This window comes from Lampetra planeri, chromosome 40 (assembly GCF_965212315.1).
Source record: "Lampetra planeri chromosome 40, kcLamPlan1.2.h2, whole genome shotgun sequence".
Classification (NCBI taxonomy): domain Eukaryota; kingdom Metazoa; phylum Chordata; class Hyperoartia; order Petromyzontiformes; family Petromyzontidae; genus Lampetra; species Lampetra planeri.
The window spans coordinates 5,067,321-5,187,332 of record NC_136146.1 but is presented as its reverse complement, the minus strand read 5'-3'; the positions used below and the strand labels follow the sequence as shown (position 1 = coordinate 5,187,332).

Genomic DNA, 120,012 nt, shown 5'->3' with positions numbered 1-120,012 from the left:
AATCCTTGACCCTGCGGCCCAAACCTTAAACTTAACTCTCATTATAACCCTGATCCTATACCCGAATCATAATCCTTGACCATAATCCTAAACAATTGCTATTGCATAATCCTGAACCAGACCCCTGACCATGAATACTAACCATATCTCTTAACCGTAAGGCTGACGACTCCAGCTCAGGTAGGGCGACTTCAGGGAATCTGGGTTCGGAGGCGTCAGGCAAGAGCGTCTCCGTAGGTATAGCAGTGGATCGATCATAGCTGATGACGATGAGCACGGATAATCGTTGGATTCTCTTACACGTGGGAGTCACTGATCGGGGATTTGGGTGAGGGCGATCATTAGGTGCGCCAATAGCCCCCCCCTCCACCACCCCCACCCAATTACCCCCCCTATTTTTACCACAGTGCACGAGCCCCCCCACCCGCAAGCTCCATTTTAATACCCACGGTGCCCCCCCCCGGTCCCGTTAATTATTCACGGACGTTGATTTCGCCGTTAATTACGAATCAACAGCACGCACTGGCGCGGTAATTAGCGGAACCGCGAGGTCACCAAGGGGAGCTTGGAGGGGAGGGGAGGGGGGGAGGGGAGGGTGGCAGGAGGGGAGGGAGGGGAGGGAGGGAGGGGAGGAATGGATGGGAGGGGAGGGATGGGAGGGAAGGGAGGGGAGGGTGAGTGGAGGGCTGTTCGCGGGTGCTGGGGATAGGTGGGGGGGGGGACTGTGGCGAGGGTGGTGGTGGAGAGGATTGAGTGCGGCGGGGGGGGGCAGGATAGCGAGAGGAGTGGGTGAGAAAGATGGAGGGGACGGTGGGGAGGGCAGCGGAGAAGTGGGGGGCAGGATGAGATGGGGTGGGTTGTTGGGGGGGGGGGGCGAGGGGTGGGGGGGGGGGATCGCTCCTGTATTCAGGTGTGTGTGCCCATCTGTTATCACCTACTCACAGAGACAAAGACCTTCCGCTTAGCGTCTACCAGGCAATATTGTTGGGGCCAGTACTGTTAGCGAGCACCTACTAAGGCCGGCACGCCAGACGCAGGGGGTGGTGTGACCAGTCCCACACCCGGCCGCTTTACCTCCCCAATGCTGATGTTTACACACTGCATCGAGTACTTATTTAAGGCTGAGTTGACCTTGGGGAGGCTCAGGACCGGTTCTAATATAACTCGCCACTAATGTTAGCCGTGACCGGGAATCGAACTCAGGGCTGCGAGCCTGGTTTGCAGTGCAGTGCGCTAACCATTGCGGCATCGCTCCTCACTTTACACGTGTGTATTCACACGCAGGTTTCAGGCATTTCGTAGGCAATGGTCAATCAATTAGAGGAGTTAAAAATCACCGCCTTCATCATTAACCTTGCCTTTTAACAATTACAGAGAGACGCCGAGAAAACACACAGCCGGGAACAAACACTGATCAGAGAGTTTAACACGTAGCAAGCTTTCGCGACCAATATCATTCATAATTAACGTTTTTGTTCTTCTTGGTTCTTTCGGTAAAGTCACGTAGAAGGGAAGTAATAAAATAATAAAAACAAAACATAATAAAATAATTATCACGACGTTTCGGCCACAACGCAAGCAGCCGTTGCTGACAACGCAAGCAGCCGTTGTGGCCGAAACGTCGTGAGAATTATTTTATTATGTTTTGTTTTTATTATTTTATTACTTCCCTTCTACGTGACTTTACCGAAAGAACCGAGAAGATGAATCCCTGCAGTCACGAAAGCTTTAAATCGAAAGTTTTTGGGTTAGATCGCGTTATTTATAAATGTGTCGTAACCCTCCACCACCCCACACGGCCAATCAGCAAAAAAGTGTCACGTTGACAAGAGACAAATAGTTCACTGCTTTAGCCCAACGGTGTGTTGAAGAGTGAAACCATCATTCTGGCGAATTGCCCGATGATGATGGATGCAATTACCAGCGAAACGTCGTACTACTCAAACATTGTAAATGTTGTGGTTTCACCCTTCAACACACCGGTGGGCTAAAGTAGTGAACTATTTGTTTTTTGTCAACGTGACACTTTTTTGCTGATTGGCCGTGTGGGGTGGTGGAGGGTTACGACACATTTATAAATAACGCGATCTAACCCAAAAACGTTTATTATGAACTGATCAGAGACATAATTTCCAAGTAATAAAAGCTCAATTGGCCTGGGAGGTATACGCCGCGGGACGAGATGATGGCCACATATGTATGTTGAACTTCTATCGCACCATATACGTAACCAACCATGCTAATCGGAGGGCTGCCCATAGGGGGGGGGGGGTGTGCGGGGCATGTCACACACTGTGGGCCCCCTGACGCCTTCAAACTAAAGCAGAAGTATTACATCTGACACCATGACGTCGAAACGCGGAGCCCCCCAATGCGCTGGGCTTGGGCCGGTCGCCCCGATTCGCCGTACCGTCGGGACGGCTATTCCTGATGATGTACGAGACCGGCGACAGATTGGCACCCAGAGGGCACGACAAGTCCAAGAGGACAACCGCCGTGGAGACGGAGTGGCGAATTCAGCTGATGTGCGCGTTCCGGGTGGATTTTCTAAATGGAATAAACCGTGACCACACACGGCGACGACGGCTTCTAGAGACCTTCATCCAGCAGTGGATGATCTGAGCTGATGGTAGTTGTGATGTTTAATAGGCTTGACGTTTCGAGGCATTACCATTATTTTTCAGCGGAAGGAGGCGCAGAGGTAGGGATTTGTGGATGGCTATTTACACTGCGTGGCGCTGACACTGCAAGAGTATTTTGATGCAATAAAGTTGACGAGTAGAAGTTTTGTATTGACACGTGAACAGTTTTCCATTACTGAGCGTGGAATAGCAAACCTTTACAGAGTCAACAATATATATAGAATTTAAATTAAAAACATATATCAAATGTTACTGAAGAAATGTATCACGGGAAAGTCAATAATGTTGACGTGCGCACACACTCGCACACAGATTACGAGTAAAAAGACAAAGATCCCCCGTGTAGCCTCCAAAAGAATGTTGGGGCACGTCCTGCTCTCGAGAATCTATGAAGGCCGGGACGGCACACGAAGGGGTGGTGTGGGCTAGCACCGCGCGTGGCTGCCTTTGTCTCCCTATCGGTGTTGATTATACACCTTAGCAGGTACTCATCTGAAACTGCAATGTCAAATGACCGGCTTACATAATCGTCACCGGTGTTGGTGTCCGTGAGCGCAAATCGAATTCGGGTGGCCGGGTTCGTAGCAGCGAACAGCTGCACTACCGCTCCGCCCTATGAACGCACACAAAGACAAAGATACCCTGCATAGCCTTGAGATACATTCGAGGCAAGTGCTTTTAGCATGTACAGCAGTGTCCTTTAAGGCAGGCACGCGCACGGAGACACAGGCAGAGACAGGCAGAGACACAGGCAGAGACGCGCACCTCCGCTCACTGCACACCTACCCGCATGTGAGGAATGCGTGTGCCCCCCCCATCCGCCGCACCCCCGTGCCTCTGCACTCGCCAGCTGGAAAAGACCCCCAGCAGACAGTGAAGCACGCATTTCGAGAGCCATTGTTCCAGCCCCCCCTCCCATCTCCCCGCCCTTCTCAACCACCCCCAACACCTGAATACCGAATAACCCAACGAAGAAAAATATCCCCCACTTAGCCTTGACAGACTGTTAGTGCAAGTTATGTTAGCGAGTAGCGCCTATGAAGACCGGCATGGCACACGAGGGGGTGGGTGGCCAGCACCACGTCCAGTCGCATTTGTCTCCCCAAAAACCTATTACACACTCACACTCCATACATACAAATACAGCCTTATACATGCTTCACAGTCATACAGAGCTCTACACACTCACACAACCCTCCTTACACATACTACACACACATCTCGACACACTCACACACCCCTATATATGCTACGGGCACACATGTCTGCATGCTACACACTCACCGCTGCACACCTCCGCACTCACATATCTCTACACATTTAAACACATCTACACGCAGTTTTGCACAAGAGTTGCTACACTTCCCCCGAAGCCCAGACATGTTACTCAGTCACGAGAGGTTTGTTATGAAGTTAAAGACAATACTATCAGATTTATTTTAAAAAATAATTTCTGCCACCCAAACACATGTCAATTTCCCAGATTATGTGGAACAGTCTAGGAATAAATCCGGGACAGATGGCAACACCAAACTCTACACACCCATTCCCATATTCCCCGTAGAGCAGTTGTGTCTCAAACTGTGTGGGCCTGGGGACCACTCAAGCCGATGCAAACATTTGCGCGGAAGACCCCGACCCCCCGCCAATCGTAACAAACAACATTCACTTCTCTATAAATGCCGATAACACAAAATCATTCGTATTGTCGGAACATAATAAAATATATATAGTTCAAACGCAGCTATAAGGTATGTTTGAGGGGGGCATTTAGATCTTAGGGTTGGGGTAGTTTGCCAAACTTCATTTTTTATTTAAACAGCATAAGTAAAATATAAATGACTGTCTAAAACAAAAGGTTGTCATTATTTCCGGATCAACCTGCATCAACCACGGCGTCCACCCGGACGACTGGTCCTCCGGGGACCACACTTTGAGAGCCACTGCCATTGCGTCTTGAACAGACTGTCGAGGCAAGGACTGTTCGCGAGCACCTCCAAGGGCGAGCACATACACACACAAGTGGGTGCGTGGACAACACCACGCATCGGCCGCATTTCTCTCACCAGGTACTCATTTAAGGCTGAGTTGACCTATGGGAGGCCCAGGACCCATAGGCGGAGTTTGACTTATATATTTTGGGGGGGGGGGGGGGCAGGAGTTCGCTTTGTCACTCGCATTAGGAATCGCGGGTGCATATAATTAATTTATTTGTAATTGTAAACTACTGAAAATAAACCCCGCAAACTCCGCTCGGGATTTGAACTCGGTTCTGTAGCGCACTACACTACCGCTCCCCATACACCCATATATCATCCAAACAACATACGCATCCCTTACACGCTGTACGCAAACCTATATACAACCTACACACTCACACACTCTGTATGCCTCCTACGACAGCCGCGATTCGCCACGAAGTGGCGGTGACATCCTCAAGGCGCTTCTGCCAGGCCAGGTGCACTCGGAGGACACCTGGAGTGTCTAAAGCTCGCTCACAAGAGGTCACGGGACAGACCAAGCTGCCATGGGTTGACTGACTGTGATGACTGGCAGATGCACCCCCTACCGTGCCAACTTGCTGTATTTTAGACGCCAGCCACTCCGCTCGTTGATGTGAGCGTCGCTCCGCTGTTGTTGGAGGGCGACTGCCTCCAACTGCCCAGCAGCGTCCTTCACGAGCCTCCTCTCGAGACGCCGATCTTGACACCGCTACCTCCAACACTCATCCCATACACATAGTCGAGCAGTGACACGCGCCCACAAGCCTCTACAGACTCATCCACACGCCCCTTTATAATACAGTTCAAATTGGACGTGTGTATATACGGTCGAAATGCAAACGCATATCAAGATACTGTAAAACACAGCCGTTATATTTATTGCATACAGAAAGAGGAAGTCATAGGTCTCTATGTGACGATAGGTCTCTATGGGTTTCTATACGAGTCTATGAGTGTCTGTCAGTCTATGGGTCTTCGTGCGAGTTTACGGGTCTTCGTGTGAGTTTATGGGTCTCTACGCTAGTACAGTACATAATATGCATATAATTTTTTATAGCATCTGAATTGAGAGATGCAGAGTCTGTCATAGGCAGGGGAGAAACGGTATTGAGCCTGGATTTGTTACCACACACGCACCGAGCTCTACCCACTCATATGCACCTCTGCAGACCTTAAACATACACTCCTGCTTGCACCAATTTAAATAAGAACAATTCAGCCCCTGGTCAATCCACTGCTGGATGAAAGCATCCCCATGCCTGGTTGTTCGACCATACTTCACCACGCTGGTAAGTGCGCGTTGGTGACGTGGAGGGAAGCCCCCCCCCCCCAACACGGTTCTAATATAACTGGCCACTGATCTGGAATGCAGCTTAGTTGAGGCGGCTTCGTAGCCCCAGTGCGCTTACCCCAGCGCCACCGCTCCCCACGCCCACGCGGTCGCGCTCACGCATGCACGCGCACGCACGCGCGCGGCCGGGGTCAAGTTAATCCGCCCCTCCCCCTAACCCCCCCGCCCCTCCAACCGCATCTCCGTCGTGCGCGATGTCCCATGCGTTAATGGCTGCGCAGCCTCGCCCATGCCCTCTGCATTAATGACCTCAGAGCTCTGTCCATGCCCCCTGTATTAATGACTCCACAGCACTGCCAGTGCCCCCCTGTAGTAATGACTCCACAGGATTGCCAGTGCCCCCCTGGATTAATGACTCCATATATAGCCTCGCCCATGCCCCCTGTATTAATGACTCCATAGCCTCGTCCATGCCCCCTGTAGCAATGACTTCATAGCCTCGTCCATGCCCCCTGTATTAATGACTTCATAGCCTCGTCCATGCCCCCTGTATCAATGACTTCATAGCCTCGTCCATGCCCCCTGTATCAATGACTTCATAGCCTCGTCCATGCCCCCCTGTATTAATGACTTCATAGCTCTGTCCATGCCCCCTGTATCAATGACTTCATAGCCTCGCCCATGCCCCCCTGTAGTAATGACTTCATAGCCTCGCCCATGCCCCCTGAAGTAATGACTTCAGAGCCTTGTCCATGCCCCCTGTATCAATGACTCAACAGCACTGCCAGTGCCTCTCTGCATTAATGACTCCAGAGAGATGCCCATGCCCCCTGGATTATTCACTGCACAGCCTTGCCCTTGCCCCATTGACACCACAGCCACCTGCACCATGATGCACCATTATTTGCGGTGATGAGTGTTTCATGAGTAGATGAAGTTCGGGTATTTCCAACTATTGTGGTCCCCATGTCACCATGTCCTTGTCTCCCTGTCTCCCCTGTGTTCCCTGGGTCGCTGTGTCTCCCCACGTCCCTGGCTGTGTGTCTCCATGTATCACTGTATCACCATGCCCCTGTCTTCTTATGTCTCTGTCTCCCCGTGTCTCTTTCTTCACACCCCACGTCCGCTCACCTGTGTCTCTGTATTCAGTCTCCTCAGAGTCGTGTCACGCTGTCTCCACATATCCCTCGACATCGCCTCTCCCTGTCTCCCCATGTCCCAGTGTGTCGGTGTCTCCATGTTCTCGTAGCCCCGTTGCTGGGCCCTCACTCCCCCCCCCCCCTGGGGGTATCTGCCCCCCCCCCCCGCCCCCACCGCCGCGTACCCATGGCCGCTCCCCGGAGCCCCCATCAATATCCAATTAGAGAGACCGCTCCTGCGGAAAACCGCATCGATCCATCTGCGATCCCACCCATTCCCCATATCACCCGCGAGAACAAAGCGCAGCAGGGGATCCCACAGGACCCCCCACCGTTACACTCGTCCCGTAGCGTCGGGGGAGGGGCGTGGAGCCCCCCGCTCCCCCCTGGAGGATTCAGCCCTCTCAAATTCTTAAGTCAATTGACTGTATCCTGCCACTCCTGAGATTTTGTTACAAGGTAAAAGACAAAAAGAAAGGTGTAAAGGTGCATCCTTGGCACTGCTCGCGCGCCAGAAGCTAGCCGGGGTCAATTGTGCCGTTGTAAAGGGCTCGTGTGGGAAGCATTGGAGACGAAGCAGGCTCGTGCTTGGAATTGCATTGAGAGACGGATCGAGGGACACGCAGATTAGACAACATGCGTAGGCAGGGCCGTCCATAGGGCGTGCGGGGCTCGGGGCAGATCCCACTACCTGGGCCTTCAAAGTAAACTGGAAGTATTACATCTGACACTGTGACGCCGAAGCGCGCCCCCCCCCAAAGCGTGGGGCCTGGGGCAGTCGCCCTGATTCGCCGTATCCCACGGACGGCTGTGTGCGTGGTGTAAAGACATCTCTCAAACCAGTGACGGATCCACTTGAGTTCCATGAAAATTGGTGTTTTGTTAAAATGTACCAGAGAAAATTCATTTTTTTTACATTTCGTAATATGGGGGAGCCCAATTTAAAATGCTTGACATTTGGTCCTCCCGCCCGCCCCTCCCCTCGAGATCCCCATCTGATTCAAGCTGTCAAGAACCGTAAGAGAGACGGGCTTAGGCAGGGCCCGTCTTGGCTTCAAGAGATGATGGGGCCGGTGGGAAAGAAAATAATGACTTGAGTGACAGCCAAGCAATGGAACGCGTCCGTGAGGACTTCCACTGACGTCGAGAGACGTAGCGATGGCATCGGCTCGCCTGCGTGCATGTTCTGGGATGATCATCGCATTGTCGGACCGCGAGAGGCCTTCCAATGCGACAATCCAGCAGTGGATTGAGCATAGTTGCTGCTGCCGCTGATGATGAAGGGTGAAAGGTTAAAGGGGTTAAACCCTTTAACGTGACCTTGTTTAAACGAGGGTCATTCAAAACATCGGCGCTGCATTTGAAATAATGGTTAAAGTTTATTAAATCCACCACCACTCACTTATCTCTCTTCCACCGCCTCTGCCCACCCAGCAGACGATCGGCAAGATCGCGTGTGGTGGGTCAGAGTGTGGGTGCTGCCACTTCAGATTTACGTTTAAGTCGTAGTTTCGTGGTAATGAATTGAAGGGTTACCAGCCCCTCGCACCCGTCCAGAGCCCCCGTTTAGCCACTGTGGTGGTCACAGACGCCATAGCACTGTCCACGACAGAGTTGCCCGTCCGGCACTGCGAGGAGGTCGGGGGTTGTTTTGCCGGACACCTCTCCCAAGACGCCAGACCAGTGCTAAAGAGTCGGTCGAACTCTCCTCGAATTAGCGCTGCACACAGAGCGCCCTCTAGCGGAGGCCCTGATGCTCGCAATGGCGAGGGCGACACGCGTGATGATGATGATGAGCCGTGGACGGCGGAAAGATCTCCAGCCGACTCTTTGGTGACGGCGCGCCCTCGTGTGTGAAGCCCTGTAATTACACCTGCCGCCTCTACACTGTGCCACAACCACAGGGATTCCGTGTGAGCTAGACTAGTTATCCATTCGGGAGAGTTACTCAGAGATTTGTAATTGCTGCCACGTGTTTTTAAATTGTAAGGTGCTTTCAGCCAATGAATGACGGAGTTGTGTTTATTATTCACGCGGGGAGGAGGAAGCCGGAGCACCAGGAGAAAAGGCCACGCCTTGCGCGAGGGGACAACGCTCTATCCCCGTACAGATGGGAACACGCGTGTGCGATTAAGAATGTTTTACCCCCCCCCCAACACTGCAAGAATGGGCCAATACATTGTCAAAAATTACCGCTGTACAGAATCTAAGTGCAAAACGAAGGGGCAGGGAAGAAGCTTGCCAGCAAACACGGAGCTCCTTCACGACCTCACCTCCAGTGGGCATTGATTCTTAAGAGCATTCATGAGGGCATTTAGGCACTTCCACCTTTCACCCGTCCATTTCTTCTTCTTCTCCTCCTACAGGGGTAGCAGAGCTTAGGACGACCCCAGGGTTATAGAGTTTATTCTGTTTACTGAAACATGCGGTTTAGACGGGTTTCCATTGCACCGCGATCCGTAATGTGTTTGTGCTGGTGTCAACCCCATTTCATATCCTCTGTGTACACAATTGTTTTGTTAATACAATACTTTTGGGGGGGGGGGGGAATAAGTTGTCCCTTTCTAGCAATAAAACAGAAGGTGTTAATATGTTCAAACACCACGTAGAAACCTTTTTTCAAGGCATCAAGTCTGCATTAACCACACATAACTTGTGGTAAAACATGCAACCACACTGTGATGATAATAACAATATACATTGTCTTTGAAACTGATTGGCCTAGACCAGAGGCAGCAGCAGCCTCGTCGTGGCCTCGTCTCACCGCCGCCAGTGTGGGACCAGAGAGCACTGGCCAAGAGGTCCCATCGAGAGATGGCCAAGAGGCCCCATCGAGAGATGGCCAAGAGGCCCCATCGAGAGATGGCCAAGAGGTCCCATCGAGAGATGGCCAAGAGGCCCCATCGAGAGATGGCCAAGAGGTCCCATCGAGAGATGGCCAAGAGGTCCCATCGAGAGATGGCCAAGAGGCCCCATCGAGAGATGGCCAAGAGGCCCCATCGAGAGATGGCCAAGAGGCCCCATCGAGAGATGGCCAAGAGGTCCCATCGAGAGATGGCCAAGAGGTCCCATCGAGAGATGGCCAAGAGGTCCCATCGAGAGATGGCCAAGAGGCCCCATCGAGAGATGGCCAAGAGGCCCCATCGAGAGATGGCCAAGAGGTCCCATCGAGAGATGGCCAAGAGGTCCCATCGAGAGATGGCCAAGAGGTCCCATCGAGAGATGGCCACGAGTCCACTTGCCCTGCCTCCCCCTCCTCCTCCTGGCGAGCCGAAGTATTCACAGCCTCCTCCTCCTCCTCGCCGACCACGGTGAGGGGGTTTCACAGCAACATCTGCGTGTGATCCACCAACCCTGGCTGGGCCCTGGTGCTGCGTGGGCCCCGAGTTCTGTGACGAGGTCGGCACTGATCAGGGGCTGACTGGTGCGGGCTGACTGGTGCGGGCTGTCCATCAGCCAGCAGTTGGTTAAAGAGGCTGCACGTTTATACTGGTAGGAACGAAGTGGACCAGACCACCAATAGATTAATGTGTCCGTCCGTCCGTCCGCGTTTGTCCGTCCGTCCGTCCGCGTTTGTCCGTCCGTCCGTCCGCGTTTGTCCGTCCGTCCGTCCGTCCGCGTTTGTCCGTCCGTCCGTCCGTGTATCAACATCGCCCCCTACTGCAAACACTTGGAATGACCCTGTCTGACAAGATGGCCGCCCGCTCCCCCTGCGATATGTGAATTCAACAAGATTGCCGTCGCTTCCGGCGCATCACGGCAAAACTTTAAACTTCGCTTCAAAATTACTTTACTGAAACGCAGCACGTTTATTTAAAAAATTACGTTACTGAAACGCTGCACGCTTTTTAACACAGAGACAAGAAACATTTATTAACACAGAGACGAGATACATTTAATCGCCTTATTTGTGCACGAAAAGCACGGCACGAGGCCTAGTGCGGCAGGCTTCGTGAGGCCTAGTGCGGCAGGCTTATTAACACAGAGATGAAACGCAGCACGTTTATTTAAAAAATTACGTTACTGAAACGCTGCACGCTTTTTAACACAGAGACAAGAAACATTTATTAACACAGAGACGAGATACATTTAATCGCCTTATTTAGCAACGAAAAGCACGGCACGAGGCCTAGTGCGGCAGGCTTCGTGAGGCCTAGTGCGGCAGGCTTATTAACACAGAGATGAAACGCAGCACGTTTATTTAAAAACAATTATTTTACTGAAACGCAGCACGTTTTTATAACACAGAGACAAGAAACATTTATTAACACAGAGACGAGATACATTTAATCGCCTTATTTGTGCACGAAAAGCACGGCACGAGGCCTAGTGCGGCAGGCTTTGTGAGGCCTAGTGCGGCAGGCTTATTAACACAGAGATGAAACGCAGCACGTTTATTTAAAAACAATTATTTTACTGAAACGCAGCACGTTTTTATAACACAGAGACAAGAAACATTTATTAACACAGGGACGAGATACATTTAATCGCCTTATTTGTGCACGAAAAGCACGGCACGAGGCCTAGTGCGGCAGGCTTCGTGAGGCCTAGTGCAGCAGGCTTATTAACACAGAGATGAAACGCAGCACGTTTATTTAAAAACAATTATTTTACTGAAACGCAGCACGTTTTTATAACACAGAGACAAGAAACATTTATTAACACAGAGACGAGATACATTTAATCGCCTTATTTGTGCACGAAAAGCACGGCACGAGGCCTAGTGCGGCAGGCTTCGTGAGGCCTAGTGCGGCAGGCTTATTAACACAGAGATGAAACACAGCACGTTTATTTAAAAACAATTATTTTACTGAAACGCAGCACGTTTTTATAACACAGAGACAAGAAACATTTATTAACACAGAGACGAGATACATTTAATCGCCTTATTTGTGCACGAAAAGCACGGCACGAGGCCTAGTGCGGCAGGCTTCGTGAGGCCTAGTGCAGCAGGCTTATTAACACAGAGATGAAACGCAGCACGTTTATTGTTGTTGTTGTGCATATTGGCAGTGGTACCTGACTCGGCTGAATCTGCAGCCCGGCAGCGGCAGAGCAGAGGCAGCGAGAGGCCTCGTCGCTGCTGCTATTCACTCGCTTATAGTTCTACCGTGTTCACTACATCTGTCGTGTTCACTACATCTGCTGTGTTCACTACATCTCTGCCGTGTTCACTATCATCTCTACATCTCTGTCGTGTTCACTATCATCTCTACATCTCTGTCGTGTTCACTACATCTCTGTCGTGTTCACTATCATCTCTACATCTCTGTCGTGTTCACTATATCTCTGTCGTGTTCACTATCATCTCTACATCTCTGTCGTGTTCACTACATCTCTGCCGTGTTCACCACATCTCTGCCGTGTTCACCACATCTCTGTCGTGTTCACCACATCTCTGCCGTGTTCACCACATCTCTGCCGTGTTCACTACATCTCTGTCGTATTCACTACATCGGCTGTGTTCACTACATCTCTGCCGTATTCACTATCATCTCTACATCTCTGTCGTGTTCACTATATCTCTGTCGTGTTCACTATTATCTCTACATCTCTGTCGTGTTCACTACATCTCTGCCGTGTTCACCACATCTCTGCCGTGTTCACCACATCTCTGTCGTGTTCACTACATCGTATTCACACGCAAGTATTTCTACTTGTGCTGCAATCTTTGATTATTTAGCTGCTGGCTGCATGTTTGGTGGCGATGCTACCGTTATAGCAGCACCAACTGCGGTTGGTTCTGGGTCCATGGAAACGACGCTTTTCACTGCGAGTTTGTAAAGGGTTCCAGCAGCAAATGCGGTCTCTGTTTCAGCAAGCATCTTTTCAACGTGGGCGTCCAGACAACCATTGGGGTCTTCAAAGTCGTGGTTGTTTTCGGTACCCATGTCGTGCGCGCGAATAAAAACTCGAAGTGCCAAACAAACACTGCTCAATGTAGTACTGTTATATGAATATGCCAAACGCCCGTTTATTCAACTCTATGTAGACGACATAAAATGCACCAAGGTGCCGTTTATTCCCTCTATTTTATTTCACCTTTATACTAGTAAATGCATTCGAGTTTCCCCATCTAAGGTCAATTAATCTCAGATGTGATCGTTTGGAAATGAAAGACTACGAGTCTTTAAATCTCACAGCGTTTCTTGTCAAAACAAACACTTTTAATTAACGTTACACTAGAATACAGTAATTTTTTCTTTAACTCCTCTATACCCGGTCGATATCCCTGTACCGGTACTAAGTATTATTCCTACCAGCCCACCCCGCAGGGTCCTGTTTATTATTATTCTGTTTTAGTTGCAGTAATTATGGTAAATTAAAGGCTGCTTTCCCACAAAGGTTCTTTCCCACAAAGGTATTAATTAACCCGTAAAGTAGGTCCGTCGTTCTGTAGGCCTTACAGTGGTACGAGTTTGAGTAGGGTTTGACCAAACTTCACTACACGTCACCATACTTCACCAAACTTCACCACACTTCACCATACTTCACCACACCTCGCCACACTCCACCACACTTCACCAAACTTCACCACACTTCACCAAACTCCACCACACTTCACCACACTCCACCACACTTCACCACACTTCACCACACTCCACCACACTTCACGACACTTCACCAAACTTCACCACACTTCACCACACTTCACCACACTCCACCACACTTCACCACACTTCACCACACTTCACCAAACTTCACCACACTTCACCAAACTTCACCACACTTCACCAAACTCCACTACACTTCACCACACTCCACCACACTTCACCACACTCCACCACACTTCACCACACTTCACCATACTCCACCACACTTCGCCACACTTCACCATAGTTCACCATAGTTCACCACACTTCACCATACTTCACCAAACCTCACCACACTTCACCAAACTTCACGATACTTCACCACACTTCACCAAACTTCACCCGCCAGCCCCGCGTGGCGAGAAACCCAAGAACCGTAACCCCGCGTCGCGTCTCCATGGCAACGGACGCCAACACAAACACAGTCGAAAGTGGCGCGGTTTTCACTAAAAAAATAGTTGTTACAATTAAAAGTTAATTTGTTACAATCTGTTTAAACTCCGACAGGTCTCGGGGCGGAATTCGCACGCGCAACGCCGAGCGAAACGCGGTTCCAGGCCGAGGAGAAAGGGTCGGGCCTGTGTGCTACGTGAAGCCTCGGCGTCGCCTGGTGAGGCTGCCGCCTGGGAGGCGGGGAACCCCGCGGCCCGGTCCGGCGGGAGACCCCGCGGCCCGGTCCGGCGGGGATCCGAGCGAATGCGGCTCCTCTTGCGTGACCGGGATACACCAGCAGGGCACGGCGGGGACTCGCGAGGATCCACGATGTTCAAGAAAGAGTTCCAGGTGTCTGCGTGGGGCCTCACAACAACGCGCGTCGTTTATATCGGGAAGCGGCGTTGAGTCTCAAGACGCTTTGTCGGGAGAGTGCTGCCACTTGAGACGTTTTGGTCGCTCGTCCCATGAATGAGTTTGGCTCCGCGTGGATGGAGACCTGGCTGAGAAAACGCACGCGTGTATTACTATCACCCATTTCTATCCACTGCTGGATGAAGCCCCCCCCCCCCTCAAGTGGTTGGGATGAGCTGGTGCCATTCGTGATCCCTCCTTCGGCTGATATTCCGTTCCCGGTCTCGTCAATCATCGTCATCTATAGCAACAGCCTGTCCTTGCCGAGCCCACCTTTATCAACACTCGATGATGCCACGTCTCTAAGTTGCGACTCTTATGAACTCGAGGTTCCTGACAATGCCGTCACTCCGACGCGTTGCTTCGAGCGCCATTCAGCCCACGTTCGACTTTCTTGGTCACGTTTCTGATCCCACGTCACGGACAATTTTACGATCTAATTGAAAACTCTCCGCCTCGGGTTTGTTGCTTTTCACAGTGCTTTGACCTGGTTTGCTTCGTTTCTTTATTTCATAAGCTTGATCTCGGCCCGCCTTTTAAGTATTGCCTGAGGTATACAGACAGTAACTCTCCCAGTAAAACATGCCAACGTTGACGCACCCATGGCATGTTTACCCAGCTGCTCTTTTTCGATTTAAAGCTTTCGTGACTGCAGGGATTCATCTTCTTGGTTCTTTCGGTAAAGTCACGTAGGAGGTAAATAATAAAATAATAAAAATAAAACATAATAAAATATAATTCTCACGACGTTTCGGCCACAACGCAAGCAGCCGTCCTCAGGTGAAGAACAGGGCTGTCGGAAAGACAGCGTCTAAATGAACTTGTTCATTCATTCTTCACCTGAGGACGGCTGCTTGCATTGTGGCCGAAACGTCGTGAGAATTGTATTTTATTATGTTAAATTTTTATTATTTTATTATTTCCCTTCTACGTCACTTTACCGAATGAACCAAAAAGACCAGCTGCTCTTTTTTATATCGAACTCGTGCATTACTTTTGCTTGCTCATTTATCTTGAAGCTCATATTTTCAGTATTCTCTGAGTTATATATCGTCTACTTTTGGTTTAATTCAATGGTCATGCATTCATAGAGCGCTCAGAGACACCCTGGCAAATAAGGCAATATACGGTATATTTTAAAAAATCATAATTGACCAAACCACAATTTATAACCCATGGATATGATCCCGTCCGTATAGGACCGCCCCGGTGTCTGCATATGACCCCGAGTGTGGTGGAGGCTTCACAGAGTCCCCCGCTGATGACTGTTAATGTTGTCTCTTGGTCAGGGAGGGGAAAGCGTGGAGGTGTTCAGTGCCCAGGGCAAAGACCCCACTGCACGATGGCATCTACATGGGGGCACCAGCTGCATCCAAAAGGTGAAATGCCCCCGTCTTGTCCTTGACCCTCCGCCCCATCCAGCACCCCCACCTGCACCCCCACCTGCACCTTTACAGCAATACCAGGGAACCCCTCCGCACTGGAATTCCTGCACGCCGGTGAACTCACCCTGGACCCGGTGTGCAGGCTAACGCCATATGCCTTGGCTATTCATGCATATGCATTTGTAAACTCGTGATGTACATGCGCAGCATTCTTGTCTATCCACTACTGGTTGAGGGTCTCCCCACACCGTGTCGTGAATGGAGGTTGTTTGACCATACTTCACCACACTGGGCAGCGTGCGTTGGTGAAGTGGGGGGTATCCCAGGACTCGCTGAGATATCATCCGCCACTGATGTTATAGCCCTGGCCGGGAATCGAACTCCTCAGGTCGCTGGCTCCGAGAGCAGTGTGCTAACCACTGCAACACTGCTTCCCCTTTCATTTGCATATCATGTGCATATGATTAAATGAACGATGGGCTTTAACGTCCCCGAGCGATGTGGGGGCCTCACCGTTCATGGTGTCGCGCTGCTGCAGGTCTTCGCGCGCGACGTGCGGGGGTTCGTGTACACGCTGGAGGGCAGCCCCCAGATGACTCGCATGCAGCTCCCGAAGGACTCCCACCAGCAGCGTAAGTCACCCCCACACGGACCCCGAGAGGGTGGATCCTGACCCTTGTACTGACCCTGACCCCTGTGTCCTCCGCTCCCCCCGTCCCCACGTACCAGTGAGTCTCCTACAGCCGTTCCTCGCCGTGCAGCTAAACCAGGCGGCGGGCAGTGATTTCTCTCTCGAGCTGCTGTGAGTGGCCCCACACAACACTTTCCCATGCACACACCCCTACAAAGACAAAGATCCCCCCTATGGCCTTCACTGACTTTTGAGGATAGTCCTGTATGGAGAACCTATGAAGGCCGCCGCGGCACACGAGGAGGTGGGTGGCCAGCACCACGCCGATGTTTACACACCGCACCAGGTTCTCATTTTGAGACTGAGTCGACTTAGGGGAGGCCCAGTACCGGTTCAGATATTCATTACTGATTTTGGCCGTGATCGGGAATCGAACTCGGGTCGCTAGGTTTGGAGTGCAGCGTGGCAACCGCTATATGCGTGCACATACGCACGTACACGTGTGTACACGCACATATGTCCCTCCTCCACCCGAGTGAAAAGTGTGCCCCCCACCCCGTGTAGTGTGCAGGACCTGGGCGCCACGCGCAGGAGGCTCTACCTGTCCACGGCCCAGCGGGAGGTGGCAGGGACACAGCTGCATGCTCGCCTGCCCCTCGCCTCGCTCCCCCGCAGCGTGGCAAGTGCACAACACAAAATCCCTGTTGCCAGACTCCTTACGGGCGCCCAGAAATGAGACCGCATCACCCCAATCGCTAGCTCTCGATCTGATGCCGGGTCAATTGCATGAATTAAAGCTCCATGGATTTGCTCCTCCCTACCTCTCCCGCTATCATCTTACTCTAGTTCCCTCCACGCCCTCTCCTACTTTTCCTTTCTCACGTCGCTGTACTCCACTCCACGCACTCTCCTACCTCTCCCCTCTCATCTCACTCTGCTCATCTCCACGCACATGGTCGGTGTGGTCAGTCACATGCTCGGGGACATGACAACCGGGCGATCGGTCACGCGGTGAGTGTGTCGCGTGCGATGCGGCGCATGTAGTGGTGTGTGCTGGTGCTGGACCTGGCCTCGCTGAGCTCCCTCGCCTTCCCGGGCAGCACCTTCAGCTCTCTCGAGGGAGTCGCCATCTCCGCCAGCTGCCGCCTGCGGAAGATCCTCACCCTCAAGACGGCACCCTTAGATGGTGAGCGCGGGCTAGGGGTGGGGGGGGGGGACCGGGAATCACGTCGACGGAAATTGGCAAATCATGGATTCTAACACAACAGGTGGAATCAACTCATCATATTCAGCCACGATGTATCCACAGGTAGATGAAGGCCTCCCCAAGCTGTCATAATCACTCGTGGTGAAGCAACCATCCATCTTTCTCCCACAAACATGCCCATTTCGTCATTCCTGTGGCAGCCTCTGCTTCCCTTGCCTCGACCAGGGATTATCGTCCCTTCTGTCCGTAACCTGTCCTGCCCAATCCCACTGACTCTTCGTGATCAGTCAATGTGATGTCTCTCTAACTTGCTTATGTTCTCTGATTCATGTGTTCCTCTGTCTCTTTTTTACATCAACATTTGTTTCATTTATCGTCGTCATTGCCCATGCTTTCTGATCCATATGCCATAGCGTGTAATACACACAACACTTATTTTCTAGGCACATAGCTACGTTGCTTTTCATTGCCAGATTTCCAAAATCACTACAACCCACTCTCGTTCACCTCGTTATCCTGTAAGTTGATCACGCTTCAATAACTGTCCTAGGTTCACATACTCTGCTGTGTTTATCACCTTTGTCCTCCTGTGAATCTGGTACAGGGAGGTGGTATTTTGTATGGGGGTGAGGAAGAAGCTAGTATGAGAAGTGGAATTAACTACAGGAGAGGTCTAATTCAATATGGTTGGCACGGTGGGGGGTATTGCATCTATTACTGGGAAAATAACCTGAAATTGGGCGTGGAATAAATCAACACGCATTTGTTACTCCTGCAGTTGCCGTTAAGATTCAGGGACATGGGACACCACAGCTGATGCAGGAAGGCAGCGAGAACCGGCGTCAAACATTTCCTCAGCTCCGTGGCCCTATATTTAGATGTTCAGCCAACTTTATATTCATGAGTACTCTTTGGTTCAGGTGATGATCAGGTGATGATGATTGCTTGTGTTGCGATCGAAACGTCGTGATTTAATTTAGTTATTTCAATTTTTATTATTATAATTTTTTCACCTACATGACTTTACCGAAAGAACCCAAGAGTATGGATCCTTGCAGTCACGAAAACTTCAAATCTAGAATGATTTATCCATGAGTGTTTGCGGAGTGAAGTTGAACTCAGCAGGGAGGATGTTTGTGGAGGAAGCTGTCTTGGTTGGGGCAGGGTTTCCGTCTCCTCGTGCCTTCCAGCTGCCGCCCGACGTCGCTCAGGTGGCGCACCTGCTGGACGCCACCGCCTTCCGCCCGCAGGACGCCGGCTCTGGCGACCAGCTCGCCGGGGCCTCCGGTAGTCATGCCATGCCTTGCACAAAGATAGAGATCCCCCACATAGCCTTGACAGACTGTTGGGGCAAGTTCTGTTAGCGAGCACCTACGAAGGCCAGCACAGCACATGAGGGGATGGGTGGCCAGCACCGCACCCGGTCACCTTTGTCTCCCTAGCGGCAATGTTTCCACATTGTACCAGGTACTCATTTGAGGCTGAGTCTGCCTAGTGGTAGTCAACCCGGACCCTCTACAAGCACCAACACCCCCGACAGTCACACATTCGCTGTGTACACACAGAGGCCTCTGGTAGTAAACCTGTTCCGTGTACATGCACACACACACAGAGGCCTCCGGTAGTCACTGCTTGCCCCTATAACCAATTCTAACCACTGTCTGTAACTTACAAGAAACTCTGACACACAAGACTAATAACAATGGACGCAAAAGGTGATATCCAGTGACAGGTGCGATTGTGACCATGGGATCGATCCTCCCAGAATGCCCTGCTTGTCAGGTGACATATCCATGCTGCGTGCATAGTGCATACAGCCTTGTGTTATAGGCAGGACAACGTCCAATTGTGCTGCTGCTGTCTAAAGTAATATGGCCACAGTGATGCCGATTTTGAGTTGGGAGTCTCTCCGTGTCGCGTTGGATGCATTTATTAACAATCATCTGGCGCGTGCAGCGAGTAACGACAAAGCAAACGTTTAAAAGTGGAGAGGTGAGGTGCAGTGGGCCGCGAGGGCCGGATGCAGGGAAGCTAACTGTGCACCCCTCACCTGCACATCCCTCACCTGCACACCCCTCACCTGCACACCCCTCACCTGCACACCCCTCACCTGCCTGCCCACCCCTCACCTGCACACCCCTCACCTGCACACCCCTCACCTGCCCACCCCTCACCTGCCCACCCCTCACCTGCATGCCTACCCCTCGCCTGCACACCCCTCACCTGCACACCCCTCACCTGCACACCCCTCACCTGCACACCCCTCACCTGCACACCCCTCACCTGCACACCCCTCACCTGCACACCCCTCACCTGCCCACCCCTCACCTGCCTGCCCACCCCTCACCTGCCCACCCCTCACCTGTGCACCTCTCACCTGCCTGCCCACCCCTCACCTGCCCACCCCTCACCTGTGCACCCCTCACCTGCCTGCCCACCCCTCACCTGCCTGCCCACCCCTCACCTGCCTGTGCACCCCTCACCTGCCCACCCCTCACCTGTGCACCCCTCACCTGCCTGCACACCCCTCCCTCGTTCTGGGCCCCCAGCATCTCGGGCTGCCAGTGCCCGCGGGGCCCCCCCGGAGTCGCACATCGCCTTCGGGTCCCGCATGCCGGGCCGCGCTCCACCCTCCGGCAGACAGGCAATCTCAGCCAGGGCCCGGGAGGTCAGTTAGGGAGCGCAGTTGCATGCACGCACACAAGTACACAAACACACGCGTGCACGTGCGTAACACACGCGTGCGTGCGCACGTATATCACTGCGCGCACGAACGTACCGTCGTGCACCGCACGCATACGCAGGTGCAAGCGAGCGTGCAGGCACGTGAAGATAACTACACGCGTGCGCACGCGTACGTATCCATGCGCACGTGCAGTACAAACGCACGTGCCCATACACACACATGCGGAGGCATACACACACATGCAGAGGCACACACACAAGCACACACGTGCATGCGCACACAGATTAACCACACACGCACATGAACACACACGCGACTTTGTTGGCAAGTGACACTCCCTTGCGCACCTGCCTTCCCCCCCTGCTGGGTGCCGTGTGTGTCACGCAGCCCAACACCGCCGCTGCTACTCACAGGCAGGCGGAGGAGCAGGCCAAGGGGCCGTGCCCCCCTCTCAGACCCTCGCCTGGCCGACGAGCCCCCCTTGCAGCCAGCCCCACCGGGCGGGCCCAGGGCTCACCGCACCAGCCCCGGCCACCGCAGCGGGAACCGTCGGGCGAGCGCACGGGCGACGGCGGAAGAAGTGGCAGCAGCAGCAGACGGAACCGGATTGAGGGTGCGGATCCGGATCGCATTCGCCTGCAGGGGAAGTCCCCCACGGTCACGTCGCTCGTGACGAGGTCACCTGGGATGAGGTCACCCGTGATGCGGTCACCCGAGATGTCACCCGTGATGCGTTCGCCTGAGATGTCACCTGTCCGGGAGATGTTGCGGATCAGCATCCCGGTGTCAACTCCATCGCAGAGCACAGGTGAGCTGTCTGTGCCATTCGGCACATCGGGGTGCGTCGGTCGAAGATCATCGGTCACGCTCGCGATACAAGCGTCAGATCGTGGCTTCAACAGTCGATCCTATTCGTCGTTTGCGTGGAGCGTGCGTGCGTTGACGAGATCTGCTCGTATGCAGCAGTGAATAGACCGTGGCTAATGATATGTTGTGCGTGCATGTGTATGCAGTATACTAGAGAGCGGTAGTGCAGTGGTCAGCACACAGCGCTACGAACCTGGCCACCTGATTTCAGCAATCTACCTGAGAAATAACAAAAATATGAACCATCAATAACAAAAATATGAACCATCAATAACAAAAGTATGAACGTCCCAGCGTCGGTGTACGAGAGCGTACATGTGTACAGTTGACTAAAGGTCACGTGCGTGTGTACACTCTAATATAATGCACACACTTCACACACACACACCACGTGTACGCCGACTATCGTTGATCGTTTCAGACGGGTGGAAGTTTCCCAAGCATTTGGGCGACGATCTGGACTTCCATTGGGGCAGGAGGCCCCTCCCCTGCCCGACCCCCGACCCCCGGCTGCACCTGAGTCTGGGCGGCCTGGACAGTGATGGGGGCAGCTATGAGGGGAATGAATTTGAAGGCGACGCAGGAGGAGGTGACACGGAGAGTGACGCAGTCGGTGACGATGAAACCCGCGCGTCACTGGGGCCCGACTCGGAGGGGGAAGGAGGGGCGCTTCTGGACCCTAAAGATGGGGGTTCCACGATGACCAAAATGTTCACCTTTTCGTCCGTCCCGCATGCGGTGTGGGAGCGAGGCGGCTGCTCCCCCTCCACGTCCCCCGCTCCCTCCCCCTCCTCATCGGGGCCCCCCGGTCTGGGGCACCACTTCGGAGCCTCCCCCCTCAGAGCCGGGGCACGGCTTCCCGCCCCACCCGCCGTGGCTCCCACGCCCAGCAGCGGACTGCCCAGCCCCAGTCAAGGCCTACCCTCAACAGCCCTGCCCTCAACAGCCCTGTCCTCTACAGCCCTGCCCTCTACAGTCCTGCCCTCAGCTAAAGCCAACGCCAGCACGAATGGAGGTTAGTGAGGGCAATGACCGGGTCACTGCAGTCGTCTCAATTGTCGTGACAATGATGATGATGATGATGCTCTTCGACCAGTTGATCTCAAGGAATGCCTCAGCCAGTCCCGAGTCTCAGGACTCTGTCCCGGGTAAATGTGGTTGGAACGGTTTTTCCACCCTCCGGGTTCTATGAGTTGTTGTGATCCTGGGCTCGTGATGGTAAATAAAACCTTGTTATTAACGTCGCTCCCTGCATGTGAAGCCGGGGAGATGGGGGCAGAGGTCCCAGGAACCGGCAGGAGGAGCGGGGACCCGGGCTGGACGGCGCGCATCACACGACGCTCCCTCCGGGAGGTGGCGACGCCCAGAGCAACAACAGTGAGTGCTGTCCCCCGCAGCCTCGCACGACGGCCGCACACGGACAAAGATCCCCGATTGAGGCAAGTGCTGTTCGCAAGCAGCGCCTATGAAGGCCGGCACGGTGCTCGAGAGAGTGGGTGGCCAGCACCAAGTCCGGCCGCCATTGTCTCCCCAGTGGTGATGTTTACTCATCGCATCAGGCACTCATTTGAGACTGAGTCGACCTCGGGGAGACCCAGGACTGGTTCAGATAATCGTTTCTGGTGTTGGTCGTGAACGGAATTCTAACTCGGGTTACTGGGATCGTAGCGCAGTGCGCTAACCACTACACTTCCGCAGTGAAGCAATTAAAGCACAGAGTAACACCGTGCCAATGGACCGGTTATCATGCAGTGAAATGTTACTTGCAATAAAATGCATTTCGGTGAAATCATGAAAGCTTCTGATCCTATTGAAATAATGAGGCCCAAAAATGGCTCACAGAGTAGACAATGCGCCTTCTTTCAACAAGATACCAAAATTAAACACGGTTACAAAAAATGCAATGTGCCATTAAGTTTTAAATCTTTTATTTTTAATACAAATTCATGTATGCTTCACACATTTTTGATTTTGGAAGGGTTTTGTCTGGGACTTGATGTCCACTAATGGATAACTATTAACATGCCAATTTAAGATCGTCTATCCGAAAACATTCTTAAAATATATATTTTTACCAGGGTACAATGGTCCATGTGCTATGAAGGAGTGCCACTACCTGAAACGCCACCTGTTATGTATTTTATTCCTTTCTGACTTTTTTAAAATTAACTATTCTGTCACCTGGATTTCGTGTTTGATTATGATGATGGTAATTGTGGTGGTGGTGGTGAGAACCACTGACTCAAAATCAAAAGGTTTCCAGTTCAAGCCCGGGTCTCTCTGCGCGTCCCCCCGCATTTAGAACAGGAACGGTGCCGTTCCGCCGTCCTGGGTACTGGGCACAGCGGGGGTCCACAGGGTCCCCCTGGGCCCCCCAGACTCGCTGGAGGCCAGCGTGCTCGCCAGCCTCCAGCGGCAGCAGTTGGCGGAGGCGCGGGGCGAGTGGGGGGGCGGCAGCAGCGCCAGGGGCCCCCCGGTTGGGCACGAACGCGCCCTCATGAGCTTCGGCAGCGACAGCGAGAGGAGCCTGAGCAGCGACGACGCCGGGAGCTGCATCCTCACGGGCCCGGGGACCCCAGTGGTGTGACGACGCTGCACGCCGGCCCTGACAGAGCCGCACCTCAGCGATAGCATCAGCACAGATAAAAGATTACAACAACTACACCGCAGCAATAGGATTAGCACTGCTACCTGCAGCAGGTACCAACACTTCCAAACTTCGTCGTTTGACTGGGGCAGTCCCATTCAACTCAAAGAGGCTGTCCGAGTGCCCCTCCTATCACCCCCGGCGCCGGACCGACACATTTTTGAAACTCCGGATTTTGCCTTGATTTTAAATATTCCTGGCCTCGTGCTCGACTCAAGATACGAATGGCAGGTGACGCTGCCTGACACAGGTGCAAGCGGGACACATGAGCAGTGTTACACAGATAGGCCACTCACTGCGTGGGTGGGGCTCGTGGTTGAGTGGGTGGGGCTATGTGAAAGTGGGCGGAGCTGAGGGAGAAGGAGGCTGCCAGCTTACCATGCGACCCGAGCGAGTCTCCCAGAAGTTTTGTAGCTTCATCATTAACACGGCTACAGCAGCGGCACTGGCACGGGATCGACATTTGGAGCTGCCCCCACCCGCTCCCTCCCCCAGTCGGTGAGGTGAGGGGGCAATCTGAGTGATGGTACGATTGCCAGGGCCCCCCACATTCTTCCCCCTCTTTGATGCCTGCCTCCCCCCCTCCTGCTACTTGTCCCCCCCCCCCCAAACCCCAGGGCTCGCGGTATCAGCAGGAGATGCAGCTGCTGCTATCGCGACGGACGGGCGATGAGGAGGACCTGGCTCAGTCCTCCACGCGGTGCGCGCTGCCAGCCACAGCCCTGACCCTAGCACTGACACTGACCCATGACCCTAGCACTGACACTGACCCATGACCCTAGCACTGACACTGACCCATGACCCTAGCACTGACACTGACCCATGACCCTAGCACTGACACTGACACTGACCCATGACCCTAGCACTGACACTGACCCATGACCCTAGCACTGACACTGACCCATGACCCTAGCACTGACACTGACCCATGACCCTAGCACTGACACTGACCCATGACCCTAGCACTGACACTGACCCATGACCCTAGCACTGACACTGACACTGACCCATGACCCTAGCACTGACACTGACCCATGACCCTAGCACTGACACTGACCCATGACCCTAGCACTGACACTGACCCATGACCCTAGCACTGACACTGACCCATGACCCTAGCACTGACACTGACCCATGACCCTAGCACTGACACTGACCCATGACCCTAGCACTGACACTGACCCATGACCCTAGCACTGACACTGACCCATGACCCTAGCACTGACACTGACCCATGACCCTAGCACTGACACTGACCCATGACCCTAGCACTGACACTGACCCATGACCCTAGCACTGACACTGACCCATGACCCTAGCACTGACACTGACCCATGACCCTAGCACTAACACTGACCCATGACCCTAGCACTGACACATGACCCTAGCACTGACACTGACCCATGACCCTAGCACTAACACTGACCCATGACCCTAGCACTGACACTGACCCATGACCCTAGCACTGACACTGACCCATGACCCTAGCACTGACACTGACCCATGACCCTAGCACTAACACTGACCCATGACCCTAGCACTAAAACTGACCCATGACCCTAGCACTAACACTAACCCATGACCCGGACTATAATCACGATTTCTATACTGACCCATGCACAATCGTTGACGATACTGACTCTGGAACTCACAAAGATCCTCGCACTAACCTTCACCCTGGCACTAACATTGACCCTGATCATAACTGGCTGCAGCCATGATAAAGACATGAACACTGCCGCCAGTATTAACACTGACTCCAGCACCAACACTGCTGCTTGCACTAACAATGAACCTGAAGCTAATTATAAACATAATGTCAAACTGAGTTCGATTCTCGGTCATGGCTAATATAAGTAGGCGAATATCTGAACCAGTCCCGGCTCTCCACTAGGTTGACTCAGCCTTAAACGTGTAACTTATGTCGTGTTAAACTTCAGTACTGGGGAGACAAAGGTGGCCGGGCGTGTTGTTGGCCACCCACCCCCTCGTGTACCGTACAGGCCTTCATAGGTGCTCGCCAACAGGACTTACCCCAACGGTCTGCTAAGACTACACGGGGGATCTTTGTCTTTGTGCGTGAGTAGGGGGTACAGCCCCCCCATCATCCTGCCCAGTGAGAGGATGCAGCTCACTACCCGCGACAGCCTCCATAGCAGCCCAGGTGACACCCTCACCACAACGCTCACTCCACACAGCACTCACCACTCCACACAGCACTCACCACTCCACACAGCACTCACCACTCCACACAGCACTCACCACTCCACACAGCACTCACCACTCCACACAGCACTCACCACTCCACACAGCACTCACTCCACACAGCACTCACCACTCCACACAGCACTCATCACTCCACACAGCACTCACTCCACACAGTACTCACCACTCCACACAGCACTCACCACTCCACACAGCACTCACTCCACACAGCTCTCACCACTCCACACAGCACTCACCACTCCACACAGCACTCACCACTCCACACAGGACTCACTCCACACAGCTCTCACCACTCCACACAGCACTCACCACTCCACACAGCACTCACTCCACACAGCACTCACTCCACACAGCACTCACCACTCCACACAGCACTCACTCCACACAGTACTCACCACTCCACACAGCACTCACCACTCCACACAGCACTCACTCCACACAGCACTCACCACTCCACACAGCACTCACCACTCCACACAGCACTCACCACTCCACACAGCACTCACTCCACACAGCGCTCACCACTCCACACAGCACTCACTCCACACAGCGCTCACTCCACACAGCACTCACCACTCCACACAGCACTCACCACTCCACACAGCACTCACTCCACACAGCACTCACTCCACACAGCACTCACCACTCCACACAGCACTCACTCCACACAGTACTCACCACTCCACACAGCACTCACCACTCCACACAGCACTCACTCCACACAGCACTCACCACTCCACACAGCACTCACCACTCCACACAGCACTCACCACTCCACACAGCACTCACTCCACACAGCACTCACTCCACACAGCGCTCACTCCACACAGCACTCACCACTCCACACAGCACAGCATCCCACACAGCGCTCACCACTCCGAGCACCGTACACCATACCGACCAACACAACCCACTCAGCACGCTGCTCATCACACAGCACTCATCACATCATACGCCTCTTCTCACACCTCTCATCACCGCTTACACGACTCGCCATTCACGACACCACAGCTCTCACCACGCTCACCGCAGTGCCGTTTGGCGTAGACGCCGCCCCCGCCGGTGACGAGGACATGCTGGAGCTGCTGTACGACCCGTGCCTCGACTGCTACTTCGACCCCGTCAGCGGGAAGTACTACCAGCTCCGCGACTGACGGGCCCTGGCTGGCCTTCCACAGGGTCCACCCTCCACAAAGAACATCTACAGGACCCACCTTCCACGGGGCCCACCCTCCACAAAGAACATCTACAGGACACACCCTCCACAGGGCCCACCCTCCACAAAGAACATCTACAGGACCCACCCTGCACAGGGCCCACCCTCCACAAAGAACATCTACAGGACACACCTTCCACAGGGCCCACCCTCCACAAAGAACATCTACAGGACCCACCCTGCACACGGGCCCACCCTCCACAAAGAACATCTACAGGACCCACCCTCCACACGGGGCCCACCCTCCACAAAGAACATCTACAGGACCCACCTTCCACGGGGCCCACCCTCCACAAAGAACATCTACAGGACCCACCCTCCACAGGGCCCACCCTCCACAAAGAACATCTACAGGACCCACCTTCCACGGGGCCCACCCTCCACAAAGAACATCTACAGGACCCACCCTCCACAGGGCCCACCCTCCACAAAGAACATCTACAGGACCCACCTTCCACGGGGCCCACCCTCCACACGCAGCTCACCCTCCACACAGGACCCACCCTCCACGGGGCCCACCTCACACGGCCTCCATCTGCACCCCTAAGGGTCCCACACCCCCTGTGGTTTTCTCCGAGGTCCCCTTGGTCACTTTGTTCCCCTTTGCCGAGTGCGGCTCAGTGGCTGTAGCTGATGGATGAGTGGCCATGGCCTCCGCCGATTCAAAATGAACGATGGCGATGACGACGATGACTATAGGATGAGAACGTCTGTTTGAATCGTCGCTCTGAGAGTCGCCGTGTCTCGGTCCCTCTTGGTTGCTCCCCTCTCTCACTGTGATGTGCGCTGTAAGGGTCGGGTTGCATAAATAAACCACCACGGTCCTGGCCGTGATGATAATGGATCTCTGCATGTGAGTTCTGGCCTGTGTGGTGTGATAGCGGAGGTGTTCCCGGATGAGACGCGGTCTCTGAATGGGGTCAACGTGTCGATTAAGTTTGATCATTCGACTCTAAATCCTGATCGACACAGTTGTTTTTTGTGGTCGATTACTCGGGCCCATTTAGAAAGTGGCTGACCACTCCCACATCCTGCTTCCACGAAGGCTGGAAACCCCCTACAAGCCACGCCTGGTGTGACAAGGTTGATGATGCCGATGACGATCCCAAGCCCCGCCCTGCCTCCCATGTTCAGTGGCACCCGTGGAGACAAGAGGTAAAGACTGATTTCTTCTTCCCCCAACTCTTTTCGTATTATCCAATGGGTTGTGGAATGGAACCGATAACCGACAGAGGAATCGATTGCTCGAATGATCAGATATGGTTGCTAAGAAGCGACCTTCATTGAAACTTTTTGCAAAGTGCAGAAAAATCGCCCGTGCCTACGACACCTTGTCTTCCCCAGCGGTCCTCCATCCAAGTACCAACCAGGCTCAACCCAGCTTGGCTTCTGAGTTCTGGAGCGATACATTCCGGGCCATGTGGTCGCAGACCAAAGGCAAAGCTCGCTTGCCTCCTGCCTTGTCTGCCCCGATGACCGCTCAGCTTTGGTCTTAACTGCCATGAGCAATCCGAGTGAGTGCTCTGTAAGAGGCATCAGGACGATACAAATTCCATTTACTAATCAATCCTTTTCGGCAAAATTAATTTTTCCTCCGCCGCTTTTTGATCGGATTCAGGTTTTATGGAGACGTCTCAAGGACGGGCGGCACAAAGGGGCCGTGGTAATCCGAAGAGTTCAGCTCCGCACGGGGATCGTGGGGGGAGGGGGCCCTGGGGCCACGGTGCCCCGGAGTTAATCTGCTGCCCCCTCCTGCACCAGCCTGCGTCCTCCTGTTCCTGGCGACGTCTCTTCCACTCACCTCGCCCTCCTACCCCACTCACCTCGCCCTCCTACCCCACTCACCTCGCCCTCCTACCTCACTCACCTCGCCCTCCTACCCCACTCACCTCGCCCTCCTACCCCACTCACCTCGCCCTCCTACCCCACTCACCTCGCCCTCCTACCCCACTCACCTCGCCCTCCTACCCCACTCACCTCGCCCTCCTACCCCACTCACCTCGCCCTCCTACCTCACTCACCTCGCCCTCCTACCCCACTCACCTCGCCCTCCTACCCCACTCACCTCGCCCTCCTACCCCACTCACCTCGCCCTCCTACCCCACTCACCTCGCCCTCCTACCCCACTCACCTCGCCCTCCTACCCCACTCACCTCGCCCTCCTACCCCACTCACCTCGCCCTCCTACCTCACTCACCTCGCCCTCCTACCCCACTCTTCTCTGTGCCAGCTTCTCCACCTGCTCCATCCTCTTTCTGTTCCATCTTTTTCCTCCCTCCTGCTGCCTCTTCCTCCTGCCCCCCCCCCCCTCTTCCTCTAACGCAGTTCTCCCTCCTCTTTTACCTCTCTGACCGACTTCCCTCTTTCGTCTCCCTCCTCCCTCTCTCCTTCTGTTCCCTCCTGCTCTCTCATCCAGATCCTTCCTCCCATTCCCTCCTCATAATCCATTATCCGCCCTGGTACCTCCCCCCTGTGCCCCCCATTTGTCACCGCTGGGAAACAGATGTAATCACCCGCCCCCCCCCCCCCGACTCACATCTATGCCGGCACGGTGAGCTCACCACTCACGGCTCACTCCGACCGCAGCGCAGAGCAACGTGGCGTGGACAGCAACACGCCCGGCACCTGTCAGCTCACCTGTCAGCTCACCTGTCAACTCACCTGTCAGCTCACCTGTCAGCTCACCTGTCAACTCACCGGTCAGCTCACCTGTCAGCTCACCTGTCAACTCACCGGTCAGCTCACCTGTCAGCTCACCTGGCGAGAGCACGACTGGTGAGACACACCGGGTGAGAGACACGCCGGGATAGACAATTGGTGAGGCTCCCTCCCCGCCTCGCTATCTCAGTGTAGCTGTAACGAGACACAGACGTCGTCAAAGATATCCCCTCTACTCTCGTCTGTCCTAACCCTCTCCTCTCTCCATTAACCTTCTTCTCTGCCTAAGAAGAAACCTCGGTTATGTTTGGTTGAGCTCTGGTTAGTTCGTCACGACAGCGGTTTCATTAATGCTGCACCGTGAAATACTTGATCCCCCTTCAACCTTGAGCTGGAATTCCTTTCCAGCTCAGCCCCCACCTGCTTGCCCTTCGCCACATATATAGCGTCTTGTTGTAACAGCTCTCTCGCTGTGCTCTTCCTGGTTCAGCAGTTCCACTGCTGGATTATTTTTCTGCCCGAGGACGACCGCTTGTGTTGCGATCTAAACGTCGTGATTTATTATCTTTTATTTTATTTTTCTACCTACGTGACTTTACCGAAAGAACCAAAGAGTATGGATTCCTGCAGTCACGAACGCTTGAAATCAAGATTGATTCCCCTTTGAACCTTTAATTACATTAATTTCCGCATCTATTGACTCTGGTCACTTTTGCTAGGGCGACGGTTGAGCTGGGCAGGGGTCAGCAACCTGTGGCTCCCAAGCCGCATGCGGCTCTTGAAGGACTGTTTCGTGACGTCATGTTTGTATGTATGCATTGCGGCTCTTGAAATAAGAGTTTTGTGCCGAATTCATGTCTCTTACTATTTTGGTTGTCGACTCCTGAGTTGGGTTGAGCTAGGGTTGAGCTAAGGTTGGGGTTGAGCTAGGGTTGAGCTAGGGTTGAGCTAGGGTTGAGCTAGGGTTGGGTTGAGCTAGGGTTGAGCTAGGGTTGAGCTAAGGTTGGGTTGAGCTAGGGTTGAGCTAGGGTTGAGCTAGGGTTGGGTTGAGCTAGGGTTGAGCTAGGGTTGAGTTGAGCTAGGGTTGAGCTAGGGTTGAGTTGAGCTAGGGTTGAGTTGAGCTAGGGTTGGGTGGAGCTAGGGTTGAGCTAGGGTTGGTTGGAGCTAGGGTTGAGCTAGGATTGGGGTTGTGATAGGGTGTGGGTAGTACGAGAGGCTTCATTGCAAGAGCCCATCCAGAGACACGAAACTCGCGGCCTCCTCCTCCTCGTCCCCTTCCTAGTGAGGACCATGCAGGAGCAGAGCAGCAGCACGGCGGTGGCGGTGCCCGGCGCGGTGACGCCAGGCCCCACCATCTTCCCCCCCGCCGGCTACAGCTTCCTGGCGGCAATCATGTTCCTCGACGCCAGCCTCTCCATTGTCAACAATACGCTGGTGGGGCTGGCGCGATGATGAGGGGGAGGGTGCGGTGAGGGGTGGTGAGGGGTGGCGAGCAGGTAGTGAGCAGGTGGCGAGGGGGTGGTTGTGGTGATGGGGACCCAGTAAACGTGCAACATTGGGCCAACGTTGGCATTTGGTTGGAACCGTTGGCCCAAAATTCCATGTTCACTGGGGAGGAGGTGATGGTGACCGTAAGGAGGTCGTGATGATGGTGAAGACGTGGTGATGGTGGTGAACAGGCAGTGGTGATAATGTGGATGTCGCAGTGGTGATGAAGATGAGGTCATGGTGATGGTGTAGTGGTGATGAAAATGAGGTCGTGGTGATGGTGTAGTGGTGAGGAAGATGAGGTCGTGGTGATGGTGAGGACGTGGTGATGATGGTGAACAGGCAGTGGTGATGATGTAGATGTCGCAGTGGTGATGAAGATGAGGTCATGGTGATGGTCTAGTGGTGAGGAAGATGAGTGCGTGGTGATGGTGAGGACGTGGTGATGATGGTGAACAGGCGGTGGTGGTGATGTAGATGTCGCAGTGGTGATGAAAATGAGGTCATGGTGATGGTCTAGTGGTGAGGAAGATGAGTGCGTGGTGATGGTGAGGTCGTGGTGGCGTGGAGAGGTGTCAGTGATGGTGAACAGGCGACGGTGGTGGTGGTGAGGAGGCGACGGTGGTGGTGATGGTGAGTGAGAAGGTCGTGGCGACGGCGTTTTCAGGTGATCGTGATCACCTGCCGCTACCCGTCCCTGCGGAGCCCGCTGAACGCGCTCATCCTCAGCATGTGCGTGTCGGATCTGCTCATGTCTCTGTGCGGCACCACCATCGCCATGGTCTCCAACTTCCATGGCTCCCTGCGCCACATCGGCCACGCCGGCTGCGTCTTCCAGGGATTCTCGGTCAACTACTTCGGTGAGACCGGCCGGGGGGGGGGGGGGGGGGAGGGCAGTGTAATAGAAGACTGGGGTCACAGGGGGGTTCGGCAGAGAGGTGCAGGAGTCAATGCGAAAGAAGTTCAACATACAGACATTACACACAAGGGGGATGAGGGCACCAGGAGGTTCTGTTCCAGACAGAAGCAGGAAGTGACCTTTTCCAGTCCTCTGCCAAATGCTAGGTCCTTGGCTCCACCACCTTGCCTGCCCCATCTGGAGGTTTCCTCTTCGCCCTTCTCTCGTTCCGCCTCTCGGCCTCGTTCCCGACATCCCCGAGGCTTGCAGAACTTTCCGCATCGAGGTCCCAGCTCTGAGAAGAACGCGGCCAAACCACGTCGTTCGGCAACCACAATTCTCACGTCCTGAACCTGCTCCACGGCTTACTCGTTTCTATCTCTCTCCATCCAACTGGCAGTCTCCATTCGGGACCCACAACTCACGTGGATCGACTGCAGTCCAAGAGTCCAAAGTTTCTGAAATCATAACACGGGGGTTTCCCACCTTCACGAGGCAGGATGTGGTGACGCCAAATATTTTTAAATGGTGCTGAGTGATCAGCTGCCCGTGGTGGACACCGCTGCTGGTGAATGCTGGCAGCATTGCTGGCAGCATTCACCAGCTCAAGTTCTACCGAGCAACCCCCGTGGCTCCTGCGCTACTTCCCCGTGTCTCCCTCCCCCAGGCTGCGTGTCCCTCTGGTCTCTCACTCTGCTGGCCTACGAGCGGCGCCTGGTGGTGACCCACGGCTGTTCGATGAGGGGCGGGTGGCCCCGTGCCCGCCGAGGCCTGGCCTTCATCTGGACCTTCTGCCTCGTGTGGGCCGTGGCGCCGCTGCTCGGATGGAGCGCCTACGGGCCCGAGGGCGTTCAGACGTCCTGCTCCATTGCCTGGGAGCGGCGCTCACTCAGCAACTACACGTACCTGGTGCGTGGGGGAAGACATGTGAGGAAGCGTGGGGGGGGGGGGGGAAGTGGGAAGAGTGGGTGGGGGCAGCGGGGGGGGGGGGTGCTTCGGGAAAGTAGAACATGGGGAAAGCACAGGTGTAGTAATGGGGAAGCAGTGGGGACGCACAGGTGGAGTATTGGGGAAGTAGTAAAGTAGTACCCACCCGTGTGTATTCTCAGGTTTCGTACTTCCTGGCATGCTTCGTGATCCCGGTCTCCATCATCGTCTTCTCATACGGAAACGTGCTCTGCTCCTTGCACACGGTAATCCCCCCCCTCCCTCTTCCCAAGGACCCCAACACAGCCCCCCCCCTCACACCACACCTCCACCACGGTTAACATCCAATGCGGCAACTGCCGAACGGGAGGAGCTATAGTCGGGCGTGGTGGCGTCCTACGCCTGTGATCCGTCAACCCTTTTGAAAAACCTTCCCCCCCTCCCCCCGCCAAATGTCATCCCGATTGTGCTCGCGGTGTCGATATGGAGAGCTCATCGGGACCTCTAGCAGAGCAGCGAGACGCGCTGCGTCCCAGCGCTGCATCCCAGCGCTGCAACCCAGCGCTGCATACCAGCCTCCCGTGGTCCTTCGGCCACTGTGTGGGCCACGCCGCCTCCGTGAGCAGTGGCCCATGGAACTGTTCCAGCATTTGACCCGCTGACAGGACTTGAAGGTCTGCCACTGCTCCCCTGGTCCAGAGAGGTTGGGAACCAACGTTTCTATAGAACGCAGGTGGACATCACAGAGCTACGTCTTTCAAAAATCTCTGGTGCAAATGGTTGTGATGGTAAAACTCTCTCACCTGCCCTGCATATGGAACTTTTTTTGGTAAAACTGAGTGCGGAACCAAATTGAATGTGCCGCAATTGTGTTTTTGTGCAGTCATTGATGACCGAGCTTGGGTCAGAGGGAGGTGACTCCCAGACCTTGCTCCCCCCCTCCCCTGTTTAAAGCCCCCACCCTCCTCTGCCGTGTCCCCGCCAGTTGAACAAGAAGATTAAGCGCGTGGGCGGCCACCCAGACCCGCGGGAGGAGATGCGCGCCGCGGTGATGGTGCTGGCCATGGTGGGCGCGTTCATGGCGTGCTGGTTGCCCTACACGGTGCTGGCGCTCTGTGTGGTGCTCTCACCGGGCACGCAGATCCCCCCGCTGGTGGCAACGCTGCCCATGTACTTCGCCAAAACGAGCCCCATCTACAACCCCATCATCTACTTCTTCCTCAACCGCCAAGTGAGCCCTGCATCAAACCACACAAAGTCGTGTATTTTGTTCAACCGGGCGGGAACTCAAGAGAAACCTGGGTAGTGCCTTTGGTATTGGAGCTGTTGCATCACGGAGGGTGCCATAAAGAACCAAGGTGACGCCGAGTTTCACAGACACGGTTGGCAGTGGTTTCGCAGTTGGGGGGGGGGCAATGTTGTTTGTGTGTTCTCCCAATTATAATATTACTGCACTTAATTTTTTCGGAATAGGCAAATTTGGACCATTCTATTTTATTCCTGTGTATGGTAATATCCATAATAAAGGTTTGTTGGGTTAGATCGCGTAAAATATAAATGTGTCGTTCAACTCGCCGCCACCCGACACAGCCAATTAGTGAGGTTTGTCACGTAAACAGAAGGTGCCAATTCGTTACTAGTACACAGCATTTACAAATCCACATTTACAATCCGAGTACTCCAACACACCGTGACGCTGTACTAGTAACGAATTGGCACGTTCTGTTTAGCGACAAACTTTAATAGTTGGCTGTGTCGGGTGGCGGCGGGTTTAACGACACATTTATATATTTACGCGATCGAACCCAACAAAACCTCTATTATGGATATTGGTCGTGCAAGCCGACTACGTGTATGGCAATATGTTCAGCAGATTGTTGCCAACGTCGGGGTCTGCTGTCTAAGACGAGAGGGCTTCAGGAGCGAGGGCTCGTGTCGTTTTGCTAACCCTCCCTGTTGGGACGTTATTAATTCGAATCGAGATGTTTTGACCGTGACGCTGGCATATGAGGCCTGCTCATTTTAAAACACCACGTGATCTTAAAAGTCCACTGTGAGCCAGACGGTTAGCGTCCCCGCAGTATCGACGAGGGCGTTGCGGTGCCATCGGCCCCCAAGAGGCTCGTCGGCGTTTAACAATCACCAGACTACCCAGGGTCGCCACTGCCCCTCAAGAGGCTCATCTGCCTTCAGGTGCAGTCACTCCCAGACCAGGGCTCCCGCACCTCGACACCAGAGCTCCGTTTAGCCATCGCTCTCAGCAACGCCAGCTCGCGATATCTGAACGCCCACCCCCCCCCCCCCCCCCCACCATTTCACCCGCGGGGTGCTCACTGCGGTGGTCCCTTCGTCTCTGCGCAGTTCCGCGCCTGCGCCGTGGAGTTTGTGACGTGCGGCGCCGTGAAGCTCAACGAGCCCAAGGACGAAAGTGCCTCACCGCCGCCTGCCGACACGGCCGAGCTGCCGGGCCCAACGCCCCCGCGGCACAACCAGGTCAGCCCGGCCTGAGGCTGTCGACCCCCGGGCGGCAACGGGTTAGAGATAGAGGAGTTAGACCTCCGAAGGATTTGGACCGCAGGGTCAGAATGCTCTCCGATACGACACCACACATTCCACTCACTGAGGACCGAATAGGCCAGATTAGTGAACATCTGTAGAAAACCAGTTACACCCAGTGCACAAATACTACACTGGGCGTGGGCGGTGATCGCTCAGGGTAGATACTTGAAGGTCGGATATAAGACGTTGTACTGTATATGATTTAACCTCCCCTCCATCAAGTATGTCGTTACATTATACATCGCTTCTGACCCTGGGGTACAAATGCCACTAGTCAAAATACTCTCTCTGTCACCGGCGGCAGCAGCAGCACTTTGACAGCCGTAGTAAGAGTGCAGTAGAGGCTGAGCACCATGCACATACAAACACACACACATACAAACACGCACACAGACAGGCGCCTTCATGTTCACGCACAGATTTATTAGTGAGCGGCAGCGAGGACGGTACCAATACGGCACGGGGAAAGTGGCGGCTCCCTCCCGGTGTGAGAGGAAGGGGCGACTCACAGCGCGGCCCCCTCGGCCAGCGTGGTCACCCAGGAGTTGGAGTCGCGCTTTATCTTCTCAAACTCTGGGGGACGGGGGCGGAAGTGGGGGGACGGCGTGAGTGGTCGTAGCACCAGGAGACAATAAACGCACCCCTGCAGACAGCGCTGTGCGTCACTGCTGCGTGTGTTTCACGGATTGTGCGTCATTTAGAGTGTCGCCATTGCATGTCACTCGCTTGTCTCTCGCGTGTGTCGACGAGTGCGCCACTGCCGCGCGTGCCGCTGTCTTACCCGCGCTGTGCTCCGTGCGCCGAGCCCTCCGTGTGTCGTGCATGGAGTGGATCTCGCGGCACTCGGACAATATCCGCGCTTGCGCGTCAGCCGCCTGCTCCACCGCCATCAACACCATCAACATCATCAGCCACGGCACCAATATCAACATCATCGCCACCAGTGCCACCATTGGCCACCGCTACGGCCGGCACCATTGGGAGCCCAACCTGCAATAGACGATTGGTGCCAGCGCTCCTCCTCACCTGCGCCAGCGAGCCCAGGTGCGCGTGCAGCTCGTCCAGCAGGGGGCCCAGGCGGGAGGGCACGGCGGGGGGCGAGCGGCCGCAGACCGGCGGCGCCGGCAGGCGGAGCTCGCCCTCGCTCAGCGAGCAGAACTCGGCGGCGAGACGCTGACAGTCGCGCAGGGCGAGGGACAAGGCCTGCAGGGTGGCCTCCTGTGTCGCCCCCTCCTGGGCCCCAGGAGGCACGGTGTGCGATGGTGCAGCTTGCCTGGCCTGCACAAGGGAACAATGACAAAGATCCCCCGTTTAGCATTTACACAGACAGCGGGGGCAAGTGTTGTTAGCGAGCACCTATGAAGGCCGGCGTAGTGCACGAGGGTGGCTAGAACCCACCCTACCGCCTTTGTCTCCCTCGTCGCTTTATTTACACACCACACCGGGTACTCATTTGAGACCGAGTTGACCTAGGGGAGGCCCAGGACCGGTTTATATATTCTTCACCAATGTTGGTCTTCGCCGATGTTGGAATCAGACTCGAGTCACTGTGTTTGTAGCACAGTGCGCTCACCACTAACGCGCAGCCACAGGCACATGCACACATCTCCGTGCACCCACACGGCACCTGCAGCTGCTGCTGCAGCTGTCGTTGCAGCTGCGTCAGTGCCCGCGTCTCCTCCTCCCGCTCCTGCTGCAGGGCGTCTCTCCGCTGCTGCAGGTCCTGCAGCTGCTCCTCCTCTTCATCTTGCTGCTGCCTGCGAAAGAAGTCCACACACTACATTGAAGTCCACGTTGCATTTGCGATGACGCGGCCCAGCAGTAGCACGTTCGCCGCTTGTCGCAGAGGCCTACGGTTCGAATCCAGCGGCGGCCGCTCTGGTTATTACTAAGAGTTGACGTTAAAGATCCCGTGACGCCATTCACAAGAGTAGGCCGCTGTGTGCTGGCATCACGGTTAAAATTTGAAGAATCGCACCACAAATCACTCAATATGTTGCAACTATCGCCCCCCCGTACTGCGATAACTTGGCGGGACCCTCCTACAGATGAGTTATGAGTCAGTGGCGGCTGTTCTGGGTAAACAAGAGCAAGAATAATAACATGATTGTGGTATTGTACTATGCGAGACCGTGGTGGTGGTGGTGGTGAAGTCACTGCGACTGGTGCGACGCTCACTGCAGCGTGCCGAGTGTGGTGCCGCCACCGCCACCACGATGCTCCAGCAAGGGGGGCAGCCCCAGTGTCATCGGGCGCCCAGTCGCCAGCTCCCCCAGCAGCTGCCCGGTGCTCAGCTCCGCCGTGAACCAGCATGACGCCAGTACGTGGCTCTGCAGGGCAGAGTCCTCGCCCGTGGCCCTGCAACGACGTGGGGAGGAGGAGAGCATGGAGAGGGGCAGGATGATTAAGGGAGGTGGAGGAGGACACGGAGATGAGGATGGCACGGGGAGGAGCAGGACATGGGCAGGACAGAGGGGGGAGGGGGGAGAAAGAAGATACCGGGGAACACATCTTAATCAGACACAAAACATTTAGGAGCGACAGGTACAGAGACAAGTGGATACACAAGTAGGGAAAGACAAAGCAAGGGAATGCCACAAGGAGAGACACACAGGGAGACACGGGGAAAGAGACACGCAGGGAGACACGGGGAGAGAGACACACAGGGAGACACGGATAGAGACACGGGGAGAGAGACACACAGGGAGACACGGAGAGAGAGACACACAGGGAGACACGGGGAGAGAGACACACAGGGAGACACGGATAGAGACACGGGGAGAGAGACACACAGGGAGACACGGGGAGAGAGACACACAGGGAGACACGGGGAGAGAGACACACAGGGAGACACGGATAGAGACACGGGGAGAGAGACACACAGGGAGACACGGAGAGAGACATAGGAAGGAACACACCTCTCTGCGCGATCCTTGCTGTGGATGAGCTGCAGCAGTCGCCTGTAGAATTCCTGCTGCCGAGATACATCAGCTGTGCCCTGGAATTAGAGAGCACACACTTTACACAAATATCACCCGTATAGCCTTCACAGGCATTTGGGGCAAGTGCCGTTAACGAGCATCTATGAAGGCCGGCACGACGCACGAGGGGGTGCTGATGTTTACACACAGCACCAGGTATTCATTAAGGCTGAGTTGACCTAGAGGCCCAGGACTGGTTCAGATATTCGTTACCGATGTTGGCCGTGAGTGGGGATCGAACTCGGGTAACTGGATTCATAGTACATTGCTCTATCCATACTGTGTGCGGTGCAGTGCGGTGTGTGTGTGTGCGGTGTAGTGTGGTGTGTGTAGTGTAGTGCGGTGTGTGTGTGGTGTAGTGTGGTGTGTGTAGTGTAGTGCGGTGTGCGCCGGATGGGTTCTCACCGAGACGCTCTCCACGTCGTCACCGGCACAAAGTCCCAAGAGCTCGCCGAACCCGGCCAGCTCTGAGACGCGGCAGAGCAAGCCGATGGTTACCACCAAACAAAACAACACCGAGATCAGCAGCTAACATGGCCTCTGCTTGGCGAGGCCGTTGAGGCTGGGGAGGTAATGTTGGTGAGGATGGAGTAGTGAAAGTGGTGAGGGCTATAAAGATAATGGTGGAGTGGTGAGATGACGTAGTGAGTGCTCAGCATGGTGAAATGGAGTGGTAAGGATGGGGTGATGAGGATGGGGTGGTGAAGGGAAGTTCGATGCCCTCAGGGCTCCACTCACGCCGGAGTCTGGGGTCAGAGGTCGGCGTGGAGGGGACAGCAATGGGCAGCAGATCAATCTTCTCCCGGAACTTTCTGTGAATCCTGGGTTTGGGGTCAGGAGTCACAAGTGCAGAAATCATGGGATCAGAGGTCAACGCCAACAAACTCGTCTACTCGGCCTCAGGCTTCACCTATAACCATAATCCTCACCACTCCATCCTCACCAACCCCAGCACTGACCAGCATGCTTAGCATGGCAGATGCGACATCGCCCCCTGAAGCCACGTGACTGCTGGGTCAGTGGTGAGGATGGAGTGTGGAGTGGTGAGGATGGAGTGTGAGGTGGGTGAGGATGGAGGAGTGAGGATGAAGTGAATGGCAGATACGACATCACCTCCTTAAGCCACATGATGTGGTCAGTGGTGAGGATGAAGTGGATGGAGTTATGATGATGGTGTGAATGGAGTGGTGAGGATGGAGTGGTGAGGTGGGTGAGGATGGTGTGAATGGAGTGGTGAAGATGGAGGTGGTGAGGATGGTAGCCTCACGGTTTCACCTGCAGAACAGGAACTGCAAGAGGCGGGTGCGGATTTCGCTGGGAGTGAAGAGCAGAGACTCATCCCCGTCCCAGCCCTGTAGCAGCGGGCAGTCAAGGGCCTGGGGGACACGGGGAGACACACAGAGATGGAGACAAGGGCATATGGGAAAGACAGACACTGGGACATGGAGGCACACACACGTGGAGACGGGGACGTGGGGACAAGGGGCCTCTGAAATTAAATTTCTCTGAATCTGAACCTGGTAAACCTGGTAAGAATAAAAAAAATATCTTATATATTTTAGGTGATTTGTTTACCTTTCCTATACTTTCCTATACTCCGATTTAAAGCTTTCGTGACTGCAGGGATTCATCTTCTTGGTTCTTTCGGTAAAGTCACGTAGAAGGGAAGTAATAAAATAATAAAAATAAAACATAATAAAATGAAATAATTCTCACGACGTTTCGGCTACAACGCAAACAGCCGTCTTCAGGTGAAGAATGAGACACTGCCAAGCTAGGAGCTTATATATAAGCTGAGTTGGAGGTGGAAAAAGAAGAGAGCCTTAACAAAAGATATGCACATTCTTTTGTTAAGGCTCTCTTCTTTTTCCACCTCCAACTCAGCTTATATATAAGCTCCTAGCTTGGCAGTGTCTCATTCTTCACCTGAAGACGGCTGCTTGCGTTGTAGCCGAAACGTCGTGAGCATTATTTTATTTTATTATGTTTTATTTTTATTATTTTATTACTTCCCTTCTACGTGACTTTACCGAAAGAACCAAGAAGATTTCCTATACTCCTATCGTGTTTTTGTATTGTTGTTGTAACGTTCTGACCAGCCCCTACTGGACATCTGTGAATAATAGCGTTATAGCTTCGACATCATGGGACCTCCTTTGCCAGTACCAAAATATGAGATTAGGTTTTTTCCCATTTTTTCTGACAACAAAAAACACCTTTAACAAGGAATCATGTCTTCATTAACCACAATACTTGTGGTCAGAATGCAAACAAAAACATACTCTGATAATATATGCATTGTCTTTGAAACTGATTGGTCCACACCAGAGACAGCTTTCTTTTGAGCCTCGTCTCAAACAGTGTTAGCTGTCCCTTCACACTCACAACTGATACCCCTGTCATTACCTCCCGTAGCCATCAGTCCCTTCACACTCACAACTGACTCCCCTGTCATTACCTCCCGTGGCCACCAGTCCCTTCACACTCACAACTGACTCCCCTGTCATTACCTCCCGTGGCCACCAGTCCCTTCACTCTCACAACTGACTCCCCTGTCATTGCCTCCCGTAGCCACCAGTCCCTTCACACTCACAACTGACTCCCCTGTCATTACCTCCCGTAGCCACCAGTCCCTTCACACTCACAACTCATACCCCTGGCTTTACCTCCCGTAGCCACCGGTCCCTTCACTCTCACAACTGACTCCCCTGTCATTACCTCCCGTAGCCATCAGTCCCTTCACTCTCACAACTGACTCCCCTGTCATTACCTCCCATAGCCACCAGTCCCTTCACTCTCACAACTGACTCCCCTGTCATTACCTCCCGTAGCCACCGGTCCCTTCACTCTCACAACTGACTCCCCTGTCATTACCTCCCATAGCCACCAGTCCCTTCACTCTCACAACTGACTCCCCTGTCATTACCTCCCGTAGCCACCGGTCCCTTCACTCTCACAACTGACTCCCCTGTCATTACCTCCCATAGCCACCAGTCCCTTCACTCTCACAACTGACTCCCCTGTCATTACCTCCCGTAGCCATCAGTCCAATCACACCGCATGCAGGCTATATTGTCATTACATTTGTACGTGTTCGGGTGATTTCTTTACCTTGATTTTAAGCTTTCCTGACTGCACGAATCAATACTCTTTGGTTCTTTCGATCGCAACACAAGCGACCGTCTCACCTGAAGACGGTCGCTTGCGTTGCGATCGAAACGTCGCGATCTATTATCATTCTAGCTACGTGACTTTACCGAAAGAACCAAAGAGTATGATTCGTCTGCCTTTGTACTTGGCACGACTACCAAATTGTATTTTTGTTGTTGTAATGTTCTTACCCGCCCCGACTAGATAATTGATTCCTCCTCCTGCAGTCTAAATAAAGATTCAGATTCTACTTCACAAACCTCGGCTGTCCACCCCCCCCCCCCATTCTGTTGTAGAAATTCACGGTTCGATTTCGGCGGCTGCCCCGGTTAATACTGCGGTGAATGGCAGCGGACGTTAAACGATCCCCTGGGGCCACTCTCAAGAGAGTTGGGACGTCGTGCGCAGAGTCCAGGTTTGCCAAACTCGCAAATAAACCCGCAAGAATGGTTCTAATGATTCTAATGATTCTAATGGGGATGACGCAGCAGCAGCAGCGAGTGTCGCCCTCCCCGCCTCACGCCGACCCCTGCCGGGCCCAAGGTGGCGCTCGCTAATGACTCCAAACCCACTCCTGTCAACCCCTTGTCAGTGCCCTACCTCGTTACAGACCAATTTAGACCTTATTGGTCACCCCGTGCCCTTATACATCTCAACGTGCATCCTACAAAGTGCCATCGCAAGGGAGAAACACAAACAAATAGACACAGACATTGATGTTGTTGTTGCCCGCATGAAACGGCTGTACGCGGTATGGACCTGGAAACTCAACTCCCTGCACAAGAAGAGTGACCCGTGCGGGTGGACGCGGTTTGCCCTCCCCGGGGCCTCCTGCGCGCTCCACCCGGGCAGACAAAACAACCCCGAGCCACCCCCCATCTCTCGTGCCCCCCTCCACCCCGTGCCCCCCCCACCCCGTACCCCCTCTCTCGTGCCCCCCACCCCGTGCCCCCCACCCCGTGCCCCCCACCCCGTGCCCCATCTCTCGTGCCCCCCCACCCCGTGCCCCCTCTATCGTGCCCCCCTCCACCCCGTGCCCCCCCCTACCCCGTACCCCCACTCTCGTGCCCCCCACCCCGTGCCCCCACTCTCGTGCCCCCCCACCCCGTGTCCCCACTCTCGTGCCCCCTCTCTCGTGCCCCCCCCCCACCCCGTACCCCCTCTCTCGTGCCCCCCTCCACCCCGTGCCCCCCCCCCCCACCCCGTACCCCCTCTCTCGTTCCCCCCACCCCCGTGCCCCCTCTCTCGTGCCCCCCTCCACCCCGTGCCCCCTCTCTCGTGCCCCCCCCCCACCCCGTACCCCCTCTCTCGTTCCCCCCACCCCGTGCCCCCTCTCTCGTGCCCCCCTCCACCCCGTGCCCCCTCTCTCGTGCCCCCCCCCACCCCGTGCCCCCCCCCACCCCGTGCCCCCCCCCCCCACCCCGTGCCCCCCCCCCCACCCCGTGCCCCCCCCCCCCACCCCGTGCCCCCCCCCCCCACCCCGTGCCCCCCCCCCCCACCCCGTGCCCCCCCCCCCCCACCCCGTGCCCCCCCCCCCCACCCCGTGCCCCCCCCCCACCCCGTGCCCCCCCCCCCACCCCGTGCCCCCCCCCCCCACCCCGTGCCCCCCCCCCCCACCCCGTGCCCCCCCCCCCCACCCCGTGCCCCCCCCCCCCCACCCCGTGCCCCCCCCCCCCACCCCGTGCCCCCCCCCCCACCCCGTGCCCCCCCCCCACCCCGTGCCCCCACCCCGCCTCTCTCGTGCCCCCCCCACCCCGCCTCTCTCGTGCCCCCCCCACCCCGCCTCTCTCGTGCCCCCCCCACCCCGCCTCTCTCGTGCCCCCCCCACCCCGCCTCTCTCGTGCCCCCCCCACCCCGCCTCTCTCGTGCCCCCCCCACCCCGCCTCTCTCGTGCCCCCCCCACCCCGCCTCTCTCGTGCCCCCCCCACCCCGCCTCTCTCGTGCCCCCCCCACCCCGCCTCTCTCGTGCCCCCCACCCCCCCGTACCTCGATCTCGTCTCGTATCGCGCCTCCCACATCCCCCTCCATGGCGCCGCTGCCGCCGCTGCGAGCGGCGCGCGCGTCGCTCAAATAAACGCGGGAAAGTCGCGGTGCGTGGAGGAGTCGACATGCAGAGCGGCTTTCCTCTGCCCCTCGCCTTCGTTGCCCTGCCAACGCGGACTGTTGTATTTCAACCCAAACCCCGCGGTGCCGTGTCAGACAACCCCCACACTGAGTGGCTGCACTCCCCACTGCAGTTATTTTTTCTCTGTTGCAGCGCGCGGTGCAGCGGTAACACATTTAGCGCGGTGCATGCTCGCGTCGGCGGCCAGCTACGCGGCGACGTCATTTTTTAGAATTGAAATCCGATGACGTAACCGCACGGGCGCCGTCATTCAACTGGGTGACGTCACCACGCCGGGGTCCTGCCAGCTGGATGGCGTCACTACACCAGGTGCTGTCAATAGACTCGATGACGTCACCACCTCTTGTCATCAACAGCCATGGTCATATTCTTAGGTTGTTTCGGTAAAGTCACGTAGGTAAAACATTAAAATTAATAAAAGTAAAATAAAATAAAAATCACGACGTTTCGGAGGCAACACAAGCTTCCGTCTTCAGGTGGAACCGTCACAGCCACGACAGCTGTATCAAGTAAATGAGAGATTACAAGAGCTACCACTCCGTATATATAATGGTTGGAGAGGGGAAGGGCCAAGTAAGGCACACTTTTTATTAATATGGTAAGGTGAGGCTTAAGACTAAGAATAGACTGCATAACAAAGGCTGAGCCTTTGTTATGGAGAGGTACAGTTTGTGACTAAGCCTGGCCTACATAACAATAGTGTGAAAAAAGAAAACAACTAAACATGGTAAAACAAGCCTGGCTGTCTATCAATAACCTATAATAGTTGTCTGTCAAATAAGATGGACCAAATAAGTGTAGCTAAATCTTTTTTGCATGTGTAGTGACAGAGAAAGGTCACTACTGTGTCGGCCCGTACGAAGGCTGGGGGCCCCAAGGGGGTGCCTGGGGGGTCGCGTGGTGGAGGGATCCGGACCCTCCCAGAGGTGGGGGAAGTGAGGCGTGTCCTGGGAAGGGAGGCGTGGCCTGAAGAGAGCCAGCCACGCCGGGGCGGAGCCAGCCACGCGAAACCAAATATAAGCGTGGTGTGAACGCAGAGCGAGGCTGCTGTTGTACTGTACTCCAAAGTGAAGACATCATTGGTCGTCAAGTCCCGAGTCGTCGTCCTGGGCCAGGCAGGCCGTTGCCTGCCTGGTCCAGTCTGTGTTGTGTTCCAGAGTGTTAGTGAGTTGAGGAAGGTGGTCACCACCTTATGTACAGTGTTATATTACTTACCGTTTAATAAATAGTGTTGCCTCAAAGTTGCGTGTGTGTGCACCTAATTTGAACCTACTACACATGGTTAATCACATCTTTCCAATGATTACTCAGTTTGTAACCATCATCACGGTTGAAATTATGTCTGTGTTTGTATATTTGTATGGCTTCGTGTACAAACCTTTGATGGTAGCCAGGTTAGCCATGGTCACTCCACTGCTGGATCAAGGACTCGAGCCGTCAGCGTCCTTCACAAGCTGCCCAGCGACCTTAAAAAAATCGCTCCATCTCCACAGCGGAGGAGGGCCTCTGAGGCCTTCCCTCACTTGACTGACAATTCGTCAGTTACGTGCTTTGGCAAAGGGCCATTGCCTGAAACGTTGCCTATTGTATATCTTTCCTATTTGAGGGAGCGTTATTGACGAACATCTTTAGTTGTATTCGTTTAACACGTCGACTTTCGCGACAAATATCCATAATAAAGGTTTTTGGGGGTAGATCGGGTAAGTAATGTCGTTAAACCCGCCACAGCCATTGGGAAGGTTTGCCACGTAAACAAGACGTGCCGATTAGCTCGGCACAGTGACGTGTTGGAGAGTAAACCCACACGTACAATTCTAGTTCGATGTTTCCCGGGCGATTACAACCAGCTTCATCAGGCGATTAGCCAGAATTGTGAAGAAGTCTTCCTATTTTGGTCTCAAGTAGAGTAAAGGTGATGTCATCACCGAGTTTTGCTGTGCTTGGGGACGGCTGCCTGAAGCTTCTGCAAAACAATATCGCGACTTTGCTCCGGGTCAACATTTCCTGGCTAATGTTTGACTCATGATATGATCAAAAAAGGGTACAGAGCTACTCGAGCCCAGCAGCACCGCCTGAGAACTTTTATTTCAACTCAACTCCACAATGGGCGCGCTGTGAAACACACGACGAGGTGGTCGCCCTCTTTCTCAAGCGTGGCGCGCGCACAAACAGACCGAGCCCGCGCTCGCTCCCACTCGACCGGTCGCGTCGCAAAGTGAATCTGATCACGTCACCGCTACAGGTGATGCCGCTCAATCCCATGACATTGTTTCGAGTGCTTGACGGTAAACCCCATGACATAACTGCTTCAAACGGTAAGTCCATGACGTGACCGTCACAACGTTGTCACTTTTTTCAATGACATCATTGCGACAGGTGCCGGCAATCGGTTCAATGTCACAGCTCTACGTGCTCCTCGTACACGCGATGACTTCGCCACTTTACGCATCGTCAAATGCTACGTCGCAGCATTAAAAGCTGGCAATTAACCAAAATACATCATTGCCGAACGTTTCCTTGTAAGCGTAAACAGAAAGACGCCGACACTTCACGTGTTCAGGTTGGCGCAATGACATCGCTGCTTAACGAGCCATCGGTCCACTCGCTACGGCACCGCTGCCTCCCGCTTTGGAGCTATTTTATGACCTGTGACCCAGGTGACATCGATGCAAGGCGGGGGGGGGGCGGGGGGCGTGACGCTCGTGGGTCCAGGAGGTCATGTGACCTCCATGTCGTCCACGTGGCTGTGCTGCTCGCTGGCCGCGTGAGGATTAAAGCAGAGTCCTTCCAGGGCGGCCTCTGCGGGTCGACGAGAGACGGGGTCACGCACATGACTAGAGCCGCGATATCTGTTCGGTAATCAACCACTACCAATTATCAGCTCCATTACTCGATTAATTGCAGAACACAAAAATTACTGTTTTCACAGTTGCCACTGGACAGGTGGTGATGGTTGGGTATAATGAACGCCATTGGCATCACCTGCTGCATCACGCTAGGAGTGGTTTGTAAGGCGTTTCCCGCCTTCGGAGAGTAAAATATGGAGGCAACCGACCTTTTAAAAGGGCCCCAAGTGATCGACCACAAAACAAATAATAACGTAGTCGTTTGATCGATTTAATTCGGTAATCAGCTGAGGTAGAGTGATGATTTACTGGAAGGACAAAGTTTTTATCCTAAAGTCATAATAGAACTTTGTGAAATTCCTCCCTGACCCCTGACCTGTGTGAGACCTCACCATCAGCAGGCCCGTAGTCGGGCAGCAGACTCTGCAGGAGGAGGCCGCTCCGCAGGCTGCGGGTGGCCTCCACAAATGGGTGAGCCGCGTCTTGCAGGAGGCTCCAGAACCGCCCGTCATCGGGGCCGGCCGACAGCGCGCAGAGGCCCCACACGAGCTCGCGCATCACCCGGCCCGTCCGGCGCTCCTTGCAACCGGGCATCGGCGCTACCCAGCGAGTCGCGCCGTCCACGTAGCACGTGGGCTCCCGCACCGAGAGCCAGGCGCGGTGCAGCGAAAGCGCCAGCGCCTTCGCCACCTGCACCACCGCCACCACAAAACACCACCGCGACGGCACGCGGAGGATCACGGCGCCATATCTTGCGGGGCGGCGCGGCACGGGCGTGCCCTGCGGCATCACGCTCGTGAGCCGTGCGTGCGTCGGCAACGTATCTGCGTTTGCGTGAAGTCGTGTTTGTACTTGTGACGAGTTGTGTTTGTGCTGCGTGACGTTTGCGCCGAGTCGCACTACTGCCGTCACCTCGTGCGAGCAGGAGCAGGGGGAGGCGAGGAGCTGCGGCACCAGCCCCGCCTCTGCCATGGCACCCACCACCCGTGCCAGCTGTACCCATGTGCACAGCCATGTACACACACACAAAGATATATATACAAGACAAAGACCCTCCGTACAATAGCCTTAACAGATTTCTATGGTAAGTGCTGTTAGCGAGCACTTATGAAGGACGGCACGGTACACGCCTAGCTGCCAGTGGCAATGTTTACACTTTGCACCAGGTACTCATTTGCGGCTGAATCGATCTCGGTCAAGCCCAGAGCTAGTTCAGATAATTACCACTGATGTTGGTGGCCGTGGGCGGGAATTGAACTCGGATTGCTGGGTTCATAGCACAGCATGCTAACTACTGCACTACCGCTATGCATGCACACACAACAATGTAGGTGCACACACTGAGGCACATTCCAATAAAAACCACCATTCTTAAGCACCAGGGTTCTTGTGCCAGGCTAGAAGCACTTTCAGGCTGTCACGTAAAGTGTGGAACGTTCACTGGCAGGTGATCACAGAACAGACCCAGGTGTTATGAGTTAATGCGTATAAATGCCCGACAGATGCACCACCTGCACTCCCCACTGTGCCGACTCTCTTGGTTTTTGCTGCCCAGCACTCTGCTTATTATGGTATGCGTCGTTCCTCTGCAGCTGCCGCCAACTGCTCGACAAAATCTTTCATGCACCCTTTCTGTTGGTACTTGTCATAAAATAGTGCATTCATCTCCCAATCCCCCTGTTATCGTACTAGCTCAGCTCTTTACAGCAAGTGCCACACTTGGGCATACTGTGATTGATCATGTGGGCTCCATGACCCCGCCAACTCAACTTTGTCTACCAGAGCCCAGTCATAGAACGATGTCTAGATCATTAAAGGCACGATGAGCACCTCGCACAATCCAGTCTGGTTAAACCCAAGATGGACTGAAGGGAGGTAATTTTCCAACTGGTGTAGGCGTTCTTGTCAAGGGGCGTATTTTGCTCATTCATAAAGCAGAGAGGGGATGAATGTGGCTTCGGAGACCCAGAGCTCCATGTGGAGCAACAGGCCAGCCAGGCAGCTTCCAGACAGCGTGATGTAACCAATGAAAAGATAATGCTAGACAAAACGATTCGAAGTTCTCTGCTGCCAAACCACACGCACGCACAAGCATCCAAGTATGCACACATGCATATACACGCAAGCACATGCACACTCGGGAACACACACACGCACACTCACAAACGCACCCACACAGATGGAGCCGTGCACACACAAATGACAAAGACGGCACGTACATGCAAGCACAACAAAGAAGCAGATTCCCCTATTGCTTTGACAGGCTTTTGGGGCGGTACTATTAGTGTGCACCTATGGAGGCCAACACAGCACATGAGGAAATGGTATGTCTAGTACCACGCTCGGCCACCTTTGTCTCCCCAGGACTGGTTCAAATATTCGTCACCGATGTCGATCGTGCCCTGGCATCGAATTCGGGTTGCCGGGTTGGCAGCACAGTGTGCTAACCACTTCGTGTAAGCAACAACAACAGCTACCATTCGCACCTAATTGGCAGTGACATCACCACAGCGCTTGTTCTAGGCTAAGTACACTTTGAGGCCACGCGAGGTGTCGAAGGCTTGGTGCCAGGAGGTCACGGGGATAGATCCAGGTGTTATGGGTTGACTGAGACGACTGGCAGAACTGCACGTAGGCGCGCACACACAGCACTAAAGACGCGAGCCCTCTCTCTCTGCATGTGCGTGCGTGCCCACAGGGTGGCGCCGGCTGCCTCACCTGTAGCTGGAGATGGAGCCAGGCGTCGGGGTGAGGCTCGGAGCCCCGGGGACCCCGATCACACACGTACGTGCACACGTGCAGCAGCGTGCAGTGGTCTTCGGAAACGCACACGCATGCGCGCGCACATACATGCACACAAACAAGCATAAATGCATGGATGCACCCTCACGCACATGTGCACACAAGCACACAATAACAAAAATAACCCTGTAAAGCCTTGAACAGACTGTTGGGGCAAGTGCTGTTCGCGAGCACCTGTGAAGGCCAGCATAGCACACGACGGGGTGGGTGGCAAACACCGTGGCCAGCCACCTTTGTCTCCTCAGTGCTGATGTTTACACACTGCACCAGATACTGATTTGAGGCTGAATTGACCTAGATGAGGCCCAGGAGTGGTTAGAAATATTTGCCGTTATATGTCGTGAGTAGGATCGAAATCGGGTTGCAGGGAATCCTAATGCAATGTGCTAACCACTACACTACCGCTTCCCAATCTGCAATACACACCACGCACACAAATTCACACACTCGTACACCTCACACACTCTGCAGGGAGAGAACATACAAACTGCAACACGGAAAGGCGCCCAAGTCGGGAATGGAACCCAGGCCATCTTTGCTGCGCTACACAAGCGTTACCACTTTCAGGCCACTGCATACACCAGGAGGGTGAATGCCATTTTCTATCGCCTCCACGTTGCCGCTTCACTGACGACATCACGGCCCATACCTCCACGACTCCGTGGCCCTGTGACCCAACGACTCCAGCGAGCTCTCACCTGACCCGCAGCCAAGAAGGGAGAGGGCGCGGGGCTGGCAGCACACCGCGGTGAGGATCCGTGTGACCTGCAGCACCGTGTTGGGAGGAGTTTTCACGGTGACGCAGCGCGCCAGCCGCCCGCTCCCCTCCAGCGCCAGCAGCAGGCTGCACCATCACACGGCAACATTACAATCACGGCATCATCGCAGTCACATCACCATGCAGCTAAACATTATGATGATATGGCCATCATCTTGGCAACATCACAGAAACATTACCAGCGTCATGGCAACATCATAATCATGGCAATATCAGCCTATCCCGGCAATTCCATCATGGCATTACTCCCTTCAAAGAATTATCACCGTCACAGTATACCTGTGATCAGTTATAACTGCAAGTTCCAGCAGCACTGTTACAATTTCAATTACGTTTCTCTTGAAATTATTTACAAACTGCACATTTAGAGTAATTGACTCAAGACTATTTCAGCTGGTAAGGGCCATTGGAACTCCATAACAGACCCCAGGTCTGCCTGACAGCAGCACTGCCATCACAGCAACATGTCATCGTTCCCATCACAGCACCATCTGCATCACAGCCCTGGTGCCATCTCCTCATTATTAGGGAAGTGGGTTGTTCGCGGTTGTGGTTCAGGGAAAGTGTGTGCGGTTAGGACCCTGTGGCGTCACCTCTCCGTGAGGTTGCCGTGGCGATTCTCTGCCAGCTGAGCCAGCACCCGCAGGACGGTGCAGACGATCGTCTCCCGCTGCCCTCGCCCGGGGCCCCCCAGCAGCCCCGCCCCCCCTCCCCTGCTCCGTACAGCCCCCGTTCGCTCCAAGCCATCGCCACACGGCTTCAGCACCTGCACCAGCCTCTTCAGCAGGGGGTGAGGTGCGCCTGGCTCCCCCACGATATTTCCCAAGGCCCCCTTCCCCAGAACCGGGCCCCCTTCCGTCTCGGGTTCCTGAGGCAATGACGACAACTCCTTGGCGATGGGGGCGGGCGCGCCGGCGAGGAGGGCAAGGAGCGTCTTCAGCGCCGCCTCCGCCTCCTCCTCCAGCACCAACGCGTCCACCGCCGCAGCCGCTGCTGCCTCGGCGTCCGTTTCCATAGCAACCACGGCCGGCTCCTCGCCAGGCCTGGATCGGGAGGTGAATCGGGCCAAGGCCGCATCGGCGTAGCGGCCCAGCCGCAGCTCGATGAGCGGCAGGAAGTGCGACAATGTTTCGGCCTCACGACCCACGATGCCCCACTCCAACAGGTCTCCCTCAATGCGACGCGGGCCGGTCGGTCCCGAGGTCCGAGATCTGCTGAGTGGACTGGGAGGGCCGGTGGGGTGCAGCAGCCGGGACAGGCCGTTCAGGGAGAGCACCATAGCGGAGCGGACATCGCCGGGGTTGTCATGACCAGCGGCATCGGCAGAGACCGCACCTCCTCCTCTCCTGTCGTAAAAAAGGGTGGTGGTGAGAGGTTACACAAGCTATGTCGTGTACGTGCGTTTATGTCTGCGTGTGTAAATGAACGCATTCATTTATCTGCGTGTGTAAATGAACACATTAATTTGTATGCATGTGCGAGTGTGCGCCTGGATGTAAATGTCTGTGTGGGTGTATGCCTGGCCTACCACAAGCGCCGTGGTGACATCACCGCCACTTAGTAGCAAATGGCAGCTGTTGTTACGTATGTGTATGCATACACATACACGCACACTTGTGGGGAGCGGTAGTGTAGCGGTTTTCGCATTGTGCTACGGATCCGACAACCCGAGTTCGATTTCCAATCATGTTGCGATGTATAAACGTCAACACTTGGGAGACAAAGGCGGCTGGGGCATAGTGCTGGCCACCCATCCCCTTGTGTACCGTGCCGGCCTTCATAGGCACTCGCTAACAGCACTTGCCCCAACAGTCTTTTAAGGCAATAAGGCGGCTCTCTTTGTCTCACCTAGCAGCCGAGCTCACAGGCAGATGGGCACACACACCAGGCACGCGGAGAAGCTTATCCACCAGCAGCGCACCTGCACATACAAATACAAGCAGGGTTCCAGCCAGAACTGGGGTCAATAATAATTACAATTACAGCTGCAATGTCAACTGAAACTACAATAACATTGTTGGTACAAGTCATTATAAATGGCGGCACTGGATCCCAATACCGTGTTTTGTTCCGGCAGTATTAAAACACTGTATTCCGGCACTACGTACCATTCTGTAATTGTGTTTTTAGCGCTACATTTCAGCACTGGGTCATCGTAGTCTGTTACCGTACTGTTCCAGGACTGCGTATTTTTATGGTACTCTGTTCTGCTGTAGCAATGTTCCATTTGTGTTCTGTTCCGACCCTGTTAAATGTGGCACGTGGAATGCGGTCAGATGACGAAGGCTCACCCTGGCTCCATTGGCGCTTGATCACCCACGTGCCGCGCCCATCCTCCGAAGCCTGCGATTTCCCACAATCTTTGATCTGCTTCTTCTCTGCACACACAAATAAAAATACAAGATTCCCCCCATATATCCTGAACAGACTGTTGGAGATAATGCTCTTAGTGAGCACCTGTGAAGGCCAGAACAGCTCACGAGAGGGTGGTGTGGCTGAGCACCATGCCCGGCCGCCTTTGTCTCCCGAGTGGTAATCGTTACGCATCACACTAGGTACTCATTCAAGGTTGAGCTGTTTTAGGGGAGGCTAAGGACCAGTTCATATTTTTGTCACTGATGTTGGCTGCAGGTGGGAATTTAACTTTGGCCGCCGGATCACGAGCATACACGCACATGCAAGCTCCATGGCCGTGAGTGGCACTGCTTGCAAAACTGGATGGATTGTGTTTAAAGCAGCGGAGATTGTGCTGGTGATGGTGCTGGCGACAGCAGCGTAAAGAAGGGATCACACGGGGGGGTGGGTGGGACGATGGGGGGTGGGGGTGTGGTGTACACAGTCAGCGGAGGGGAGCATATAGGGAGACAAACCCTCTGCTGCATCCGCCCGAGTGCCACGGTCAAGCGAGGAGTCTGCGCGAGGCGACGATGTGCCCACTCGTGGACTAAAGAAAAACAGAAATACACAGCGCACAGACTCGGCGATATTAGTGTAAAACACACACACACACATGGCAGAGACACGCTCGAGCAACACAACAACACACAGCACATATACACACTGCAGAAACATAACAATACAGTAGACAGCCACAAAAAGTAACAACAGAAAACAGTTGAGTCTCACACCAAGCAACGACAGCAGTACACACTCTCTGTACAGCAAGGCCGTGATTATGTGTGTCTGTTCAAAATGTTTAGCGTACTTCCCGACATGCAACAAACTTGAAATTTGCCATGTGGGTACTTTCCAGACTGTACACCATGCACAAATTATAACAAATACATTTTTTTTTGGGGGGGGGGAGCTCAATAATGCATAATTGTTTGCACGGCAAGTCAGCTGTGAAGTTAAATCTGTCATGTGACCCGCGCATGTGGAAGCGTAACGCATTGTAGTGTAGTGGTTAGTGCGCTGCGCTATGAACCCGGCGACCCGAGTTCGATCCCCCGCTCACGGCCACCACCGGTGACGATTATTTTAACCGCTCCTGGGCCTCCCCTAGGTCAACTGGTGTGGTGTGTGAATATCGCCTCTGGGGAGACAATATTCAAATATGCTCAAAATGTCCCCCCCAATATATTGCTCTAAAAAATATTTTAAAAAATAATTGCGATTGCTATGTAAATAAAAACAACAATTTGCTAAACCTTGGCCACAATATCTGAACTTGTCTTCATATAACAATGCATATATTTCTGTTTATATGATTGTGGTTATGGTTGTACTTTATGAATCCCTAATCTCCGCCATTACATACAATGAAACAAGAAAAGGTAAAAAAGAACAGAGCAATGTAATACAATACACTATTAGACATTATTGTAAAAAATAAAGAAAAAGTCCATCCCATGTGTTAGTGAATTTTTTAATATTTTAGGCAGGAAATTCGCTTTCAAATTTAGATTTTTTTTTGGGGGGGGGGGACCCCAGACCCCCTGGAAGATTTGGTCCCCCCCAATGTTGACTCCATGGCTACGGCCTTGCTGTACAGCAAGACAACAACGCACCAGAGTTGGGTGTCAAATATAATTACAATCACGGTTCTGGAGAGGACCAGGTGTCAGGCTACAGAGGAGGGGGAAGGTAGAGAGGAGGGGACTTATTTTAATTCCTTGCACAAGTGCTCATGCCAACCGCACGTTACCACCGACTAGAACAATATAACACACACAGCAAAAACTATCTCACACGCAAGCACGGACGCACACAAACAGTCCCACATGCCTCGCGACGCCACTCACCTGCCAGCGGTGAGGCCAGAGCCACCCCAGGGGGAACGCGGGCTCCGTGTGCCCCGCTCCAGCACGTACAGGCGGTTCTGCAGCGACTTCGTCTCGGCGTCTTTGAACTGCAACTGAGACTTCAGGCCCTCCACCTACACAGACAACATCGCCGGGGCATGGAAACGGCTGTGATTAGGGCTCTTGCGTGAGGTTAGCATAAGGGCTATGAACAAGGCTAAAGGTGGGAGCAGAGGTACAGCTGGTGTTAGCCTTCGGGTTAATGTAAGGGGCAGAGTTAGTGACAATCTTTAAGAGTCAGGGTTATTCTAAGTGGCACAATTTTGGTGTCAAGGTCAGCGTTAGTGTCAGTGTGTCAGCTCGTGTCAAGTGTGGGGTGTATGTTAGTATCAGCACGTGGGTTCCCGCTGCGGCAGTGTCTGCATCTGTTCCGTCGTCCTTGTGTCATCGCCATGGCTCACCTGCTTGTGGAGGTGGAGGTCCCGCTCACGCTGGTCCCGCTCACGCTGGCCCGTGGCGAGGGTGGCGTCCCTTTCGTGTCTCAGTCGCTCGCCGCGTTGCTCTTCCTGGGCGGCCTGCACCGCTTGCAGGGACTCGCGGAGTATCCGTACCTCTCCCTCGCGCATGTACAACTCCTCCTGCAGTCGTGCGCACTGCCGCATGCACGCAATCAACAGGGAGTGCAAAGGCCAGTGTTAATTTAGTCAGCATTTTCTATTTTACTTTTTAAGTTTTCACAATGCTCTATAGCTTTCTTGTGTGTATATATATTTCTCCCAGATGTGTTTTAAATTGTTCAGTTTTCAGAGAAGCGACCGGCACGTAATAATATTTTGTTTTATATTGTGTCGATCATGCAAATTGCATCTCACAATCACTGAGGAACCACAGATAAGCTGGAAGGCAGTCAGTCGATAAGCCAACGCCAATAATTGCCCAAGCTCTTAAGTTCTATATATATTAAGATGTTTTGAGTCAATTCATTATTATACGTGGAGCTTAACGATTACGCCAAACAACACGTGGTACAACCAGAAAAGACACGAGCCATTTTTTGTCATAGTCTCGTCGACCACAACCTGTGGAACATTAGTCAAGGATTTGGTCAGTAAAGGTGGATTCAATTAGTCTCGTCGACTAAAGCGGTTAATGTTTATGGTGTTTCCCCAAGGGGGGGGGGGGAGACATTGATATAACAGTATTAGTACCCTGGAGTTAAAACTAAGAATTGTAAGGAGGCCAATATACAGAACGACCTCACACCAATTGAAACCTACCCCCGTGGGTGACCGCGTCTCTCACCTTGTCCCTCCATGACCGTCCCTCCTGTCTCAGAGCCTCCACCTCCATGGGCCCTTGACCTTCCGAGGGGGCATCGGCCGCGGCCACCACCGCCGCAGGCCGCGGCCCAGGGACCGGTAGGGCCCAGGGCCCAGGACCCTGCGAGCCGCGTGTTGGCCCAGCGACGATCGGGCTCTGCAGCCGAGGGAACGTCGCCGCGACCCGCGGTGGCTCTGGCTGCTGGTTTGGCGCCTGAGAGTCCAACAGATTCAGCTGCTCGAAGTCGGAGTCGGACAAGTTCAAGTCGTCCGGGAAGGGGTCGGTGGCCGTGGGGCCGCACGGCCGCTTGACGGGGGGGGGGGCCCTCCTCCCGCGACGCGGGGGGCTCATCGCCCCGAACCCTCGCGAAAGTCCCCCTCATGGCGCCAGGAGACGGGGGTCCCCCCTCGAGGTCCCCGCGAGGTCTCCGGTGAGGGAGCCTGAGCCGGGTCCCAGCTCACAGCTCCCGGGTGTCGGGGCACTCGTGACCTGCCGCACACGAGAGCAGCGCGAACTTCATTGAGCGACGGTTCGCGTCGGTGTCGGCTCAGGCCGACGGTGTCCACTTGAGGCCGCAAGTCTCGAGTCGAGACAGGGGGGGCCGGGGGGGGGGCCGGGGGGGGGGCCGGGGGGGGGGCCGGGGGGGGGGCCGGGGGGGGGGACGGGGGGGCAGAGGGGGGGGGGCCGGGGGGGGGCAGAGGGGGGGGCCGGGGGGGCGACGCCGCCTCAAGCACTCGGGGGGGGGGGGTCTGGGGCGGAGCGTGAAGGGGCTGGTGACGGGGGGGGGGGGACGGGGGGGGGGCTGGTGACGGGGGGGGGGACGGGGGGGGGGGCTGGGGACGGGGGGGGGCATCTACCTGGTTGAGAGCGAGCAGGGGGTGAACTTCGCTCCTCCACCGGCCGCTCCACTCACCCCTCACTCGCCCCACGACTCACCACGCCGCTCACCCCTCTCTAACTCCACCACTCACTCACTCACCACTCACTCCTCACTCACTCCACCACTCCACCCCTCACTCCACCACTCACCCCTCACTCCTCACTCACCATTCAAACCCAGCAGGCCGCGGCTCGCCTGCGATTGGCGGCGGGCTGGTCACGCGGTCTGAGGGAACGCGCCTCATTGGACAGAAAACTCAGCAAAACATGTAAACCAAAGAAACTTGAGCGCGCACTCAAACAACTCAAAATCTGACCTCAACAACGAATCAGAAACTTGTGATTTTGTGTTCTAAAACACAAGGGGTTTAACTGCACCGTGTGTACCTGACAAACAACACAAACCCAAGAAACAGCAGTAACAAGAGTAATTCAATAAACTGGTTAAATTAAAGACTATAGCTTTCACAGTTAATATTGACGTTTTGGGTTAGGCCACTTCATGGTCTGACCAACATCCGAAAATCATCATCAGCGTCGTTGTGGAGAATAAAAATAGCATAAACAAGCAGACTATCGCTTCTTCCATATATATATTATTATGTGCCTTCGCTAACACAAACAAAAATATTGTACACAACCCATGCAGCATTGATTCAGGACCAGCAAAACTTCTGGACCGGTTTCAATCTGTTGTGTTTTTTTAATGACCCTCCACCACCCGACACGGCCAAACATGAAAATGTCACGTGGTCTACAAAGATTTTAATAAATGCCTAATTAGTTTTAGCTCACACCTGCTAATTTGAAGAACAATTCTCATACCTTACCAGTGCCCTACCTTATTACTGACCAATTCAGACTTTATTGGTTACCCCGTGTCCTTACACATCTGAACGTTTATCCTACAAAGTCAGTTTCAATGCTCTTGTTATTTGATTTGGTTTTGGTATTCAATGCCCTGTTGATTTGTGCTTCATTGTAACCGTTAATTTGCAGCGCTTCTTTAACATGTTGAATTTCACTTCTCAGACTGTCACCATCTGACACTTTCTCTGCTCGATGAATGAGCGTCTTGATAAGAGCAGATTTCTGTCAGCTTCCACTTCCCTGGTGAACTGGATGGATGGGTTTTGCGAGTTGAGATGATTTAGAAATGCGTTCAGTGTATCTTTGCCATGTGGCCAGACCACCAATGTGTCATCCACATATCTAAACCACACCATCACCACGCACAGAAATCTGCTCTTATGAAGACGCTCATTCATCGAGCAAATAAATACATTTATATATTTACGCGATCTAACTCAAAAAGCCTACTTGTTCAACTTATTCGTCACCCCGTGCCCTTACACATCTGAACGTTTATCCTACAAAGTCCCATCACAAGGGAGAAACACAAACAAATAGACACAAACATTGTTTCCCGTATTGAAACGGCTGTACGTCGTATGGACCTGAAAACTAGATTTCCCTGTACAAGAATACGGGGTAAATCGTGTGGGTTGACAGCTATGGATTCTCAGTGTGACGGTTAAAATAATCATGAAGAAATCACATAGACCCAAACAACTCATGAAATGGCAATTTCAAGCCTGTCCGTAAACCAAGAAAGTCATTAATCAGGCGGCTGCGTGACCGAGCCATCACCATTGAGAACCTGAGTTGGAATCCGGGGTTCGGCTGCCTGTGATTAGACCAGGATCCCAAGTGTCGTGAGTTCATAGTCTCAGCCTGGTCTCCATTGAGTTGCATAGACCCACAGAGAGACCCACACATTTGTATAGACTCACAGAGTGACCCACACACTTGTATAGACTCACAGAGAGACCCACACGCTTGCATAGACTCACAGGGAGACCCACACCCTTGCATAGACTCACAGAGAGTCCCACACACTTGCATAGACTCACAGAGAGACCCACACGCTTGCATAGACTCACAGGGAGACCCACACCCTTGCATAGACTCACAGAGAGTCCCACACACTTGCATAGACTCACAGAGAGACCCACACACTTGCATAGACTCACAGAGAGACCCACACACTTGCATAGACTCACAGAGAGTCCCACACACTTGCATAGACTCACAGAGAGACCCACACACTTGTATAGACTCACAGAGAGACCCACACACTTTCATAGACTCACAGAGAGTCCCACACACTTGTATAGACTCACAGAGAGACCCACACGCTTGCATAGGCTCACAGGGAGACCCACACACTTGCATAGACTCACAGGGAGACCCACACACTTGCATAGACTCACAGAGAGATCCACACACTTGCATAGACTCACAGGGAGACCCACACACTTGCATAGACTCACAGAGAGACCCACACACTTGCATAGACTCACAGAGAGACCCACAAACTTGCATAGACTCACAGGGAGACCCACACACTTGCATAGACTCACAGAGAGTCCCACACACTTGTATAGACTCACAGGGAGACCCACACACTTGCATAGACTCACAGAGAGACCCACACGCTTGCATAGGCTCACAGGGAGACCCACACACTTGCATAGACTCACAGGGAGACCCACACACTTGCATAGACTCACAGAGAGACCCACACACTTGCATAGACTCACAGGGAGACCCACACACTTGCATAGACTCACAGAGAGACCCACACACTTGCATAGACTCACAGAGAGACCCACAAACTTGCATAGACTCACAGGGAGACCCACACACTTGCATAGACTCACAGAGAGTCCCACACACTTGTATAGACTCACAGGGAGACCCACACACTTGCATAGACTCACAGAGAGACCCACACACTTGCATAGACTCACAGAGAGACCCACAAACTTGCATAGACTCACAGGGAGACCCACACACTTGCATAGACTCACAGAGAGTCCCACACACTTGCATAGACTCACAGAGAGACCCACACACTTGTATAGACTCACAGGGAGACCCACACACTTGTATAGACTCACAGAGAGACCCACACACTTGCATAGACTCACAGAGAGACCCACACACTTGCATAGACTCACAGGGAGACCCACACACTTGCATAGACTCACAGAGAGACCCACACACTTGCATAGACTCACAGAGAGACCCACAAACTTGCATAGACTCACAGGGAGACCCACACACTTGCATAGACTCACAGAGAGTCCCACACACTTGTATAGACTCACAGAGTGACCCACACACTTGTATAGACTCACAGGGAGACCCACACACTTGTATAGACTCACAGAGAGACCCACACACTTGTATAGACTCACAGAGAGTCCCACACACTTGCATAGACTCACAGAGTGACCCACACACTTGCATAGACTCACAGAGAGACCCACACACTTGCATAGACTCACAGAGAGACCCACACACTTGCATAGACTGAGTTGTGATCAAACTGCGTTCTCAAGTGTCGTGAATTTATGGCCTCAGCCCGATCACAACTCCACACACGCAAAAACCACCACAATAAATTTGGCTAAATTTCAATTCTAATCTTTAAAAAAATATATTAGTTTTATTGTCATGCCATAACCATTACTGTACTCACCGATGGCAGAGCAGCTGGGAAAGCGTGACCCACAAATGTGTGGACCAGATGTCACCTACATTTATCTCAGAAGTAGTTAACTGACATCCCCTTCCATGGGCCATCCTCTAGCTAACACGGAAGGATCTTTGTGTGATGGGGCATTATGCAAATAACACAATAAAAATAAAATCTTGGAAAACACAAGCATAAGATAACACGAATCTTATAAAACATAAATATAACCAAACATTGAAAATCAATGACAATGGATAAGGCATTCATTGTCGAAGTGCAAACTGGAAACGTCAGTGATTTATAACGTTTGAATACACCTGTATTTACGTGTTTGTTATGCACTTATTAGCCCAGTAAATATGCAACGTTGAGCCAACATTTGCATGTGATATATTTGTGCCAGAAAGGCGCGCCACGTATTAAAAAAAATGTTTTACTTGACTTGGTAGGAACCATTGGCCCAACGTTGGGCCAACGTACCATTTATATTGGCAGTTGATACCTTGGGCACCCTTGCAAGCAAGAAGGGCCATCTCCAGGGCTTTTTTTTTTATAAGTTAAATGTTTTCACAAATAAATATGATACAACCTACAACAATAAACCCTAGACATCCAATTGATCAGATTCCATTCAACCTAAGCTCTCTAAACCACAGCATAATGGTTTTGGCACTTTCGAGGTTGTGTGTAGGTGGGAAGGGAGGGAGGTAGAAACTTCCACAGATTTCTGTCAATGGGTTTTCCTGATGCCGGGGGATTTCCACAGGGGTCCGTCCAATAACGGGGACCGGCGCCAGGGCGAGGGGGGGTAGAGACAGGGTTGAACCCCCAGTCTGCCCTAATGATTCTGATTTCCCCAACCGTTATCCCCCAGTCTTCTCTGCCAGTTCTGATCCTCCATTCTGATTCCTGATATGCCCATGCTTGATTCCCCACCCCTCCAATTTGAACCCCCCATCCCTAAACCCCCAGTATTGATACCCGAGTTTGATCAGTTATTCCGATCCCCAAAGTCTTAATTCCCCATTCCCGATTCCCCAGTCGTGATGCTCACGTCTGAACTTCCAGTAAGATCCCTCATTTGTGATGCCCCGTAGTGGCGAGATGTCAACTACCTCGCCTGGTATGCAGGAGCCCGTGGGTTCGATCCCGACCCCGACGCCTGCTGCGTATTTGGAGTTTGCATGTCTCCGGGTACTCCGTCCCCCCACCCCCCCTGTGTTTAGAGTATTTGGCTGCTATAAATTTCCACGTGATAAGCCATTTCATTGTCCTATCATTTGTGGCCAGGTCGCTTCTGAAAAAAGAGTTATATAGGTCAATGGGCCTTACCTGGTATAATAAAAAGAGTTTACAGTTTAAAACCACCAGCATGATCACGGGTTCCTGACCCCCCACTAAAGCCATCAGGACCTCCTCCACAGATTCTGGATCCCATCTATCGAGCCTGTACCCAAATCCCCCTTTCCGGACCCCATGCCCGCACCTTATCTGTTTGCGCGCACAGCACCCTCCATCGCCCCGATCTCAGGGGTCATAGGGGGCAGTAGAAATCCGCGGCGGCACCTACGTAAGTTACCGCCCCTATATCTAAGATAACGGGAGCCAAGTCAGCCAACCCCGTTGGGGGGGGGGGGGACTTCCGCGGATGTCTGCAGGGAGCGCGGGGATGGAGTAGGGGGGGGGTCTCAATGGCTCCATTGTTGTAAATGCCCCCAGCCTCTCGCATTACCTCTCGTCCCCTTCGTCTCTCCCGCATCTCTGCTCCATCTCTGCTCCATCTCTGCCGACCAGCAGCGACTCCTCCAGATCGACTCTCCGTCGACTTCGAAGTTACAGGTTCGATACGCGACACACACTCTCTCATTGGCACACACTACTGATCTTCCCTGGATCCGTTACCAGCATGTGAGTTAGGGAAAGTGCTGTTAGCGAGTACCTATTAAGGCGCACGAAACCACACCGACCGCCTTTGTCTCCCCAGTGCTGAAGTTGACACAATGCTAAGTCAACTGGTTTGGATATCACGTCAATGATGTTAGCCGTGGCTGGGAATCGAACCTTGCTTATTTCAGGGCGTCGTGCCCTACTGACTTGTGATAGACACACAGACACACACAGATACACAGAATACGCACATTTGCATTGAAAACACACAAAGACGCAAAAATACGCATAGACTCAAAAATGCAGACACAAACCCACATTCCTATTCTGTACACCGCACACACTGACACATCTACACAGCACATGTGACAAAGACACGCACACACAAACTACGGCGGCGTGAGCGCCTGTTAAGCAGACAGAAATGTATAGATATTATTAAAATAGCTCCATTGTTCATTCGGTAAAGTCACGTAGAAAGAAATGTAATTAAATTATAGAATACGACGTTTCGATTGCAACACAAGGAACCGTCATCAGGTACAAATGAATGAGATTATATTATATTTCCAAGTTTACTATGTTTCTTTTTCACATCAATTTGTACCTGATGATGGTTGCTTGTGTTGCAATCGAAACGTCGTATTCTATTATTTAGTTGATTTCGACGTGACTTTACCGACAGACCCACAGAGTAACTCCTGCAGTCACGAAAGCTTCGAATCTAATTGTAGCTCCATTGTGTTCAAATGGCTCACAGGGCTATACCAAATAAATGAAATGAAATGTTAGTGGCGGGGCTCGCGTTAGACTTTGGGGTTATGGATAATTACGGCTAAAGTTACGGGTTAAAATGTGTTAAAGGTAAGGATGTGGCCTGTATGCATGTTGAACTTCTTTTGCACCGTACGTAGCCAACCGTGCACATCGGAGGTGCACAGGAAGGACAACAAACTGTGTTAGGAGTAGGGCTGATGCTAGAGATAGTGGTAGGGCACGTGTTCGACTACCTCTGAGTGTGGATATGGCTCGTGTTAAGGCACGTGTTAGAGTACATAGGAGTGAGGATATGGCTCGTGTTCGTCGTAGGGCACATGGTACGAGTGGTGTGGTTGTGGCTAGTGTAGGCGTGGTACGAGTGGTGAGGTTGTGGCTAGTGTAGGGGTGGTACGAGTGCTGTGGTTGTGGCTAGTTGTAGGGGTGGTACGAGTGGTATGGTTGTGGCTAGTGTAGGGGTGGTACGAGTGGTGTGGTTGTGGCTAGTTGTAGGGGTGGTGCGAGTGGTGTGGTTGTGGCTAGTGTAGGGGTGGTACGAGTTGTGTGGTTGTGGCTAGTGTAGGGGTGGTACGAGTGGTATAGTTGTGGCTAGTGTAGGGGTGGTACGAGTGGTGTGGTTGTGGCTAGTGTAGGGGTGGTACGAATGGTGTGGTTGTGGCTAGTGTAGGGGTGGTACGAGTGGTGTGGTTGTGGCTAGTGTAGGGGTGGTACGAATGGTGTGGTTGTGGCTAGTGTAGGGGTGGTACGAGTGGTGTGGTTGTGGCTAGTGTAGGGGTGGTACGAGTGGTGTGGTTGTGACTAGTGTAGGGGTGGTACGAGTGGTGTGGTTGTGGCTAGTGTAGGGGTGGTACGAGTGCTGTGGTTGTGGCTAGTGTAGGGGTGGTACGAGTGGTGTGGTTGTGGCTAGTGTAGGGGTGGTACGAGTGGTATGGTTGTGGCTAGTGTAGGGGTGGTACAAGTGGTATAGTTGTGGCAAGTGTAGGGGTGGTACGAGTGGTGTGGTTGTGGCTAGTGTAGGGGTGGTACGAGTGGTGTGGTTGTGGCTAGTGTAGGGGTGGTGTGGTTGTGGCTAGTGTAGGGGTGGTACGAGTGGCAGGTCACATGGCTCGCGTTAGTGGTAGGGTTATGGGGTTATGGATGGTCCATGGCCAATATGAGTGGCCAGGCTTGTGGCATTGTTTGGGCGTTGATGTGCTCCAGAGTTCACTGCACGCTCAGCGGTTGACCCCGCAGACAACAAAACACACACAGAGACAAAGCAAACAAACCCAAACCAACATCAAACACAAGTGGCGCGGGTTTGTGTTTGCAATGGACAAACACTGGTGGGAGGCCCCGTGTCCTTTAATGTTACTGTCTCCCCAGTCCTTGTGTCCTCTGTCCCCTCCCGTCTCCTCCTTATGTCCCCATGGCCTGATGCCTCAGTGTCTCCCTGTGTCTCCCTGTGTCCCCATGTCTTCTTTAAAAAATGCCAGGCGTGGTGTGGTTGCTGGTGCTACTAGTAATCCAATGTCTCGCAATGACTCTCAGTGTCTCCTCGTGTCTCCTACGTCTCCCTGTGTCCCCATGTCGTCATCAAAAAGGCCAGGCGTGGTCGTTGCTGGCCCGCCCAAACTGGACATCTGTGAAAAAAAGCTTCATAGCTCATTGGATTCCTCCAGTCTAAATAAAGATTCTGATTCTGTTGTTGCTGCTGGTGAATTGTTCTACCCGTTTCTCCCTCGTCTTCCCTTATCTCTGTGCAGGCCCGGACTGGCCATTGGGCAGTCCGGGCAAATGCCCTTTCGCCTGGTGCATTCCGAGGGCCGGTGGGCCGGTCTGTGTGGGGACATTTCAAATGTGATCAGAATAAAAAAAATATTAATTGAAAATGTTTTGTTTATGTAAATATTTTATTATCTCAAATATATATTGCTTATTTACGCTCTCAGTTGGCACTAAGTCCCATCCCGCAGCCCCAAATATTCTTTCTCACCGGCTCATTTGTTTTTTTGGACCAGCCCAAATGGGCCAATGAAATTCGAAGGCAATTTGGGCCAGTGTGTTTACAAATGCCTGGGCTGATGTTTAGTCGCAGTCCGTCACTGTCTCTGTGCCTCTCTGTCTGTCCCCAGGGCGCGCCTCCGTTCAGGATGCCCGCCCTGGTGGTGTCGCCGCTGGTGCTGCTGGTTAAACACTTTCTCGCCGTGCCTCCCTTGACTCCCCTTGTCTCTGCGTCTCCCCGTCTGTCCCCTTGCCTCCGCGTGCGTCTCCGTTCAGGATGCGTCTCCTGATCTTGTCGGCGCTGGTGCTGCTGGCCGTGGTGCCGATCCTCGCCGCGCCCCCCAAGGAGAAGAAGGCCCGCAAGAAGCCGCGCCCCACGGAGCCGCCGCCGCCGCCGCCGGAGCCCGAATACGTTGTGGAGGCCCCACAGGACCCCGTGCCCGACCTCAGCAACTACGACGACCTCCTGAATTACGACACCGAACTGCTGGCGGAGCCCAAGGTTAGGGGTCTGGGGCAGGGGAGGGGGGCACAATATGGAGAGCGGGTAGAGTTTGACCCCTGATCGAAACTCTGACCCAATCATTGACCTTAATATTGATCCTCACAGAAATATAAATAGTGTTGCTCTCAAGACAACGTCTGCGACTCAGTCGGACTCACTATACAATGACATGAACAGGAGCCCTCTAACCCCGCTCGCAAGTCTCACCCAGAGACGGAACCTAACCCTGATCCCAATAAATGAACGCAGCTTTGACCCAGATGCTAAGGGTAACCCTAACCCTGATCCTAACTCTGACCGTAACCCTGATCCCAACTCTGACCCTGAGACTAATCCCAACTCTGACCCAGAGACTTATCCCAACTCTGGCCATGACCCTCTGACCATCATTCCAAAACACTAACACTAATACTCAACCTAGATCCTAACCCTCACCATAATGGATGAAGAATGGCATCAGCCCTAAATATGAAATTGACCCTGGCCCTGATTCCTAATGTAATGCGGGCGTAAACGGCCTTGCGGATATGACGTCACGGGGGGGGAGGAGTTAGGTCACGTGAGAGAGAGGGGTGAGGTCTTAAGGGAGAGATACCGGAAGAGACGGGAGAGTGTTGGGGACAGAGAGAGAGAGAGGCCACGCAGGGCGGAGGTTGGAGAGTGGCGAGATCGCCACACACACAGTAAGACTCGGCACCGTCGGCCAGCGGTGACTGAGCACGGAGGAACGGGGAGCAGCGGTGGAGCTGCAGTGAGAGCAGCCGGAGGGCTGCACCAGGGATCTGCAGCGAAGCTGCAGGAGCGCGAAAGGCTACGGGAGCGAAGGCAGCTGTGGAGCTGCCAAGCGGGGGAGGCTCTGAGCGAGGGCCGTGTGGGACAAGTGTAAAGAACCCAAATAAAGGACAACGGAGACAGACCCAGTGATCGAGTCCTTTATTACACTAACACTAACCCTGCACTCTAACAGGCTAACAAAAACACCTGACCCTGATCCAAAAACCGACCCTAACCTGACCTATAATAACAACACTCTGACCTTGACCTGGCTGTTAACTGTGCTGTGAGAGCCCAAGGTGAAAGCATCAGGGCACTTGGCAATCGGCCCTAACCCGGACTCTAACTTCTCCCCTGCTGTAGGACGAGGCCGGGTTGCTCATCCCGAAGACGGAGGCACAGCCCAAGGCACCCGTGACCGAGAAGCCAAAGACCGCACCGCCCCCCGCTGCGGGTGGAGCAGGGGGACCAGGGCTGTTTGGCCAGGAGGCACCAATAGGTAATTGTGAATCTCTGGTGTGGTGGTGGTGGTGAAGGTGGTAGTGGTTGCAGCGATGGTGGTGATGATGGTGTTTGTGAAAGCAGTGTGGATGACGGTGGTTTGCGGTGATGGTGGTTTTTACAGTGATGGTGGTTGTTACGGTGATGATGGTGGTTGCGGTGATGATGGTTGTTACGGTGATGGTGGTTGCGGAGATGGTGGTGTAAAAGACACAAATCCCTGAACACAAACACAGCGCTCCTTGAACTCTAAACCCTGACGCACTCAACTCCTGTCGCCACCACCCCCATGATCCCTCTCTCCGTGCAACCCGTGTGCCGCCCCCGTGCCAGGCCTCCCCACGTGCCTGCTCTGTGTGTGCCTGCGCGGCTCCGTCTACTGCGACGACAACGACCTGGACGCCATTCCGTCGCTCCCTCGCGACACCTCCTACTTCTACGCGCGATACAACCGCATCGGCACCGTGCGGCTCGCCGACTTCCAGGGCCTGAGTGAGAGGACCGGGCCCGAACACGATGGGGGGGACGGTGGTGGTGGTGGGGGGCGACAGCGTAGGGCACCAAAGCACAGGAGCACGCAGATATGGGGCAAAGACAAAGACCCCCAGTATAGCCTTAACAGACTGTTGGGGCAAGTGCTGTTAGCCGCTAGCACCTTTGAAGGCCGGCACGGCGCACGAGGAGATGGGTGGCCAGCGCCACGTCTGGCCGCCTTTGTCTCTCTAGTGGCGATGTTTACACATCGCACCATTTGATGCTGAGTCGACCTAGGGGAGGCCCAGGACCGGTTCAAATATTCACTACTTTTAATCGTCGTGAGCAGAAACAAAACTCAGGTTACTGGGTTTGTAGCGCAGTGCGCTAACCGCTACACTACCGCGTCCTCCACCGCAAACACAACAACAACCGCCATCGCCTCTAAGTGGCGGTGATGTCAGGTACACGAGTTAAGATATCCTGGTGCCCAGACAAAAAAAAACAAAGATCCCCCTGTATAGCCTAAATAGACTGTTGGGGCAAGTGCTGTTAGCGAGCACCTGTGAGGACCAGAACGGCACACGAGGGGGTGGGTGGCCAGCCCCACGCCCGGCCGCCTTTGTCTCCCTAGTGGCGATGTTTACATACCCCACCAGGTACTCATTTGAGGCTGAGTAGACCCAGGGGAGGCCCAGGACCGGTTCAGGTAACTGTCACTGGTGTTGGCCGTGAGCGGGAATGGAACTCGTGTAGCCAGCTTCGTAGTGCAGCTCGCTGACCGCTACAATACCACTCCCCACAGACACACACACAAACAGACACACAGACATAAACAGACACACAAACAGACACACACACAAACAGACACACACACACAAACAGACACACAGACATAAACAGACACACACATAAACAGACACACACACAAACAGACACACAGACATAAACAGACACACAAACAGACACACAAACAGACACACACACATAAACAGACACACACATAAACAGACACACACACACAAACAGACACACACACACATAAACAGACACACAAACAGACACACAAACAGACACACACACATAAACAGACACACACACAAACAGACACACACACACAAACAGACACACAGACATAAACAGACACACAAACAGACACACACACATAAACAGACACACACACAAACAGACACACACACACAAACAGACACACACACATAATCAGACACACAAACAGACACACACACATAAACAGACACACACACAAACAGACACACACACACAAACAGACACACACACATAAACAGACACACAAACAGACACACACACATAAACAGACACACACACAAACAGACACACACAAACAGACACACACACATAAACAGACACACAAACAGACACACACACATAAACAGACACACACACATAAACAGACACACACACAAACAGACACACACACACACACAAACAGACACACACACATAAACAGACACACAAACAGATACACACACATAAACAGACACACACACAAACAGACACACACACACAAACAGACACACACACATAAACAGACACACACACAAACAGACACACACACACAAACAGACACACAGACATAAACAGACACACACACAAACAGACACACACACACAAACAGACACACACACATAAACAGACACACAAACCTACACACACACATAAACAGACACACACACACAAACAGACACACACACACAAACAGACACACACACATAAACAGACACACACACAAACAGACACACACACACAAACAGACACACACACATAAACAGACACACACAAACAGACACACACACACAAACAGACACACACACATAAACAGACACACAAACAGACACACACACATAAACAGACACACACACATAAACAGACACACACACAAACAGACACACACACACACACACAAACAGACACACACACATAAACAGACACACAAACAGATACACACACATAAACAGACACACACACAAACAGACACACACACACAAACAGACACACACACATAAACAGACACACACACAAACAGACACACACACAAACAGACACACACACACAAACAGACACACACACACAAACAGACACACACACAAACAGACACACACACACAAACAGACACACACACACAAACAGACACACAAACAGACACACACACATAAACAGACACACACACACAAACAGACACACACACACAAACAGACACACACACATAAACAGACACACACACATAAACAGACACACACACACAAACAGACACACACACAAACAGACACACACACATAAACAGACACATACACAAACAGACACACACAAACAGACACACACACATAAACAGACACACACACAAACAGACACACACACAAACAGACACACACACATAAACAGACACACACACAAACAGACACACACACAAACAGACACACACACACAAACAGACACACACACACAAACAGACACACACACATAAACAGACACACACACAAACAGACACACACACAAACAGACACACAGACAGACACACACACATAAACAGACACACACACAAACAGACACACACACACAAACAGACACACAAACAGACACACACACAAACAGACACACACACACAAACAGACACACACACATAAACAGACACACACAAACAGACACACACACACAAACAGACACACACACATAAACAGACACATACACAAACAGACACACACACACAAACAGACACACACACATAAACAGACACACACACAAACAGACACACACACAATCAGACACACACACACAAACAGACACACACACACAAACAGACACACACACAGACACACAAACAGACACACACACAAACAGACACACACACACAAACAGACACACAAACAGACACACACACATAAACAGACACACACACAAACAGACACACACACAAACAGACACACACACACACACAAACAGACACACAAACAGACACACACACAAACAGACACACACACACACACAGACACACAAACAGACACACACACACATAAACAGACACACACACAAACAGACACACACACACAAACAGACACACACACATAAACAGACACATACACAAACAGACACACACACACAAACAGACACACACACATAAACAGACACACACACAAACAGACACACACACAAACAGACACACAGACAGACACACACACATAAACAGACACACACACAAACAGACACACACACAAACAGACACACAAACAGACACACACACAAACAGACACACACACACACACAAACAGACACACAAACAGACACACACACAAACAGACACACACACACAGACACACAAACAGACACACCGACATGGCACCCTCAAACTCCTGACCCGTGATGACCGCCTCGATTCTCTTCTCCGTCCCCTCCGCCAACGCCGCCCCCCCCCCTCCTCCAGCCCGTCTCAAGCGCATCGACCTGTCCAACAACGAGGTGACCAGCGTGGAGACCGGCGCGCTGGTGGGGCTGGTGGCGCTGGAGGAGCTGAACCTCGGCAGCAACCGCCTGACGGCAATCCCGGCGCTGCCCTCGTCCCTGCGTCAACTTGACCTGCAGCACAACCAGCTGGTCAACAGCGGCCTCCCCGTCGACGTCTTCAGGGTTGCGTCCCTCCCCCCCCCGCCACCCACCGCCAACTCCTTCACAGACCCCCCCCCAGCTCCTGCACGGCTGCGTAACGCTCCCTCTAGCTCAGGGGTCGGCAACAAAAATAACAGAAATAACCATTTATTTGTTTTTTTCGGTAAAGTCACGTAGGTAGGAGCTACCACTCCGTTTATTAAACGGAGTGGTAGCTCCTGCAATCTCTCATTTACTTGATACAGCTGTCGTGGCTGTGACGGTTCCACCTGAAGACGGAAGCTTGTGTTGCCTCCAAAACGTCGTGATTTTAATTTTATTTTACTTTTTTAATGTTTTACCTACGTGACTTTACCGAAAAAACCTAAGAATATGAATCCTTGCAGTCACGAAAGCTTCAAATCTAGAATTAACCATTTATTGTTCAAATTCGGTCAAAGAAAAACCTCAGTACTACTTTCAAGAGCCGCAGTGCATGTGGCCCTTAATGAATAACGTCACGAAGCAGTCCTTGAAGTGCCGCACGCAGTTCCGAAGCTTCAGGTTGCTGACCCCCTGCCCCTAGGTCGACTCAGCCTTGAATAACTACCCGGTGTGCTGTGTCGAGGTCAGCATTGCGAAGACGACGGCAGTCGGGCGCGGTGATGGCCACACCACCTTCCGCGTGCCGCGTGCGCGCTAACAGCACTTGCCTATCAGTCTGCAGTGCCTATACGGGGATTTTTGCCTTTTGTATATGTGCGTGTGGGCCTGTCTGCCTGGCACCAAGGACTGGCGTGAGTTGGCCGACCAGCCACATCACACCACGTGGCACGCACCCAAGCACCACAGCGGCTAATGGGGGTGACCCCTGATGGCCTCTCCCTCTGCTCTACGTTACTTTCCACGGTACCATCGGGATAATCAACATCAGCGTGTGCCAGCGGCCTCGAATGCACAGCAATCAATCCCAGTTTGAGCCAGACAAGTGCCTCCTAGCCTGGTACAAGCGATGTGGTGATGTCACTGCCACTCAGTGTCAATGGTGGTCGCGATTGTTTGCTGTTGTGCACATAATTCTTCCAGATTTTAAAAATGTCACTGCGGCACAATGGTGAGCGCACTGGGCTACAAGCCCTGTGACCGCACTCAAGGCTACCATCAGTGAGTCATGTCTCAACAGGTCCTGGGCCTTCACTCGATCGACTTGTTATGAAGCGAGTACCAGGTGTGGCGCTTCATCAGTTATCACTAACAGCACTTGCCCCAACAGCATGCGTAGGCTACATGGGGGATCTTTGCCTTTCTGCAGGATATGAATCTGCTCACCTACCTCTACCTTGGCAACAACCACCTCGACCACATTCCCGTGCCATTCCCCATAAGTCTCCGCGTGCTGCACTTGCAGGTACATGGACACCTACACAGATACATGGACACCTACACAGATACATGGGCACTTACACAGGTACATGGACACCTACACAGACATATGGACACCTACACAGGTACATGGGCACTTACACAGGTACATGGACACTTACACAGGTACATGGGCACTTACACAGGTACATGGACACCTACACAGATACATGGGCACTTACACAGGTACATGGACACCTACACAGATACATGGGCACTTACACAGGTACATGGACACTTACACAGGTACATGGGCACTTACACAGGTACATGGACACCTACACAGATACATGGGCACTTACACAGGTACATGGACACCTACACAGATATATGGACACCTACACAGGTACATGGGCACTTACACAGGTACATGGACACCTACACAGGTACATGGGCACTTACACAGGTACATGGACACCTACACAGATACATGGGCACTTACACAGGTACATGGACACCTACACAGATACATGGACACCTACACAGGTACATGGACACCTACACAGGTACATGGACACCTACACAGATACATGGGCACTTACACAGGTACATGGACACCTACACAGATACATGGGCACTTACACAGATACATGGACACCTACACAGGTACATGGATCCATGGGCATAACACGGGTACACATGGGCGAAAATACTCCGGTGCCCAAGCAAGGGGCACGTATCCCACCTTGGGAAGTTCCTAGAGGCGATCCAGCACGCCTGACAGCCCGCCATTCTTTGTCTCCCCCCCCTCCCCAACACAACCCGCCATTTCTACCGCCCCCCCCCCCCCCCCCCCCCACAGTACAACAACGTGCAGGAGATCCGAGACGACACGTTCTGCAGCACCAAGCACCCGATTATGCGTCGCGTCCTGGAGGACATCCGCCTGGACGGCAACCCGGTCAACCTGAGCCGCACGCCCAACGCCTACGTGTGCCTGCCTCGGCTGCCCACGGGCCGCACGTACTGACACCACCACCACCACTACGACAAGCACGACAACAAACATCAACAACGCAAGAACACAACAAACATCAACAGCACAACATCAACAACGCTCACGTGTATCTGCCGTGCCTGCCCACGGCCTCACACACTGACCAACACCACAACAAAAAGAACCACAACACGAGATGTTAACTGCCTCGCCAGGTATGCAGGAGGTCGTGGGCTCGATCCCGACCCTGTCGCCTGCTGTATATTTGGAGTTTGCATGTCTTTCCGCCCGTGGTCGCGTGGATTTTTCTCCGGGTCCTCCGGTTTTCCCCTCCACATTTAAAGTCGACGTGCATTTAGGGTATTTGGCTGCTATAAATTTCCACGTGATAAGCCCCTTTGTTGAGCTATCTTTTGTGGCCAGGTCGCATCTGAAAAAGAGCCATAGAGCTCAATGGGCTTGAACCTGGTAAAATAAAAATAAAAATTGTGATTTGAAAGTTTGTGTTGATTGTTCACATTTTGTTTGTTATTGCCTTTTTATATACTGTACACAGTATTCGTGTATTGTATTTAAAAATGCAATTTAGATAAAGTTACAATGCTGTAAATGCTCAAAATTAGTTTCAATTGAAAACGGATGTACCAGTGTGTTGTCCCACAACCCCTGAATTAGGCCGGTGTTGTGACGGCACATTATATCAGGGCCAAGGCTCGAGATCGCTTATTCAAGCGGTGCTCCATGCCGTGTTGCGGTTTCGACCCGTGTACAGCGGAGGAACATTTGGATCACTTTCCAAGTTCCTTCACATGCTCCATGCCGTGTTTTATGGTGCACCCCTGGCAGAGAACACAAACCTCCCCTATCACTCGTCTGTCGCTGCTACTATACTACTTTGGCCACTCTTTCCGTGAGCTTCACCCGTTGATTCCTCCACGCGCGTTGAGGACTCGGTCCATTAGACATTGGTTGAACAGACTCCACACGACTCTGTTCAATCACCACACTGCAGATCACAACAACACTCACCCACTCACTACACTGCAGATCACAACAACACTCACTCACCACACTGCAGGTCACAACAACACTCACCCACTCACCACACTGCAGGTCACAACAACACACTCACCCACTCACCACACTGCAGGTCACAACAACACACTCACCCACTCACCACACTGCAGGTCACAACAACAACACTCACCCACTCACCACACTGCAGATCACAACAACAACACACCCACTCACTACACTGCAGGTCACAACAACACACTCACCCACTCACCACACTGCAGGTCACAACAACACTCACCCACTCACCACACTGCAGGTCACAACAACACACTCACCCACTCACCACACTGCAGGTCACAACAACACTCACCCACTCACCACACTGCAGGTCACAACACACTCACCCACTCACCACACTGCAGGTCACAACAACACTCACCCACTCACCACACTGCAGGTCACAACAACACTCACCCACTCACCACACTGCAGATCACAACAACACACTCACCCACTCACCACACTGCAGGTCACAACACACTCACCCACTCACCACACTGCAGGTCACAACAACACACTCACCCACTCACCACACTGCAGATCACAACAACACACTCACCCACTCACCACACTGCAGGTCGTAACTTCCCTTCCTGCTTCTTTCCTCGCACTAATCCATTGTGGAATTCCCTCTGACATCATCATCATCATTGCCGTCGCCGCTATTCCCAAATTCTTACAATAACCTTGTCCAGTTCAAGGAACGGGTCACACTGTTTTCTTTAACAACTTTGGTAGTGCTGTTTATTACTGGGGGTTTGTTGTTGTTATTGATGTTTCGGGCCTTTGGGCCTGCGCTCACCAATTGTGTTTATATAAACAACAACAATCATCACGTGAATTTCGCCCTGCAAGTCGCCACGGCCTCTGCGCCACGTTCCATCCGGTGCATTGTGTTGCGGTGGACGTGCTCTGCTCCATTCTTCTGTTAGGCAGGCGCCGTGCCGCCTTGCGGTGTGCGCCTGACACAAAAGCGTGGCTTCCGATCCGCTCCGCGTTCCGTCTAAGCTTGCGCTCCACGCCGTGTTGTGTTGCGAGCTCTGCACGGTTGCACGGGGGACTTGCAGTGCCGGATTAAGCTCGTGCGGGGCCTGTAGCATATGATATAAAGGGACCCTACATAAAAAATAAAACACTTAAATATTAAAACACAATTTTTTTACTTGCACAATAAAGTAATTGTATTTTTTCATTGCTATACAGCCAGATAATACTGCAAATCGCTAACCTTAAACACCCAGTCGTTCATAGAAGTTGAAGGCGGTATAGTACTATAATAATAGAGCAAGTGCAGAATCACTGAACCGGAATTGATAGCTTGAAAGCCCATAGCATATGTAGCTACTTTTGCGACTGTGATCATTCGGCACTGGGGAGTTGTGGGGCACAGGAACAGGCACTGGGCAGCAAAGATCAAAACCCGAATAAGGAAAGTCCAGAAGTGGACGGTTGACAACCGGCATCTCTCACGCGTAGAGGTGCGCGCATGTGGAACAGAGGGGCGGCTGTGCTTCAATACGTGCAGGGCATGAGATGCAAACCCTGGTTCAGATGACATGGGATTTGTTTTGTTTTGGCTTTAATATAAAAGACAGATTTTGATTTGTGTTTACCGTAGTACTGTACTCTTTAATGTGGTTGTAGTAACGCGGACAGCAGAAGGCAGTGAAGTCAAATCCGGGTTGCGCGTGAGATGCCCTCATGCAGCAGAGGAATTACAAAAGACCAAACAGCTGAGTACATCTCACAGCGCGACCCCTACATCACGTTTCGAACGTCGTCAGGGGAACTTTTTAACGCCGGCCGCGAACCATTTGTGCGGTTTAACACACGGACCATAATTTGATTATGTTTTATTTTTATATTATTTTATTATTTCCCTTCTACGTGACTTTACCGAAAGAACCAAGAAGACACGGGACCATCATTTGCCAGGGGGCGGCCTGCCACATATTCGAACCGCGAACCACCCTGCAACGAGCTGCCAACGCGCTACCGATGGGCCGTGTTCAATCTGCAGTGCGTGCCGATCGCACACGCACGCACGCACACGCCTTTAAAACTGTCACATTAAACGTTAATTTGTCCCCCGTGTAAAAACCAGATCCCGTGTCCTTCATTTTGTCGTCTAAAGTCGCCCTCTGGTGTCCCGACCTCTCGGCTGCAGCCGTCTCCCCAATCACAACGCGGCACGGAGTTGCCTTCCTGTCTGATGGACAACGGGGTTCCTTGTGAGCAGCTGCAACCAAGAACACCAGCGCATGTCACCATTCATATGTTTCTCAAATTGGCTCCAACCACCCCATACATTGGGATTTTCCGTGGGGGGCTAAAGACTGCCACCCACCAGAGTCTGCAATGTGAGGATGGGGGGCATACCCCCCCCCCCGCTGCGCCCCTGCTAGTCCCCGCGTGGCCCAAGTGTCGTGGTGGTTTAATGGGGTCCGGAGGGCCCCTCCCCACCCCCTCCATTAGCACCGCATGTTTACATGGTCCCAGACTTAACACCATTGCCCTTCTCCTTCGGGGCATTCCAGCCCTGTGTGGGGGTCTGCGGGGTCCTTGAGATCTGCGGGTGTCTTCGTGTGGGGTCCATAGACCCTGCTTAGGGTCTGTGCCGTGGTCCGCGGAGGTGCCGGCCACAATTGCCGACTCACACAGAGTCTGCCGCCCCAGTGGCGCGCACCGCGTAAGTAAATCATCTCAAGCCTCCCGGACACCACGTGACTTCTTGTGTGACCGCCCCCAACTCTGAATCCCTCCCCTCTCATCTACACGACTCGAGTCCCCGCCCCCTGTGAAAACAGACGCTGCTCCTCCTCCGTGCAGCAGCGTCGAGGCCCCCATGTAGCCTCTCCCTCCTCGTCTCTCCTGACCCTGTGCTCCTGTTTCTCCGTTCCTTTCCCATTCTCTTCTCCTTTCCCACGCATCACCCCCCCCCCCCCGACTCTACTCCCCTTCCCGCGGAGCGCCGCCAACGCGTACAAACAGTCGCTGGTTGACGTCAAAGCGACAAATTCTTCTGGGACGAGGACACGGCGCAGAGCTTGGGGTGTAAGGGCCCTGCACCACCTCACTGGTGTGCGTGGAACACGTTGGCGAAGTTGGCCGCCGACGTAAGTCCAGGAATCCGTCGCGGGTTCTGTGTCAGCTCCCGTGCATTTTAAAGGTAACGAGGTAAAGGCGGAGCCCTGCAATTACTTGTTCGCTACACCTCTAGCGGCAGTGGTTGGAGCCAAATCTTGAGAGTGGTATTTGGCCTACTCTTCCACACGTAAAGTGTTGTCTCACGGCATTGTTGATGACATTACAGGGTCGATCTTGGTGAAGAATTTGAGTTTCGTTTGAAGACTCTGGCAGCTTTACGGGAAAGGCATTTCCGCATCGCCTGTGGGATCCTTGGCATCAGTGGGGGGGGGGGGGGGTCTTCGTGGGGGTCCGTGGCTCCTCCCTGTCGGGGGAGGGGGGGGGTCATGCGTGGTCCTGGCGAGAGCCTGTAGGGCTCCTCGTGATACATGGTCCCACTTGGTTGGGGGAGGCCTGCCGGGCTGTGGTTGGACTCCCGGACAGCGAGGTTCATAAGCCACTTTTATTGAATGAATATGGAACAACGACATCGCGCGGCGGTACAGGGGGTCATCGGCTTTACGTGGATTTATAATAAATCTGTTATAACTCTACTCACACAAGCCCGCCCCCCCCTCCGCCCATATACCCCCATGATCACACGTTTCTTTGTATGCAGGTGTCTATGTATACAAGTGTGTACGGTGGGGAGCGGTACACATAGTGGTTAGCGCGCTGCGCTACGAACCCAGTGACCCGAGTTCAATTCCCGCTAACTGCCAACGTCGGTGACTCAGCCTTAAATGAGTACCTGGTGCGGTGTGTAAACATCGCCACTGGGGAGACAAAGGCGGCCGGAAGTGGTGCTGGCCACCCACCCCCTCGTGTGCCGTGTCGGCCTTCATAGGTGCTCGGTAACAGCACTTGCCCCTACCAGTCTGTTAAGGCTATATGGGGAATCTTTGTATTTGTATATATTTGTATGCATACAGATGTGTGGATTGGAGTGGCAGGTGTACATATGTGTTCATCAGGACACGTACAGGTGTACTGATCTATGTGTATGTACAGGTGCTGGAAAGCATGTATGCAGGTGCGTTGACACGTGCGTGCAAGTTTGTACACATGCATGCACAAATGTTCAGAGGTGTGTGTGTGTGTAACACGGCTTCAACACTCAGTATTTCCCATCACCATCGTCATCCCCATCATCGTCATCATCACCAACATCACAACCATCATCTCCACTGTCACGTAATCACCAACTCACCCACCCAGACGCTCACCTGCTCCCCCTCACCTTCCTCTCCCCACCCTCACGTGCATCTGTGCCCCCTGCTCTCAACTGTTACGTGATCTGACCCGGGGTCCCAGGTGTGACCGTCGCCCAGAGACCCCGGGGATCATATCCCTCGTAGGTCCCAGGGCCCTTGGGGTAGGACGTACGGGTCCCCACGGCAGACCACAGGGTCCCCAAAATGGGGCTCCAACTCCTGGGGTCAGGATTTAATACCCTCTGTGCCACCGGCACCTGCAACCATAGCCGTGCCGGGGCCGTGTCGAGTCGGCCTGGTGCGGCTCAGGAAGTGCGAGGTTGTCTTTTCCACTGCGGAAGCCGAGCCGAGTCGTGCCACTGCCGTCGCACGCGATAAGCACGAGACATCAGCGCCTGCACGTTCGGCTGGACTAGATGGGACGCAGGGTACACCGACAAGGATCAACCCCGCGCCTGGTGCTGCTTGGGGCACGAGCCTACGTTGGTATGTCTCGCGAGGCCAGCGTGGCACGGTTTGGTTCCGGTCGGGCTCGGGAAATCACCAGTGGGAAAAAAAAAAAACCCGTACCGTGAGAGCCCCACGCTGGCTCGGCTGTGCCAGTGGAAAAGGGGTATTTGGGTCACGGGACGAGGTTCGGGGGGGGGGGGGTGGGGGGTGATGCTCGGGGTGGGACCTGCTTGCCTCCTGCGGTGGTTCTGGGATGGGTTTCCTGGGCCGTGGGCCCCCAGAGTGAGCCCCCCCCCCCGCCCTGCCCCCGCCGGCCCTCTGCGCCCCTCACCCCCACCTCTACTTGCGGAAATTCTGGCTGAACTGCACGGCAGAGCGGCTGGCCACGCAGCGGAAGGCAGAGGGCGGCACGTCCCAGTAGTTGACGGGGTTGTCGAACAGGGAGATGCCTGAGTAAAGGACTCGCTTGGGACTCGCGCCCTTGCTGCAGAAGTCGTCCGATTTCACAGCCGCGATCTTGTTGCTGTGCAGGTAGACCACCTGGCAGTGGAACAGGCGAGCACAAGGGAGCGAAATAGTGAAGGCGACAATACGCCACGCAAATAAGAAAATAAATTAGATTTTTACATGTTTTTGGGTGCATGCCACAGCCGCCCGCACGCATAATTTCAGCAACATTGATTCAGTGAAAGAAAAACTCTGGACTGGTTTTTACAATTCATTATCTCATCAGGAGAGTCAGACTCGCTGGTGAACTGCCAGATGTTTATAGGCAAGACCGTGGGTCCGAGTTCGACGCAAAATTCTACAACACAACACAATCATATCGAGTGTCGTAGTGGGGAATGTAAGTCCCAACACAGATAAGCACACACTACGTCTCCTTCACATATCTGTCCCTCTGCGTGGGAAAGGAATGGAGAACCGGCTGCAAAAGATCAGGAGAGACAAGGAGAGGGAGGGAGAGGCATCACGACGGCCTTGACACTGCTGCACGGAGGAGGAGCAGCGTCTGTTTTCCCAGCGGGCGGGGAGAGGGGAGGGGCTCAGAGTGGGGGTGGACACGCACAAGTCACGTGGCTTACGGGAGCTGTTTTAGAGATGACGAGCAGCAGTAGGAGAGGACGTCACAGGTGAGATGGAGTGATGGAATCAGTTCAGGTCCTGGAAGGAGTGTTGCATCATATGATCACGAAAGATGGTTTTGGCTTTGCGAGGCCTTAATCCAGCAGTGGGTTGATCATGGCTGATGGTGATGATGGGTGAGGGCAGTGGTGGTTCTGGTTCACTGGGAGCCCACAGAATAAACAACTTTTGTGCCTCCTCCCAGCTTTTAAAATGTTAAACTCCGAGTGAGATGAGAGAAAAAATTTAGACAACAGCGATAGTGAGGTGAGAAAAGAGAGATTTAGACAAGATGGTGATGTGAGAGAGATGAGGGGTGAGGGAGTGGGAGGGTTGGTGGGTGAGCGGAGGGGTGAGGGTGTGGGAGGGTTGGTGAGTAAGCGGAGGGGTTAGGGTCTGGGAGGGTGGGTGAGCGGAGGGGTGAGGGTGTGGGAGGGTGGGTGAGTGGAGGGGTGAGGGTGTGGGAGGGTGGGTGAGTGGAGGGTTGAGGGTGTGGGAGGGTTGGTGAGTGAGCAGAGGGGTGAGAGTGTGTGAGGGTGGGTGAGCGGAGGGGTGAGGGTGGGTGAGCTGAGGGTTGAGGGTGTGGGAGGGTGGGTGAGCGGAGGGGTGAGGGTGGGTGGGTGAGACTCACCTGCAGGTGCTTGAGGAAGGCCAGGCCAGGGGGCACCTGCGTTAGGACGTTGCTGTCCAGGTGCAGCTCCCTCAGGTGTGGGCAGGTCTCCAGGCTTCCATTCTGAATCACCTTGATCTGGTTATAGCTCAAGCCCAACCTGCACGGTGCACACACGGGGAGAGATATCACTTCACACAGAGATACTCTCTCCACACAGATACTCCACACGGTATGATGTGTGGTTTAGTGTATGACGTGTGGTCTAGGAAATGATGTGTAGTCTAGTAAATCACACGTAAATCTTGACTTAAAGCTTTCGTGACTGCAGGCTTTCGTGACTGCAGGAAATCATATTCTTTGGGTCTTTCAGTAAAGTCACGTAGATAGGTGCTTTGAACCTATCTATGTGACTTTACCGAAAGACCCAAAGAATATGATTTCCTGCAGTCACGAAAGCTTTAAGTCAAGATATACGTGTGATTTGGTGCATGATGTGCGGTATGCGGTGGTACCGGTGAATGAGCGGGTATCGGATCAGATCCTCTTGCTCCAGAGCTGTGATCTGGTTGTGCTCCAAGTGCAGCTCCTGAATCGAGTTGGGCAGGTCTGAGGAGGGGCGGGGGGAGAGGAGACAGCGGAATGGGGGTCATGGGGTGGGTGGGAGACAGTGGGGGGGGGGGTGGCGGTGGGGGTTTGGCTGGGATAGTCCTGGCTTCAGGAAGTCTGCTACTAGTGTGCTGAAGCTTTGATAATAAATTCAAATTGTCTCCGGTTTAAAATGTTCTGAACTCGTACACAACTCCTTATATGGGCACATGGCGGCGCTACCTTAGCAGCGGACGGAGCTACCTGCGTAGTGGGCGGGGCTACCTGAGTAGTAGGCGGGGCTACCTGCATAGTGGGCGGGGCTATCTGAGTAGTGGGCGGGGCTACCTGAGTAGTAGGCGGGGCTACCTGAGTAGTAGGCGGGGCTACCTGCATAGTGGGCGGGGCTACCTGAGTAGTGGGCGGGGCTACCTGCGTAGTGGGCGGGGCTACCTGTGTAGTGTGTGGGGCTACCGTAGTGGGCGGGGCTACCTGAGTAGTGGGCGGGGCTACCTGAGTAGTGGGCGGGGCTACCTGAGTAGTGGGCGGGGCTACCTGAGTAGTGGGCGGGGCTACCTGTGTAGTGGGTGGGGCTACCGTAGTGGGCGGGGCTATCTGCGTAGTGGGCGGGGCTACCCGAGTAGTGGGTGGGGCCTATAGGCAGTGAGCGGCATCAGACTCAGGAGGAGCGACGAGGCCTCCCCCCCCCCTCCAGTGGAGGCACTGAGGGAGGCAGTGAGGGAGGCAGTGAGAGAGAGAGGGGGGCTGCGGGCTCACTGCTGAGTGTCCCCCCATCCACATCATGCTGAGCCTGGCGAGACGCGAGGCGGCGCTCACCTTTGGGGATGCGCGCGAGCTTCGAGTCGGACACGCGCACGTACACGAGGCGCTCCAGTCCCTCGAAGGCCCCCACCTCGATCCCTGTCGACTGCAGGGGGTTCCCTCCCATCTCTGCCAAAGGGGAAGGGGTGCGGGGATAAAGGTCGGAAGAGGTCAGGGCCAGAGTAGGTGGGAGGGGGTGGGGGGGCCCGAGGGGTGGGAGTGTACGGGAGGGGCCAATGCGAAATACAGGCGAGACCCAGGTGAAATCAAGGTGAGACCCAGGTGATGTGTGAGATCCATTAGAGATCAAGGTGAGACCCAGGTGATGTGTGAGATCCAGCTGAGATCAAGGTGAGATCAAGGTGAGACCCAGGTGATGTGTGAGATCCATTAGAGATCAAGGTGAGACCCAGGTGATGTGTGAGATCCAGCTGAGATCAAGGTGAAACCCAGGTGATGTGTGAGATCCAGCTGAGATCAAGGTGAGACCCAGGTGATGTGTGAGATCCAGCTGAGATCAAGGTGAGACCCAGGTGATGTGTGAGATCCAGCTGAGATCAAGGTGAGACCCAGGTGATGTGTGAGATCCAGCTGAGATCAAGGTGAGACCCAGGTGATGTGTGAGATCCATTAGAGATCAAGGTGAGACCCAGGTGATGTGTGAGATCCGGCTGAGATCAAGGTGAGACCCAGGTGATGTGTGAGATCCAGCTGAGATCAAGGTGAGACCCAGGTGATGTGTGAGATCCAGCTGAGATCAAGGTGAGACCCAGGTGATGTGTGAGATCCAGCTGAGATCAAGGTGAGATCAAGGTGAGACCCAGGTGATGTGTGAGATCCATTAGAGATCAAGGTGAGACCCAGGTGATGTGTGAGATCCAGCTGAGATCAAGGTGAGACCCAGGTGATGTGTGAGATCCAGCTGAGATCAAGGTGAGACCCAGGTGATGTGTGAGATCCAGCCGAGATCAAGGTGAGACCCATGTGATGTGTGAGATCCAGCTGAGATCAAGGTGAGACCCAGGTGATGTGTGAGATCCGGCTGAGATCAAGGTGAGGCCCAGGTCGCTGGTGAGATGCAGGTCATTTGCAGGTGAGTAAGGTACAGGTGGAGTTCAGGTGAGGTTCAGGTGAAGTGCGTTTTACAGGTGCGATCTCAGTGACATCGAATAAAGGTGGGGTTCATGTGAGGAGGCAGGAGATGCGGGTGTGGAGCAGCGAATGAGAGAGCAGCTGAGAGGTGAGGAGCAGGAGAGAGGTGAGGTTTCATGTGAGGAGCACGTGAGATGATGGTGAGGAGGTGAAGGCGACTCTATACCACACATCGTACACTCGACCAGGATGGCCAAACTCCCATCATGGCATCAAGGAGGGTGCTGTACCTTGGCTCGCCAGGAGAAGGCGGTACAGCAAAATGCGGACTAATATCACCTGTCCCTTGTGTATGGGATCCAGTGTTGCCCCCTCGCACACGTGGGGCTTCTCCAGGTGCTCGCACGTGTGTACACATTCATTGGCTGAAAACGTCTTCATATCTAGAAGACCGCAGAGCTTGGGGCGATCACCGACAGCGCCGGCTCCGACCGGCTGGCTGTTGTTGCTGCTGCCTTCATCCCCGCCTCTGGTCCCTCGGCGAGTGTGGGAGATGTGATTTGCACGAGCTACAACGACGCTGCTTTGTAAAAAAGAAACCCAAGAGAGGTAGGTGAGGAGCGTGTGTGGAGCGGGGGAGGAGGAGGAGGAGCGAGGCCTCACCGAGCGCGTGGAGTCTCTTCATGCCGGAGAACGCGTCCTTGGGGATCTTCTTGATGTTGTTTTCGTGGATGCGGAGCTCCACCAGGGAGGGCGGCATGGAGCCGGGCACCTCGGTCAACTGGTTGTGCGAGATGTACAGCTTGTCCAGGCTCGAGAGCGGCGCAAACGCCTTGGGGTGCACCTTGCTGATGAGGTTGTTCACCAGGTACAGCGCCTACGGGCAGGAGGAAGGGGAGAAAGTGTGGGACGGCCCCGATTGCTCGATTACTCACTGCGATGCGGAGGTTCACATTCTCAAGCTGATTGTGTTTGACACCAGTGGAGAACTCATAGAGACCTACAGGATGGAGACGTCTCATTTGCAAGAGTGAGCTGAGGCATCAGGCTACTGCCAATGGGAGGGCAACGATTGCTGCTGCTGCTGCTACTGCTGCGTGTGTGTGTGATCCCAAATGGGAAATTTGCGGTGTCATATTTTTTGAGATGGAAAATCTGGGACCATGACGCCGACAACGCAATGGCCGACTCCTCGTTTCGAATGACGTCATGGGGATCTTTAACGTCCACTGCGAGTGAAGCAGCATCACGGTCAATGCCACTCAACCGCAGTACTAACCAGGGAGGCCGCTAGATTCGAATTGCGACTCTCTGCAACAATGGCGAACGCAAACCTGTCAACCCATACGGTTTACCCCGTATTCTTGTACAGGGAAATAGAGTTCTCAGGTCCATACGGCGTACAGCCGTTTCAATACGGGCAATACAATGGTTGTGTCTATTTGTCTGTGTTTCTCCCTTGTGATGGCACTTTGTAGGATGAACGTTGAGATGTATAAGGGCACGGGGTGACCAATACGTTTAACACGTAGGCTTTCGCAACCAATATCATCTATAATAGAGGTTTTTTTGGGTTAGATCGCGTAAATATATAAATTTATTTCTTTGCTCGATGAATGAGCGTCTTCATAAGAGCAGATTTCTGTGCGGGGTGATGGTGTGGTTTAGATATGTGGATGACACATTGGTGGTCTGGCCACATGGCAAAGATACACTGAACGCATTTCTAAATCATCTCAACTCGCAAAACCCATCCATCCAGTTCACCATGGAAGTGGAAGCTGACAGAAATCTGCTCTTATCAAGACGCTCATTCATCGACATGTTGAAATTCAACATGTTAAAGAAGTGCTGCAAATTAACGGTTACAATGATGCACAAATCAACAGGGCATTGAATACCAAAACCAAATCAAATAACAAGAGCATTGAAACTGGCCAAGTAGTTAAACGATCAAAATACCGTACATTGCGGGAGTAACTGATAAACTAGCCAGATGTTTGGAAAAACAAAACGTCCGAGTCAGATTTGGCACGGTACATAAAATACAGAATTAAATATCTGGTACAAAATATGTATTACCGAAGCTATCAACAGAAGGTGTGTACAGGATTAACTGCACGTGTGGTCAACGTTATGTTGGGCAAACAGGACGAATGTTCAGCACGAGACTAAAAGAACATCAGAGAAATATTACATTCTCCCAAATGCAACTGTCAGCAGCAGGAGAATACGCGTGCCAACAAGGACACTCAATTGATTTTGATGATGTTGAAGTTTGTGCAAAACTAGCTACTACTGGCCAAGACTAATTAGAGAATCTATCGAAATTGAAAGAAATAAAAAAAACTTTAACCATTCGGATAGCTACCGTCTTAGTGCTGCATGGAAGCGAATAATCAAATAATACATTATTTAAATGCATGCCTACAAAGGGCAGCGTACTTCAGTAGGGATTACCGTTGGTTGGGCTATTTTAATAAACACAATAGACAGGAAGGACAAGTAGAAAGTGCTCGCATAATGCACATGCATCATGTACGCTACTTCAGTAACCCCCCCCCCCCATCACTGTGCAAGAGCGCAGAAGGGTGGTCAACACATCTACGCCTCGATATAAGGAACGAAACAGGTGGACTTCTCCACAAATCTGGCTGTCGCCTGATGAAGCTAGTTGTAATTACTGGCGAAACGTCGTACTCAGATTGTAAATGTTGTTAGTGCTGTACTAGTGACGAATTGGCCACGTTCTGTTTACGTGACACACCTTACTAGTTGGCTGTGTCAGGTGGTGGCGGGTTTTAACGACACATTTATATAGTTACGCGATCTAACCCAAAAAAACCTCTATTATGGATGAGCAATAAGGTCTGAATTGGTCTGTAATAAGGTAGGGCCGTGTTGAGTGCGGGGAGGGTGGGCAGTGGTGGCAGTCATGTTGGTAGGTGGTGGTGGTGAAGTGGTTGGTGGTGGCGGCTGTGTAGATGGTTGTGGTGTCGCGATGGAGGTGGGGATTGTGATGGCGGTGGTTATGGTGATGATGGCAATGACCGTGTGGTGAGCACAGCGAGGTTAACAATGCGGTTTCAAGAGCCTCGGATATTTAAGCCTCCTCCCAAAAAATAAAGTGACCGTATATTCGATATTGCTCCATAATGGTTGAAAAGCTACGTTATAATCCTGTAGCACTGCCATCCCTCCTGGAGGTAGATTGTCCATTAAAGCCGTTGTATCGCTTGTGTGCATCGCTAGCAGTAATGTGACAAAACTGAACAAAGTCTTGCTCAGCTTTGGCCTCGGTGCGGTTGTGGTTGCCGTGTTTGTCGTGATGCGCGTGGTGGTTGTGTGGCTGCGATGTTCATCATGTCGTGGTCGCTGTTGTGTTTTTTTTTTAAATCGTGGTTGTGGAGTTCAGTGTTGGTTCTGTGGTTGTGGCGGTTGCATAGTTGTGTGTGCTATGTGGTTGTGATGATGCAATGACTTTTATGTGGTTACAATGTGCAGTTTTTGTCTCTGTGTTTATGGTGGCTGTGATGCTTGCGTTGGTTGTGATCATCATGACGTTCGTAGTAGTTGGTGGCTGTGGTGGATGTCGTGGTTGTGCTGGGCATGTTGTTGTTGGAGACACTTGCATAGAGTTTATTGAGGCCCTTGAAGTCGTCCTGCTTGATCTCCGTGATCTTGTTGTTCTGCAGATCGAGGAGGCGGGCGTCTTTGGGGATGGCCTGGGGCACAGCGACGAGGCCTGGAGGGAGGTGGCGGCAGAACAGACACAGGGCCCACGTTAGGTAGGTCTCATCTCCCTCTGCTCCCTGCGGCTAGAGCCAGGGGGAGGGCAGTGAGGGATTCATAATGACGACGGTACATTCTCATGTCGATCTCCCCTCCTCCTGCCTCGTGAGATATTCTTATTCTTCTCATGACACGTCCTGGAGACCCTATCCCTGGCCTGAGGTGTGGAGGCTTCAACTTGGCCCGCCCCTGCCGTGGATTCGTTGTCTTCGTCGCGAGGCCCACGTGCCACTGACGGCCCCTGGTGGCCTTCCGTGCGGCCCCTGATGTGCCCCCCCCCCCCCGACAATACACAAAAGGTGACCCCCCCCCCCTATCATCACCATCGTGGTGCTGTCAAACCCCCAATGGTTTCAAATGTGGCGGCCCTCACACTGATGATGCCTTCTCGGCAAAAGTGCCCCCCCGCCCCACCCTCTGAAAGTTAGCGGAGAACAGCGCTCGTGGCCCTCAGGCCGGTCGCCAGGGTAACGAGGCCGTCGCTGCGGATCACCAGCCACGTGCAGCCAAGCGATGGGCTTCAAGGAGATGTGACGTCAACATGACCCAATACCCTCACCCGACACCCTCACCCAATACCCCTCACCCAATACCCCTCACCCAATACCCTCACCCAATACCCCTCACCCAATACCCCTCACCCAATACCCCTCACCCAATACCCCTCACCCGACACCCTCACCCAATACCCCTCACCCAATACCCCTCACCCAATACCCTCACCCAATACCCCTCACCCGACACCCTCACCCAATACCCCTCACCCAATACCCCTCACCCAATACCCCTCACCCAATACCCCTCACCCAATACCCCTCACCCAATACCCCTCACCCAATACCCCTCACCCAATACCCCTCACCCAATACCCCTCACCCGACACCCTCACCCTCACTCTCTCACCGCACGCGCTCACCCAACACCCTGACGATCCCTCAACAATTCTAACTCTCACCGCCCCCTTCCTCCTCCTCACCACCCCCCCCCCTCACCCAGGTCGGAGCACTGCACGACGCGCGCGCTGCACTGGCACCCGAAGGGGCAGCTCGCGTCGGGAGGCGGCGGTGGCGGCGGCGGCAGCGGCGGGGTGGCGGGCCCGCGTCCCGGCGGCTTCCTGGCGCCGGGCACTTTGGGGTGGTCCACTGCGGGCAGCTTGGGAGACGCGGCCGGGACCGCAGAGTCGTCTCCCGAGAACTCGACGGCGTCGTCGGCCATCATGAAGTCGGTGAAGAACTGGCGCTGGGCGAACGGTTTGGAGGAGGTGGCCGCGGCCACCGACGAGGAGATGGAGGGGGAGGAGAGGGCGCAGACGAGGAGCAAAGCGCACACGCACAGCGCGGCCATGCTGGGGAGCTGTGGTGGTGTGGGGGGTGAGGGGGGTGAGGGGGAGAGTTAGAGGTGTCACGCGGGGGGGGGGGGGCAGACACAGGTGTTACAGGTGTAACACAGGTGTAACACAGGTTAACACAGGTGTTACACAGGTGTGACAGGTGTCACAGGTGTTACAGGTGTAACACAGGTGTAACACAGGTGTTACAAGTGTAACACAGGTGTCACAGGTTAACACAGGTGTTACAGGTGTCACAGGTGTTACAGGTGTAACACAGGTGTAACACAGGTGTTACAAGTGTAACACAGGTGTCACAGGTTAACACAGGTGTTACAGGTGTCACAGGTGTTCCAGGTGTAACACAGGTGTAACACAGGTGTAACACAGGTGTTACAGGTGTAACACAGGTGTTACAGGTGTCACAGGTGTTACAGGTGTCACAGGTGTTACAGGTATTACAGGTGTAACACAGGTGTTACAGGTTAACACAGGTGTTACAGGTGTCACAGGTGTTACAGGTTAACACAGGTGTTACAGGTGTAACACAGGTGTGACAGGTGTCACAGGTGTTACAGGTGTAACACAGGTGTAACACAGGTGTTACAGGTGTAACACAGGTATTACATGTGTAACACAGGTGCCACAGGTGTTACAGGTGTCACAGGTGTCACAGGTTAACACAGGTGTAACACAGGTGTTACAGGTTAACACAGATGTAACACAGGTGTTACAGGTTAACACAGGTGTTACAGGTTAACACAGGTGTTATAGGTGTTACAGGTTAACACAGGTGTCACAGGTGTAACACAGGTTAACACAGGTGTTACAGGTGTAACACAGGTGTCACAAGTGTTACAGGTTAACACAGGTGTCACAGGTTAACACAGGTGTTACACAGGTGTTACAGGTTAACACAGGTGTCACGGGTTAACACAGGTGTCACAGGTTAACACAGGTGTTACACAGGTGTTACAGGTTAACACAGGTGTCACGGGTTAACACAGGTTAACACAGGTGTTACAGGTTAACACAGGTGTTACAGGTTAACACAGGTGTTACGTGTTACGCGCAGGCGTTATACACACAGGTGTCACACACACACACAGTGGGACACACACAGGTGACACACACACAGGTGTGACACACACACAGGTGTGACACACACAGGTGACACACACACAGGTGTGACACACACACACAGGTGTGACACACACACAGGTGTGACACACACACAGGTGTGACACACACAGGTGACACACACACAGGTGTGACACACACACACAGGTGACACACACACACAGGTGTCACACACACACAGGTGTGACACACACAGGTGACACACACACACAGGTGTCACACACACACAGGTGTGACACACACAGGTGACACACACACAGGTGTGACACACACACAGGTGTGACACACACACAGGTGTGACACACACAGGTGACACACACACACAGGTGTGACACACACACAGGTGACACACACACACAGTGTCACACACACAGGTGACACACACACAGTGTCACACACAAAGATCTCCCGTATAGCCTTAAGAGACTGTAGGGGCAAGTGCTGTTAGCGAGCACCTATGAAGGCCGGAATGAACACGAGGGGGTGGGTGGCCAGCACCACGCTATGAACCCGGCAACCCGAGCTCGATTCCCGCTTACGGCCAACACCAGTGACGATTATCTGAACCGGTCCTGGGCCTTCCCTAGGTCGACTCAGCCTCAAATGAGTACCTGGTGCGGTGTGTAAACATCGCCACTAGGAAGACAAAGGCGGTCGGGCGTGGTGCTGGCCACCCACCCCCTCGTGTGCCGTGCTGGCCTTCATAGGTGCTCGCTAACAGCACTTGCCCCTACAGTCTGTTAAGGCTATACGGGGGATCTCTTATCTTTGTGTCTCACCTGTGAGTGAGATCTGTGCGTGAGTGTGTCACACCTGTGTGTGTGTGTCACACCTGTGTGTGTGTGTCACACCTGTGTGAGTGTGTGTGAGTGTCTCACCTGTGAGTGAGATCTGTGCGTGAGTGTGTGTGACACTGTGTGTGTGTCTCACCTGTGAGTGTGTGTCACACCTGTGTGAGTGTGTGTGAGTGTCTCACCTGTGAGTGAGATCTGTGCGTGTGTGTGACACTGTGTGTGTGTCTCACCTGTGAGTGTGTGTCTCACCTGTGAGTGTGTGCGTGTCTCACCTGTGAGTGAGATCTGTGCGTGAGTGTGTGTGACACTGTGTGTGTGTCTCACCTGTGAGTGTGTGTGTCTCACCTGTGAGTGAGATCTGTGCGTGAGTGTGTGTGACACTGTGTGTGTGTCTCACCTGTGAGTGTGTGTGTCTCACCTGTGAGTGAGATCTGTGCGTGAGTGTGTGTGACACTGTGTGTGTCTCACCTGTGAGTGTGTGTGTGTCTCACCTGTGAGTGAGATCTGTGCGTGAGTGCTGGACGGGAGTTGGGGTGGAGACGCCTTCGCTTTGCCGCCCGAGTCTCTGACTGTGGCCGCCGGAGAGAACGGAGCGGATGGTGGAGGGAGGGGGAGGGAGAGGGGGAGGGGAAGGGAGGGGGAGGGAGGGAGCGAGGGAGGGGGAGGGAGGGAGGGAGGGAGGGAGGGGGGGAGGGAGGGATAGATGGGGTTGTGGGGGGAATAGGGGTCTGACTCAGACCCCTATTCGCAGCTTTTGGGCTGGGGGGTCCCTGGAGAAAGGGGTAGGCGGAGAGGGTTGGGGTGTAAGGGGGGGGGGATGGTTGAGGGGAAGGGGGAGATTTTGGGGTTGGTGGGGAGGTAGAGAGGGGGGTAGGGGAGGGAAACGGGCGGGAGATGTGGGGTGAGGTGACGGGTGAGCAAAAGGGAGGTGGAGTGTGTCGCCAAGTGGGGGTACGTGTCGGTGTGTGTGTGTCGGTGTGTGTGTGTCGGTGTGTGTGTGTCGGTGTGTGTGTGTCGGTGCGTGTGTAGGAACTCGCTCACAGCACTTGCCCCAAAAGTATGTTAAGGCTATGCAGCTGATCTTTGTCTTTGTGTAGGTGCGTGGGTGTTCATCGGTGCTAGCTAAAAACACTTCCCCCCAAATTATGTTAAGGCTATAAGGGGGACCTTTGTCTTTGTGTCTGTGCGTATAGGAGTGTGCGTTTGCTCAGCGCTATGTGTGGGGAGCGGTGTTGCAGGGCAACCCTCTGCGCTACGAACCCAACGACCCAAATTCGATCCCCGCTCACGGTAACCACCAGAGACGATGGTCTGAACCGACTCCGGGCCTCCCCTAAGTCTACTCAACTTTAAATGCGAGACCTGGTCCGGTGTGAGAACGTCGGCAAAGGCGGCCGGGCGTGGTGCCGTGCCGTTCTGCATCGAGACACGCGAACAGCACTCGCCTCGACAGCCTGTTTGGCGAGATGGTGTCTACGTGTGTGTCTGTGCGTGTGTGAAAATGACGGCGTTATTGACCTGGTCAAGGTCCATCTATCTATGTATGATCCCGTAGAGAGGCTTTGGGTTATTCTCTCGTGATTTCTGACCATTGAAGAAATTCACGATGGTTGGTTGGCCAGGCCCGGGTAATGCTGCGTGACCTGGAGTTTGAGCCCTTCGCTGTTCGACAGGGACATACTCTGGCCCCTACACTCTTCAACCTCGCTTGAGAACCTTTTCTACGGCTCTACCATCTGGCGTAGGGGCAACGGGAGGATGATCGATGCTCGGGCGGCTCTTGATTGGCGCCACCTTTGGCCCCGCCGTGTTAGTATGCGGATCAATCTGAGAAGCAGTCGGAGCATCTGCTGCCAAACCTGGATCCTAAATCCTAAATGAAAATGCTGGTTGGCTTTACCGTCAGCCGCGCGGAGGCAGAACGCCTCCTTGGGTATATTTTGCCATCAACACTCCACCCTCGGTTTCTGGCCACGAGTGACATTTGGCGGGGGGTGATGCGACCCAGCGGAGAGGCGTCGTCGTTGTTGTTGTTGTTGTTGCTGCAGAGGTTTCGCGCTTCGAATTCCAGCGGCCACCCTAATTATTTCCGCGGTTTGTATTAACCGTAAATATATATATATACTTCTCGGAGCCGTCAGCTTTCAAAGTGGAATATTAAAGATCCCCGTGGCATTCTCCGCAAGTTTAGGCCATTGTGTGCGGTCGTCGTGGTCTAAACATATTTTTAAAAATGTGCCCGCAAATTACTCAGTGGGCAAACATACGGCAATCATTGAAGACTCGGCAGGACCCTCCTGCAACAAAGACGGCGAGGCTTTCCTGGGCAAACGCGGGCAATACAAACAATCCTAGCGCGATGGTTGTGGCGTTGCGCGGAGGAGGAATGGCCCCTACCTGGGCAGCGTGCGTGTCGCCGGCTCCAGTTTGGAAGCAGAGGTTCTCACTTCGAATCAGTTTCGCGGCATCGTCGTGCTATTTCAATCAGCTGCGCGAACGCTGTGTGGAAGCCGCCTGGCCTGTCGTTCCATGCGGAGGAGCTTTGTGTCTTCCCGGCCACCGTTATGCCACGGAAAAGGTGAAGGGCACTCAAACGTAACATCTGTGCCGACTTAAAACGTTTAGGCTGGCCTGACTATGATCCGTCCTGGGTTTAACCAGACAATATTTCGTGAGAAACTCACAGGCCCTTGAAAGATCTGGTCACGGTCCTATCATTAAGCTCCTCTGGAATGTGAGGATGCTTTGACTGGGTCGTGTAGCCCACATGCCTAGCCACCACATGCCCAAGCAGCTTCTGTTTTTGCTGGATAGAGGGGGCTTGACGGGCGCGGCATGGGCTAGAGAAGCGATGACTTGACATGGTCCAGGTGATTGCGGCTCTGAGTGGACTTGCCAATGACTGGCTCGGGAAGTTACGCCAACTGGGCAGTTGGAGGCAGTCGCCAGCAATGGAGTGCAGAGGAGCAACGCTCACAACAACGTGAGGGAGCACCGGGGGGCTACATGGCACAGTGGGGAGGATCGTGATTTCATCTGCCAGTCGTCTCGTTCAGTCAATCCCATGGGACCTGTCCATGTCCCATGTTCCTCTGCCAGCAGCGAGCCTTGGCCATTGCACGTGGCCTCAAGGTGTACCGAGCTTGGTGCAAGCGCTGTGGTGACGTCACCGGATGCTGTTGTCGTGCCCAAAACATGGGCTGAATAACAGGCACGAGACAGACGGGAGAGAGAGAGACGGGGAGAGTGGAGACGGGGGAGACAGGGAGAGAGTGGAGAGAGTGTGGAGAGTGAGGAGAGAGAGACGGGGAGAGTGGAGACGGGGGAGACAGGGAGAGAGTGGAGAGAGTGTGGAGAGAGTGGAGAGTGAGGGGAGAGAGACGGGGAGAGTGGAGACGGGGGAGACAGGGAGAGAGTGGAGAGATTTTGGAGAGAGTGGGGAGTGTGGAGAGTGAGGGGAGAGAGTGGAGTGAGTGGAGGCGCGAGAGAAGAAGGGAGCCAGGATTCGGAGCCAGATTTCCGCATCTGGATTAAGTTAAGGGTTTCGCCTCGGTGGGGAGACGGGGGCGGGCGAGTCCGGGGACCCCGGGCTGCCCACGTCTTTGTTCTGGTTGTGTGTCTGTGCCAGTGTGTGTGTCTGTGCGTGTCTGTGTGTGTGTCTGTGCGTGTCTGTGTGTCTGTGTGTGTCTGTGTGTGTGTCAGTGTGTGTCTGTGCGTGTCTGTGTGTGTGTCTGTGCGTGTCTGTGTGTGTGTCAGTGTGTGTCTGTGCGTGTCTGTGTGTGTGTCTGTGCGTGTCTGTGTGTCTGTGCGTGTCAGTGCGTGTGTCAGTGTGTGTCTGTGCCAGTGTGTGTGTCTGTGCGTGTCTGTGTGTGTGTCTGTGCGTGTCTGTGTGTCTGTGTGTGTCTGTGTGTGTGTCAGTGTGTGTCTGTGCGTGTCTGTGTGTGTGTCTGTGCGTGTCTGTGTGTCTGTGTGTGTGTCAGTGTGTGTCTGTGCGTGTCTGTGTGTGTGTCTGTGCGTGTCTGTGTGTCTGTGTGTGTGTCAGTGTGTGTCTGTGCGTGTCTGTGTGTGTGTCTGTGCGTGTCTGTGTGTCTGTGCGTGTCAGTGCGTGTGTCAGTGTGTGTCTGTGCCAGTGTGTGTGTCTGTGCGTGTCTGTGTGTGTGTCTGTGCGTGTCTGTGTGTCTGTGTGTGTCTGTGTGTGTGTCAGTGTGTGTCTGTGCGTGTCTGTGTGTGTCTGTGCGTGTCTGTGTGTCTGTGTGTGTGTGTCAGTGTGTGTCTGTGCGTGTCTGTGTGTGTGTCTGTGCGTGTCTGTGTGTCTGTGTGTGTCAGTGCGTGTGTCAGTGTGTGTCTGTGCCAGTGTGTGTGTCTGTGCGTGTCTGTGTGTGTGTCTGTGCGTGTCTGTGTGTGTCTGTGTGTGTCTGTGCGTGTGTCAGTGTGTGTGTCAGTGCGTGTGTCAGTGTGTGTCAGTGTGTGTCTGTGCGTGTGTCTGTGCGTGTGTCAGTGTGTGTGTCAGTGTGTGTCTGTGTGTGTGTCAGTGTGTGTTTGTGCGTGTCAGTGCGTGTGTCAGTGTGTGTCTGTGCGTGTGTCAGTGCGTGTGTCAGTGTGTGTGTCAGTGTGTGTCTGCGCGTGTCTGCGTGTGTCAGTGTGTGTGTCAGTGTGTGTCTGTGCGTGTGTCAGTGTGTGTCTGTGCGTGTCTGTGTGTGTGTCAGTGTGTGTCTGTGCGTGTGTCAGTGTGTGTCAGTGTGTCTGTGTGTGTGTCAGTGTGTGTCTGTGCGTGTGTCTGTGTGTCTGTGCGTGTGCCAGTGTGTCTGTATGTGTGTGTGTCTGTGTGTGTCTGTGCGTGTGTCAGTGTGTCTGTCTGTGCGCGTGTCAGTGTGTGTCTGTGTGTGTGTCTGTGCGTGTGTCAGTGTGTGTCTGTGCGTGTGTCTGTGTGTCTGTGCGTGTGTCAGTGTGTGTCTGTGCGTGTGTCTGTGCGTGTGTCAGTGTGTGTCTGTGCGTGTGTCTGTGTGTCTGTGCGTGTGTCTGTGTGTCTGTGCGTGTGTCAGTGTGTCTGTCTGTGGCGCGGTTAGCGCGCCGTGCTCAAAAGTCAAGCGATCTGAGTTCTGGTCCCGCTCACGACCAATAACAAAAAAGTGGTGAACATTTAAACGGGTCCTGGACCTCTCCTAGGTTGACTCAGCCTCAAATGAGTACCTGGTGTGGTGTGTAAATATCGCCACGAGGGAGACAAATGCGGACCGGGCGTGGTGCTGGCCACCCACCCCCTCGTGGGCCGTGCTGGCCTTCATAGGTGCTCGCTAACAGCACTTGCCCCTACAGTCTGTTAAGGCTATACGGGGGATCTTTGTCTTTGTATATGTGTGACTGTGTGCGTGTGTGTGCGTGCGTGTGTGCGTGTCGTGGGCCGTGGAGGCGTTTATAGGTGCTACTCGCTCACAGCACTTGCCCCTAAAGTCCGTGCAGGCTATCGGGGTGATCTTTGTCTTTGTGTGTACAATGCAACGTTGAGACGCACAAGGGCCTCAACACGAGGCTTTCTCTGGTCCACGTCTGTGTCCTCCTGTCTTTATCTCTGTGTGTGTCCGTCTGTGTGTCAGTCTGTGTGTGTGTCCGTGTGTGTGTGTCTGTGTGTATCACAGTCTGTGTGTGTGTCTGTGCGTGTCACAGTCTGTGCGTGTCCCTCTGTGCGTGTCCCTCTGTGTGTGTCACAGTCTGTGTGTGTCCCTCTGTGTGTGTCCCAGTCTGTGTGTGTCCCTCTGTGTGTGTCACAGTCTGTGTGTGTGTCCGTGTGTGTGCGTCTGTGTGTGTCCCTCTGTGTGTGTCACAGTCTGTGTGTGTCACAGTCTGTGTCCCTCTGTGTGTGTGTCTGTGTGTGTCACAGTCTGTTTGTGTGTCTGTGTGTATGTGTCTGTGAGTGTGTCTGTCTGTGTGTGTGTCTGTGTGAGTGTCTGTGTGTGTCTGTGTGTCTGTGTGTGTGTGTCTGTGTCCGTGTGTGTGTCTGTGTGTGTGTCTGTGTGGGGTGCGGTAGTGTAGCGGTTAGCGCGCTGCGCTACGAACCCGGCGACACGGGTTCGATTCCCGCTCACGGCCAACACCAGTAACGATTATATGAACCGGTCCTGGGCCTCCCCTAGGTCGACTCAGCCTCAAATGAGTACCTGTTGCAGTGTGTAAACATCGCCACTAGGGAGACAAAGGCGGTCGGGTGTGGTGCTGGCCACCCACCCTCTCGTGTACCGTTCCGGCCTTCATAGGTGCTCGTTAACAGCACTTGCCCCTATAGCCTGTTAAGGCTATATGGGGGATCTTTATCTTTGTATCTGTGTGCGTGGTTTCTGAAACTCACGGAGATTTTTTCCTTCCTTTGGGGTTGGAGTGTAATGTTTATTTATTTATTTAGTCATTGTTGTTGTGGGTGGGTGGGGGTGGGTGGGGGAGTTGAGTGTTTGTTTTGGCTTCAATCTCGCCCGTCCTCCTCCTCCTCCCTCTCGGGCCGGGGATGTGAGGAGGAGCCCCTCCTCAGCTGCCGGGCCACGGTTCCATCCCTGGATGTGGGGGGGGCCGTGGTCGTGCCGCCCCCCCTCGCCGTTCAGCGTCTGCGACGGGAGACCTGTGAAGGAATCAACCCGCAAGTTCGGTTGTCAGGAGTTCGGTCCGCCAACCATCCGCTCCCCCACCCCCCCAATTGAATCCTCCTAATCACCATCATCGTCGTCGTCCTCGTTAGTGGTGTAACTACGACGATTGTGAAGCGAAACCAAGAATCATCCGGGGAGGTGGAGAGAGAGCGGGGAGGGTGGTCATAGAATAACAATGGGGGATAATAACAATAGGGATAATAAACAACGCGAATAATAACAATGGAGACAGTAACAATGGGGATAGAACAATGGGGATAATAACAATGGGGATATAACAATGGGGATAATAACAATTTTTAAAAATTAAACCCAACATTTAATTATTAAATAATTTAATGTTGGGTTTGTCTATGGCGGTGTATAGTACGGGGTATATCCGTGTGATGTAAGAAAAAAGTTTACCTGGAGGCATATTATATGTTTGCGACATACAAGTGTAATGTATGACTTACTGTTAGTAGCTCAGCTGATTGGAGAGTATATCGAGTATATTGATGATATTGATGTAGTTTATATTTTTTTTTACGTGGTGGTTTGGCTGCTGCAGCTCCTTACTATTAAAATTTCCCTCCCTTTATTACTGCTAATCCTACTTCCTCCCTTTATGACTGCCAATCCTACATAATACTCGAGCATAATATGACTTTGAGACCCCCCCCACCACCTACACATTCCACAAGTAGTGACTAATCCCATATCTGCATTTTCCATAAACATGCTAAATTCCTCTGTTGGTATGTAAATGTCTTTGTCAAGGCGCTCTCCTCCTCTAACCCAGCTTAAATATACGCTGCCAAGCTTGGTGGTGTTCATTCGGACAATGGGGATAATAACAATGGTAACAATGACAATGGTAACAATGACAATGGGGATAACAATGGTGATATTAACAATGGGATATTAACAATGGGATTATAACAATGGGGATAATAACTAATAACAATGGGTATAATGACAATGGGGATAATAACAATGGGGATAATAACAATGGGATTATAACAATGGATATACTAGCAAGGATAATAAGTGGTATAATAATGTGGATAATAAGGCGAATAATAACAATGGGAATGACAACAAAGTGAATACTAACAAGGTTAATGACAACAATGGGAATACAGTAACACCAAATAACAACCGTGACGAACAACAACAGGAATAGCAACAATGGGAACCACCACAACGCGAATAACAGTGGGACCTTGTTCCCAGTATCGAAGTAGGCACAAACACATTGACAATAGGGGTTGCCAGAAAGGGTAAACGACCTATTCAGCGACACGGGTGTGAACAACAACAGCAGCAGCAGCAACCACAGCGGGCGAGTGGGGGCCGCAAGCACGTGGGAGTCATCACGGCAATGGGGGGGGGGGGTCGTGCCGGGGGGGGGGGGGGCCGGGGCCCGTTCTGGGCCTCTGCCGCGACGCGGGCGGGCTGGTGGCGCGGCTTAGCCGGCCTGTAGACGACTTCCAGAAGCATTTTACATTTTAAACAGGATCACTCGAGACGTGCGTTGCGTTAAAGAGAGAGATATGTGTGTGTGTGTAACAACTCTTGAGACACTCTTGACTGGCGAGGGTTTCTTTATTGAGAACACGACGTCTTCACGGCGACGAAGACACAGTGACCGATTGAGGACACGGCAGCCCCGAACCTCGCTCCTCGCCCCCTTTTATCCCCCCCCCCCGCCCCAGCGTGGCCCACCCCTCCGCCCCTGGCCACGCTCCTCTTCCCGAACTCTCTCGCAGGTTCCTGAAGATCCCAGATCGTCGTTCCCCTGTCTGCTGCCTGGCCTGGTGACCAGTCCCCTATAGGATCTCCACACACCTGTAGTGTCCACTCGTGGTGACCAGTCCCCTATAGGATCTCCACACACCTGTAGTGTCCACTCGTGGTGGCCAGTCCCCTATAGGATCTCTACACACGTGTAGTGTCCACTCGTGGTGACCAGTCCCCTATAGGATCTCTACACACCTGTAGTGTCCACTCGTGGTGGCCAGTCCCCTATAGGATCTCTACACACCTGTAGTGTCCACTCGTGGTGACCAGTTCCCTATAGGATCTCCACACACCTGTAGTGTCCACTCGTGGTGACCAGTCCCCTATAGGATCTCTACACACCTGTAGTGTCCACTAGTGGTGGCCAGTCCCCTATAGGATCTCTACACACCTGTAGTGTCCACTCGTGGTGACCAGTCCCCTATAGGATCTCCACACACCTGTAGTGTCCACTCGTGGTGGCCAGTACCCTATAGGATCTCCACACACCTGTAGTGTCCACTCGTGGTGGCCAGTCCCCTATAGGATCTCTACACACGTGTAGTGTCCACTCGTGGTGGCCAGTCCCCTATAGGATCTCCACACACCTGTAGTGTCCACTCGTGGTGACCAGTCCCCTATAGGATCTCCACACACCTGTAGTGACCAGTCGTGGTGACCAGTCCCCTATAGGATCTCCACACACCTGTAGTGTCCACTCGTGGTGACCAGTCCCCTATAGGATCTCTACACACGTGTAGTGTCCACTCGTGGTGGCCAGTCCCCTATAGGATCTCCACACACCTGTAGTGTCCACTCGTGGTGACCAGTCCCCTATAGGATCTCCACACACCTGTAGTGACCAGTCGTGGTGACCAGTCCCCTATAGGATCTCCACACACCTGTAGTGTCCACTCGTGGTGACCAGTCCCCTATAGGATCTCTACACACCTGTAGTGTCCACTCGTGGTGACCAGTCCCCTATAGGATCTCCACACACCTGTAGTGTCCACTCGTGGTGACCAGTCCCCTATAGGATCTCCACACACCTGTAGTGTCCACTCGTGGTGACCAGTCCCCTATAGGATCTCCACACACCTGTAGTGTCCACTCGTGGTGGCCAGTTCCCTATAGGATCTCCACACACCTGTAGTGTCCACTCGTGGTGACCAGTCCCCTATAGGATCTCCACACACCTGTAGTGACCACTCGTGGCCGCTAGTCCACAAGGTCACTACCAATACTGTATAAACACACGCACATGGGCGCCTTTGGGGCTCGTGAGCAGAGTGTGTTGGCCCGTTTCAGCGAGATGGCCACTTGGGTTGTTTGGTGGTGCAGAAAGACGCTCAGGCTGATGTAACTAAAATGTTTAGATGTGTTTGTATCGTTAACAGTTCAGTGTCATCGCTGCCAACCCACACTGTTTACCCCGTATTCTTGTACAGGGAAATTGAGTTTTCAGGTGTACAGCCGATTCAACACGGGCAAAACAATGTTTGTGTCTATTTGTTTGTGTTTCTCCCTTGTGATGGCACTTTGTAGGATGCACGTTGAGATTTATAAGGGCACGGGGTGACCAATAAGGTCTGGATTGGTCAGTAAAAATGTAGGGCACTGATAAGGGGTTGACAGGTATGCAATGTTCATATTTTTCCCCGGTTTTAAAGTACAGTATTTGAATTTTATTAATACCTTTCCTCATCTGTCATTGTATACCCAGTAGACATGCCAATGTTAGTCCAACATGAGCTTGTGGTTGGCAAGGAGCGTAATCAAAGGGGAGAGTTAGGAGAGTGATTGTGAGCCTCTGCGGCTCTATTTAGAGTCGGTGGGGAGCGGTGGTGCTGCGGTTAGCGCGCTGCGCTACGAACCCGGCGACCCAAGTTAGATTCTCACTCACGGCCAACACTGATGACGATTATCTAAACCAAGTCAGGGTCCCCTCCCCAGGTTGAGTCAGCCTCACATTTCCACTGGGGAGACAAAGGCGGTCGGGCGTGTAGCTGGCCACCCACTCCCTCGTGTACCGTGCTGTCCTTCATAGGTGCTACTCGCTAACAGCACTTGCCCCAAAGTCTTGTAAGACTATACGGATGATTTTTGTCTTGTATTTGTCTATGCGAGTCTGTGCGCCTCTTAGTAATTCGAGGTCGTAATTATTTCACTGAATATTTTCCAGGCTGCTGGTCGACTGTAATCGTTGGCACATGTGCGAGCGAGAGAGAGAGAGAGAGCACATCAGCCACATTCACGGCGGCGGCGATGAGAGGCATACTCGATGTGGTGTGCTGCGCAAGCAAATATTTGCTGGCTCGTCAAATCTGGGTGGGTGGACAGGGGTTGGTGGATCACGCACAGATGCTGTGAAACTCCCTTCGCTTGGGCGTCGAGGGGGAGCCGTGCCGTGGATCGCCAGCAGAAGGAAGTACAGCGAGTGGACGACTTGCAATCTGTTTTCATCTGTACGGCTGGAAGGGGGGGGATAGAGTGTTGCTTCCTCGCGCAAGGCGTGGGTTTTCTCCGGGTGCTCCGCGTTCCTCCTCTGACGCGCGCGCGTGTGAGAGAGAGAGAGATACACACTCGTGAGAAATTGGCTGAAAACATCTTTTGGAAATAAGGAAAAAAAGATGCAACGTGGTGGTAGTTTCCCTCCTGCGAGAGAGTCGTAGGATTCAGCCGTGGCGCGTGTCCCTCGCGTCGGCCTCGACCCGACTGGGGCCGCGTCCTCGGTGGCAGTGACATGGAGTCCGTGAATTCGAGTCCAGGTCTCGGGAAAGAAAAGGGGAGAGCCAACAGGGACAGAAAGCGCGTTGCAGGGGGACACGTTTTGCCTCCGTAATCACGTATTTTTTTCCTGAAGTATCTCCCGGCACGTGGGAGCGAAACGTCGGACCTCGTGCCGGACAACGCGCGTGCGTTACGACCCGTAAAAGTGCATCGGAGAGCAGAGGGCTTTTATAATCATTATTAATATTCGTATTATTTTGCTGCTGCTGCTGCTGCGGCTCTTGTTTGCCTGGGAGTGTTGGCGGAAGGAATCTGACCACAATTACTACACAATTTCCTGTCGGGAGAACAAGGGAGACACGGGGAGGGGTGGGAGGGGAGGACGTAGATGGAGCGATCTTGGGGGTCGTGGCGACCTGGGGAAGACTACGGGCGCAGCGGTGGAAAGCAGAGACATACAGACATACAGACAAACAGACATAGACATACCAAGACAAATACAGCCCCTACCCCCCGTATATTTTAACAGACCGCTGGGGGACAAGAGCTGTTGGCGAGCACCTATGAAGGCCGGCATGGCACAGCACTCGTTTGAGGCTGAGTCGACCGCAGAGCCCGATCTTGACACCGCTGGTACCAGTCCAGCAAGGTCAATCAGCTCCACATCCTCCCCTACCGCATCAGTCCGTCTTTTCTACAGCCCGTGTCGTGCCCGTTTAGCCTCCTCCTTCGGGCCAAACAGCAGCTGCTTGGGCATGCGGTGTGGCTGGGCATGTGGTGTGGCTGGGCATGTGGTGTGGCTGAGCATGCGGTGTGGCTGGGCATGCTGGCTCCATGACCCAGCCAACTTAGCCTCGCTTGGCGGAGGAGCTCACCAATGGGGCGGTGCCCAGATATTTCAAGGATGTGTGAGCTCCTCACACAATCCCGTCTGGTTAAATCCAGGATTTATCGTCGGCGCAGATGTCCCTTCAGAGGGGTGCAGGTTTCGCAAGTATAGAGAAGGGAGGGCATGGCTGTGGCCGAGAAGACGTGAAGCTTCAGATGGAGCGACAGGACAAGAAGCTTCAGACCAAAGTCAAGGACAAAGATCCCCGTGTAGCCTTAACAGACTGTAGGAGCAAGTGCTGTTAGCGAGCACCTATGAAGACCAGAACGGCACACGAGGGGGTGGGTGGTCAGTACCACGCCCGGCCGCCCTCGTTTCTAGTGGCAATTTTTACACATCGCACCAGGTACTCATTTGAGGCTGAGTCGACCTACAGATACAACCACACACATTATCACACGGACACAATCGCACATACAGGCATACACAGTACCACGCTCACCACGCAAAGAGCAGACACAAATACAAAGATCCTAAGACACAGGGACATTGATACATACAGACACACACAACCCACAGGAAAATATAACACAGACCACAAACGTGCACAGACACGCACGAAGGGGTGATACATACACCACAAACCACAGTCGCCACGCACGGAGAGGAAGCACACACAGAGATCCAAGACATCCACAATCGCCGCAATTCGCTACGAAGTTGCAGTGAAGCCGCCTGGGCGCGTGTGCCAGGCCAGTTGCACTTTAACACTCTTTATTATGTAACCAGGTAAAGGTCCACTGAGCTACGGGAGCTCTTTTTCAGAAGCGACCTGGCTATGACAAGCGACAGCTCAGCGAGGTGGGTCATCATCACGTGGAGGTGTCGAGTTGCAGCCAACGACTCGAAAGGCGCGTGCGGACGGGATGCCTCAGCACCCTCCTCCTCCACCCTCCACACGTGCCGCAGGGTCGGGATGGAACCCCCCAACTCGTCCTGCAGGCGAGCGAGTTCATATCACGGCGCCCAAGTCAGACACAAAGACACAGGTCCCCCCGTGTAGCCTTCACAGACTGCTGGGGCAAGTGCTGTTAGCGAGTAGCACCTATGAAGGTCGGAACGGTGCACGAGGAGGTGGGTGGCCAGCACCACGCCCGGCCACCTTTGTCTCCCCAGTGGCGATGTTTACACTCCGCTCCAGGTACCTATTGAAGGCTGAGTCGACCTAGGGGAGGCTCATGACCGGTTCACTGGTGTTGGCCGTGAGTGGGTAGCCGGATTCGTAGCGGAGTGTGCTAACCGCTACGCTACCGATTACACGCACACAGTACACACAGTACACACACACACACAGTACACACACAGTACACACACACAGAACACACACAGTACACACACAGTACACACAGTACACACACACAGAACACACACAGTACACACACAGTACACACACAGAACACACACAGTACACACACAGTACACACACACAGTACACACACAGTACACACACACAGAACACACACAGTACACACACAGTACACACAGAGTACACTCACAGTACACACACACTGTACACACACACAGAACACACAGTACACACACAGTACACACACAGTACACTCACAGTACACACACACACAGTACACACACAGTACACGCACACTGAACACACACAGTACACACACAGTACACACAGTACACACACACACAGTACACACACACACAGTACACACACAGTACACACAGAGTACACTCACAGTACACACACACAGAACACACACAGTACACACACACAGTACACACAGAGTACACTCACAGTACACACACAGTACACACACAGTACACACACACAGAACACACACAGTATAGACACACAGTACACACACACAGTACACACACAGTACACACAGAGTACACTCACAGTACACACACAAAGTACACACAGTACACACACACAGAACACACACACACACAGTACACACACAGTACACACACACAGTACACACACAGTACACACTCACAGTACACACACACAGTACACACTCACAGTACACACACAGTACACACACACAGTACACACACACAGTACGCACATACACAGAACACACACAGTACACACGCACAGTACACACACACACGCACAGTACACACACGCACAGTACACACACAGTACACACACACAGTACACACAGTACACACACACAGTACACACACAGTACACACACACTCACAGTACACACACACAGTACACACTCACACAGTACACACAGTACACACACACACAGTACACACTCACACAGTACACACAGTACACACACACTCACAGTACACACTCACAGTACACACACACAGTACACTCACCACCCAGGGCCCACAAGGCGCCCCAGACGTGACGAGGATGATGAAGCAAGTTGGTGGATGAGGGTTTGAAACCTCCCCTCCTCACCCCGCATCCCACCCCTCCCCTCCTCACCCCGCATCCCACCCCTCCCCTCGTCCCCATCCCACCCCTCCCCTCCTCACCCCGCATCCCACCCCTCCCCTCATCCTCCCACCCCCCCCCTCACCTCCCCCCACCTCAGCCCCCGCTCTCCACGTGTAGAGCAATGCCCTTCGTCTGCTTCGTCTGTAACCGAACGTTGGGATGCCACTTTCCGATGGAGCCGTGAGTGCAAGAGGCCCGCGCCTCCATCGCTGGGATTCTCATTCCACGTCCAACACAATCGACTCTGCCCGTTCCGGGGGCTCTGACTCGTCACTCGGGGGGGGGGGGGCTCCTGGAAGTGACTGCGATTCGCGTGCCTATTGAGCACATCCTGATCATCAGAAGACACGTGCACAAATGTCATTCAGAATGAGAATATTTAGTCATGCTGTAGGAAACCGATGAGCTGCATGGGTGGAAAAAAACCCGATTTCTCCAGCGGCAGGCATCGGGTATTTCCTTTAATACAATTACACCCGATTTCGGGGAATTACAACCTGGTTTAATGAATACGAAACTCTGATCCAAGGCTTAGGCTGCTTCCTCGTCGGTGCTGCTATCGTACTCGGGGGGCCGTCGGGCACGGGGTAGTCGTAGAATGCGGCGGGCAGGTTGGTCGTGATGAACACGAGGAGCTTCTCCTCCACAATCGTGGGCGCCAGTGAGTTCCTTAGCTTGGAATGGATGAAGCCCATCGTTGAGAAGTGCGGTTCTGCAATTAGAACCAATTAAACCGGATTTCTCCCAATCTCAGGTGATCGGGTTTAATATAAAAAGACAATTGAACCCGATTGTAAAAAACCCGACTGTGCCACCCTTGTTTTTCACAGGTGCCCAGTAGGGTTCTCACGAGGCGCCCACGGGGTAATGTCCGCGTCACCTCTGTGACCACCCTATTTAGGTGCTTTGCAGAAGGGCCATTGCCCAAAACGTCGCCTATTACTGTATATATGTCCCCCTGTTCAGGCCAGAGTGCTATCGACGACCGCGTTGAGCAGTGTAGTTGTTGACTCTTGCTTGTGCAGCTGTACCACCACCACCACCACCACCACCCCAAATCATTAATTAGTTTAACTTCGAAATCGCAGTGCGGCTGTTTCCCATTGTTGTCGATGTGTTTCGTGCTGTGTTGGTATTTGGCATACGAAGTTTGGAATATTGTTGTCACATCTGGAGCGTAGCATCTGGTTCCTTCCTCACTGCAGCGGGGATTGAATTAATCGCAAAGCAGCGGTCAGGGGCGACTGATTGATGAACCACGGCCGATTCACTCCCTCGCTCGCTCCACGGCGACCAGTCGCCTCCCTGCCACTCTTCTATCGCTACTGCTGCTGCTGCCGTCACCGCCATGGTCGCTGTTCCCGTGAACTTCACTCGGTCATTCCTCCACCCGTGTTAAGGACTCGGTCTGTACCAACCACTCGCTGCTTCGTGTAATCACCACACTGCAGGTCACAACACACTCACCCACTCACCACACTGCAGGTCACAACACACTCACTCACTCACCACACTGCAGGTCACAACACACTCTCCCACTCACCACACTGCAGGTCACAACAACACACTCACCCACTCACCACACTGCAGGTCACAACAACACACTCACCCACTCACCACACAGCAGGTCACAACACACTCTCCCACTCACCACACTGCAGCTCACAACAACACTCTCACCCACCCACTCACCACACTGCAGGTCACATCAACACACTCACCCACTCACCACACTGCAGGTCACAACAACAACACTCACCCACTCACCACACTGCAGGTCACAACAACACTCACCCACTCACCACACTGCAAGTCACAACACACTCACTCACTCACCACACTGCAGGTCACAACACACTCACCCACTCACCACACTGCAGGTCACAACACACTCACCCACTCACCACACTGCAGGTCACAACAACACTCACCCACTCACCACACTGCAGATCACATCAACAACACTGACCCACTCACCACACACACACACCATACACACCACACACACCACACACCCCTGCCACACACCACACACACCACACACACCACACGCACCTGACACACACCATACACACCACACACACCACACGCCCCGCACGCAACACACACACCACACACACCTGCCACGCACCACACACACTACACGCACCACACACACCACACACACACACACCACACACACCACACACACACCACACACCCCACACACACCACACACACACCACACACACCACACACACAACACACACCACACACACCACACACACCTGCCATGTACCACACACACCACACACACCTGCCACGCACCACACACACTACACGCACCACACACACCACACACACCACACACACCACACACACCTGCCACACACCACACACACCACACACACAACACACACCACACACACCACACACACCTGCCATGTACCACACACACCACACACATCTGCCAACCCCCTATCAGTGCCCTACCTTGTTACAGACCAATCCAGACCTTATTGGTCACCCCGTGCCTTTATAAATCTCAACGTTCATCCCGCAAAGTTCCATCACAAGGGAGAAACAGAAACAGACACAAACATTGTGTTGCCCGTATTGAAACGGCTGTACGCCGTATGGAGCTGGAAACTCAATGTCCCCGTACAAGAACACTGGGAAGTGAACCGTGACGGGTTCTGACAGCTATTAAACGGGGGGCTGACCGATTCCACCAAACTCGGAGTGAAAAGAGCCCCGCGGCCCGGGAGCCCAGACACGAGGTCCCAGTGGCGAGGACAATCTGACGACCCATCGAGCAAACTACGCACAGAACACACGGGGGGGGGGGGGGGGCTCCTGACGAACATTCTCGCCAGATGCTCGGCCGAATGTCGAATGCCCCCGTTGAGGTGTCGAGCGCGCCACTCACGGGGTTGACTTCGTATCGTGAAGCCGAAAGGTAACTTTAGATGGAGTGTTTGTTCGCTCTCGCACCCTTCTCTCTCTCCCCTTCCCTCGATCTCGTCACTCACTGCCCTATTACCTCCCTCTCACCCCACTCACTGTTCTCTCATCTCCCTCTCAACCCTCTCATCTCCCTCTCATCCCTCTCACCTCCCTCTATCACACCTCGCTCACTGGCCCCCACATCCTAAGTCACTCCACGCTTTCACCTCTCCCACTGCCCCTGCAGTGTGCTGTGATTGGGCCATCGTGTGCGTAGGGGCACAGTGCGTTGTTTTAAAATAAATGTTTTTAAAATATCCAGAGTTGGGTTTTGTTTTTAAGGACCTATTTGTCCTGACACTAGTTGAGCTAAATATACCCCCAATGATAAATGCGTGGCAACGCCATCATCACTGGAACTGCTGTAAGTTTCAACTAAAAAACAGTGAGCTCAGTGGAAAGCCACTTCAGCGAAGCACAAAACAGTGGCGTTTAGACCTGAGCGCAGCTTTTGGAAGATGCAACGTCTCCAACACGTGGCAAGTCGCATCAAGTTTTGACTCCTCTCGAGATGGCATGGAAAAGTCGCTCCCTTAAAGTGGGGGCCGACGTTGCATTGACGATGGAACGTGAGAGAGAGTGAGCTTGGCATCCCATCCCACTCACTTGGAGGCACACCACGCCACTGGGAGGCACACCACACCATGGGGAGACACCACACCATGGGGAGACACCACACCATGGGGAGACACCACACCATGGGGAGACACCACACCGTGGGGAGACACCACACCATGGGGAGACACCACACCGTGGGGAGACACCACACCGTGGGGAGACACCACACCATGGGGAGACACCACACCATGGGGAGACACCACACCATGGGGAGACACCACACCGTGGGGAGACACCACACCATGAAGGCGTGAGTTGGTCTGTCTCGATCAGCACGGTTTGTTATGTGCGGTGTGATAGAAGTTCAACATAGATACGAGGAGTCACACCAACTACGTAACAAAGCAGCACACCACTGACCACACACAGTAGATGAACACGCCACACGGGGGAATCCAACAACCACGGAGGCACATCGCACCACACCACGTGGGGGCACACCACACCACGTGGGAGCACACCATGTGGCGTGGAAACACACCACGTGGCGTGGAAACACACCACGTGGCGTGGAAACACACCACGTGGCGTGGAAACACACCACGTGGCGTGGAAACACACCACGTGGCGTGGAAACACACCACGTGACGTGGAAACACACCACGTGGGAGCACACCACGTGGGGGCACTCCACGTGGAGCACACCACGTCACGTGGAAGCCATTGGCGCACACCTCAATCCATGGACCAGACGGAGGCTTGGCGCAGCTCAGTGCTCAGGAATGCCGGGGGGGAGTGGGAAGGAATTGGGGGGGCGGGTGGAAGGATTCGTGGGGGGGTGGGCGTGAGGAGGGAGGGATGGGGGGGTGAAAGAGCAGAAAGAGGGAGAGGAGGGTGTGGGATTCGAGGGAGGTGAGGAGTAATGGGGGTGGTGGAGGGTGTGTGACTGTGTGTGTGTACGTGGTGGTGGTGGAGAGTGGTGGTGTGTGTATGCACCACCAATAACAGTGGCGAATATTTTAAACTGGTTCTGGGCCTCTCATAGGTCGACTCAGCCTTAAACGAGTACTTGGTCCGGCGTGTAAACATCAGCACTGGGAAGACAAAGGCGGCCGGGCGTGGTGTTGGCCACCCACCCCCACGCGTGTGTCGTGACCGCCTTCATAGGTGCTCGCTGAACGCACTTGCCCCAAAAGTCTGTTCGGCTACACCGGACATCTTTGTCTTTGTACGTAGTGGTGGAAGAAGGAGGAGGAGGAGGCTTATGGATTTAGGAGGGGGTCGGATGGTGGTGGAGGTGGGGTGTGGGATGGAGGAGAGAGGGTGTGTAGGTGGTGGTGCTGGAGGAGGTGGGGTGGGGTGGGATGGAGGAGGAGGAGGGGTGGAGGAGAGAGGGTGTGTAGGTGGTGGTGCTGGAGGAGGTGGGGTGGGATGGAGGAGGAGGAGGGGTGGAGGAGAGAGGGTGTGTAGGTGGTGGTGCTGGAGGAGGAGGAGGTGGGGTGGGATGGAGGAGGAGGAGCGAGCTCTCTGCGCGATGGACCCGTGAGCTACTAAGGCCCCAGCGGAGGACCGGGCCGGGTCGCATGGAGCTTCGGGAAGGGCGAGAGGAGCCATCATCATCATCATCGGACTTTCATCAACATCATCATCTACATGGCGACTAATCATCATCATCATCATCATCATCCACAATGGGCGTCCAGTGTCAGCACCATGAGCGCCCTCTTCATCGTCATGTCCTCCCCAAGCAACCGTCGTCACGATCATCACCGAACCTCGTGACCGTCCTCACCCATCACCCAACATCATCAACATCACCGACCACCATCGTGATCATCGTGGACACGAACACTTGCACGGTGAAACCTTCAACATCGCGCAGCCACTCGCTCGCTGCTGCCGTGCACACGCAACGCATTACGCACTCGTTTGTAGGCGCGCGTAAATCACACGAACACCCCCCCCCCCCCACACGAACACACAGCCCCCCCCCCACACAGCTGGGATGACCCCCACGGGACCGGGGTCAGCGTCAGCTGTTCCAGCGCCAGAGCACGCGGGCGGAAGCGCGGCACAAAGCCTGGCACCAATCGACCCCTCCTCCTCCTGCCAGCCACGTACACATCACCATCATAGCACACACACATCACCATCATAGCACACACACACCATCATCATAGCTTACACACACACCACCATAGCACACACACACCATCATAGCTTACACACACCACCACCACCATAGCATACACACACACCATCATCATAGCACACACACACCATCATAGCTTACACACACCATCATCATAGCTTACACACACCATCATAGCACACACACACCATCATCATAGCACACACACACCATCATAGCTTACACACACCATCATCATAGCACACACACACCATCATAGCACACGCACACCATCATCATAGCATACACACACCATCATCATAGCATACACACACCATCATAGCTTACACACATCACCATCATAGCATACACACACCATCATAGCTTACACACACCACCACCATAGCATACACACACCACCATCATAGCATACACACACCACCACCATAGCTTACACACACCATCATCATAGCATACACACACCATCATCATAGCATACACACACCATCATAGCATACACACACCATCATAGCTTACACACACCACCACCATAGCTTACACACACCATCATCATAGCTTACACACACCACCATCATAGCACACACACACATCATCAGAGCTTACACACACCACCATCATAGCATACACACACCACCACCATAGCATACACACACCACCATAGCTTACACACACACCACCATAGCTTACACACACCATCATCATAGCATACACACACCACCATAGCATACACACACCATCATAGCATACACACACCATCATAGCATACACACACCATCATAGCATATACACACCACCATCATAGCATACACACACCACCATAGCTTACACACACACCATCATAGCATACACACACCACCATCATAGCACACACACGCCATCATCATAGCTTACACACACCACCATCATAGCATACACACACCACCACCATAGCTTACACACCACCACCACCATAGCATACACACACCACCATCAAAGCATACACACACCACCACCATAGCTTACACACACCATCATAGCATACACACACCACCACCATAGCTTACACACACCACCATCATAGCATACACACACCACCACCATAGCTCACACACACACCACCACCATAGCATACACACACCACCATCAAAGCATACACACACCACCACCATAGCTTACACACACACCACCACCATAGCATACACACACCACCACCATAGCATACACACACCACCATCAAAGCATACACACACCACCACCATAGCTTACACACACACCACCACCATAGCATACACACACCACCACCACCATAGCATACACACACCACCATCATAGCTTGCACACACCACCATCATAGCCTTCACAGACTGTTGGGGCAAGTGCTGTTAGCGAGCACCTATGGAGGCCGGCACGGCACACGAGGGGGTGGGTGGCCGGCACCACGCCCGGCCGCCTTTGTCTCCCCGAGTGGGGATGTTTACCCATGGCACCAGGTCCTCATCGTCTAAGGCTGAGTGGACACAACAACACTCACAACTCCCAGGCGAACCGGGAGCGCAACCATCAACCCGCATTGCGGCATCACCCCGGGCCGATGGCGGATAGGAATCTCAATCGGGCATTTCTTTAGAAAACTCATTGATAAAGAAATGAAACCCAAACTATGGACCCCACAGTAAGTCCACTGTAGTCTGCCCGTCGACGAGGGAGGAGGGACAGCGACACGACACAACCCCTCTCGTGGCGAGCAGAGAACACCACTGCTACGACCTCCTGAACATCCAGCTGCTGCTAATGCTGCTGCTGCTTCATGCGCAAGAAGAGACCAGCTGCGTCACAGGCCTTGCCCACCTGTCCCATTAACATCACCAGCCATGGTCTATCCACTGCCGGATGAAGGCTTTCCCAATCCGCAGCCGTCTCTCTCACGGCCCCGTGATATACCGGGGAAAACCCCGACCTGGTTCCTGGAGGTGAATCATCGCTCCGTCTCCTCGGCACACGTCTTCTTGGGCGAGTGTGTGTGTTCTCTGATGGGATGCATGCTATGATGATGTGGATGCTATGATGATGTGCCGACCTTCATAGGTGCTCGCCAACAGCACTTCCCCCACCCGTATGTCACAAGGTATGTACAGGGGATCTTATCATTGTCCAATATTGATCGATGCCCAGATACGATCGAGGGATGGCTCCTTACCGGTTGACCACATGATGTATGCAGACGACTCAGCCGTTGCTGCTGCCTCTGAGAAGGACTTGGAGACTCCGCTGCTGAACCTGGAGTGTGCCACCAAGAGGTGGGTGGGGTGGGGCCTTACCATCAGCCCCATTCACAAGCCCACACTGACCAGCGTGGTGAAGTATGGTCAAACAACCGCGACGACCGACAAAGCGCTGGCAGTCCTTCACCCAACGGCGCATTGACAAAGGGCTGCAGATTATTGAATCACTCTTGCACGTTTTAATGCACTGACGGAATATTAAATGGCACATGCCACGCCGTAGCGATGAAACAAGAGCGTCCGGCAGCGAGAGATCAGTGCCAAGCAGAGCGGGGCGTCTGGCGGGTACAGCCGGAATCCCCGAGCATTGCGACGAATCACGCCGCTTGCGATCCGATGAGTTCTCACGACTCAGCGGTACAATGCAGACGCAAGTCGCAGAAGTTGTGGCCATGAAATCAAAACTATGGAGCCCACGGTAAATCCACTGTACTGTAGTCTGCCCTTCAACCAAGGAGGAGGAATCGCAGAACGACACAAACACTGTCCTGAAGCCCTCCCGTCGTTCAAGCATTCCATCCAATCATTTATTTTAAAACAAACGCGGCGGTCGTAGCGGCCTCCAGCGGCTGCTGGGGCGACGTGCAACCCAGGTCGCAACGCGGCAGGGACCTGCGGAATGGCTGCAGGACGAGAGACGCGAAACGCCGAGGAATTCAAGAAGGCGAGCGCCACCGTGCGTGCGAATCCGTAGCGTCGCGCTCATCCCGTGGCCGCCCACGCGGTCGTCACCGCACATCATCAACCGGGGATTCTCATTAGCTCGTGGCGGCGGTGGCGTCACAGTCGGCGCCATCGGCATCACTTCTCGTAGACGACGTTGCCCTGAGTGATCACGTGACTGATGATGTCGCCGTGGCAGCCCAGCTGGTAGATGATGTGCTCCCACCTGACGGAGGACACGCAGACGCGCACGAGCAGACACACGCGCGCAGTCATGGCCGTTACCGAGCATGAAAACTGGAACGGCGTACCAAGAGCGCAGCCGCCTTTGTCTCCCGAGTGGTGAGGTTTACACACCGCACCAGGTACTCAGAATCAGAATCTTTATTTATAGATGTCTAGTAGAGGCTGAGTCGACCTAGGGTGAGGCTCAGTTTCGGTTCAGATAACTGTCACTGGTGTTCAAACTCAGGTTTGCAGGTTCGTAGCGCAGCACGCTTACCGCTGCACACACGCGCGTGCCCGCACGTGCCCCACGTAGCCGCGTACCTGGGCTCGGCGATGATGACCATGTCTCCCTGCTTGCCCGGCTCCAGGGAGCCGTGTCGCTCCTCGCAGCCCAGAGCGTAGGCCGCGTTGATGGTGGCGGCCACCAGCGCCTCCGGGAGCGACATGCGCAGGCGCACGCACGCCAAGTTCATCACCACCGGCTGCGCGCACACACACACACACAGGTGCACAAAGACAAAGACCCCCCCCCTCACCATATAGCCTCTAATAGACTGTTAGGGCAAGTGCTGTTAGCGAGCATTAGCAGTACGCGCGTACACACGCACGCACGGCAGCTTCACTACCGCACACGCACACATACACAATTTCAGCCTTACTCTGACACGTGACAACACAGAAACGGCGACACACAAGCGCCGGGCGTGTTACCATGGCGATGCAGTAAGCGTTGGGATTGAAGTCGCTCCCCAGCGCGACGATGACGCCCGCGTCGATCATGGCCCTCGCTCGCGGCTCCTTCAGCCTGGGGCGGAGGTCAAAGGGCGAGCGACAAAGCGGGGTCAAGGGGGCAACTCGGGGTCAAATGTGTCATGACGTGTATTACCAGGTAAGGCCCAATTAGCTATAGAGCTCTTTTTCAGAAGCGACCTGACATCAAATGACAGCTCAACGAAGTGGCTTATCACGGGGAAAGTTATAGCAGTAGCCAAATACTCTAAACGCGTGTTTCTAAATGTCGAGGGAAAACCCGGAGGACCCGGAGAAAAATCCACGTGACCACGGGGAGAACACGCAAACTCCAAATATACAGCAGCAGGCGGCAAATTCAAGATTGCACCTACGACCTCCTGTATACCAGGCAAGGTAATTCGCGTCTCGCCACTGTGGCACGGCTATTCTCACTTCCCCGGGTTACGACCTGGAGATGCTCGGCGCAGTTTCAAGCGCTGCTGAATCCGGCGGTGAGAATCGCTCTTCAACTTAACCGGCGAGAGAAAGCTGAAACAAAAATTAGCTTTGCATGTTAAACGCTCGTACACGAGACGATTTGGTTTGATTGGCTGTGTCGGTTTGGTGGAGAGTTTCACGATGCAAATATGGCCGCATCATGACGTGCCCTCACCCAAAAGAATCTATGAACAAGCACGATACCGCCTGCGAACACCTACCAGTTAAGTTACGTGGAACGGGGCGCTCACTCGTATCAATGACCCCACCTAGCCTCGGTGACCCCACGTGACCTCGGTGACCCCATCTGACCTCAGTACGTATGCGGTGGAGGGCAGCAGCACGGCAGCGCAGCGTGCCGTCGCCATGGCCGCGATGCCCTGGTCGCTCGTCTCCTCCAGGTGGCTCACGGCGCGAGCGCCCAACTCAGCGGCCAGCTGCAACAGCACGGCAACACGCGGCTTGCTGAGAAGCAACACGGCTGCCAAGCAGCGCATCATAACGCAGCTACGCGAGTCTTAGTGACGCGGTGCGAGATGAAATACTTTTGATTTAGTTTGAAGGCGCTGGGGGGGGGGGGGGGGGCCCACGTGGTGTAAATTTGCCCCGGGCCCCGCACCCCCCCTAGGGACGGCCCTTCGCGGTGGCACAGGCAGGCGCGCTTGCACTCGACCCCGCCGGCGACGGAAAATCAGCGGAGGGAGCGGAGGGCTCGCGGCGACTGAAGATGACGCGGGGCAACCTGTGGGTCGAAGCGGACGGGGCGGCTCACCTCGCCGGCGCCCATGTCGGTGAACTCGTCGCCGTGGAAGTTGAGCAGGAAGCCGAGGTCGCGCGCGGCGCGCAGCACGGAGCGGGCGGCGTCCCGCTCGAACACGCCGCGCTCCAGGAACACGTCGGCCAGCTCCACGCGCAGCGAGCCGTCCTCCACGAGGCGCCGCACCGCCGGCAGATGCTCGCGCACCACCTCCTCCGCGTACCCGTCCGCATCGCGCCCTCTGGCGGGCGCGCCACCGGGGTCACGGGGGGTTGAGGGATACGAGGTCACGGGGGGTTGAGAGATACGGGGTCACGGGGAGTTGAGAGATACGGGGTCACGGGGGGTTGAGAGATACGGGGTCACGGGGGGTTGAGGGATACGGGGTCACGGGGGGTTGAGAGATACGGGGTCACGGGGAGTTGAGAGATACGAGGTCACGGGGGGCACGCAGGAACGGGGGAGGCGCTCTCGCCCGCCACCTGCTCCGCACGCCCGCCGCGTCGCGCCCGTCTCGCGGGGACAGTTGGACGCTCGCGGAGAGGACGCGGGGACGCCGCGGGCGCCCGCGACTCGCCTGGGCACGGCGTGCGCGCCGCAGTAGGAGCTGACGATCTTGAGCGGCAGCAGCGCGCGCGCCCGCTCGAGCGTGCGCAGCATGCGCAGCTCACTGGCGAGCTCCAGGCCGTAGCCGCTCTTGGCCTCCACGACGGTGGTGCCGGCGCGGAGGGCGCGGCGCAGGCGCTCGCACAGCGACGCCAGCAGCTGCGGCTCCCCGGCGGCACGCGTGCTCTCCACCGTGGAGTGGATGCCCCCGCCCGCACGGTGCACGTCCAGGTACGAGGCTCCCGCCAACTGGGGGTTGAGGGCAGGAGGGAGAAAGAGGCGAGAGAGTGGGAGGGAGTGTGGAGAGGACGGCAAGAGAACGAGAGGGAGGTGAGAGGGAATAAGGTGGAGGGAGCAGTGTGACAGGGTGCAGAGATGAGGGAGGCGAGAGGGAGGGAGGAGGGTGAAAGAGGTGAGGCTGTTAAAGAGGTGATAGAGTGGATGGGAGAGAGAGAGGGGTGAGAGGGTGAGTGATGGGAAGGTGAGCAGTGAGAGGGTGAGCGGTAAAGTAGAGAGAGAGGTGAAAGGGAGAGTGACGGGGTGGGTGACCGCTGAGAGGGTCAGCTGTGAAACGGTGAGCATTGAGGAAGCTGAGCGGTAAGATGGTGGCCGGCAAAGGGTGAGTGTGTATAGGGTGAACAACACACTGGGTGAGTGTTGGCAGAGAGAGTGAGTGAGTGAGCGCGTGACCGGGCGTGCCAATGCCGAGAGGGTGAGCATCGCGTTGAGCAGTGGGCGCGTCGCTCACCTTCATGGCGAACTCGTGCACGCGGTCTCCCGCCCACACCGGGTGAGTGTGCGCGTCCACCAGGCCTGGGCTCACCGGGTGAGGGTGAGGGAGGGTTATGGGACCGGGTCACAAAGAGGGCAAGGGTTCGTGAATCAGTGGGGGAGATGATTGAGAGGGAAGCTGTGAGTGAGAAGAGGGAGCTGGGGGGGGAGGGAGCTGGGGGGAGGCGGGAGCTGGCCACCTGGGATCACGCTGTGTCCATGCGCGTCGATGATCTGGTCGAAGGAGCAGCCCTCGAACTGCGCGGCGATCTCCTCCGCCGGCCCCACCGCCACCACGTCCCCATCCCTGCACGCCGCACGGCACCACAAACTCTCTTTGCTGAAGCCCTCTCATCATGGCCAGCAGGAGACCTCGACTTCGGCCTCTTAGCTGTGGAACTTGCTGCTGCTGCTGCCACACGCAAGGATGGCGTAGAGAGATTTAACTCGTTTCGAGGGACGGTGCCAATTCCGCAGGAGTCTCAGCCGGGGGCTTGTGGCGAGCCGCATGCCACAGCCAGCCCTCTGCTCCAATAACCGAGGGATTTCGTGTAAGTCCACAAGTCAACATTTGCTCCTCTGCAGCCCCCATTGTTTGGAATTCCCTGTCCCCTGCCACCACTGCTGTTGCCTCCCTGCCCCCCACCCATTCAAATCTCGGCTCAAGATGTAAAGTGTTAAGTCTGCCTGTTATAGATGCACACTCACACGGAGACCCAGAGACTCACAGAGACCCAGAGACTCACATAGAGGCCCATAGACTCACATAGAGACTCAGAGACTCACATAGAGACCCAGAGACTCACACAGATTCCCAGAGACTCACACAGAGACCCATAGACTCACAGAGACCCAGAGACTCACAGAGACCCAGAGACTCACACAGAGACCCAGAAACTCACATAGAGACCCAGGGACTCACAGAGACCCAGAGACTCACAGAGACCCAGAGAATCACACAGAGACCCAGAGACTCACAGAGACCCATAGACTCACATAGAGACCCATAGACTCACACGGAGACCCAGAGACTCACACAGAGACCCAGAGACTCACATAGAGACCCAGAGACTCACATAGAGACCCAGGGACTCACAGAGACCCAGAGACTCACAGAGACCCAGAGACTCACAGAGACCCATAAACTCACATAGAGACCCAGAGACTTATCGAGACACACAGACTCACGCCTCGTTTACTCTATAAAATGATCTTAGAATGCGTTCACAGTGATATAAATCCACCACTACTGTATCACTGCGTCGAACCGCGTTGGGCTGGGGACGGTGTTTAATCTCCATGATCGTGGTGACCAGCCTGCAACCCGACAGAATCAGATTGACTCATGCTGGAGGAATCCGATGAGCTACAAAGCTCTTCTTCACAGATCGTCTCCCACTGGGGAGCCGGCCGAGTGTTCATTGCCACGTGACCCTGTCGATCCCAATTGTGACGACCACGACCGGCACCGGCCCGACGTGACACCAACACCAACACCACCACCACCACCAACACCACCACCACCCCCACCACCATCACCACCCCACCACCACCACCCCACCACCTCCACCCCACCACCACCACCACCCCACCACCACCACCAACACCACCCCACCACCACCACCACCAGCACCCCACCACCACCACCAACACCACCCCACCACCACCACCACCCCACCACCACCACCAACACCACCCCACCACCACCACCACCATCACCACCCCACCACCACCACCACCCCACCACCACCACCAACACCACCCCACCACCACCACCACCATCACCACCCCACCACCACCACCACCCCACCACCACCACCACCATCACCACCCCACCACCACCCCACCACCACCACCCCACCACCACCAACACCCAACCACCAACACCACCACCACCACCACTACCACCCCACCACCCCCACCACCACCCTACCACCACCCCCACCACCACCAGCACCCCACCACCCCACCACCACCACCCCACTCCACCACCACCCCCACCCCACCACCACCCCACCACCACCACCCCACCACCCCCACCACCACCACAGTCTCACCGCACCTGCCGACCACCACGCTGCCGTTCGGGACGATGGCCACGTCTGCCATGTCCGCCCCGGCCAGGTAGCGCTGCCCGCCCCGGCAGACCACCACCACCTGCGCCGCTCCCCGCACCAGCAGCCGCTGGGCCACCCGCACCGCCACTCCGCCGCCGCCGCCGTCGCCGCTCATGATGCCGCCGTGCTGAGAGTGGAGCGAGGTCCCCGTGGCGAATGTTGAAGTGAGTGCCCGCGGGTCACCGGCCCTGGGAATCATTAACCCTGGTTTGGTCGCAGTTGAGAAGGCGGTGATGGGCACGTCCCTCCGCCTGTGCCAATCAGGCAGAACGCCGATACATACAAAGAGCCCCCCCCCCCCCGTGTAGCCTCAATGTTGGGCCAAGCGCTGTGAGCCGAGCACCTTTGAAGGCCCCCACGACGCACGAAGCGAGCGGTGGCCAGCACCACGCCCGGCTCTCACGTCTCGCTCGTGGCGATATTTACACACCGCACCGGCTACTCACTTGATATTTACACACCGCACCGGCTACTCACTTGATATTTACACACCGCACCGGCTACTCATTTGATATTTACACACCGCACCGGCTACTCACTTGATATTTACACACTGCACCGGCTACTCACTTGATATTTACACACCGCACCGGCTACTCATTTGATATTTACACACCGCACCGGCTACTCA

At 54.0% G+C, this 120,012-nt stretch overlaps 7 protein-coding genes across 8 annotated transcripts; 3 read left to right on the top strand and 4 right to left on the bottom strand.

Annotated features, from left to right (window-relative positions):
* Positions 1-13,759: 13,759 nt before the first annotated feature.
* Positions 13,760-28,223, top strand: CFAP20DC (CFAP20 domain containing). Its single transcript, XM_078612860.1, has 15 exons — positions 13,760-14,451; positions 15,804-15,893; positions 16,438-16,531; positions 16,629-16,701; positions 17,095-17,263; positions 17,575-17,716; positions 18,902-19,024; positions 20,287-20,405; positions 20,811-21,231; positions 21,712-22,305; positions 22,552-22,667; positions 23,593-23,871; positions 24,555-24,637; positions 26,025-26,101; positions 27,196-28,223. Exons 1-15 carry the CDS (start codon positions 14,365-14,367, stop codon positions 27,315-27,317), a joined length of 2,589 nt encoding a protein of 862 aa, XP_078468986.1. The 5' UTR covers positions 13,760-14,364; the 3' UTR covers positions 27,318-28,223.
* Positions 28,224-29,458: 1,235 nt separating this feature from the next.
* Positions 29,459-36,562, top strand: LOC144731768 (pinopsin-like). The gene is made up of 6 exons (XM_078612990.1): positions 29,459-31,471; positions 32,193-32,385; positions 33,091-33,332; positions 33,533-33,616; positions 34,336-34,581; positions 35,712-36,562. The coding sequence occupies exons 1-6, from the start codon at positions 31,328-31,330 to the stop codon at positions 35,856-35,858; spliced, it is 1,056 nt and encodes a 351-aa protein (XP_078469116.1). The 5' UTR covers positions 29,459-31,327; the 3' UTR covers positions 35,859-36,562.
* On the bottom strand, positions 36,312-44,297 carry LOC144731767 (uncharacterized). The gene is made up of 10 exons (XM_078612989.1): positions 44,027-44,297; positions 40,166-40,266; positions 39,629-39,711; positions 39,296-39,357; positions 38,828-38,907; positions 38,088-38,267; positions 37,537-37,666; positions 36,936-37,187; positions 36,691-36,784; positions 36,312-36,482 (listed from the first exon to the last, which is right to left on the bottom strand). The coding sequence occupies exons 1-10, from the start codon at positions 44,066-44,068 to the stop codon at positions 36,415-36,417; spliced, it is 1,092 nt and encodes a 363-aa protein (XP_078469115.1). The 5' UTR covers positions 44,069-44,297; the 3' UTR covers positions 36,312-36,414.
* A 1,935-nt stretch (positions 44,298-46,232) lies between these two features.
* Positions 46,233-57,195, bottom strand: ATRIP (ATR interacting protein). Its single transcript, XM_078612988.1, is given in 14 exon segments — positions 46,233-46,964; positions 47,404-47,701; positions 47,924-48,004; positions 49,730-49,827; positions 50,512-50,657; positions 51,185-51,937; positions 52,440-52,512; positions 52,883-52,969; positions 53,462-53,535; positions 54,836-54,969; positions 55,297-55,488; positions 56,138-56,482; positions 56,484-56,644; positions 57,013-57,195. Coding segments are annotated over 13 exon segments (2,418 nt in total). The 5' UTR covers positions 56,538-56,644; positions 57,013-57,195; the 3' UTR covers positions 46,233-46,881.
* Positions 57,196-62,287: 5,092 nt separating this feature from the next.
* On the top strand, positions 62,288-73,955 carry LOC144731774 (epiphycan-like). The gene is given in 8 exon segments (XM_078612996.1): positions 62,288-62,344; positions 62,347-62,417; positions 65,502-65,727; positions 66,868-67,003; positions 67,339-67,497; positions 70,937-71,139; positions 72,410-72,505; positions 73,322-73,955. Coding segments are annotated over 8 exon segments (1,116 nt in total). The 3' UTR covers positions 73,490-73,955.
* Positions 73,956-78,566: 4,611 nt separating this feature from the next.
* LOC144731772 (biglycan-like) lies at positions 78,567-91,198 on the bottom strand. Of its 2 annotated transcripts, none has more exons than XM_078612994.1 (8): positions 91,105-91,198; positions 88,345-88,705; positions 87,193-87,305; positions 84,224-84,437; positions 82,484-82,597; positions 81,574-81,667; positions 81,080-81,218; positions 78,567-79,863 (listed from the first exon to the last, which is right to left on the bottom strand). In XM_078612994.1, exons 2-8 carry the CDS (start codon positions 88,694-88,696, stop codon positions 79,663-79,665), a joined length of 1,227 nt encoding a protein of 408 aa, XP_078469120.1. In that variant the 5' UTR covers positions 88,697-88,705; positions 91,105-91,198; the 3' UTR covers positions 78,567-79,662. The 2 variants fall into 2 exon arrangements, with proteins under 2 accessions (XP_078469120.1, XP_078469121.1); XM_078612995.1 differs by lacking the exon at positions 91,105-91,198 and adding an exon at positions 90,599-90,619.
* A 21,967-nt stretch (positions 91,199-113,165) lies between these two features.
* AMDHD1 (amidohydrolase domain containing 1) lies at positions 113,166-119,607 on the bottom strand. The gene is made up of 9 exons (XM_078612986.1): positions 119,327-119,607; positions 117,465-117,571; positions 117,242-117,306; positions 116,465-116,742; positions 115,903-116,128; positions 115,443-115,567; positions 114,612-114,705; positions 114,222-114,382; positions 113,166-113,898 (listed from the first exon to the last, which is right to left on the bottom strand). The coding sequence occupies exons 1-9, from the start codon at positions 119,578-119,580 to the stop codon at positions 113,811-113,813; spliced, it is 1,398 nt and encodes a 465-aa protein (XP_078469112.1). The 5' UTR covers positions 119,581-119,607; the 3' UTR covers positions 113,166-113,810.
* Between the last annotated feature and the right edge of the window lie 405 nt (positions 119,608-120,012).

Bases quoted from the DNA above. Each gene is read 5' to 3' on its own strand.
- AMDHD1 (XM_078612986.1), bottom strand. From the start codon at position 119,580: ATGATTCCCAGGGCCGGTGACCCGCGGGCACTCACTTCAACATTCGCC. The intron at 116,129-116,464 runs GCGAGTCGCGGG...CGCGCCCGCCAG, and splicing joins GGCGCGCACGCCGTGCCCAG to AGGGCGCGATGCGGACGGGT. The intron at 115,568-115,902 runs GTGAGCCGCCCC...GTGCTGTTGCAG, and splicing joins CCGACATGGGCGCCGGCGAG to CTGGCCGCTGAGTTGGGCGC.
- LOC144731772 (XM_078612994.1), bottom strand. From the start codon at position 88,696: ATGGCCGCGCTGTGCGTGTGCGCTTTGCTCCTCGTCTGCGCCCTCTCC. The intron at 81,668-82,483 runs GTGAGCGCCGCC...GCCCCTCCTCAG, and splicing joins GCTCGCGCGCATCCCCAAAG to ACCTGCCCAACTCGATTCAG. The intron at 79,864-81,079 runs GTGAGTCTCACC...TTCCACTGCCAG, and splicing joins CCTTCCTCAAGCACCTGCAG to GTGGTCTACCTGCACAGCAA.
- LOC144731768 (XM_078612990.1), top strand. From the start codon at position 31,328: ATGCAGGAGCAGAGCAGCAGCACGGCGGTGGCGGTGCCCGGCGCGGTG. The intron at 31,472-32,192 runs GTGGGGCTGGCG...CGGCGTTTTCAG, and splicing joins CCATTGTCAACAATACGCTG to GTGATCGTGATCACCTGCCG. The intron at 34,582-35,711 runs GTGAGCCCTGCA...GTCTCTGCGCAG, and splicing joins ACTTCTTCCTCAACCGCCAA to TTCCGCGCCTGCGCCGTGGA.
- LOC144731767 (XM_078612989.1), bottom strand. From the start codon at position 44,068: ATGGAGGGGGATGTGGGAGGCGCGATACGAGACGAGATCGAG. The intron at 38,908-39,295 runs GTGAGAACCCAT...CTCTAATTCCAG, and splicing joins ACGACGTGGAGAGCGTCTCG to GGCACAGCTGATGTATCTCG. The intron at 37,667-38,087 runs GTGAGCGTCGCA...CTTCTTTCGCAG, and splicing joins ACCACACTCGGCACGCTGCA to GCAGCAGCAAGATGAAGAGG.
- CFAP20DC (XM_078612860.1), top strand. From the start codon at position 14,365: ATGCGGCTCCTCTTGCGTGACCGGGATACACCAGCAGGGCACGGCGGG. The intron at 16,532-16,628 runs GTAAGTCACCCC...CCCACGTACCAG, and splicing joins GAAGGACTCCCACCAGCAGC to TGAGTCTCCTACAGCCGTTC. The intron at 17,264-17,574 runs TGAGACCGCATC...CGGCGCATGTAG, and splicing joins TCCTTACGGGCGCCCAGAAA to TGGTGTGTGCTGGTGCTGGA.